This window comes from Hyperoodon ampullatus (genome assembly GCF_949752795.1).
Source record: "Hyperoodon ampullatus genome assembly, chromosome: 6".
In the NCBI taxonomy this organism is placed as follows: domain Eukaryota; kingdom Metazoa; phylum Chordata; class Mammalia; order Artiodactyla; family Ziphiidae; genus Hyperoodon; species Hyperoodon ampullatus.
The window spans coordinates 31,168,236-31,311,138 of record NC_136919.1 but is presented as its reverse complement, the minus strand read 5'-3'; the positions used below and the strand labels follow the sequence as shown (position 1 = coordinate 31,311,138).

The following is a 142,903-nucleotide window of genomic DNA, read 5'->3' as shown; positions in this document are numbered from 1 at the left end:
CTATAGATAAAACATATATTCCAGGGACTGCATCAATCACTGTATGTTCCTTCAATGTCTATAAATCTGTGTAGGTCGTGGAAGATGTAAAGTCTCTAAAACATAAAAATCTCTTAGTATTTATTATCTATGAAGCCAAGTATTCTTACAGTTTTGCATACAAAAATAGTAATATTTCTTTAGTTTAAAAAAGCTAAAGAGAATATTTTTAATATTAGTCCAACTTCTTATAGGCATTATAATTATTTTAGAATGGGATAATTTCTCAAAGTGCTTAACCTTGGAAATCTATTTTTTCCCCTCCAAGCAGTTCACCAAACTGGAAATCCAGCTTGAGAACCCTGTAGAAAGCTTCTCCTATCTCCACTATAGTCAGCTGCACCATCAGGTTATTTATAATGTTCATTCACTCAATGAATATGTATCTCATCTTTCAGATGGGGCCCATCAGATCATAACAGCAAAGTCTTTCCCTCCACCTCTTCAGCTACCTCTCTGTTAGGCTTAGCCAGCCAGAGCAACATATCAAATTATATTCTTGACTTTATACCAAGGAGTTCATTTGAGAAACTTTCTCATCTTGGGAGGTGGTGTACACTAGTGGTAACACAGAATGCACGGTCTTTAGAGTCAGACATTCTACTTATTGTGTAACCTTATAGAAAGCAGCTGCTAAATCTCTATAAGCCTGTGTCTTCCTCTTTAACCTAGGAAGAATAGTACTTATTTCACAGTGTCATTTTCAAAGTTAACAGAGCGTATCACAGATATAGAGAACAAACTAGTGGTTACCAGTCAGGGGAGGGGCAATATAAGGGTGAGGAAGTGGGAGGTACAAACTACTGGGTGTAAGATAGGCTGCTAGGATATATTGTACAACACAGGGAATATGACCAATATTTTGTAATAACTATAAGCAGAGTGTAACCTTTGAAAATTGTAAAAAAAAATTTTTAAGGGAAACAAAAAAAAAAACCTGACCTGACAGATAAGCAGGACCTGAGGAAAAAATAATTCAGAGAGCATACATATGAATTGCTTAGCACAGTACCTGACACATGGTACCTGCTTGATAAATTTTAGTTATGACTCTTCTCCTGTGATATTCAGATCTCTTAAAAGGAACTTAGAAGTTCCTTTCCTACTGCTTTCTTAACTTCTAAAGTTTAGAGATTACACTAATTTTAGAGACATAGTGGTTGAGAGTGCCGTTGCTGAAGCCAGATGTCCTGCATCAAATCCTGGCTCTGGCCCTTGCTCCATAAATTACCTTCAGCAAGTTTCTCCATGCCTCAGTTTTCTCATCTCTAAAATGGTGAAAATAATACACTGGACCTCATGGAGTTTTGTGAGGATTAAATATGTTAAGATATGTAAAGAACAGTGCCTATCACATAGAAATCCCATCAATGTCAGTTATTATTGCTCAGAATTTACTTACCCAACATAAGTACTTTAATTTTCTCTTATGAATAGAATTCAACCTGGACCTAATTTCATGGAAAATACCTACCACATAAAAGCATTCAAATTTGTGTTCTAGTGCATTGACCTAAATAATGAACAGAATGATCAGTGTGCAATAGAAAAAGGACCCAGAAGATGGCGGTGTGGGAAGACACTGAGTTAGCGTCTCCCCACCACTAGGGCACCTGCCGGCCGTTGGTGGGGAACCCTGACACCCAAGGAGATGGGAGGAACCGCCAAGTGAACCGGTAGGATGTGAGGGGACACAGGGGGGAGAAGTGGAGGCCAGACAGGATCAGCGCCCCTGAGGCTGGGGAGATCAGGAGAGGAAGGCAGGAGGGGCCCTCTGGGAGGAGAGGAGAGGAGTGGAGGAAGTTTGCCCCACCCACTCCGGCCCAGGGAGCCTGCTGATCTCCCAGACTGGTGCCCCGCCCTCCAAAGCCCCCTCCAGGCCTTGTGGGTCCTCGGAGGAATAGGAGGGAGGCCAGGGAGATCAGGAGAGGCAGGAGGGAAGAGCCAACTGGGAGGAGTGGGTGAGAAGAGGAGGGCGTTTGCCCCACCCACTCAGGCCTGGGGAGCCTGCTGAGCTCCCAGGCCAGTCCCCTGCCCTCCAAGGTCACCCCACACACACACATTGGTCCTGGGGGCATAGGAAGGAGGCTGAGGGGAGTTTAGGAGAGGCAGGTGAGAGGGGCCCTTCAGACCAGAGTAGCAGGAGAGGAGAGGAGGACGTTTGCCCCACCCACAAGAGCTCAGGAAGCCCACTGGGTGACCAGGGGTGGGGGGCATGCCTGGGCCTCTTCTGTTCCTTGAGCCTAAGCCCCACCCCCCACGGTCCCCAGGACCTTTTCCAGCCCTGTGGGTCCTAAGCATTGGCCCCACCCACAGCCCAAACCTCACCCTTGCTTAGGCCCTGCCCTCCACAGCCAAGGCCTTTCCCCCCATCTTCTGTTTTACTATTGTGGTACTGTTGTACCTTCAGGTTGGTTCATCTATATTTTTATATTTATATTCTTTCTAACATATCTGCTAGTTTCCTTGTCTAATTTTATTTTTTACTTTGTTATTTACTTTGTTATACTTTTTTTTTCTTTCTGTCACCCCACATGGCTTGTGAGATCTTGGTTCACAAGCAGGGGGTTAAGCCAAAGCTACTGTGGTGGGAGCTCTGTATCAGAACCACTGGACTAACAGAGAACCTCAGACCCCAGCGAATATTTATCGGAGTGAGTTCTCACAGAGGTCCACATCTCAGCACCAAGAGCCAGCTCTACCCAACAGCCTACAAACTCCAGTGTTGGAAGCTTCAGGCCAAAGAAGCAGTGAGACAGGAACACAATCCCACTCATTAAAGAAAAAAAAAATGAAATGGCAAAAAAATATGTCACAGATGAAGGAGCAAGGTAAAAACCTACGAGACCAAATAAATGGAGAGGAAATAGGCAATCTACCCGAACAAGAATTCAGAATAATGATAGTAAAGATGATCCAGAATCTTGGAAATAGTTGGTCTACAAGAGACCAACTTCAGACCTAGGGACAAATACAGACTGAAGGTGAAGGGATGGAAAAAGATATTCCATGTAAATGGAAATCAAAAGAAAGCTGGGATAGCAATACTTGTATCCGATAAAATAGACTTTAAAATAAAGACTGTTACAAGAGATAAGGAGGGATACCACCTAATGATCAAAGGATCAATCCAAGAAGAAGATATAACAAGTATAAATGTTTATGAACCCAACATAGGAGCACCTCAATACATAAGGCAAATGCTAACAACCATGAAAGGACAAATCAACAGTAACATAATAATAGTAGCAGACTTTTAACATGCCACTTACCAATAAACAGATCATCGAAACAGAACATAAGTAAGGAAACACAAGCTTTAAGTGACACAATAAACCAGATAGATTTAATTGATATTTATAGAACATTCCACCCAAAAGTGGCAGAATACACTTTCTTCTCAAGTGCGCATGGAACATTCTCCGGGATAGATCACATCTTGGGTCACAAATCAAGCCTCAGAAAACTTAAGAAAATTGAAATTGTATCAAGTATCTTTTCTGACCACAATGCTATGAGATTGGAAATCAATTACAGGAAAAAACTGTAAAAAACACAAATACATGGAGGCTAAACAGTGCACTACTAAATAACCAAGAGATCACTGAAGAAATCAAAGAAAAACTAAAAAATACATAGAAACAAATGACAACGAAAACATGACGACCCAAAACCTATGGGATGCAGCAAAAGCAGTTCTAAGAGAGAAGTTTATAGCAATTCAATCTCATCTCAAGAAACAAGAAAAATCTCAAATAAAGAATCTAACCCTACACTTAAAACAACTAGAGAAAGAAGAACAAAAACCCCAAAGTCAGTAGAAGGAAAGAAATCATAAAAATCAGAGCAGTGATACATGAAATAGAAATGAAGAAAACAATAGCAAAGATCAATAAAACTAAAAGCTTGTTCTTTGAGAAGATAAACAAAATTGATAAACCCTTAGCCAGACTCATTAAGAAAAAAGGGGAGAGGATGCAAATCAATAAAATTAGAAATGAAAAAGGAGAAATCACAACTGACACCACAGAAATACAAAGGATTATAGGAGACTACTACAAATAACTATATGCCAATAAAATGGACAACCACAAAGAAATGGACCAATTCTTGGAAAGGTACAATTTTCCAAGACTGAACCAGGAAGAATTAGAAAATATAAACAGACCTATCACAAGTAATGAAATTGAAACCGTAATGAAAAATCTTCCAACAAACAAAAGACCAGGACCAGATGGCTTCACTGGCGAATTCTATCACACATGTAGAGAAGAGCTAACACTGATCCTTCTCAAACTCTTCCAAACAACTGCAGAGGGAGAAACACTCCCAAATTCATTCTACAAAGCCACCATCACCCTGATACCAAAACCAGAAAAAGATATCACAAAAAAAGAAAATTATAGACCAATATCACTGATGAACATAGATACAAAAATCCTGAACAAAATACTAGCAAAGAGAATCCAACAACACATTAAAAGGATCATACACCATGATCAATTGGGATTTATCCCAGGGATGCAAGGATTCTTCAATATATGCAAATCAATGTGATACACCACATTAACAAATTAAGGAATAAAACCCATATGATCATCTCAATAGATGCAGAAAAAACTTTTGACAAAATTCAATACCCATTTATGATAAAAACTCTCCAGAAAATCGGCATAGAGGGAAACTGCCTCAACATGATAAATGCCATATATGACAAACCCACAACAAGCATCATACTCAATGGTGAAAAACTGAAAGCATTTCCACTAAGATCAGGAACAAGACAAGGATGCCCACTCTCACCACTCTTATTCAAGAAGTGTTGCAAGTCCTAGCTATGGCAGTCAGAGAAGAAAAAGAAATAAAAGGAATACAAATTGGAAAAGAAGAAGTAAAACTGTCAGTGTTTGCAGATGACATGATACTACACATAGAAAATCCTAAAGAGGCCACCATAAAACTACTAGAACTAATCAATTAATTGAGTAAGGTTGCAGGATACAAAATTAATGCACAGAAATCTCTGGCATTCCTATACACCAACAATGAAAAATCAGAAAGAGAAATTAAGGAAACAATCCCATTTACCATTTCAACAAAGAGAATAAAATACCTAGGAATAATCCTGCCTAAGGAGGCGAAAGACTTGTACTCAGAAAACTATAAAACACTGATGAAAGAAATTAAAGATGACATAAACAGATGGAGAGATACACCATGTTCTTGGATTGGAAGAATCAATATTGTGAAAATGAATATATTACCCAAAGCAATCTACAGATTCAGTGCAATCCCTATCAAACTACCAATGGCATTCTTCACAGAATTAGAACAAAAAATTTTTACAATTCATATGGAAACACAAAATACCCTGAATAGCCAAAACATTCTTGAGAAAGAAAAACGGAGTTGGAGGAATCACACTCCCTGACTTCAAAGCTACAGTAATCAAGACAATAGGGTACTGGCACAAAAACAGAAATATAGATCAGTGGTACAGGATAGAATGCCCAGAGATAAACCCACGCACATATGGTCACCTAATTTACAACCAGGGAGGCACGAACATGCAATGGAGAAAGGACAGCCTCTTCAACAAGTGGTGCTGGGAAAACTGGACAGCTCCATGTAAAAGAATTAGGACACTACCTGACACCATACACAAAAATAAACTCCAAATGGATTAAAAACCTAAATGTAAGACCAGACACTATAAAACTCTTTGACATAAACCACAGCAAGATCTTTTTTGACCCACCTCCTAGAGTAACGGAAATAAAAACATAAATAAACACATGGGACTTAAAAGCTTTTGCACTGCAAAGGAAACCATAAACAAGACAAAAAGACAACCCTCAGAATGGGAGAAATATTTGCAAATGAAACAGCAGACAAAGGATTAATCTCCAAAATATACAAACAGCTCATGGAGCTCAATATCAAAAAAAACAACAATCCAATTAAAAAATGGGCGGAAGACCTAAATAGACATTTCACCAAGGAAGACATACAGATGGGAAAGAGGCACATGAAAGATGCTCAACATCACTAATTATTAGAGAAATGCAAATCAAAACTACAATGAGGTATCACCCTCACGCTGGTCAGAATAGCTATGGTCAAAAAATCTAGAAACAATGCTGGAAAGTGTGTGGTGAAAAGAGAACCCTCCTGCACTGTTGGTGGGAATGTAAATTGATACAGCCACTATGGAGAACAGTATGCAGGTTCCTTAAAAAACTAAAGATAGAACTATCATACGACCCAGCAATGCGACTACTGGGCATATACCCTGAGAAAACCATAATTCAAAAAGAGACATGTACCACAATGTTCATTGCAGCACTATTTACAATAGCCAGGACATGGAAGCAACCTAAGTGTCCATCGACAGATGAATGGATAAAGAAGATGTGGCACATATATACAATGGAATATTACTCAGCCATAAAAAGAGACGAAACTGAGTTATTTGTAGCGAGGTGGATAGACCTAGAGTCTGTCATAGAGTGAAGTAAGTCAGAAAGAGAAAAAAAAATACCATATTCTAACGCATATATATGGAATCTCAAAAAAAAATGTACCGATGAACCTAGTTGCAGGGCAGGGATAAAGATGTAGACATAGGGAATGGACTTGAGGACATGAGGTGGGAGGGGGAAGCTGGGGCGAAGTGAGAGTAGCATCGACATATATACACTACTGAATGTAAAATAGGTAGCTAGTGGGAAGCAGCAGCATCGCACAGGGAGATCAGCTCCGTGCTTTGTGATGACCTAGAGGGTTGGGATAGGGAGGATGGGAGGGAGGCTCCAGAGGGAGGGGATATGGGGACATGTGTATGCATATGGCTGATTCACTTTGGTGTACAACAGAAACTAACACAGTATTGTGAAGCAATTATACTCCAATAAAGATTTTAAAAAAAAAAGGATGAAGACTTTCTAAAGTTCAGTAAAATTGTCTTTAGCATTCCAAAAACAGGTATAGGCATTTCTCCTTTATTTTTCTCCCTTTTGGTTTTGTGTTCTGTTTTTTCTTCTTATTTCCTTCTCTTTAGCACTATACCTGGTAATAATGTGTGCCCAAATAAAAATAACAATAATGCTTCCCTGAATACATGAAGGTGATGCTATTGCTTTGACCAAAGGCATGTTCTTGAGGTCTTCTAGGAGTCCCCTTATCACATTCTCTCAGCCAGAAATCATCTACATTGAAATCTACTAGTTCAGTTCAGAACATTCTTTGGCAGGGCCTCCAATCCTCTAAATTCACCTAACTTTGACATCCCAAAGTGAAAAAAAAAGAAGAAGAAGAAGAAGGGTTAGCCAGGGCATATGCTAAAGAAGAGCTGGGAACATTCCCTACCAGACGGAGGTTAGGACAACTGGGCCAACAGTTGTTGCAAATCCATAACCAGGAGAGAGGCTGAGGATAAAATTAGATGGAGGGATATTGAGACAAGCTAATTAGAGTGAGTAATTGGCAAGTTTGGTCAGTCAGATTGTAACTGAGACTAAGAAATCCAACCTGAGGACCAGATGAGGTTTAGTCAACAGGCTTAAGCAGGAACAAAGTCAAACATTACCAGAGCAAAAATGTCAGGAGAAAAAAGTCAAGCCAATGAAGCAAGGAACACCTGGGTGACAAGGTATGGCTGGCTAACACTTGGCAGGAGCCAAACAAAAATTTCTCCCAAATGGGTGAAGAGTTGCACCAAAAAGGACTTGCTATTCAAAAGACACCCTCTCAGAAAAAGCTCTAATTATAAAAGAAAAAAACAGATAAATAGGATCACACTAAAATTAAGAACTTCCAATTATCAAAGGCACTATTAAGAGAATAAAAAGGCAAGCACAAAGTGGAAGATACTTGCTATTTATGTTTATCTCCAACACAGGAATCTTACCCAGAAAATATAAAGAACTCGTATAAATTGATAAGTAAAAGAACTAGTATTTTTTAAGTTCAGTACAAAACTGAGCAAAAACTTGAACAGGTAATTTACAAAAGAGGATATCCAAATAGCCAATAAACATATGCAGAATGCTCAACTTCAATAGTCAACACAGAAATGCAAATTACAACTACAACAAGATACTACCATCTGCTCATTAAAATGGCTAAAATGAAAAAAAAAAAGAAATAATACCAACTGCTGCTGAAGATGTTAAGCAGCTTGAACTCTCTTACACTGCTGGTAAGAGTATAAATTGACACAACCCCTTTGGACAACTGGTGGTATGTGCTAAAAGTGAACACAGATAGCCTCAGACCCAGCAATTCCATTCCTAAGAGATCATATGTTTACCAAAAGACACGTACAGAAATGTTCATAGAGGCATTATTTAAAATAGCCCAAACTGAAAATAACCCAAATGTTCATCAGAAGTAATATGAATGAATACAATTAATAAATTGTGTTATATACTTACAATATATATACATATATACTAATATATTTGCAATGAGAAGTATGAAATACTGCTACCTGCATCAACATCAATGAATCTCAAACATAATGTTGAGAGAAAGAAACCAGAGATTAAAAAAAAGAAAATATTCTGCATGATTCCATTTATATGGAGTTTAAAAATAGGTAAAACTAATCTACAGAGTTAGAAGTCAGGACTGTGGATGCTCTTAGAGGCGGGGGAGAGGGCTTCTGGAGTTTTGGTTCTGTTTTACGATGTTGGTGTGTTCACTGTGAAAGTACATAGAGTTACACTGGTATGATTTGTGCATTTTTTATACATATTTTATACTTCAAAAAATTTCAGTTAAAGAGGAGTAATGACATCTTCTAACAAATTTACTAGGTAGCTTAGGGCTTGGTAGGCAGTCTGGCCCTGACTAGGTTTTCTGTCTCTCCAGAAGAAGCCCAATCTCTGTGGGAGTAGCATGGTGAGCCAAGGTATAAAAGCCTATCATAATTCATGTTAAGTTTTTGGAGCCCAGTCAAAGGCATTGTTATGTCATCAGCTCCATCAGAGGTTTCTTCTGGAATCCTGAGACACAAAAGTTAAGCTCTATGCAATTCTCTTAGTTCCATACTCTCCTTTTTCTAAAGAATTCCTTCCAGAGCAGATGAGGTTAATAACAATCATCCTGGAGTTAAGCATTAGGTGCCAGTAATTTCAGGCCTTAAGAAAGATCGGGGGCTTCCCTGGTGGCGCAGATGGTTAAGAATCTACCTGTCAATGCAGGGGACACAGGTTCAAGCCCTGGTCCGGGAAGATCCCACATGCTGCGGAGCAACTAAGTCCGTGCGCCACAACTACTGAGCCTGCGCTCTAGAGCCTGCGGGCCACAACTACTGAAGCCCACGCACCTAGAGCCCATGCTCCACAATAAGAGAAGCCACCGCAATGGGAAGCCCACACACCACAACAAAGAGTAGCCCCAGCTCGCTGCAACTACAGAAAACCCATGCGCAGCAATGAAGACCCAAGGCAGAAAGAAAGAAAGGAAGGAAGGAAGAAAGAAAGAAAGAGAATGACCAGTTCCTTGAATCATTTACTTTTTTTTTTACACCGGGGACAGAGCTGCTTAAAAAGCGGGAGTTGGGGTGAGGGGTGGGGATGGTCACCAGACACCAAGTCTGCTGTCGGGCCCCTCAACTGTGTGCCTCTGCATGTTATAAGGGATCTCTTCTCCTCCCTGAAATGGAAGTAATTTTAGCTAAGTAGGGGTAAGAGTTTTGCCTTGTCTTATTGCTTGAAAAAATGTAATTTGGGCTCCAGGCATGCACATTTTGTTGGGTACTTCCAGTTCAGGGCTAGATGGCAAGGGAACCTGAAGTCAGGCTCAAAATTCATTAAACGGTTATTCTCCACCAGGCTGCTAAGTCATGAGAGCCAGTGAGGGTGGGGATGAGAACACAGCAACTTGCCCAAAGGTTGCCATTCAGAAGGGGAATGGTGAATGGTTCAATAGTTATATGAAAAATGACTATCATCACCACTCTCTACATTGGGCTCTTGTGAGATATTTGTGAGGAAACTCCAACAGGCTGGTTCATGCATCTTTATATGTAGGTGAACTACTTTATGTGTAGATGAAGAACACCTCCAGGCTCTCAGGAGCTTTGCTCTAATGGCACACGGACCAATGGACAAAGATTACATGGCATGGTAAGTACTATAACAGCAGGAAGCACAAGGTACTATGAGAGCTCTTGGAGGATGAGCCTCTAGTCCAGACTCAGAAGGTTGAGAAAGTCTGGGAAATAGCTGTTTAGCAAATGCACTAGAGTCCTAAGCCCATTTTGTACACCACAGTGTTTTGCCTACCATCCCTGGCTATGAAGCAGAGGATTCCTTCCAGGAGGCTCCTAGTCAATCACATGGCAGCAAATTAGGCCACTGAATAGTAGATATTCTCCCAGATCTTAATTCCAGATCTTAACAGTAGATATTCTCCCAGATCTAGCTTCCAACTAAAAGGAGAGACTTGGAACTTAATCAGGACTCTGGTCTACAAGCTATTTGTAACAGCTGTCTCCTAGAAGCCCAAGTGCAAGTCCATGAACTGATGCAACAATTTCTGTTTAAAGTAGGTGGAAGAACAGTTGTCTTGCAGGCAAGTCACCATTATTTGATGCCTATTTTGTTGTAGAGCAATCTAATTCTCATGCTCCTGTTTATGCATCCATGGGCCAAGCACTCCACACATGCTCCCCCCACCTACCCCCAGCCTCATATTAAGAGCTCTGTAAGGCCCACTGCTATGTCTATTGGTACCCCATATGGCCCTTGTTCCATGACATAGTCATCTACCAAAGTCTAGGCTCAGAAAGCAGATATCTTTTACATCCTACAGGATAGTGAAGAGCTCAAGGACCCCCACTAGTAGCAGAGCAATTGCAGCGTTTAGTGGATGGGAATTGGGAGTTGGAAAATGGCCAAAGAGTGAAACTGAAAATTTGCTGCCAACTTCTCCAATACCTCAAATGTATGAGATTCTTATACCACCACCTTCCCACAAGTCCACAACCTAGCCACTACTTAGGCTGAAGAACTGGCATAGAGTTGCAGGAAAGAACACCATGGTCGGAAGCCAGTGTCACATACCCGTCCAGAGAGTTGGGTCTTACGCTCAGTGAAAGACAGTCACAGGGCTGGGACTTCATTTCTTTATAAGAAGCCCGAATACACTGAACCACTAGATCTGACAACTACTGGATCTTTCCTATTTAAGGAAAAATATAAGGTATGATTGACATACAAAAAGCTGTGCATATGTCATGAATACAACTTGATGAGCTTGGAGGTTAAGTATACATCCATGAAACCATCACCACAATCTATGCCATAAATACATCCATCACCTCCAAAAGTTTCCTCCCATCCTATTTATTATTATTTGTGTGTGTGTGAGATAAGAACCCTTATTTACCCTCTTAGCAAATTTTTAAGTATAGTACAATAAGTATTATTATTATAGGCTCCAAATTGTACAGTAGATCTCTAGGAGTTATTCATCTTGTATAAATCAAACTTTGTACTCTTTGACTAATACCTCCGTTTCCTCCTCCCCCACCCAGCCCCCAGAAACCACCATTCTACTCTCTGCTTCTATGAGTGATTATTTTAGCCTCCTTATGTTAGCAATATTATGTAGTATTTGTCCTCTATGTCTGGCTTATTTTACATGGCATAATGTCCTCAATGTTCATCCATGTTGTTGCAGGAAATGGTGGGATTTCTTTCTTTTTTAAAGCTGAATAATATTCCGTTGTACATATATACACCACCTCTTCTTTATCCATTCATCAATGGATTCTCAGACATTATTCTTTAAGTAAGTTTTCTACCCCTTTCTTTTTCTTCTCCTGAGACTTCCACCATGCATACATTGGTTCTCTTAAAGATATGCCATAAGCCCTGTAGGCTCTCCTCACTCCTTTCCTTTCTTTTTTCTTGCTCTTTCTCTAACTGGAAAATTTCAAATGACATGTCTTTGAGTTTTCTGATTCTTATTGAGTCTACTGTTGAAGCTGTCTGTTGAAATTTTCAGTTCAGTCATATTCTTCAGCTCTAGAATTTCTGTTTGGTTCCTTTTTATGACTTCTCTTAGTTTAACTTTTTGTTTTGTTCATGTATTGATTTCCAGATTTCATTTAGTTGTCTATCTGTGTTCTCTTGTGCTCACTGCGCTTCATTAAGATGATTGTTTTGAATTCTTTGTCAGGTCATTCATAGATCTCCTTTTCTTTCGGGTCAGTTACCGGAGCTTTATTTTGTTCCTTTGGTGGTGTTTGTTCATGATCCTTGTAGCCTTCCATTGGTGTCTGCGCATATAAAGAAACCGTCACCTTTTCCAAATTTTGCAGACTGGCTTTGTCAGGGAAAGCCCTCCACCAGTTAGCCCACCCAGAGATTCTGTGTGGGCTGGCTAGTGGTGTCTGCAGGTGGCCCAGCTGGCGTGGTCCACAGGCAGATGGGCCTGGTCCCAGGGACCAAGTGTGGTCTGTTACTGGGGGTTGCAAGCCAGCTGTTGAGATCTGTGCACTGGTTGATGAGACCCTTCCACCCCTTTTCTTTGTTCTTAGCTACTTCCCAGAGATCTAGCCTTGCCAGTTCTCTCAGGGTTCTGGGTGAGGTGCGACAGAAGAGGGCCTCCCAAGTAGAAGCCTGAAAGGCAGGGGAAATCGGGCTCTCACTTTGCCCTCTCTTTCCCTCATGGTGGACAAGGGATCTCTTTCAGTGTTGTGCTGTGCTGGCCTGGGGGAGGGGTGACATGCATGAAGTGAAACTGTTATTCTTACCCTTTCACTGCATCTTTGCTATTGTCTGTGTTCCACTGGGATGCTGTAACCTCTCACTGGATTCCACAGCTCTAATAAAGGTATTCACTGATGGCTGTAAATTGATGTTTCTGTTGGGGAGGAGGGCAAGGTCTGGAACCTCCTGTCTACCCTCTTGCTGATGTTACTCCTCTGATCTTTACTATTAGTTAACTTTCTCTGGCTTTAATCCCAGATGTGACAATGGACTTTGATTCTTATGTTGCATTTGCATTTGGTAATTTCCATTGTGACCTTAGAAACTTTGATCCTAGGCAAAACACTCAAAGGTATTTAGATTTTGTTTTGGTGTCCTGTGTATTCTAACCTGATATAAAACTCCTTTCCCATTTTTTGCATTAGCATCTCTTAGAAAGTGCACTCTGCCATGTAACTGGAGTGGAGAGGCTCATTCACATGGTATTCTACACTCAGAGATTTGCTGGGTTCTGGCTTTAGGAAATCCTGAGGGCTACACAAAACATAGGGAAAAAACTGCCAGCATGAATTCAGAAATAATTTTCTACCATAATAATAATAATGTATATTAGTATATCTTGTGAAATATCCAACTTTAAGCATTTCCTATTCATTGTTTTCTTAATGTTTGCCAAATTTTTTAATCTTCTAGGTTTAAAAAAAATCTATTATCCCTACAATTTTTATAAAGAAGTCATCTTTTTCACAAAGCTATGTCTGTGATACTTGATTTGAATGAGATCAAGGCAGTTGGCTTGGCAAAGTCCCAAGACTTCAGCCCACATCTACCCTAAACCCTAATCCTTAGTTCATTATAAGAATTTGATTAAAGAATATGGATGGAGCACTAAAAATCCAATAGGGCATTATTACAGTAGCAAAAGAAGGCCATTTGCAGCTAACTTAACACCAGGGTTAAGATGTTTAAATATTCACTATTGTTTAGGTTGCTGACTATTAGACTGCTAGCAAAAGGCCTGAAATTGGCCTATAATATTCAACTGTATAAGAAAATTAATTCAGAACTACTGGTGGACACTTTTCAGACAAAAAAGATCTTAAATCAATTGTAAGTTGAGTAAGAAAAACATTTTGGGGGTAAGAAATGATTTATTTAAACACACCTGAAATTTTCCACCTCTAACCCTCTGCCCTTCCACATTCCATCCTAACCAGGATCTGAGGCTATGAGATTTTAAGAAAAGTTTTTTAGCTTTTAAAAAGCAGCAAAGAGAGACTTCCCTCGTGGTGCAATGGTTAAGAATCTTCCTGCCAATGCAGGAGACACGGGTTCGAGCCCTGGTCCGGGAAGATCCCACATGCCATGGAGCAACTAAGCCCGTGCACCACAACAACTGATCCTGTGCTCTAGAGCCCGCGAGCCACAACTACTGAGCCTGTGTGCCACAACTACTGAAACCCGCGTGCCTAGAGCCCGTGCTCCGCAACAAGAGAAGCCACTGCAATGAGAAGACTGAGCACCACAACAAAGAGTTGTCCCCGTTCACCGCAACTAGAGAAAACCCGTGTGCATCAATGAAGACCCAAAGCAACCAAAAATAAATATAAAATAATAAATGAATTTACTAAAAAAATAAAAATACAAAACAGCAAAGAGTGGGGGTGGAGGGAAGGAGGGAGTGGACAGCAGAGATGAAATATGTCTTGCTTTTCTTCTCTTGACAGAAACATTACTGCTGCATATTTAGGCTATCTTAGGGATGATGGAGATGGAGGTGTTAAGTGAGTATGTGAACTGAGAAGGCCTCAATCATTCATTAATTTCAGGACAGTCCATCTTTTCATCTCTGTAAATGAATGTGAATTATAAGCATTTCTCAGGGACTTCCCTGGTGGTCCAGTGGTAAAAAATCCGCCTTCCAGTGCAGGGGATCCCTGCATTGTTCAATCCCTGGTCGGGGAGCTAAGATCCTACATGCCGCGGAGCAACTAAGCCCCAGTGCCACAACTACTGAGCTCGCACACCTCAATAAGAGAGTCCACATGCCACAAACTACAGAGCCCACGTGCCCTGGAGCCTGTGCGCCACAACTACAGAGCCCGCAGGCTCTGGAGTCCCCGCACGCTCTGGAGTCCCCGCACCACAACTAGAGAGAGAAAACCCACAGAACTAGAGAGAAGTCCATGCGCCACAACAAAAGATCCCGCATGCCTCAAGGAAGATCCCACATGCTGCAACTATGACCTGATGCAGATTAAAAAAAAAAACAAAACCCCAAGCATTTCTCAGATCAGATACAGGAACTCGATGTGAGATCCCAGAGGGAATGAGGGCTTTGGAATAAGAGAAAGTTGTGACAGAGACACGTATGTGGCAATCTCCAGGGAAGATATCTGCAACTGCTGGGGCTTCATCACCTAAGGGTGTAACCAGTTTAGAAACCAACTAGCACAAGAGCTGAGTGCTAACCAGCTAGGGCAGCAAGAATCTGATGAGTGAAAGGGTCAGACTCCAGAATGGATGGAAGAGACCAATTCAGGGAGCATTTGTCTATGTCTTGACCAAGAAAGGAGGAAAGTGAATGGTATAAATATACAAGAACAGTGGCAGGAAATTTAAGGGCTAAAAATGAGCTGAAGTTTACTGAAAACACTTGTCTAGATTATTCTAGAACAATTTCACTTACCTATTTGAAAATTCAAATTGGCTTTTCCAATTTCACAATCCATGAAACCTTTTTTTTTTTTAAACATCTTTATTGGAATATAATTGCTTTACAATGGTGTGTTAGCTTCTGCTTTATAACAAAGTGAATCAGCTATACATATACATATATCCCTGTATCTCCTCCCTCTTGCATCTCCCTCCCACCTTCCCTATCCCACCCCTCTAGGTGGTCACAAAGCACCAAGCTGATCTCCCTGTGCTATGCAGCTGCTTCCCACTAGCTAGCTATTTTACATTTGGTAGTGTATATATGTCCATGCCACTCTCTCACTTCGTCCCAGCCTACACTTCCCCCTCCCCACGTCCTCAAGTCCATTCTCTACATCTGCGTCTTTATTCCTGTCCTGCCCCTAGGTTCTTCAGAACCATTTTTTTTTAGATTCCATATATATATGTGTTAGCATACAGTATTTGTTTTTCTCTTTCTGACTTACTTCACTCTGTATGACAGTCTCTAGGTCCATCCACCTCACTACAAATAACTCAATTTCATTTCTTTTTATGGCTGAGTAATATTCCATTGTATATATGTGCCACATCTTCTTTATCCATTCATCTGTTGATGAACATTTAGGTAGCTTCCATGTCCTGGCTATTGTAAATAGTGCTGCAATGAACATTGTGGTACATGTCTCTTTTTGAATTATGGTTTTCTCAGGGTATATGCCTAGTAGTGGGATTGCTGGGTCATATGGTAGTTCTATTTTTAGTTTTTTAAGGACCCTCCATACTGTTCTCCATAGTGGCTCTATCAATTGACATTCCCACCAACAGTGCAAAAGGGTTCCCTTTTCTCCACACCCTCTCCAGCATTTATTGTTTGTAGATTTTTTGATGATGGCCATTCTGAGTGGTGTCAGGTGATACCTCATTGTAGTTTTGATTTGCATTTCTCTAATGATTAGTAATGTTGAGTATTCTTTCATGTGCTTGTTGGCAATCTGTATATCTTCTTTGGAGAAATGTCTATTTAGGTCTTCTGCTCATTTTTGGATTGGGTTGTTTGTTTTTTTGATATTGAGCTGCGTGAGCTGCTTGTAAATTTTGGAGATTAATCCTTTGTCAGTTGCTTCGTTTGCAAATATTTTCTCCCATTCTGGGGTCGTCTTTTTGTCTTGTTTATGATTTCCTTTGTTGTGAAGAAGATTTTAAGTTTCATTAGGTCCCATTTGTTTTAGTTTTGGTTTTATTTCCATTTCTCTAGGAGGTGGGTCAAAAAGGATCTTGCTGTGATTTGTGTCATAGAGTGTTCTGCATGAAGGCTTTTTTGAAGCTATTAGCGTAAAATGTTAACATTTTGTGTACAGTCTTACTCACAGAATGGAGAAGTTGGCCTCCTAAGGTCCTGTCCGTTCAATGTGAGGCAGCATGCAGTGGGTGGGGGCAGGGAACATTGGATTTGCAATCAGAAGCTCAGTCATTAACTGGAGGATTCTTCTTGGATGAGCCCTTTAACATTTCTTAAGTCTCAGTTTTGACACATAAAAATGGGCTTGAAAATACCAGTTTTGTTGATCTCACTGTCCATTATGAAGATTAAGTTATACCTTACATATTTTGAATAAACATAAAGCTTTATATGAACATAAATTATTTTAAAAATCATGTGTGGAAGATTTTGGAAGATGCCCCCTAGCAGGGTCAGCAAACACGAGGCAGAGAACAAATAGAGGAATTGCAATCGCCTCATTGAGGTGTTGTCTTATTTCTGTACCTAGAATATTTTTCCCTACCAGAGTGCAAATTCTGAGGGGCAAGAATTAAGTTTTAGACACTTTTGCACCACCCGTACCCCCAACTGTCATCCTTAATGGGTAGTAGGTGCCAATAAATGTTTGTTGAACTGTACCACCTGGCTTCAGCTTCCAGCCTTATATATTGAGTAGCCAAGAGGGTAAATGTGAGCAAGTTGGGAAGGAAGGAAAAGAGAAACCCTACTTTACAATGGGGAAAACAGCCTTGTCATTGTGGTTCTTATTGTGCCTTCACTGTGCTGCCTTTTTTATTCTGAACTCAGCCGGCTTCTGGACACTCTAAGTTGTCAAGAGCTTGGTGGGCTTTCCCGGACTAGCAGCTTTGTGTAGCTGAACACAGGACGTACTTTCTTTTGGTACTTTTGGGGGATAGGTTTACTGACAAAGTTGTTGTCCCCCTCTTCCCGGCCCTAGCTCTCTTCGGATCTAGTCATGCTAGTTTAGGTTCAAGAAGTACAAATTAGCATAATCGGATTAGATGAGCTGCTGAGGGGCGGGTTGGTTTTTTTTGGTCTGAAAAGCAGAGAAAAGAAAAGTGTCTCACAAAGAGGGGAGCCTGGAGCTTGGAAGGGGAGGGGCGACAATTGCTCCTGGGCTGCTGGCCTGAAAGCTTGCACCTGCACAAGCCCTCTTATAAATAAGGACTCTTAGATGGTATTAAACAGGGGACTGAGGAGTCCGGGGGAGCTTGGGGAGGTAAGCATGGGGAAGAGAAAGGCAAGACAGCGGCTCTGCATCCATTAATTGATTTATCTGGATCGCAAAGTGGGGCTTGCTGACAGAAGAGAAAGCCCGTTTGATTCCTACTCAGCATTGCGAGTGGGTCAGCCCCATAATCAGGTCTATTGAGATAAGCGTTTTAGAATCTCTGCAAGAGACTGATAAGGGGTTTACTTGTAGGGAACAAAGTTCACTGGATGTCTGATTTCAGTACTTTCTGAATTGGACTTCTGTTTCTTTCCTTTATTTCCGGAAAACAAACAAACAAACAAAAAAGCTGGGAGGTGGTAGTTGCTTTAGGCCTGTGCGTGATGTGTGCTTAGAAACCACAAGAGAAAAACTCAACTATCAACTTGTTAAAATGGGGGAAGCCAGGGAATTTTTTGACTGAGTGCACCTTTCTCTGCTATAGACAGTTGATGGGTATAACTGAAATTTTCATTATTTTGAAAACTAAGAAGGACTCTAATCTATGTGTGTGGTAAATGTTGAGTTTCAAGCAAGTGATTACTTCTATCCTTCTTACCTGGAAGAAAGATTTTTTTACCCTTAAAGATGAAGGAGTCCTGAAATGATGTCCATGTACTTGCTGGGGACCAACCATCATCTGCACCAGTTTACGCGATGATCAGAGAACATCTAAATGTGTTTGACTCTATGGAAGTAAAAGGAAACCTTGGTTAAGCCTGACTTACAACATGATGAACATTGAAGGCCAGTGAGTGAAGGCTCATTTCTGTTGATACATCTTCTGCAGTGCTGTTCAACATAATTTAAATACTGAGAGGAATGGAACCCCCATCATTTCCTTTGGATAATTTATGGTCTATCAAATAATTCTTCTGGATAGAAAACCTAGATCACCAATCAAATTACTCTGTGCTTTAAAAAGAAAAAATCCATTTCAATCATTGCCTACCTGCAGTATTTCTTTCATGGGAGGTTTCTATTCTTGAAGGTAGAAGAACACAGAGAAATTTGGCCTGTGCTGAGAGGCAGACGTGGATTCAGAGCCTAGCCTTGCTGCTTGCTCATTGCGTGAATCTCAAGTTGGTCTCCTAGACTCTTCTAAGCCACAATTGCCCCCACTGTAAACTAAAGCAAATACCTCCATTAAAAGGTTAGAAGTATCAAAGATGGCATTTATAAAATGCCTGGCACGTAATAGGCACTCAGTGAATATTAATAACCCTTCCTTGAGGCGTTTATATTTCCCGTCCCATCCCCAACTTGCTGTATTCAGTTCTCTTTATATGTCCAAGTAGATGTATCCTGATACCCAAGCACAGTGCAGTTTTCTATTCCCAAGAGCTGTCTTTTCTCTGCTTTATCTCCTCTGTCTTTTCACCAGTACATCCATCCTTCTCAGTTTCTGTGATGGAGCATCTTTCCTCCTGGAGCCTAGAGTCATACAGCCTCTCAGAGAAGGACAAAGGAGACAGTGCAAGGCTGTTTTCAGAAGCTCTGGAGCTTAGGGAAGAAATTTAGTCTAGGGACGCAGGTAAGAAAAGAATTTCTATCTGCCAGAAGCCAAAGTGAACATGCAAAATACCCTAAGTGTGATCTGGGGATCTAGAGGCCTGATATACAGAGAAAGGGGTGAGAAGCAGATCAAGGAAGGCCTGAGAAACTGATTAGCTCTGACAGCCCCTGTCTCTCTTGGGCTGTGGGTTGAAACAATTGCATTTCACACACCCTCTTACATAGAGTGATGGAGTGGCAGAAAAGGCAATGGCACAAGGTGTCCTTAGACAAGGTGCTCTGCATACCCACTTAGGTTTTAGTAAAGGCTCCTTTTGAAAAAGTCTGACTTTTTCAGAGATACCTTATATCACGGTCAAGATATAGATGGGGCACACAATTTGACAGTATATGAAAAAAAAGTTATACCATGACCACGTAAAGATTTATTCCAGCAAGGCAAGGCAATGTATTAATATTATATATTTCATATCAATCTCAATAGATTTCAAAAAACCTTTCATTAGGGCTTCCCTGGTGGTGCAGTGGTTGAGAGTCTGCCTGCCGATGCAGGGGACACGGGTTCGTGCCTCGGTCCGGGAGGATCCCACATGCCGCGGAGCGGCTGGGCCCATGAGCCATGGCCGCTGAGCCTGCGCGTCCGGAGCCTGTGCTCTGCAAAGGGAGAGGCCGCAGCAGTGAGAGGCCCGCATACCGCAAAAACAAACAAACAAACAAAAAAACAACCTTTCATTAAAATGTATTGCCTGGTCCTTCTTTGGGGGAGGGGACAGTAGAGGTTTTGCCCTGCTCTGTGCCCCAGGAAGCACACATCTCGGCCTCTACCACTCTGGCCTGTCAGGCATTCCCTCTTCATGGCCACATCTGAGCTGGGTTCCAGTTACACTGGGGAGACCAGGGGTCACAGGAGATGTTGACTCCACCTTAACTCAGCAGTCTGTTTCTGGAGCCCCCGGTTTTTTTTGGTTTGTTTTAATAGATAGATTGATTGATTGATTGATTGGCTGCATTGGGTCTTCGTTGCTGCGCACCGGCTTTCTCTAGTTGCGGCAAGCGAGGGCTGCTCTTCGTTGCAGTGCGAGGGCTTCTCATTGCAGTGGCTTCGCTTGTTGCGGAGCACAGGCCCTAGGCGTGCAGGCTTCAGTAGTTGTGGCACATGGGCTTAGTTGCTCCACGGCATGTGAGATCTTCCTGGACGGGGGCTCGAACCCGTGTCCCCTGCGTTGGCAGGCGGATTCTTAACCACTGCACCACCAGGGAAGCCCTGGGGCCCCCATTTTTGAGAAAGTTGTCCTTCCGAACTTTTATTATGTGTTTTTTCCTTCCTGCCTTTTGGATGTTTTTCTTCCAGCCCAAGAGTGTGTGTCCTCTTAGCTCTGCCCGGTCAGGATAGTGGGTGCTAATCTGTCTCAGATCTGGTGGGCTCTGAGTTCCTCCCAGCCCTGAGTTCCTCCCATTCTCTTGTCAGAGTTCCAGGGAGTGAGTTTTTGAAATTTCTCTTTATTAGAGGAAAATTTAGAATTTGGTGAAGGAGCGATTTTTATCCAATTTGAATTTATTTTTAATATGTAATGTTAAACTTCTTAATAAGTCCTTCTTATTAAAAAGGAGGGAATATTCAGCACCCCTCCCATTTCTTACCCCAGAAACTTCAGAGATGAGGTCTCATGGCAAGATTTTAAAGAGAACCTAGAAGGATAAAACCTCAGAGTGAAGGAGGCTTTTCTAGCTGTGCTCAAAAATCCAGAACCATAAAATTGATAAACTGCACAACATAAAATTAAAATTCTTATTACATGGCAAATAAGCACCATAAATAAAGTCATAAGACAAATGAAAATTTGGGGGGAAATACTTGTAATTCACATCACAGACAAAAGGTTTATCTTCTGTATATAAAAAGAACTTTTGAAAATTGGGAAGAAAAAATAATAAGATGAAAGAAATTGGGTCCATAAAATTTTCTCCTGAAAATATCAAACTATCTGAAGGCCTGTTCTCCCAGTTCTTACCAAAGCACAGAGTGCCTCATTCCTGATCTCCACTCTGAACTCCTTTCAGGGTGTGTTAAAGGTCAGTGACTGCAGTGGCTAGTGACTTCATTCTTGGAGAAACAGATGGTGAGCGACATTCTTTAGTTTGCCACAGTGACTGAGAAAAAATGAAGCCAGCTCATGTTGGCACCCCATCAAGTCCAGACTGTGGCACAGACCAGTTGCACTGTGGGCTCACATTCAATCCTGCCTCTATAGAACAGTCTACCTGCTGGGGACTTATTGTATTACCCCCAGCCTGGTGCTTCTGAACAGGAAGCTTGGTTTTTTGGAGTTGTGTTTGTTTACCCAATAATGTTATTGGATAATATGCCTGGTCTGTGACGGTCTATTCAGGTAGTTAGGCTCAAAAAGAATCAAGAACTCTGATGGAAAAAAAAAATATGTCTGTGTAAAGCAGTGATTTTGAGTAAAAACGACAAGGGTTGAATTCTGGCTCCAACAGTGGAAACTTGGGCAAGTTAAATAATCTCCTGGGCTTCCCTGGTGGCTCAGTGGTTGGGAGTCCACCTGCCGATGCAGGGGACGCAGGTTCGTGCCCCAGTCTGGGAAGATCCCACATGCCGCGGAGCGGTTGGGCCCATGAGCCATGGCCGCTGAGCCTGCGCGTCCGGAGCCTGTGCTCCGCAATGGGAGAGGCCACAACAGTGAGAGGCCCGCGTACTGCAAAAAAAAAAAAAAAAAAAAAAATCTCCTAAAGAGAAATTAAAGAAACAATCCCATTTACCATCGCATCAAAAAGAATAAAATACCTAGGAATAAACCTACCTAAGGAGACAAAAGACCTGTACTACAAAAACCATAAGATGCTGATAAAAAAATCGAAGATTACACAAACAGGTGGAAAGATATACCATGTTCTTGGATTGGGGGACTCAATATTGTAAAAATGACTATACTACCCAAGGCAGTCTACAGATTCAATGCAATCCCTGTCAAACTACCAATGGTATTTTTCACAGAACCAGAACAAAAACTCTTAGAATTTGTATGGAGACACAAAAGACCCTGAATAGCCAAAGCAATCTTGAGAAAGAAAAACATAGCTGTAGGAATCAGGCTCCCTGACTTCAGACTATACGACAAAGCTACAGTAATCAAAACAGTATGGTACTGGCACAAAAACAGAAATATATATCAATGGAACAGGATAGAAAGCCCAGACATGTGCCTATGGTCAATTAATCCACTACAAAGGAGGCAAGATTATACAATGGAGAAAAGACAGTCTCTTCAATAAATGCTGCTGGGAAAACTGGACAGCTACATGTAAAAAAAATGAAATTAGAACATTCTTTAACACTATACACAAAAATAAACTCAAAATAGGTTAAAGACCTAAATGTAAGACCAGATAGTATAAAACTCTTAGAGGAAAACATAGGCAGAACACTCTTTGACATAAATTGCAGCAACATCTTTTCTGAGCCATCTCCTAGAGTAATGGAAATAAAAACAAAAGTAAACAAATGGGAAGTAATTAAACTCAAAAGCACAGCAAAGGAAACCATAAACCAAACGAAATGACAACCCACAGTATGGGACAAAATATTTGCAAACAATGTGACCGACAAGAGATTAATCTCCAAAATTTACAAACAGCTCATGTAGCTCAAAATCAAAAAACAAACAACCCAATCAAAAAATGGGCAGAAGACCTAAATAGACATTTCTCCAAAGAAGGCATACAGATGGCCAACGGGCACATTAAAAAGTGCTCCACATTGTTAATTATTAGAGAAATGCAAATCAAAATTGCAATGAGATATCACCTCACACCAGTCAGAATGGCCATCATCAAAAAATCTACAAAAAAATAAGTGCTGGAGAGGGTGTGGAGAAAAGGGAACACTCCTACTCTGTTGATGGGAATGTAAATTGGTATAGCCACTATGGAGAACAGCATGGAGGTTCCTTAAGAAACTAAAAATAGAGCTACCATATGATCCAGCAATCCCACTCCTGGGCATACATTCTGAGAAAAACACGGTTTGAGAGGATACATGCACCCCAATGTTCACTGCAGCACTGTTTACAATAGCCAAGACATGGAAGCAACCTAAATGTCCATCAACAGATAAATGGATAAAGGAGATGTGGTACATATATACAATGGAATATTACTCAGCCATTAAAAAGAATAAAATAATGCCATTTGCAGCAACATGGATGGACATAGAGATGATCATGTTAAGTGAAGTAAGCCAGACAAAGACAAATATCATATGATATTGCTTGTATGTGGAATCTTAAAAAAAATGATACAAATGAACTTATTTACAAAACAGAAACAGACTCACAGACTTGGAGAAGGAACTTATGGTTACCGGGGGGAAGGGGGGAGCAGGAAGGGATAGATTGGGAGTTTGGGATTGACATGTAAATACTGCTATATTTAAACTAGATAACCAACAAGGGCCTACTGTATAGCACAGGGAACTCTACTCAATACTCTGTAATAACCTAAATGGGAGAAGAATTTGAAAAAGAATAGATACATGTCCATGTATAAGTGAATCACTTTGCTGTACACCTGAAACTAACAGAACATTATTAATAAAATATACTCCAATATAAAATTTAAAAAAAATTTTTTTAATTCACCCTTTAAAAAAAAATCTCCTAAATTTCAGTTTCATCATCTGTGAAGTGAGAACAATACATATAATTGATATAATATTAGCAATATAATATTGTTATGAAGATTAGGTGAGCTGATATGCAGGAAGCTCTTGTCACAGTGCCTAGCATATCATAAGCACTCAGCAAATCTTGGCTCTGACTTTTATTACCATAAATTTACTTTATTTTTACTTACATTGTATTGTAAACAATTCTGAAATAGATACCCATATATATAATCCTTTGACCATAATTCTGATTATTTCTTTATGATAGCTTCCTCGAAGGAGAGTTACTTAGGTCCAAGTGTATGAACATACTGGATAACCCTGATTTTTAAAATTATCCAGAAAAGGCAAGTCTATAGCTTGCCTCATTCGACTACCCCCTTGAGCTCTGGAAGTTAAATTCTCAGAGTAAACATTATTTGGTAGATTACCAACCTAAGGTTTATGTAAAAATCTAGTGCTTTTTAAAATCTAGATTAAAAATCTTTTAAACCTAGTGGTTTTTAAGGCTAATGATAGGTCATTAGCAATAAAGAGAAAATAGAACAGAAATTTCCCTGTTTATAGTAAACTCCAATAGTCATAGAAGGGAGGGTGTGTTTAGGAGCCCATGCCCCGGCTTCTTATAATCCTGAACCACACTCTCCCCTTGACATTCCTTCCTAACACCTGCCACTTTAAATCCCCCACTTTGCATTGCCATTGAGCTTTTAGATTCCCTCCTTATCTTTGACCTTTTTATTTAAGGATATGACTTTTAGCTAACCTTTGGCCTGCAGGTCAGCAGTTAAGCTGTCCATTCTCCTGACCTCTTTCATCCTTTGGCCTTTTAAGGACAAAGCCTGTTGTGCGTAACTTATACATATTTGGGTCATCTCAAGCCATTCTTAGCTGGTGAAACCTCATAAGGCAGGTGCTGCAAGGGACTTGGTGAATGGATATTTTGAGAAACAAACTTTTAAGAAGAGCTTTAGGGATAGACACATACACACTACTATATACAAAATAAATAACTGATGAGGACCTACTGTATAGCACAGGGAACTCTACTCAATGCTCTGTAATGGCCCAGATGGGAAAAGAATCTTAAAAAGAGTGGATATATGTATACGTATAACTGATTCACTTTGCTGTACACCTGAAACTAACACAACATTGTAAATCAACTATACTCCAATAAAAATTAAAAAAAAAAAAAGAAGAGCTTTAGACTTGGGATTTCTCAGGAAAATTCAGCCTGTTCAAGTCGCATTTCAGTGTCGTCTTTCAGGGGAGGCTAGAGGAGTATTCTTAATGGAGCTAGAATGGATATTTTGAGAAACAAACTTTTAAGAAGAGCTTTAGGGATAGACACATACACACTACTATATACAAAATAAATAACTGATGAGGACCTACTGTATAGCACAGGGAACTCTACTCAATGCTCTGTAATGGCCCAGATGGGAAAAGAACCTAAAAAAGAGTGGATATATGTATACGTATAACTGATTCACTTTGCTGTACACCTGAAACTAACACAACATTGTAAATCAACTATACTCCAATAAAAATTAAAAAAAAAAAAAAAGAAGAGCTTTAGACTTGGGATTTCTCAGGAAAATTCAGCCTGTTCAAGTTGCATTTCAGTGTCGTCTTTCAGGGGAGGCTAGAGGAGTATTCTTAATGGAGCTAGTCTCGGTATAGTTTTCTCATTTTAAAAGTGAGGTCACTGGCAGGGATGTTGTGAAGACTCAATGTTATAAACTGTCACTGCCCTCAAGGAGATCTTAACTTGTTGCTGGGGACAGAATATGCACAAGATGTATATAACACAGGGGAGAGGAAGTAAGGGTCTTGAAGCATATAAGAGGATTCTACAAAAGGAGAAATTAGACTGAATGGTGGAAATCTAGGAGGACTTCATGTAAGGTGGTGTTTAAGATGAGTCAAGCTTCCTGAAGGAGTGGTATTTAAGATCAGTCATGAAGGATTTTAGCAAGTGGAATTTAGTGCAAGCAGATGGACTCACAAGAGTAAAGTCAGAGGTATTAGAGTTTGGCCTGTTGGACCAAGTGAAGTGGTTTCATTAGCATGTATAAAATATTTAGGCAATTGTGGAAGGTAAAGGGAATAGTACATTGAGCCAGGCTGCAGAGGGCTTGGTTTGCTGGGGTATGGCATCTGTCTCAGTCTGATAGCAGGGGACGACCTGACCATAGCTGTGATTTGAGAAGGACAGTTAGGAAGCTGTGTGAAGGAGGAAGCGAAGGGAGGGACTAATTAGGGGATGCTAGATTTTTTAAAAAAATAAATTTATTTATTTATCTATTTTTGGCTGTGTTGGGTCTTCGTTGCTGTGCACGGGCTTTCTCTAGTTGCGGTGAGTCAGGGCTACTCTCCGTTGCAGTGCGCAGGCTTCTCACTGTGGTGGCTTCTCTTGTTGCGGCGCACAGGCTTCAGTAGTTGTGGCACGTGGACTCAGTAGTTGTGGCTTGTGGGCTCTAGAGCTCAGGCTCAGTAGTTGTGGTGCACGGGCTTAGTTGCTCCATGGCATGTGGGATCTTCCCGGGCCAGGGCTCGAACCCATGTCCCTTGCATTGGCAGGCAGATTCTTAACCACTGCACCACCAGGGAAGCCCTAGATTTTTTTTTTTAGACTCAAGATAACAGGGGGAGTGGGGTTCAAAGGATGGACAGAATGGGTGGATGTGCTTAGTAAATTTGTGAAATACTTTCTAAAAAAAAAACCAATTTCTTTTCTTAAATAATTTATTTTCAATAAATTAATAGTTAAATAGCAATTTGGAATCAATGATTACAAACTCACAAAACACATCACCAAATAAAATCTTTGGTTGGTACCTCTAATCACATTCTACAAAGCACAATAATTCAATTTCAATTAAAAGGCATATGAAGATCACTGAACACTATTGAAAAGAGATGAGCCTAATAATGAGGTGCTTGGCCATTTTCAATCCTCAAATCCTTAGTGGCTGAACAGGGCTGTAGAAAGGCTGGACGTGCTGGCTCAGAAGATCTCACACTATGTCCTGGGCTGCATTAACTGTCCATGTGACCTCTGGAAAGTTACTTCAAAGCCCTCTGGACTGTTTTCTCCTCTGTAAAAGGAGGAGTAGAATTAGCCAGTCTAATGATCTGTATAAATAAACGGGCCTGTTTATACTTGGCTTCCGGAAGTTTCCAGTGGTGCCCATAGCGGAACACACACTTGTTTTCAAGTAACAGAGTAGCATAAATGATATAATCTGTCTAAAGTTTTATTTTGGGTTCAAATGGTCCATAAAGAGATGTACCATCAGTGAACTAGAATTCATTTGAACCATAAATTCTTACTACTGCAATCACCAAGCTGTAAGTACAGGACACCAAGGAAGGCTGTGGAGTGATTTTAGAATTAGCTTCCAGTCTCACAGATACCTTGGCAAGGTTTTGGTCCATATAACTACAATTCCTTTTGACAGTCACTTTAACCTAACACAACTTGATAGGCCAAAATCCAACTTGCAAAAGAAATCATTTAAGAGATGAATTACATTAAGTAATATTTTAAAAGTTTATTCATTTATCGTAGGAATTTCCTATAGGGTTTCTTCAAATAACTGTTCCCTCATTTAGTTTAATGATACTCAATCTCCTCACAACTTTTTGGCGGTACTTGGTTACTTTTCAGTGGAAAGGCCCTCTGTGCACAACAGACATGGCCCCAGCAGCAGAGAAGTGCACTCATTCTGAGAAGAGCAGTAAAATCCCGTGTTCAGGTAAAGAGGTCTTCTCTGCCTTCCTCAGCAACATGAGGCTAATATAAAAATGCTGTCAAAAGTGTTACTTTGAGTTAATGCCAGATGAGAGAATAAGCAATATTACTCAATTGACAAACTGTCATCAAAGCTTTGAGATGTACTATCACCTGGTAGTTTGGGGACAAATTTAAGTCCACATAAGCTCATGAGAAAGAAATGTAAATTCGGGGAAATCCCCTAGTCTCTGTGCTCATGTGTTTCCCAGGACTATTCTGGGTCTGCGGGGACATTTATTGAATGCAGTTTAAAGAAAGGACCTACACGGAAAATGCATTGTTTCTGATAAATGTGTTGTTCTACAAGTGTCAACGCCGTGTAGAGTTTAAAGACATTATGACCTTGCTATTTTGGGAGAATGAGATTTTGAGGGCACCTCATCCAGATTTCTTCTAATTACCAAACCAAAGAGGCTCATTTCAGCCTTTCATAAATCAAATACCTTCTTTCTAGAGTGGCAAAAAATTTAAATTCCTCTATTGTGTACACATGATCTCAAATCCATCTATTTCCTACCTGTAGTTCAGATGGTTTTAAAACCAATGTACCACCAAGAACTTTGGGGAAATAAAATGTCCCAGAGACAATCAAATGACATTATTTGTATTCTGGGCTCAACTATGGGATTCATTTTTGAATCTAAGCATCATCAGGGTGGCACAAGGTGGTGAGTTCTGCCAGATCCACGCTGTTTCACTCATTGTGGGTACCACCTCTCCCAGCCTAAGATTGAGCTAATGCTCCATAGCAGGGAAAACAAATCACATGTTCATTAATTCATTAGAGTCTGGTATTAACATTCCTATTGTCTACTCTAAATCTTTTGTTAAGCTCTCTGTTAAATGGTAATATTTAGATTTTCATCATTATATTTGAATGTTACAGGTCTTAAGTCAGCAGAAACTCGGGCTAAATTAAAAGTTTTGATACCTGACATGTGAAACTAAGGGGTTAGAAAACCTATTTTAGCTAGCTGTTTTTCATAAGAAAACTATGAACTCTCGTAGATTATCAAGTCCTTTCCTCTCCCAGGTATAATCCACCATTTGGCTTTAGAGATAACATATACATACACAGCCCTATGCAAGTGACACCTCACACGTCCATGGAGATAAAGGATGCAGAGCTCTTCCACAGGTATCTGCTGCCTTCCTGTGGTCCTCACATGTCAGGAGGGTCTTTTCTTCACAGATGTTCCTGCAAGTCTCCAGGTTGGTTTCTGCAAGGGCTATCTTTTCATTTGTCTTACATTGTTCACCCTTGATCAAATATGCCTCATTTTTCAAAACAAACTTTAAAATATGTTTGGAGGGAAGCATTTTCTACTCATCCATCTGAGATCCATTTTGAGAAAACTTTCTTATAACTGAAAACATACGGAGTAAAACAGTGATTTTCAAACCAGTTTTTAACCTAAGGGTCTTTTTTTTTTTTTTTTTCAAACAACATCTTATGCAGAACCCAGATTTATAACATAGACAGAGACAGGCTGATCTGACTGAAGCCCTGGGGGTGGGGGGTGACAGACGCCCAAGCCATGTTCCTCATGGTCCCTTTCAGCATCCTGAAGCCAACCCTGAGCCACCTCCTATGAAGCTTAAATTCATGCCTCACAAATTATTCATCAGGTTGACTCTGGAACATGCAAAAGGCTGTCGACAGCTAGTTACTTCTGAACCAGTGCTGCCTGGGGTGACGACAGCCAGAGCCCCACTACGGAATGTGGTGGCTTGGGCCGGATGATGGAACCTGGTAATCACCAAGGAGAGTCCTGTCCGGCAGGTGGGGTCCTTGGGGGAAGAGGCCCAGAATATTTCCCGGAGCAGCCACTCCTGTTTGCTGTAGGCTTTGCTCCCCCAAGACCTTCACCAGGAAGTTGATGTACCTCATCGCCAGGCGAAGCGTTTCGTTTTTGCTCAGCTTCTTGTCGGGAGGGTGAGTGGGGATGAGCTTCCTCAACTTGGCAAAGGCACTGTTGACGTTCTGCTGCCTCCACCGCTCCCTGGTGTTTGTGAAGATCTTTCTGGTCATGTTGGAGTTCCTGAGATGAGAAAGAGAAAGGGCCCTGAGGGCCAATACCTTGTCAGAGGCCTGCTGGATAGCACATGTCCTGCCAGGAACTTGAGATGTTAATCTTCTCCACTCAGATCTTAGGAAATGCACTGCCTCATTTCCAGGTGCTCTGAATCTTCCTTTGACAATGGAAGAAAACACGGTAGAAGAAAGGGCAGGATAAGAACACCTTCCTTCAGCGTTTCTCTCCCTGGGTGTTTTGAAGCCTCCAGTTAAAAAAGGTGGTTTTATCTTCATACCCTTATTACTACTTTTATAACCAACTCTTCCTAATTGTTCAGAATCAGGCACAGTGTAGGATTGAGTACATGTGTGAATAAAACATATATTTGCTAATAGAGAGTTGAATATAGATTCTTTAAAAAGGGGGGTGCTGAGATCCTAGGTTTCATTAACGAGATAATATTTGGGGTGAAGAAGGTGATAGCACAACTCTCCTCTTAGCCGGCCGACCTCATCTGCAGGATTGGGCCCGCTGTGTAAGAGCTAAAATATCTAGACTGGACCACATTTAGAGGAGGATGAACAGGGTGATGAAGAGCCTTGAAACCCGGCTCTGTGAGGAGCAGAAGTGGGGTTGTTTAGCGTGACAAAGAAGAAAAGGGGCGGGGGGGGTGACGATTTGGCGTGGATGCTGCGGAAGATACCCAGGCTCTCCAAGGTTGGATTTGGATGACCTTTCCAACCCTGGGAGAGGTGATTATTATCGCATATTGCTAATTCTTAATTGTGCCCTTTTTAACTTTTAGAGGCATGGGCCCCTTTGTTCAGGTGGCTTGGATTAACCTACATTAATGGGAACCTTTATGACGCATCAGCAAACGAGCCACAGCCCAGCACCCAACGTTTGGTGCTCTTGGTTCATGGCTATCAGTTTGCCGCCTGCTCCAGTCTCAGCAACCCCTTCCTGTGCCCCCAAAGAGTAGTAAATATTCCTAACTCCACACCTTCACACATGCCATCTTCTGTCCCTTGAATTCCCTCCTCGCTGTCTTCTTGCCTATTTCTACACATTGTTTAAAGAGCAGATCAAATCCTCCTTTTCATTCCTATAAAGGCTTCCAGGCCATCCCAGAGCCCCCCATGCCCACAGCCACTGGTGGAAGACAAAGGCTATTAGGAGAATTAAATAAGTTGATATTTGTAAATCACTATAACAGTGCCTGACACATAGTAATGGCTATAAAAGTGTTGGAGAATAAATACAACAAAATAATAAATATATTTATAAATAAAAATGACTTGTGAGGTACTGAATATTCCTGGGGGGGGGGGTGATATCTTGTTTTCCTGTAACCAAATCTACTGTAATCTCTTGGCTCTTGCTGCCTTTGTTGCTTTATTTTAACCCTTCCTGTAGACCTGTTCTGTTCCATGGGTTTGTGGACATGGTTGGACTGGGTACTGGTGCTCAAGGAGCTTATTGGATGGTCTGGTGGAGGAGGCGGCACATACATAAGCACTTAAAAATCATAGCAGAAGGTCCCACACACCAAGGGCCAAGTCCAGAGCTACACTTGCTGACTAGAGAAAGGTGTAAAAGAACCATGTCAAGACCAAAATGATTGGGTCAACGCCATTGAACTTTTCCCTAAGATCTACCTTTTCTCTATTTCTTTTTTTGAATTTTATTCTATTTATGTTTTTATACAGCAGGTTCTTATTAGTTTTCTATTTTATACATATTAGTGTATATATGTCAATCCCAATCTCCTAGTTTTATTTGGGCTTTCCTGAGGATATGAGTTCGTAGGTAAACATCCCGAATATCTGAGAAAAGTTATATAAAGCACCATGTAGAATGTCAGGCACTTGGTAGGTGCCTCTCAAAGTGCCAGTTTCCTTCCACACCTGTTCTTTGTGTTAACAGCCCACGTTGCAGGAAGGAGTTGGAGGGTTAAAAATTGGCACATATGGTACAAAAGGGTGGGTTGTGATGCAGACCTGGAAAAATGGCAGTCAACCCAACAGGGAACTCTAGGGCAAAGAGTGACTGTAGAGGAGACCCCACTGGGCAGAAATCACCAGATCCTGGCAGCGCTGCCACGCTCACTCATAGGCTGGGGGCTGCCGGAAGAACGGAGGCCCCATCCTGAGGGCACTGCCACTGAAGGCTGTCAGCTAACTGCACTCTCTGCAGCTGAACTGCAAGTTTTTTCTTGATGTGAGATCCAAGCAGTGCACCCCTGTGTGATCTCCGCGTGTACCCAATGCTGAGAACACTGCTCTACTCTCCAAACAGGAGTTCTGAGACCTAGCAAAACTATGTTTGAGAAGGAAGCAGTATCTAGGGGATTAAGAGGTACAAACTATTATGAATAAAATAAGCTACAAGGATATATGCCCCCCAGGACATTTCCCCACGCAGGTTCTTGTTGCCTTTCCTGCTTCTGCCTGGGTTGGAGAGGCCAGTGCTGTGCTGAGAAGCCAGTGGTGAGCAGAATCATGGCGGCTCAAGTTCACCGGCTGGCCTCAGGCTCCCTCCATCAGCCGCTTAAGTCTATTTCCTCTCTCTGTGGAGACACTCTTAGTTGGACCCATGATCCAAGACAGTCACCTGCACTCTAAGCTTTACTATCAACACTTACTGACTCTACGTGCCAGACACTGTGCTCACTGCTGGACACTGAGGAGCCCACTGCCCTGTGACACAGAGAGGGAAGCACAGGGGCTGTAGGAGCAGAGAAACAGCACCGAACTCAGGCATTCTAGGGGGCTTCCAAACTGAACGGGGTTGATCCCCAAGGCCTCTTTCTATGCTGAAATGCCACAATGCCCTGCCCTTGCCTTTTATCTACCTAAGTTATTTCTAAATAACCTAGCCTTTGGATCTACAATGAAAATATGAGCTTTGTCAGACCTGTATCCAACTATACCTAAAATATGAAAGTTGGAACCTAAATCAAGGGGATTTAAAAAACTATTCAGTTTTGCTCACACCAAGGCTGGTTGCTTTGCAGCCAGGACTGTGGAAGCAAAGTCACTTTTAAGCTTCTCTTGTCAAAAGAGGCTTTAGCTCATTCACTAGTCCCATGGGGGGTCTTTTTCAAGCTGGGAAGAAAAGATTAGGCAGGATAAACTAACTGGTGTTCTCTTCTGAGAGAGCTCCATCCTATTGTGAGAAGCAGACTGAGGAAATGGGGAGAAGAGAAGGCTTCTGAAACGTAGCCTTGCCATCCTAGGACGTGCTTAATAATTACTTGTTGACTTATCCTCAAGTGTGTTACTCTCCTTCTCCACAGGGGGAAATAGAAATCAGTGATTTAACAAGCTGGAAAAACTCAAAGTAGAGGTCACTGGAAAATTGCTAAGGACTTATTAAATCAAAGGAAAATGGCATTTAGTGTTTTTCCTGTTGCAAGGACTGGTGGCTGCTAATCTTGATTCAGAGTAATTTAAGAACTTAAAAAGTACCCCAGATGCCACAGAATCAGAGAACATCTGACAGATGTTGAAACAGGCGTGAAGTTTTTTTGTCCCAAGTCACACATCCCTGTGTGGCAGAGCCTGTGTCCCAAGCCTGAGTATTTATGCATCTATGTCACCACTGACTCCTGCTGAGTCAGGGTCCATAAACTTTTTTGTGCCATGGACCTTTTTGGCAGTCTGGGGAAGCCTAGGGACGGATTTCATCTCAGAACAATGATTTCAAATACATAAAGGAAAAAGCCTTTGGTTCCCTTCTCAGAATAAGAGTTTTAAATGTATGAATTAAAATAGACACATAAAATAACCAATTATACTTCATAGGTATTAAAGTAATTCTAAAAAGCAAGACAGTAATACCTGTGCTTCCCTCTTAACACATTAGATTTGTTATCATCATTTCTAAGTAGTGATATTTAAATGATTTTTTCAGAAGATCTGCAGCATGAGTTGAAAGTATGATTTTTATTGGTGACAAAGTCATCAGCACTACTAGTGCCGAAGTAGTTTATTACTCACATTCATAAATAAAGGAAATGCTAAATTTAAACTAAAGGTCAGTAGACATAAAGATGTAATTTTTTCCCACCTAAATATATAGAACGTCTGAATTCTATCCACACACCCGAGTGGGTGTGTGTCATGGGGTCGCAGGCTAAGAATGCCTGGATAGGAGGAATGTCACGGTAAACTGAATAGGAATATAGGTGTGCACAAACTTCTACTTATACTGTCACCACAGAAGGTAACAGGTTACTGGAGAAAAGAACAATTATGCCCCCAGAAAAGGTGCTGCTTTTGTGTGGGTGTTTCCTGGACACAGAGCCCAGGTCAACTAGAAAGGCTGCAGCACAGAAGTACAGCTAACATTCCTGTGGTGGCCTGTCCCAGGCATTCAGACTCACACTGCTCTTTTTTCATAAAACTTTAAACTTCTCTTTCTGGCCTTTGGTCCTGTGTATTTGTCTCTTTCACCTTTCTTTTAAAAGTAAGAGGAAACACTGTCCAGAAAGAGGGCGGTGAAGGGTGGTTTATACAATTTCGTTAGGGGAAGGTGCCTAACCTCCAGCACTAGGCACAGCTTTGCCTTTTGAAGCTACTATAGAAATAACACATGATACCTTAAGAAAAAAAAAAAATCAAGCAGTACACAAGTGATAAAGCAAAAAATAAAAGACCATCCTTATCCATCTACCTATTCAAACTCATTCCCCAGCAGTAGCCAGTTTAGTGTGTGTATATATAATATATGTATATGTATATATATATATATACACACACACATATATATATCTTTTATATAAGATATATGTATCCTTTAAAAATCAGAATACATACTATTATGCAGTTACTTTTCTCACTAGACAACTCTTCTAAATAAGTACATTTGCTATGAATGCGGGTCTTTGGGTGCGCTCCCGGCGCACTGGGAGCGCCACCTGTTCCAAAACGCGCTCAACACCCGCGCCTCACCGCCCACCCCGCCCAACCTGCTGCCCTTGACCGCTTCATTCCCGGCTTTTCCCTTTTCCTTTGTATAACTTTTGCTCCCCTTCGCCGGCTGCGCCTGCCTTGCGACGAAGTTCAGGCGTCCGGGAAAGCAACTCGGCTAAAGTTTCGCACCTGCCAGGTGTCCAGGAGTCGCTCATCCCGACGCAGAAGCTGCCTAAGCGGCCCTCGGAGACACATCCTGGGGTGCCCGGGCATCGGACACCAGGGCGCAGCAGCCCCACCAACACGCGCTAGAGGACCCGCCAGGCTCCCCCGGAGCCGCACCACCGCCCCTGCTCCGCGAAAAGCCCCCAGGTTCTCTCACCGAGTCGCCTTGGTGGCTGCCACCAAGTCAACTCCACACCCCTGCCCTCCGCAGCGAGTGCGGCTCGGACTCGGGGAGCTGCGCCGGAGACCCCCTGGCCCACAAGCCCCGGCAGTTGCCCACGTCCCTCTCGGAGTCCACGCACCTCCTCTCCAAGATCCGCGCCGTAGTTGTCGCCCTCGCCTGGGCGCCGCGCCTCCGCTACCGCCTTTATAGGACACCGCCCTTTGTCTCGGGGACCCACGGGGCCCCTTTCTGACCCGGACTCCGCAGGTCCCTCCCTCCCCCCTTCCCCCACCGCGCGCCCGCTTCCCAGGACCAGCCTCCCTGTGTTCTAGAAACAGAGCAGAGGCGGAAGGAGAACCCTGCTTTGCCTAAGGCTTGGGGACGGGAGGGGTCTTGCCACCTACCCGGCCACAGCAAAGCCGGGCGTGTGACCTACCCACCCTCTTCCACGCCTACAAACCTCGGAAAGTCCATGCCACGTGGTTAACTCATCAGATGTCAATCACTTAAGGCCCAGTAAGTCTCCAACTGTAGTTCAAGAACCACTTGCTTCAGAATCATGGGTGAGGGGAGGCAGATCTCAATACCCACAACCCAGACCACCAGATCAGGTTTTCTGGGGATGGGGTTCGAAATCTGCGTGTTTACTAAGTATCCCAGCAGATGAAGATGCACAAAGAAATTTAACAATCACCGCACCGGACAGATCCCCAGATTTATTCATCCCAGCTTCCAGAGCGCCCCGGGGACTTGGTATTTCAGGGCCTCCTCATTGGTCTTCCTGATTCTGTACTTTCCTCTTTCTGTCCATTCTCCAACATCACCCAGAGTGATCCTATGAAAACCCAAGTCAGGTTCCTGTCACTTCTCACTCAAAGCCTTCCTCTGGCTCCCCATTTCACTCAGAGTTGAGCTGAAGTCTTAACAATGGCTCCCAGATTTTACCTGACCCCGTGTGTTCCTTCTCTCCCCGGGGTGTACTCAGCTCTGGAACACTCCAGGCACCCTCCTGTCTCAGGGCCTTTGCACTGTCTGTTTCTACGGCCTGAAATACTCTTCCCCCCCAAGTTATCCAAATAGTTCCTTCCCTCACCTCCTTTCATTCATTCAGAAATTATTATTGAGTGTCTGCTATGGGCCAGTGCCTGTTATAGGCACTGGGGATACAACTTCAAACAAAACAGACACAAATTCTGCCCTCAAGGAGCTGACATTCTTCAGGTCTTTGCTCAAATGTCACCTTCTCAATGAGGATTCTCTGACCACAATATCTAAAATTGCACGTTCACACACACAGGACTCTCCATCCTCCTGCCCTGCTTTATTCTTCTCCTTAGCACTCACCCCCATTTAGTAATATTTTACCCATTTATCTTGTCTGTCTCCTCCTCAAACCCAGTGAACAGGCATTCTTCAAATGTTGGTTGATAAATGAATGGGTAAGTAATAAAATTCTAGGCATCACACTCTCTGAAGGTACCAGCATAGGATTTGGCACAATAAATTCACAAATGCATTAAAGCTTAGTGGATAAGAGCAAAGGACTCTGGATTTGCATTACCCAGGTTGAAATCCCTGATGTACCCATTTATGTGACCCTAGGTAAATCATGTAACTTCTCCCTACCTCAATTTCCTCATCTGTAAAATTTAGCACTGTACCTAGTACACAGTCAGACCACTATAAATTTTACTGTGGTAAATTGTATTATTGTTACAACTACTGGCTCCCTTCCTTGTGAGAGGATTATATAGCCCCTCCCATTGTCATGTGACTGGCAATGCCTCCCTGTAGGTGAAGGGAGAGCAATTCCTCACTCCCTTCCAGGCTTGGCCATGTGACTTGCATCAGCCAAAGGAATGTGAGCAAACTTGACATGGTGGTGATAGAACAGAAGCTCTAACAGCCAAATGTAAAGTAGATAGCTAGTGGGAAGCAGCCACAGCCGCATAGCACAGGGAGATCAGCTCAGTGCTCTGTGACCACCTAGAGGGGTGGGATAGGGAGGGTGGGAGGGAGGGAGATGCAAGAGGGAGGGGATATGGGGATATATGAATACATATAGCTGATTCACTTTGTTATACAGCAGAAACTAATACAACATTGTAAAGCAATTATACTCTAATAAAGATGTTTAAAAAAAAAGAGTGGGGCTTCCCTGGTGGCGCAGTGGTTGCGAGTCCGCCTGCTGATGCAGGGGACGCGGGTTCGTGCCCCGGTCTGGGAGGATCCCACGTGCCGCGGAGCGGCTGGGCCCGTGAGCCATGGCCGCTGAGCCTGCGCGTCCGGAGCCTGTGCTCCGCAGCGGGAGAGGCCACAGCAGTGAGAGGCCCGCGTACCACAAAAAAAAAAAAAAAAAAAAAAAAAAAAAAGAGTGATTGCTGGTTGGGCTTAGTCATGAGAAAGTAATGTTTGGGGTTGCTCTCAGCCTGGAAGCCATAAAGCAAACCCATAGCCAACCACAGCCTTCACATCACATGATTGAGGAATAAATCTTTGCTGTTGTAAGCCACTGAGATTTGGGGGTTGTTTGTCCCCCTCCTCAAAAAAAAGGCATACAGTTCTTATTATAAATAAAAAAGCTGTTGCATAAACTGCTAGTTCTCAGAGGGCAGGAAAGTGAAGAAAATTCTGTATCTGCCTTTAAGGAGTTCACAGTCTTTGGGAGGAAGAGGACATGACAAAAATGACTAAGTACAAGACAGACAGTCCTGAGTGCCAGAGAGTATGAAATTGGAGTTAAGGAGGCAAAGATTCTAGCTGGAGGATCAGCAATTGCTCGTGGGCGGGATGCCATTTAAACTAGGCCTTGAGGCAGGGCTGCCTCTGACATATGTGGGGCTCAGGACAAGGGTACAAATGGAGACTCCTGACCCATCCCCATGCCCATTCTTTTCCCATCCCCTTCTCTGTGAAGGTTCTTGTGTATATGACGTGGAATCCTAGCCCACACGGACCTAAGGAAGAGCCCTGTGAAGGTTCTGAAAATAGACTCAGGGCCATTTGAGCAGAAATGCAGGGGTTCTGGATATACACAGTGTGGTATAAATTCAGGGGTCCCTGATACCCTAGGTGTGGTCTAGAATGCGGGAAATGGGCACCTGGTGGGCACTGGAGGAGGACCAGAGCAGGTCCATCTAAAGCACAGAATCCAAGGCAGGGTCCCTGATCACCTGGGTGCAAAAGTGGGAAATGCTGGACAGGAAGTACACACGTATGAGTGGAGGAGAGGGCAGTCCATATGAAGGCAACTGTGTGCCTTGAACATGGGAGTGATATGTTTTGATTTACATTTACAAGCCCCATTCTGGTGGCAGTCAGTGGATGGATTAGAGGGTGGGTTGGAGAGAATGAATGGGTCAATTATGCATAGGCACAAAAGGGGCCTTTGGGAACATACTCTAATATTTGCAGTGAGCAGCCCTGATTTGTCCTTTCTGCCGTCTGTCTCTGTGTGCCACTGAGGGGAACTGCTGCCTCATGGTGCCCAGGTCTCCCACCCTACCTGTTATACCTCAATCCTGATAGAGGGCATGTTGGAATTTAAACCAAGAACCTACATTACCCTTCCTCTCGGCCAAAAGCCTGCGAGGTAATATATTCTTTTTTTTTTTTTTTTTTTTTTTTTTTTTTTTTTTTTTTTTGCGGTATGCGGGCCTCTCACTGTTGTGGCCTCTCCCGTTGCGGAGCACAGGCTCCGGATGCGCAGGCTCAGCGGCCATGGCTCACGGGCCCAGCCGCTCCGCGGCATATGGGATCCTCCCGGACCGGGGCACGAGCCCGTATCCCCTGCATCGGCAGGCGGACTCTCAACCACTGCGCCACCAGGGAGGCCCGGTAATATATTCTTAATGGCACGTTCTACAGTTGTAAAAAAGAAGTGTAGCAACTAGGGAGCAAGATTGGAAATGTGTGAGGCTAAGGTAAGCAACAGTAAGTGTAAAATAGGATCTGTGTGCAAGTGCAAGAGGACTGAGAGACAGGACGAGGGGAAAGATGAGGACTGTGGAGAAGGGAGCACAGATGTGTTGGCACAGTGCAACCAGGGTCAACATTTGTTTTCTTCTCTGAAGTTTCTTCCATGTTATTGTTGGTTTTATAATGTTTGAAATGGAGGAAACCGTCTTGGTGCAGCATTCCACTAGCAGTGATGCTTCAGCGTGATGGGCCCTCTCCCATCCTGGTCTCCCAGTGTGGAGAGTTTAGGGGCGAGGTCTTGCAGGGGAAGGGGCTGAAGTAGGAATTTACATAATCCGATTATTGGGGGATTAGGTTTGGGCAGCTAAACGCCTCTGTGTGCTTGAGCTAAAACCCTTACTATTCATGGCTCTCACCGCCCCCTGGAGAGACTGCACCTGCGGGCTCCTGGGGAGGGATGAGAGGGTTGGGGAGAGAAGAGCAGGTCCCTAGGAGGGCTGGGGCATTGTCAGCCTCTCTGGCTCTGCTGTCTTAATTGATCTGTCCGGATTAGCCTGTGAATGCTGGATCTCTAGTCCTGTGTGCTGGGGCTGTTAGCTTCAGAGAAGACGAACCTGAGGTTTTCAGAAGGGACTCCTGTGAGCCCAGGTGGTTGTGGACCAAAGTCATTTTGGCTGGAGGTCAAACGTCAGCTCCATCCAGTCTTAAAACTCCCTTCTTCCCCGCTCATTCTCAACCCCCTTCCCAATCCCCAATTCTGCATATCCAGGCCCCAAAGCATCCATCTATTTCTCCATTTATCCAGTCATACATTCAGCCCCGCTTCCATCCATCCCTTGTTAAGCTTCCATCAATTTATTCATCACATGAATTAGCTGGTTCTTGATAGTTAATAAAATTTACTAGTAAATCCTAGATAGATTTTGTTCCTTCAGGTGTGCTACCTTGCAAGTCAATTTTGGTACTTTGACATATGAACTTCGACATTTTCACATTCATTAATAAAGTGTTATATACAGTTATTCAAAGTGAGACAGGCTGGGACCTGGGCCCCTTTGCTGCAGTGCTGCAATGCTTGCACCTGGGCACACCTCTCCTCCAGCAGCAAAATACAAAGAAACTGTTTGGGACTAAAAATAACTGTGTGCATGCGCAGTTGGGACAAAAGATACAAAGAGACCAAAAAACCCAACTGCCACTTTTGAAGAGCCTGGGGCAAAAGCAGGGTACTGCTCATGCCCTCTGCACACTAATATGTATAAAATAGATAAATAATGAGAACCTGCTGTACAGCACAGGGAACTCCACTTTGCTGTACAGTAGAAATTAACCCAATGTTGTAAAACAACTATACCCCAATAAAAAATAAATAAATATTTTAAAAAATTTAAAAAAAATTTAAAAAACCCCACCACCTAAGGGGTGGGCAAAGCACCTAAGCCACCCTCCGGCCCGACCCCTGGACACAGCCCTGCCCTCGCCCCATATAAGGAACAAACTCACCACCCCCTCAGGGAGCAAGCAAACACAGGAACCTGTGGTTTGTTCTCGCTCCCCGCTGCTGCAACAGGGGCCCCAATAAAGCCTTGCCTGAATTTCTTCTCTGGCCTCTAGTCAATTTTCATTGATTGGGGAAGGCCAAGAACCCTGGTTGGTAACAAATGCTTTCAAAAATATCTCTGTATGTACGTTATCAACGTTCTCATTCCTCCTGTTATGTGTTTAGGGCTTCCCTCTCCTTTATTAGCTTTGCAGAGCTGGTCCATTTCATTTTTCTCTTAAAAAACTACCTCTGTGGTTCGCCATTTTTCTGATTTTCTAATGTATTAATTTCTACTATATCTTTATATTTTTATATTTTTTGGACTTTCTAGGTTTCATCTTTTTTAAGTGAGGTAACTGGTTTATAACACTATATAAGTCTCCTGTGCACAACATTCTATTTCGACTTCTGTATACACTACAGCGTGCTTACCACCAAAAGTTTAGTCTCCATCTGTCACCATATACAGTTGACCCCCTTTTAGCCATTTTGCCCCCTCCCCTTCCCCTCTGGTAGCCACTATTCCATTTTCTTCATCTAAGGTTTAGGTTTTGCTTGTTTAATATTTCACATATGAGCGAAGTCATGCTGTATTTGTCTCTCTCTGTCTGACTTATTTCACTTTCTACCATATCTTTATTAAATCTGCTTTTTCAGTTGCCTATGTCTATTTTGTTCTTTCTCCATCTCCCATTCTTAGATTGTTTATTAATTTTCATTCTTTTTTGTTTAATAAGAAAAGCATTTCAGGCTATGAATTTTCTTCTGATATACCACTGGTGTCACCCTTCACTTCCATTTGCAGTATCTTTGCCATTAGCCTCTAACATCTGTTGTTTATTTTAATTTTTCTTTTTGAAGCTTTAAAAAATTTCCTTATCGTTGTATTTTTTGGTAACCATGTGCTATTAACTTCTAATTTTATTGCAGTGTGGTCAAAGGTGTGCTCCATATTGTTTTTGCTTTGGGATATTTATTAAGAGTTTCTCTAGGTAAAACTTCTATAAATGATCCGTAGGTAATAGAAAAGGAGATATATCCTTTGTTTGAAAAATAAAAAAATTTTTATATACCTCCATTAAATTGATCCTCTATATTCATGGGAGTTTGGGTCTGTTTGATCTGTTAGAGAGAGTTATATGAAAATCTCCCTCTACTGTTTTGTGTCTGTTCCTTCCTTTTGGTTTTTCCAAGACTGTTTGCTTTAAATCTTTATATCTTGAGATACAATGCATTTTGCACATAAAGACTCTTGGAAGTTTTATTGACTTAAGAGAATTGTGCCCTGTGTCAACATAAAATGATCCTCTTTGCCTTGCTTCTTCTCATGAATTCCATTTTGTTTTGTGATATTACAACTCCTGTTTTTAAATCTGCATTTTCCAAATAAAACTGTGGCAATTCTTTTACAACTAAATTTTTCAGTATGTGGGTGTTACTTTCGGTCACAGGTTTTATCTTTCTGTGACATTTTATTTGGGAAATTTAAATTCCTTTGAATCCTCTGGTTTTTTGTTTTTTCTTTTTTTTGCAGTACGCGGGCTTCTCACTGTTGTGGCCTCTCCCGTTGCGGAGCACAGGCTCCGGACGCACAGGCTCAGCGGCCATGGCTCACGGGCCCAGCCGCTCCGCGGCATGTGGGATCTTCCCAGACCGGAGCACGAACCCGTGTCCCCTGCATCGGCAGGCGGACTCTCAACCACTGCGCCACCAGGGAAGCCCTCCTCTTTTTTTAAAAGAGCCCCCATCTCCATTTTGAATTCTTTAAAGCAAGTCTCATTCTAGTTTACTTGCTTTTGATGAATGAATGCAAGAGAGCACTGACTCATTTCTCCAAACAGCTGCCTTCAGCTTGCCCTGCTTTCCGTCAGAAGTCACATAGCTTGTTTCTGTGAAATGAATGCTTCTAAGGCCATGGAAGGAGTTTCTGGTGATTGCTTAATTTGTTTTTTAAGGAGATGAGAAGAACATTCTGGCTGCTGTATGGAGGGGGCCAAGAAATGATGTGGGGAGACTAGGAAGCTGTGACAGGAATACAGAGAGAGGATGATGGCTTGACCTAGCGGGTGGCATCGAGCACCAACTCTGGGCCACACACTGAATTCTCTACCCCTATTATGTAGCACTAAGTACTAGGTGTCACGCTAGGCATTTCACCCAATTTTCTCATTTAATATGAGAAATTATATATTTTCATTATAAAGTTATATAACAAGGTGTTATCCTAGACAAAACAAAATATCACTCCCCCACAATTTAGGTCCCAAATAAATTGAGTATTTACCTAAATTCTAAAATGTATGCCCGAAGAAACAAGCCTTCAAACACAGCTGACTGTTTTACTAGCAATTTTTACACAAGCATCTTTTCAGAGCCAGCAGGGGCTATAAATTCTCATGGATGTTAATGTCACTCCATTCACAGGGCCCACAGGGCAAACTGATTAGCTCACCTCCTCTTCCCGCCCCCCCTACTCTAACCTCCCCTGAATGAAAAAAATAACAGAGCAAGTAGCTGCTCTATGATGAAAGCGGGTGATGTGGGAAACCAGGGTACGTGGAAGGGAGAAATACACTGATGTGGCCCACGTCTTTACCCGAGCGCTGGGAGGGATGAGAGCTTTGGTCTTCTCTCCTAAGGAAAGAGAGATCTGGCTGTTTCATCATCATTTGGGGACTTCCCTGAGGTCATTCCCTAGTCATGACAGAAAAGTAAAGCTGCTAGAATCTTTAGACCAGAGTCCCTGAGACACACAGGTTTCGTGGCCCTGTACACACTCATAGATAGGAACAACAAAGGAAAAAAATTATACCGATTTAGGAGGAAGCACACCTGCTGTCCACTGGGTTTTTACCCCCTGCAGCACACTGTGACTTTCAGTGACAAAGGAGGAGAAACAATATTACTCTGTAAATAAGTTATCCTTACTTGGAAGCTTGCCACAGCCTGTTACCAAACATCCTCCATCTAAGAAGTAGTCAACGAACGTTGAATCTCAGGGATGGTCCTCAACTGGATCCACATGTAAGGAGCCCTGTTTGAATAAAGAAGGTGGAGGTGAGGAGAGTGATCCAACCACAATCCGGAATCAGATTTGCAAAGGTTCCCTGTACTGTTGTTCATCTGCCCCGCTGATGCCCTTTCTTCCTGTCTCCCCTCTTTTCTGTCTGCTAACCCAGTGCCTTGCCTGGGATAAGCACAATGATGAGGTTACTGGTTTGCATTTAAGTAGAGGAATTTGTTAATTGGTCTAGAGGCTCACTGCTGCATTGTAACTTTCTCAATTAAACTGGCCACTTATTTAAGAAATAAAAAGCTGGTCAAATTGCAAAAAAAAAAAAAAAAAAATTACTCTTCTGAGCCTGTTTTCTATAAAATGGGAGTAATAAATACTCATTGATATGCTGTGGACTAAGTGGGAAAAGGTACTGAGAAATACCAAATGGAAAGCAGTTTTGTACGGAAGTTGAGAGGCCTTTCATTAGGCTTTGGAGGCAGACTGGTGTTTGAATTCCTGCTCTGACACCAGCCGCCATCCTGGGCAGGTTACTTAACTTCTCCCAGTCTCAATTTTCTCAGCTGTAAACTGGAAATAATATCAACTTCATGGATTATTGTAAAGATTCAGTGCACTAATGTACATGAAGTTAGTGACTAGGAGTAAATGCTTTAAAACAGTGGTAATAGGCATCTAATAAAATCATAGTTGCTCAATAAATAATCATTTTATTACCAGAAAACTCTATCCAAAAACTAGATGGGGAATATGAACACATGCCTCTAATTTCCTCCAAAGGGTACTTTGATATTTTTCTTTCATTTGTCCAACTCAGTATCCTGGCTCTCACCTCTCTCCTTCCAGTTCCTTTGGGTCCTGTGCTACTAAGAAGCATTTATTTCCTTCCACTAATTGAAGCCAACATCCCAGGGCTGGATGGGTTAAGGAGATCTCAGAGGGGGGGGAAAGAAAAGTTTCCCTTGAGCATCAGGCTCTCTCTTCCAGTTAATTTTCACTTTCCAGCTCCCCAGACCCAGTACCCCTTGGTAACTGCCCCCCACCACACACACACATTTCTCCACCAAGACACCTGGTGTTGAGGCCAGGCGGGTATTTCTGTCCAGAGCAAATGTTGAACGTCGCAGCAAAAACCAGGACACGTAACTGCCTCAAGTGAGTGGGCTTTTCTTCCCTTAGATACCAATTAGCACAGCCCTGGGTGTGCTCAGCTGCTGACACTCTCAAGACCAGGCTGGCTTGGCCTCAACTTTGTAGGCCTGGAGCTGTGAGTGCTTCTATTTCCAGCCAATAAACCGAAGTGCAGTGGGAAAGCAAGGGTGGTAAGGATGGGCAGAACCAGGTACTGGAGAAAAGAAAGGGGTGGGGTGTGACTCCCCTTTTCCACTTTACATTCTCTGCTCTTTGTATAAGAGACATGATTCATCAACGGGTCCCCTAGATGAGGATTTAGATGCTCTGTGGGCAGCAGATAAGAGTGCAGCCTTCTTGCAGAAAGTAAATTCACTGAATACTCCCCATAAAGTCAATAATGTCAGGCTTATCAGCTGTCCTCATTCCCCATGCAGCCCCGGGGGACCAGGACTTGAAATAAAGGCCACAGCTCCAGGGGCTGGAAAGTGAAGGTGCAGAATTGGGCTGGGGAGGGTCCTCTGTCTCCCTGGGCTGAGTTTTAGGCAGGTGGGGGAAATCTGCCAGGCCTGAGCTGCCCGGAGCCCTGAGCTTCCCAGACTGACAAATCCCAAACCAAACACATACACTGAGGGGATGAGGGAGGTACTCCCTGACCCCTCAAATCCAGCAGATGTTTTCAGGAGGCTCCCCTGGGGCATCTTAGGAAGATTAAGGGATGTTACTTTAAATCTAACCAATAGAAAACCTTCAGAGGAAACCCTGACTTCTCACCACAGTTCTCACCTCTGCTTTTCGTAACACAGATACTTCTGCACTACCCAAGAGCACATCCATCTCTTCTAGCTGGTGGAGATTTGGTTTCTTTGCAAATTGTCTGAAACAAGTGGGTTATCAGCTGAGGTTTCAGACCCAATTTTGAGATTTACGCTGTAGCTGAAGCAGACTGTTTAACAAGATATACCTGTGCTTGGCTCCCCTCCATTCACCACCCCTATGATCCCAGCAGATGGGGTCCCAAGCTTTCCTGGGGGGATAGGAGGTAGGGTGGAGAGAGTGATGTCAGTCGTTAGCAAAGCTGTGCTTCTATAGAATACCTCTTCTTCACCCTTTGGAGACCAGAGTCTTCAGAGGTGAACAGACAATAGGGAAATGAGGACCAGGTTAAGACCCCGAATTGAACACCTCTACTGGGCCCATCTCCTCTCCTGGCTTCAGTTCCCCGAGATCCCAGAGCTAGGCCTTGTGGTGTCCCCACAGGGACAGCCCATCCTGTCCTGGCTTCTGACTGAAGCAGCAGGTGTAGAAATAGCTCCAGCCTCTCACATTGCCTGCACTGTGGTGCCCAGGCCTAACCCTGACGTCCCCAGAGCCTAGGACCTCACTACCGACTCTCCTGCCCCAATTCATCTAACTGAGCCTTGGCCCTCAAATGCCTGTTCTAATTCCTGGAGCCCCCTGGATAAGACCCTACCCTGGTCCCAGTGTGCTTTTCTTAGGCCGGCAGCACTGATCTTGAGCCCCACTTCCCAGAGCAACACCAAGTGCCCCTCAGCCTCAAGCACTTCCTGCCCCTGGACTCCCTGTGTCCATGCCTGGCACTGGCTGGGAATTCCTAGGATTGACCTTACCTGAGCCGCCTGAGTGGCTTACGACCACCTGGCTAAGTCTCTGTCCTCTGTCCTGCAACTGTAGGGATCCAAGCATTTTTGGGATGAGTCTGTGTGAACCTAAATTTCCCCAAATCCCTACTCCACCCTTGAAAGAGCTTCATGAATGTTTGTTGAGTCAATTGAATGAACCTCGGCCCTTAGCACTGTGGCTGTAAGTAGTGATCTAGTCAGAAGTGTTTATAGAAGGCATCATGCTCTGATTCAAATAAACCTTCTCCATTTTCTCTGACCCGTACTTTACAGCAGGATATTTACTGCCCCCACAGTCTGCTCCTTGCCCACCTTTCTGCTGTATTTTTTACTATTTATCCATATATAGACAGATGGTCTTTTTCACTGTCCCATAAAGCCCATTCTGGTACTGTACTGATTCCTTCTCTTCAAGAATGCTTTCTTCCCTTTCTTCATTTATTCAAATTTTCTGTTCGTTAAGTCTTAAGATCGAGCTGAACTTCACTGTCCCTCTCCCTGTCCTCCTTCCTGGAGCTTTTTCTAGCCTCAGGCCACCTTCTACAAAGTGTGGGATCTTTGGTTCCCCTACCTAAGCCTGGTCTTTGAAATTGAATTCTTTTAAGTGTTATGTTGTTTGTTGTTTTTTTAAACATCTTTACTGGAGTATAATTACTTTACAATGGTGTGTTAGTTTCTGCTTTATAAAAAAGTGAATCAGCTACATATATATATACATATATCCCCATGTCTCCCTCCCTCCCACCCTCCCTATCCCACCCCTCTAGGTGGTAACAAAGCACCAAGCTGATCTCCCTGTGCTATGCGGCTGCTTCCCACTAGGTATCTATTTTAAATTTGGTACTATATATATGTCCATGCCACTCTCTCACTTTGTCCTAGCTTACCCTTCCCCCTCCCCATATCCTCAAGTCCATTCTCTACTACATCTGTGTCTTTATTCCCATCTTGCCCCTAGGTTCTTCATGAGCATTTTTTTTTTTTTAGATTCCATATACATGTGTTAGCATACGGTATTTGTTTTTCTCTTTCTGACTTACTTCACTCTGTATGACAGTCTCTAGGTCCATCAACCTCATTACAAATAACTCAATTTCCTTTTTTATGGCTGAGTAATATTCCATTGTATATATGTGCCACATCTTCTTTATGCACTCATCTGTTGATGGACACTTAGGTTGCTTCCATGTCCTGGCTATTGTAAATAGAGCTGCAATGAACATTGTGGTACATGAATCTTTTTGAATTATGGTTTTCTCAGGGGATATTCCCAGTAGTGGGACTGCTGGGTCATATGTTAGTTCTATTTTTAGTTTTTTAAGGAATCTCCATACTGTTTTCCATAGTGGCTATATCAATATACATTCCCCACAACAGTGCAAGAGGGTTCCCTTTTCTCCACACCCTCTCCAGCATTTATTGTTTGTAGATTTTTTGATGAGGGCCATTCTGACTGGTATGAGATGATATCTCATTGTAGTTTTGATTTGCATTTCTCTAATGATTAATGATGTTGAGCATTCTTTCATGTGTTTGTTGGCAATCTGTATATCTTCTTTGGAGAAATGTCTATTTAGGTCTTCTGCCCATTTTTGGATTGGGTTGTTTGTTTGCTATTGAGCTGCATGAGCTGCTTGTAAATTTTGGAGATTAATCCTTTGTCAGTTGCTTCATTTGCAAATATTTTCTCCCATTCTGAGGGTGGTCTTTTCATCTGGTTTATGGTTTCCTTTGCAGTGCAAAAGCTTTTAAGTTTCATTAGGTCCCCTTTGTTTATTTTTGTTTTTATTTCCATTTCTCTAGGAGGTGGGTCAAAAAGGATCTTGCTGTGATTTATGTCATAGAGTGTTCTGCCTATGTTTTCTTCTAAGAGTTTCATAGTGTCTGGCCTTACATTTAGATCTTTAAACCAGTTTGACTTTATTTTTGTGTATCGTGTTAGGGAGTGCTCTAATTTCATTCTATCACATGTAGCTGTCCAGTTTTCCCAGCACCACTTATTGAAGAGGCTGTGTTTTCTCCACTGTATATTCTTGACTCCTTTATCAAAAATAAGGTGACCATATGTGCGTGGGTTTCTCTGAGCTTTCTATCCTGTTCCACTGATCTATATTTCTGTTTTTGTGCCAGTACCATACTGTCTTGATTACTGTAGCTTTGTAGTATAGTCTGAAGCCAGGGAGCCTGATTCCTCCAACTCCGTTTTTCTTTTTCAAGACTGCTTTGGCTATTCGGGGTCGTTTGTGTTTCCATACAAATTGTGAAATTTTTTGTTCTAGTTCTGTGAAAAATGACAGTGGTAATTTGATAGGGATTGCATTGAATCTGTAGATTGCTTTGGATAGTAGAGTCATTTTCAAAATGTTGATTCTTCCAATCCAAGAATATGGTATATCTCTCCATCTGTTTGTATCATCTTTAATTTCTTTCATCAGTGTCTTATAATTTTCTGCATACAGGTCTTTGTCTCCTTAGGTAGGTTTATTCCTAGATATTTTATTCTTTCTGTTGCAATGGTAAATGGGAGTGTTTTCTTAATTTCACTCTCAGATTTTTTCATCATTAGTGTACAGGAATGCCAGAGATTTCTGTGCATTAATTTTGTATCCTGCTACTTTACCAAATTCATTGATTAGCTCTAGTAGTTTTCTGGTAGCATCTTTAGGATCCTCTATGTATAGTATCATGTCATCTGCAAACAGTGACAGCTTTACTTCCTCTTTTCCGATTTGGATTTCTTTTATTTCTTTTTCTTCTCTGACTGCTGTGGCTAAAACTTCCAAACCTATGTTGAATAATAGTGGTGAGAGTGGGAAACCTTGTCTTGTTCCTGATCTTAGTGGAAATGGTTTCAGTTTTTTACCACTGAGAATGATGTTGGCTGTGGGTTTGTCATATATGGCCTTTATTATGTTGAGGTAAGTTCCCCTATGCCTACTTTCTGGAGGGTTTTTATAATAAATGGGTGTTGAATTTTGTCAAAAGCTTTCTCTGCATCTATTGAGATGATCATATGGTTTTTCTCCTTTAATTTGTTAATATGGTTTATCACATTGATTGACTTGCATATACTGAAGAATCTTTGCATTCCTGGGATAAACCCCACTTGATCATAGTTTATGATACTTTTAATGTGCTGTTGGATTCTGTTTGCTAGTATTTTGTTGAGGATTTGTTCATCAGTGATATTGGCCTACAGTTTTCTTTCTTTGTGACGTCTTTGTTTGGTTTTGGTATCAGGGTGACGGTGGCCTTGTAGAATGAGTTTGCGAGTGTTCCTCTCTCTGCTATATTTTGGAAGAGTTTGAGAAGGATAGGTGTTAGGTCTTCTCTAAATGTTTAATAGAATTCGCCTGTGAAGCCATCTGGTACTGGGCTTTTGTTTGTTGGAAGATTTTTAATCACAGTTTCAATTTCAGTGCCTGTGATTGGTCTGTTCATATTTTCTATTTCTTCCTGGTTCAGTCTCGGAAGGTTGTGCATTTCTAAGAATTTGTCCATTTCTTCCAGGATGTCCATTTTATTGGCATATAGTTGCTTGTAGTAATCTCTCATGATCCCTTGTATTTCTGCAGTGTCAGTTGTTACTTCTCCTTTTTCATTTCTAATTCTATTGATTTGAGTCTTCTCCCTTTTTTTCTTGATGAGTCTGGCTAATGGTTTATCAATTTTGTCTATCTTCTCAAAGAAAAAGCTTTTAGTTTTATTGATCTTTGCTATTGTTTCCTTCATTTCTTTTTCATTTATTTCTGATCCTATCTTTATGATTTCTTTCCTTCTGCTACCTTTGGGGTATTTTTGTTCTTTTTTCTCTAATTCCTTTAGGTGTAAGGTTAGGTTGTTTATTTGAGATGTTTCTTGTTTCTTAAGGTAGGATTGTATTGCTATAAACTTCCCTCTTAGAAGTGCTTTTGCTGCATCCTATAGGTTTTGGGTCATCGTGTCTCCATTCTCATTTGTTTCCAGGTATTTTTTGATTTCCTCTTCGATTTATTCAGTGACCTCTTGGTTATTAAGTAGTGTATTGTTTAGCCTCCATGTGTTTGTAGTTTTTACAGATATCTTCCTGTAATTGATATCTAGTCTCATAGCATTGTGGTGGGAAAAGATAGTTGATACGGTTTCAATTTTCTTAAATTTACCAAGGCTTGATTTGTGACCGAAGTTATGATCTATCCTGGAGAATGTTCCATGAGCACTTGAGAAGAGTATGTATTCTGTTGTTTTTGGATGGAATGTCCTATAAATATCAATTAAGTCCATCTTGTTTAATGTATCATTTAAAGCTTGTGTTTCCTTATTTATTTTCATTTTGGATGACCTGTCCATTGGTGAAAGTGGGGTGCTAAAGTCCCCTACTATGATTGTGTTACTGTCGATTTCCCTTTTTATGGCTGTTAGCATTTGCCTTATGTATTGAGGTGCTCCTATGTTGGGTGCATAAATATTTACAATTGTTATACCTTCTTCTTGGCCTGATCCCTTGATCATTATGTAGTGTCCTTCTTTGTCTCTTGTAATAGTCTTTGTGTTTTTGTTTTGTTTTGTTTTGTTTTTTTAATGGTATGCGGGCCTCTCACTGTTGTGGCCTCTCCCATTGTGGAGCACAGGCTCTGGACATGCAGGCTCAGCTGCCATGGCTCACGGGCCCAGCCGCTCCGTGGCATGTGGGATCTTCCCAGACCAGGGCATGAACCTGTATCCCCTGCAGCAGCAGGCAGACTCTCAACCACTCTGCCATGAGGGAAGCCCTAGTCTTTGTTTTCAAGTCTATTTTGTCTGATATGAGAATTGCTACTCCAGTTTTCTTTTGAATTCCATTTGCATGGAATATCTTTTTCCATCCCCTCACTTTCAGTCTGTATGTGTCCGTAGGTCTGAAGTGGGTCTCTTGTAGACAGCATATATACAGGTCTTCTTTTTGTATCCATTCAGCCAGTCTACGTCTTTTGGTTGGAGCATTTAATCCATTTATGTTTAAGGTAATTATCAATATGTATATTCCTAATACCATTTTCTTAATTGTTTGGGTTTGTTATTGTAGGTCTTTTCCTTCTCTTGTGTTTCCTGCCTAGAGAAGTTCCTTTAGCATTTGTTGTAAAGCTGGTGTGGTGGTACTGAATTCTCTTAGCTTTTGCTTGTCTGTAAAGGTTTTAATTTCTCCATCAAATCTGAATGAGATCCTTGCTGGGTAGAGTAATCTTCATTGTAGCTTTTTCTCCTTCATCACTTTAAATATGTCCTGCCACTCCCTTCTGGCTTGCAGAGTTTCTGCTGAAACATCAGCTGTTAACCTTTTGGGGATTCCCTTGTGCGTTATTTGTTGTTTTTCCCTTGCTGCTTTTAATATTTTTTCTTTGTATTTAATTTTTGATAGTTTGATTAATATGTGTCTTGGTGTGTTTCTCCTTGGATTTGTCCTGTATGGGACTCTCTGTGCTTCCTGGACCTGATTGACTATTTCGTTTCCTATATTAGGGAAGTTTTCAACTATAATCTCTTCAAATATTTTTTCAGTCCCTTTCTTTTTCTCTTCTCCTTCTGGGACCCCTATAATTCGAATGTTGGTGTGTTTAATGTTGTTCCAGAGGTCTCTGAGACTGTCCTCAATTCTTTTCATTCTTTTTTCTTTATTCTGCTCTGTGGTAGTTATTTCCACTATTTTATATTCCAGGTCACTTATCCGTTCTTCTGCCTCAGTTATTCTGCTATTGATCCCTTCTAGAGAATTTTTAATTTCATTTAGTGTGTCGTTCATCACTGTTTGTTTGCTCTTTAGTTCTTCTAGGTCCTCGTTAAACGTTTCTTGTATTTTCTCCATTCTATTTCCAAGATTTTGGATCATCTTTACTATCATTATTCTGAATTCTTTTTCAGGTAGACTGCCTATTTCCTCTTCATTTGTTAGGTCTGGTGGGTTTTTGCCTTGCTCCTTCATCTGCTGTGTGTTTCTCTGTCTTCTCATTTTGCTTAAGTTAATGTGTTTGGGGTCTCCTTTTCGCAGGCTGCAGGTTCGTAGTTCCCATTGTTTTTGGTGTCTGCTCCCAGTTGCTAAGGTTTGTTCAGTGGGTTGTGTAGGCTTCCTGGTGGAGGGGACTAGTGCCTGTGTTCTGGTGGATGAGGCCGGATCTTGTCTTTCTGATGGGCAGGTCAACGTCTGGTGGTGTGTTTGGGGGTGTCTGTGGCCTTATTATGATTTTAGGCAGCCTCTCTGCTAATGGATGGGGTTGTGTTCCTGTCTTGCTAGTTGTTTGGCATAGGGTGTTGAGCACTGTAGCTTGCTGGTCGTTGAGTGGAGCTGTGTCTTGGCATTGAGATGGAGATCTCTGGGAGATTTTCGCCATTTGATATTACGTGGAGCTGGGAGGTCTCTTGTTGACCAGTGTCCTGAACTTGGCTCTCCTTCCTCAGAGGCACAGCCCTGACGCCTGGGTTTTGGGAGGTCTGAGGTCTTCTGCCAGCGTTCAGTAGGTGTTCTGTAGGAGTTGTTCCACGTGTAGATGTATTTCTGATGTATTTGTGGGGAGGAAGGTGATCTCCACGTCTTACTCTTCTGCTGTCTTGAAGCCGTACCCAAGTGTTATGTTTTAATCCTACCATCTGTCTCCCCAAAGTACAGGCCTTGTACCTGTGCCCTTGAGGCCACTCTCACTTCTCATCACCAGTCCTCAGTACAGGGCCCTCTCACCAGGAATACTCTGAAATACAGAAAGGCTCTAATCTTACAGAAAAATTACTTGGGATTATCAGGAAAATACAAGTTCAGAGGATTAATGCCAAAGGTTAAAATAAAAGTAAAGATAATAATATTAATAGCTATCATCTATTGAACTTCTACTCTGTACTAAGCAGTATACCAGAGTTCCTATAATTCTTATAATAACTCTTACAGGCAGGTATTAATTTTAGCCCCATTAATTGAAAAAAAATTGGAACTCAGAAGTTAAATAACCAGCCTGAGATCACAAAGCTAGGAAGTGACACCCCTGGATCTGAGTCTAGATCTCTACAACTCCAAAGCTCTTGCTGGTCCCATCAAATCCTCTGGATCTGCATCGTCCAGTCTGCTAGCTACTAGCTATATGATGCTATTTAATTTAATTAAAATCAAAGTAAACAGTGGAGAAAAGACAGCCTCTTCAATAAGTGGTGCTGGGAAAACTGGACAGCATGTAAAAGAATGAAATTAGAACACTCCTTAACACCATACACAAAAATAAACTCAAAATGGATTAAAGACCTAAATGTAAGGCCAGACACTGTAAAACTCTTAGAGGAAAACATAGGCAGAACACTGCATGACATAAATCACAGCAAGATCCTTTTTGACCTGCCTCCTAGAGAAATGGAAATAAAAAGAAATGGGACCTAATGAACCTGAAAAGCTTTTGCACAGCAAAGGAAACCATAAACAAGATGAAACGACAACCCTCATAATGGGAGAAAATATTTGCAAACAAAGCAACTGAGAAAGGATTAATCTCCAAAATATACAAGCAGCTCATGCAGCTCAATATCAAAAAAACAAACAACCCAATCTAAAAATGGGCAGAAGACCTAAACAGACATTTCTCCAAACAAGATATACTGATTGCCAACAAACACATGAAAGGATGCTCAACATCACTAATCATTAGAGAAATGCAAATCAAAAACCCAGCAAGGTATCACCTCACACTGGTCAGAATGGCCATTATCAAAAACTTTATAAGCAGTAAACGCTGGAGTGGGTGTCAAGAAAAGGGAACCCTCCTGCACTGTTGGTGGGAATGTCAATTGATACAGCCACTATGGAGAACAGTATGGAGGTTCCTTAAAAAACTAAAAATAGAACTACCATAGGACCCAGCAGTCCCACTACTGGGCATATACCCTGTGAAAACCATAATTCAAAAAGAGTCATGTACCACAATGTTCATTGCAGCTCTATTTACAATAGCCAGGACATGGAAGCAACCTAAGTGTCCATCAACAGGTGAATGGATAAAGAAGATATGGCACATATAAACAATGGAATATTACTCAGCCATAAAAAGGAACGAAATTGAGTTATTTGTAGTGAGGTGGATGGACCTAGAGACTGTCATACAGAGTGAAGTAAGTCAGAAAGAGAAAAGCAAATACCGTACGCTAACACATACATATGGAATCTAAAAAAAAAAAAAAAGAAAATGGTCAGAAGAACCTAGAGGCAAGACAGGAGTAAAGATGCAGACCTAGTAGAGAATGGACTTGAGGATACGGAGCGGGGGAGGGTAAGCTGGGACAAGGCGAGAGAGTGGCATGGACATATATACATTACCAAACATAAAATAGATCGCTAGTGGGAAGCAGCCACATAGCACACGGAGATCAGCTCGGTGCTTTGTGACCACCTATAGGGGTGGGATAGGGATGGTGGGAGGGAGGGAGATGCAAGAGGGAAGAGATATGGGGACATATATATATGTATAACTGATTCAGTTTGTTATAAAGCAGAAACTGACACACTATTGTAAAGCAATTATACTCTAATAAAGATGTTTTTTTAAAAAATCAAAGTAAACATTCAGTTCCTCATTTGCACTTGCCACATTTCAAGTGCTCAAGATCACATGTGGCTCGTGGCTACTGTCTTGGACAGTGCAGGTAGAGTCATTTCTAGTATCAGAGAATGCCCTGTTTGACAGCACTGTTGTAGATATTCTCTGGTCTTCCAGTAGGATATAGGGGAAACCTGGCTCCTAGCAAATTGTGACCGCATGACATGAGGAGAGGACAGCTTCTTAAAAGTTAAGCCTTTCGCTTTGTGAGCTCACCCTTCGGTTTTTCTAAGCAGGATCTGGCTGGATTAAACAGTTGCACAGTTTAGGCTCCAAAACAAACTCATACACACTCCAACTATGCGACGATCGTTCTTCTAAGACACCTGAAAGACATTTGGTGGTAATACATTTTCAGAAAATTAGTCAACCAGTCACCTTTCCTGCAGTATTCTCTAGAAAATATTCTCCAAAGTATTGAGACTAACTAGAAAAAAAAATGAATTTAAATTAAAAAAAACTGGTGATAAATATGAAATTAATTAAAATTAGAGACCTAAGAACAAAGACACCAGCTGCTGAAGGGCTTTTGCTGATAAATATTCTTGGGGAAAAGTCAACTATAAAGGACACAAAAGAATGAGAAAATAAATTTTAAAGAGGGTTATTAAATTTGCAGAGTAAATCAATAAAGAATTGGAGGAGAAAAAGAGAAAAACAAAAAAAGCTAAAAATCTGTCTTCCAAAAACTGAGACAAGATTATTCCTTTTAATTTTATTATGAAGAGTGTTACATATTATGAACGTTTATAAAATGTTTAAGGACACTCTAGTAAAATCATAGTCAAACAATGGTGCAAAGATCACATTCAAAAAGAAACCATAAGAGAGACAACTACAGTATCTGGTGTTTTCACTATTTAAAATTGTAGCCATCCTAACAGCTGTGCAGTGATATCTCGTTGTGGTTGTAATTTGCATTTCCCTGATGGTTAACAATGTTGAACATTTTTTTAAAGTTTATTAGTTATCAGTACTGTAGTCCTCTATCTTTACTTCTCTATCAGTGACAACTTTAACTCCTTCCAGAAAATGTTTTTACACTTACCACCTTTACTTAGAAGTTTATATATAGTTTTGGTATTTGTTACAGGGGGACTAGTAAGGGAAACTTTATTAAAGAGGAACTGGGAAGATACCAATTTAGATTAGAAATAAAAGGAGTAGTGAATTCCCTGGCGGTCCAGTGGTTAGACTCTGTGCTTTCACTGCTGGGGCTCAGGTTCAATCCCTGGTTGGGGAACTAAGATCCCACAAGCCGCATGGTGCGGCCAAAAAAAAAAAAAAAAGGAAAAAGAACATAAGAGGAGTAGTAATTTTTAGTAAAGGTGGACATTTTCACAAAATTTCTAGAAAATGATATATTAAGGAAGAGGAATATGCTGAAATTCAGCAGATTTTGTATTTTTGTGTCCAAGGAAAAAAAATAAGATCCCAAAACACAAAGTATGATGTGGCAGAGCTGACACCAGCTGAACACCTGTAAGCTCATACCAGTGACAACACAGAAAATGGTTTCTAATTATTAGCTGAGCAAGATCTGGTTTATTAATATTTACTTCAGGAAGATCACATGATGTGTTCATGGGAGAAATTATGACAAAGAAAAATTGTAACTTCTTCCCCTTCCCCGTTTTATTGAGATATAACTAACATATAACATTGTATACGTTTAAGGTGTACAACAATGATTCGATATATGTACATATTGTGAAATGATTACCACCATAAGTCAACATCCATTACCTCAGTTAGAAATTTTTGTTTTCTTGTGATGAGAACTTTTAAGATCTACTCTCTTAGCAGCTTTCAAATATACAATATAGTATTGCTAACTACAGTTATCATGCTGTACGTTACATCCCCAGAACTTACTTATATCTGGAAGTTTGTATCTTTTGACCACCTTCAACTAATGACCCCAGCCCCTACCCCCTGCTTCTGGCAACCACCAATCTGTTCTCTGAGTTTGTTTGTTTATTAGATTCTACATATGCAATCATACAACATGTCTTTTTCTGTCTGACTTTTTTTCCTTAACATAATGCCCTCAAGGTCCACCTATGTTGTCACAAATGGCAGGACTTCCTCTTTCTTGTGGCTGAATAATATTCCATTCTATACATATACACCACATCTTCTCATCCATTCATCTGTTGATAGATACTTAGGTTATTTCCATACCTCGGCTATTGTAAATAAAGCTGCAGTGAACAGGGGGTGCAGATATTCCTTCGGGATAGTAATGTCATTTCCTTCGAATATATACCCAGAAGTGGAATTGCTGGATTGTATCGTTCTATTTTTAATTTTTTGAGGAAACTCCAAACTGTTTTCCAGAGTGGCTGTACCAGTTTACAGTCCCAACAACAGTATACAAGGTTTTCCTTTCTCCACATCCTCACATGCCCTTGTTAGCTCTTGTCTTCTTTGATAATAGCCATTCTAACAGGTGTAAGGTGACATCTATCTCACTGTGGTTTTGATCTCCATTTTCCTGATGATTAGTGATGTTGAGCAATTTTTCATGTATCTGTTAGCCATTAGAATTTCTTCTTTAGAAAAATGTTTCAGTTCCTTTGTCCACTTTAAAAATTGGATGTTTTTTTGCTATTGAGTTGTATGAGTTCCTTATATATTTTGGATATTAACTCCTTACTATACATATGATTTGCAAATATTTATTTCCAACTCATAGGTTGCCTTTCATTTTGTTGTTTTCTGCTCAGAAGCTTTTTGGTTTGATGTAGTCCCACTTGTTTATTTTTGTTTTTGTTGACTATGTTTTTGGTGTTGTGTCACTGATAAGATCAATGTCAAGGAAATTTTTCCCTATGTGTTCTTCTAGGAGTTCATGGTTTCAGGTCTCATATCTAGGTTTTCAATCCATGTTGAGTTAATTTTGACTGGTGTTGATATAGGGATATAGTTTCATTCTTTTGCATGTGATTATCCAAATTTTCCCAGCCCCACTTATTGAAGAGACTATATTTTCTCTATTGAGTATTCTTGGCTCCCCTGTCAAATATTAGTTGATTGTATATGCATGGGTTGATTTCTGGGCTCTCAATTCTATTCCATTGGTCTATGTGTCTTTTTAAATGCCAGTACCATACTGTTTTGATTACTACAGCATTGTATATGGTAATAATATAGCTTGAAATCAGGAAGTGTGATGCTTCCAGCTTTTTTCTTCTTTCTAAGGATTGCTTTTGGCTATTTGGCTAACGATGCTGAACATCTTTTTAATGTGCTTATTTGCCATCTGTATAGCCTCTCCAGTGAAATGTCTGTTCATATCTCTTGCTCATTTTCTAATCGGATTTTTAAAAAACTGTTGAGTGTTTTCTTTAATACATTCTAGATACTAGTCTTCTTTCAGATATGTAGTTTGCAAATATTTCCTACTAGTCTGTAGCTTGACTTTTCATCCTCTTCTTGTAAGCTTTTGCAAAGCAGCAGTTTTCAATTTTGATGAAGTACAATTTATCAATTTCTCCTTTTATTGATTGTGCTTTTGGTGTGAAGTCTAAGAAAGAACTCTTTGTCTAGCCCTAGATCATGAAAATTTTCTCCTTTTTTTCCCCTTAGAGTTTCATAGTTTTATATTTTACATTTAAGTACATGATACATTTTGAGTTCATTTTTATATAAAGTATGAGGGTTTTTTGTTTTTTTTTTTTTGCCTATGGCTGTCCACTTGCTCTTGTACCAATTGTTCAAAAGACTATCCTTCCTCCATTGAATTGCTTTTGCACTTTTGTCAAAAATCAGTTGAGCATATTTGTATGCCAATTTCTAAGTTCTTTTTTTCTGTTCCATTGATCTATGTGTCTATGCCTCTACCAATACCATTCTGCCTTGATTACTGCATTAGTTTGCTAGGGCTGCCTAACAAAGTATGACAGACCAGATGGCTTAAAACAAGTTTCTTTTCTCACAGTTCTGGAGGTTAGAAGTCCAAGATCAAGGTGTTGGCAGGATGGGTTTCCTCTGAGGGCCTCTTTCCTTGGCTTGTAGATGGCCATCTTCTCCCTAAATCTTCACCTGATTGTCCCTCTGTGCTTGTCTGTATCTTAATCTCTTCTTATAAGGATACCAATCATATTGGATTAGGGTCCACCCATACAACCTATCTCACCTTAATTTAGAAGCACTGTACTGGTGGCAAGATTACTATTTTACTAGATTGCTTATGAATGTTAGTGGCTATTATTTCTACTGCAAGCTTCAAAAATAAACACAAAATATCTCAAGTGATTAGAAATATTTTATTCATCATCCCAAACTGGATTATATATTACAAATTCTGATCAAAATAATAATATTAAAGGCATTTTCAGTAGTACCACAAACTATCTGTACCTGAAGTCAAATAGTAAACTGCTAAGCATACACTGAAATTTACTCATGTTTAAAATATCACTTTGTCTAGAAAATTCACAAACACGTTTTTCTGGTTATGATGTGGGATACATAAATAGCTACATATGATTTTCATTTAACAAACACATGAACTATTCCCCATGCTCTGAATGAGTCATCATAAGTCTGCATACTCTTGTAATTTTCTTAATGGTACATGAGACAGTAGTTTATTGTTTTATAGAACAAAATACAGCACTTATAATTCTCCTCATACTGCCTTTCAACCCCACTGTGAGAGCTGTGCATAAGAACACAGCAGCTTGGGTGGCTCATGGGTTCCGACATAATCTCTGCATTGGTTGGGTTGGAGGATGGCAAGGAAGGCATTCTAAGATATAAGTTCTGAGAATATAGAAACAGATTTCTCATAGAAAATGTATACTTGTCTACTTTAGCACAGGTACCGTACAAAAAGCCTCACTATTGAATTGGTCTGTTTGACTTATAAACTATAATTAGGATTTCAGTCTGATGTGGAGCAGCTTAAAATAGTATCACATACCCTGTTGATTCTTGCCTAGTTGAGATAGAAACACAAATTTGGGGGAAGAAGGTAGAAAAGAGTATTTTCAATTCCCCTTTATTAATACTGACATAAGCATTCATCAGCACAGATAATTAAGTGAAACTAAGTATTGCAAATTCTTTCCCTCTCCAAATCATGGCTTATATCTGATTTTGGTTGGCAGAGATTTACTAACAAGAAGGTGAGGGTTCATCTCCATGAAAAGCTAGAATACTGAAACAGAAGTCCAGGGCAGACCAGGCACCAAATCTAGGGAGGTACGGAGAGTGACCTGCTTGGGAGCCGGGAACTAGGTAGCATATGGGGATAGCAAAAGGAGACCCTAGAGGACAACAGCTTCACCAATAAAATGAAAATATATGTTATATTTAGAGAAGGAGGCAACTTGGTCATGTCTCTGAATTCATCAAACATACAATTTGTCCTTTAATGCCTTGTTATAATGAAATGATTTTTTTTCCCTAAGCAAATTCAGTCATGCAACCTTCTGAGTAAGGTTTCTGTCCTACCACAGTTTCTTTAATCCCATTTGAAGAATAATTAGAAAAAGGATTTGGAAACAAGAAATGGAACATTTCTTGAGTATTACCTAATTCTAGGCCTGATACTAAGCACTTTATATTTCATTTAATCCTAACTAAACCCCCTTAGAAGTATTCTTCATTTTGCCAATTCACTCATGTGGAAATTGAGGCTAAGAGGTCCCCACCATAAATCCCACACAATGAAGCTGGGATTCAAACTCAGGCCTAATTCAAAACTTTGTGCCCTTTTATGCTAACATGGCACTTTCCCTAAGTGAAATGTTAGAGGTGACTTAGCCCGGGTCTTAGTGACAGAAGAAGAGGAGAAGGAAAGAGAAGTAGCTGCTGGGGCATTTCTTCAGAGAAATCCTTTTGAATGGTCAAGAACTAGAGTTTTTCCCATGCTTTAAAGTTATTGCAAATGATGGCAATGTTTTAGAAGGTGGTAATGTGGCACTTTCTCTGACCGTGTTTTGAGGGGAAGTTTCCCCGGGGGATTTATAATACTAAGAATGAGGGAACTGTTCGTTTTTCAGAAGGTGAAACTAGGGAGACACTTAGAAACATTTGCAGCCTTAGGCTTGTGACATTGGGTGAGGATTTATTGGAGTGTGGGAATTCATTCCAAGTGTGTTTCCCAGATGCAGCTCTGGTCCCCAATCTACCCCTGCTTTCCTGTGTAACACCTTGCTGCCCTATGTGCCATTTGAAGCTTTGTAGCCTGTAAGGCTAGAAACAATGGCTTAGGGTCACAAAAAAAAAAAAAAGAGAGAGAGAAATGAGCATAATCTATTCTCAATTTCTTGGATCCTCCATAAGAGAGTATCAGTAAAGAGAAAGAGGAGGGAATTTTCAGAAATGGGCACTTAGTAGATTGGTGCTAATGGTTTCCTGGGGAAGTAGAGAGGTAAGCAGAAATGGGACACATCTTGAGCCTAAGGGAACCAAGTACTCCTGGATATTAAAAATATAATGACCAAAGGCTGATGCCTCCAAATATGAACTATATCACCTTTTGGAGATAAGGCATGTTTTAGATAAAGGTATGAAGACAGTGTAAGCATTTTGGACAAAACACTCTTCCTTTGTCACCTCAGACTCTAAATTTGAACAGAAAGATATTAAGTGGGTGATGGCAAAAACATCCTGAAAGCTGCTCTGTCAAGCATGTCAAGCAGGGCTAAAGATGTTGTGCTGTGATCAATGAAACAGGCATGTGCTGGGAGTCATGGCACCCTTAGAGCCTCAACTCTCTCTTGCTCAAATCACTCCTTGCTGTGCTTATTTATTTAGCTATACAATAAAAGGGTTAGAATGAGTGTTGCAGTGAGGGCCCCTCTGGCTCTTAAGACTCAAGAGCAAGATGATTTTCACTTGAGTGTTAACTTGTTTGGGGGAAATGGTGGCACACATTCTGCCATCTAGTGTCATATTTCAGGGTTTGCCCCACTGCCCAGCTTCTCAGGGATGCTCAATTTGGAGAACTGAGATTTTATTCCAGGATCCAGATGTCAGCAGCTGCAGCAGAGGAGAGAAGGACAAGTGCTCCCTGCTTAGAGAAGGACTGAGTGGTCACCTGGTTGTCAAGTGAGAGGTTGTCAATCTTGACTCTCAGGACCTCTCTGGGGACATCCATGGGTGCTAAACAAGTTAATATGAGGTTTTCTCCTGGTAAGCCAGGCAAACTGAACCTGGAAGTGGACAGATTAGGAGAATTATTATTGGAATACTCAGGTGAGGAAAGAAAAGTGATCTGATAAGGTGTTGATGGTAGATCCAAGGTCTCTGGACACTCAGCAGAGTGCAACAGTTAAGAAGTATAGGATGAAGTGGAGCTGAATCTGTAACAGAGCGAGCCTGGCTTTCAGAGTTTGGGGAAGGGTTTTCATTCTCCCAAGTTAGGGTAGGACCCAAGATCTGAACTCTGTGAAACCAGAAGGCAGTCAAAAAAGGTATTCTAGCAGCCAGTGGTCTATAGAGGGACGTATATGCAACCTCTGTCCATGCGGCCAAGATATCTTAGATATTTGAATGCTTCAAGACCTTGGACTCCAGGGACAGATAAAAAGAAATAACCTAAACAGGGGGTGGGTAAGACACCCCGTGGCAAACAGTGGGAGTCCCAATTTGAAATGGGCAGAAATGTGTAGTGTATGCACTTTTAGACGCTAAGTACGAGCAAATGGTCCTCAATAAACAGGGTGGATTTTGCCCGGGAACACTATTATTACCTGTTACATTTTTTCAACCATAAAAAAAAAATTAGGTTCGGGCTTCCCTGGTGGCGCAGTGGTTGAGAGTCCGCCTGCCGATGCAGGGGACACGGGTTCGTGCCCCGGTCCGGGAAGATCCCACATGCCGCGGAGCGGCTGGGCCCGTGAGCCATGGCCGCTGAGCCTGTGCGTCCGGAGCCTGTGCTCCGCAACGGGAGAGGCCACAACAGTGAGAGGCCCGCGTACCGCAAAAAAAAAAAAAAAAAAAAAAAATTAGGTTCAACTATTTAGAATTTGGGTATGATTTCCATGGGCTGATTTTCTAGCAAAAAGAAAGCTGATTACAATGGCCTGTCATTTGGGGACAAGTTTACTGGTAATCTATAAAGGTTACCTGAAAATTAATATTTTAGGGTTAACATTAAAATTGGAGTACAAGGATTATAAATTCAGAAAATATTACATGACCATGAATTGCTCATATTTTACCTATTGATTGAGAATGAAATAAGGAAAATATGTTTTATGAAATCACCACCCTTTCAATATCATGTCTGGTAGCATGGTCTCACTTGAATGATTTGTCAAACAAGTATTATCAGGTCAGTGAAAATATTCTCACAATGGCTGGAAATTTAAGCATCACACAAGCATAAGCTTTCTTTTCACTTCAAATATGAAAGTAGAAGGTGTATGGAAATTTATGTATCTTTGACAAGGCTAGAAATAAGCTGTCATTCTCTTATATAATGCCCTGTGCTCTAAATCAATTCCACATCAGGTTGCTTGTAACAGGAATCTGCTAGCATCTTTTCTTCATGTCACCTAAAGTCTGATCACTTGAATATTAACTCAGCCTCCACACCTTAAAAGTAGCCCTAACATACAAGCTTACATGAGTTATTCTTTTTTACTAGTATATCCTTCCTTAGCTGCACCTGGTAAGCCCATCTTCCAAAATGTTAATTATTTAACATTTTGAAAGCACTTACAGAACATATCATACTCTATATAAGCTCTTCAAAGGGTGAGGGTGTTTCCCTCAAAGGAAAATTGGGGTGCTTACCAAAGGTAGGGGGAAAAGAGCCAGGCATCTGTCTCACTCATCTCTGCTTCTCCACTGTAACCTAGCATTGTACCTGGTACATGGAGACTCTTTAATAAATGTAAAATGAGAGAATTAAATCAGTTGGCTCAGGAGTTAGGACTCTCTCTGTATCTTCAAACTTGTCATTTTTTATGGCTCCTACTTATGTTTGACAAATAGACACATATCTTTTTAAACAGTCATCTCCCTTTTGTGCAGGAGGGGAATTCTACCATTTCAACCTACTGTGTCAGTACAACTGGATAACCTCATCCCACTCAGAAACGGGCCAGACTCCATTGGGCTGCACATTGTGGGGAGAGCGCTTCCAGTCCCATGTCCTCACAGGAACCTTCCAGGTCTTACCATAGTTGGCTTCGATGTACTCGATGGTTTCACAGGGCACACGAATCTTCATGTCTACAAACTCGGTCCAGCACAGTGTAAACTTGGGAAACAGGTATCTGTGGCAAAACAGGCAATGTGGAGAGGCGTTAGGCTCCAACAGCAGAAGTTTTAGCCAAAGAACCCACAACTAGTGTACTCTTGGCTAAAGGACAGTCCTCTTCCACTAAATAGTTTTGGGGATAGACACAGGGGACCTTTTGCTGTTTCTGACTGTCCAGTATCTCTTTCTTCTTCTAATGGCAATAGCACCCCAATTTATCTCCCCTATTCCCAGTCCATATGGTTCAGGAAGGGCTGACCCAACCCCTAGGCCCCAGAGATGGGTAAAAAAGACTCAGGCCTAACCAGAAAATTATAGTGATTGGGTCAGGGATGGAAATTTATACAAATTAGGCAAATGAAAATCAGCCTTAGAATTTCTTTTGGAACTATCAGGGGAAGAAGTGTTCTTTTGCTGAGGTTTCTAAGCTGTAGGATGGAAACTGAGCACTGCTAGTGGCCACCTTTGCTGTTAGCAGGGACAGCCGGTCTGAGAATGAAGTCAAAGCAAAAAGTTGCCAAAAGATGGAGGAAAATGATAGAGGTCAGAAAACCCTGGGGAAGTGCTTGGATTTGGTTGTGGCCATTCCTTAAATACTGATAAATATATAAATATTCTTTTTGACTACACTTCTAATACTTGGAATTCGTAATACATGGAGGGAGGCATGTATAGCAGTGAGAGAGGAAACAAAACCCTCCTAGTTAGCCAGAGAACCTGAATCAATCCTGGCAATATATGACATTCTCCAGCAATAGCATTATAAATGCTTGTGTGTTTGTGAGAGGATATGTTAATTCCTATCTCCTGGGTTTCAACTGTGGTCCCAGATGGCTTTTGATGACCTTAGATAGCTGAAGGAGAAATTCCCAGGATCAGTCAGGATATTTCTCAAACTCCTTTCCTAACTCGCACAGTAGTAAGAATTTCATACCACAATACGTGAACATGGTAAGACCCACTATATGCTGGCTTTTTGAGCAAAGCTTCACACCCCACCCCCTCCTCAGATGCAGGAATAGAGATCTAATGCTTGGATGTACTGTACTTCAACAATACTTCTCTTTTTTTTTTTTTTTTTTTTTTTTTTTTTTTTTTTTGTGGTATGCGGGCCTCTCACTGTTGTGGCCTCTCCCGTTGCGGAGCACAGGCTCCGGATGCGCAGGCTCAGCAGCCATGGCTCACGGGCCCAGCCGCTCCGCGGCATATGGGATCCTCCCAGACCGGGGCACGAACCCGTATCCCCTGCATCGGCAGGCGGACTCTCAACCACTGCGCCACCAGGGAGGCCCAACAATACTTCTCTTAAAGGAAACAGTTATACAAACCACCTTCTTCCTGCTCTGCCTTTTATTTTATCACCTCCCCTTTTTAATTTCTGTTCTCAGCCTCAAACTTACTTCTTTCTTGCTTATTTTTAATAGGCTACACATCATTAAATCTCCATCAAATCCAAACTGCTACTAAAAGAACCTAACTAAAGAAAACCAAAATAAGCATCACATGTGTAAGGTGAATCTTCTTTTCCTTCACAGCACGGATTTTCCAGGGAAACAGAGCAAGCGCAACTCCAAGATGCTCTCCCAGGCTTCTCCCTTGCTTCCATACCTCATGTGAACCCACCTTTTTTTTTTTTTTTTTTTGGCCTTTCTTTCTTTTTTCATCTCAAATGTAAAAGAATATCTCTAAGCTAGCCCACTAGTTATAATGAATTTAACTCAACTTATAGCAGAATTATTTCAATTAGTAAGTTTCAGAAATTATACTAAAAAAAACCCATGTTTCTTAAAGGTACTTTGGATCAGTAAATGAAATTCTATATATTACAAAAGAAAGTTAAAACTAGCAGGTTCATTAGATTTAAGTTTATATTTTAGTGTTATATTCTGTGTTGTTGCTTTCTGAGAAATGTTTCTTCTCTTCACAACATGGCAAGAACCTTCAGTAATGAGATTTAAAGTGGCAATAGCAGAGATTAAAGAAATTTAAAATATCAGAGGATTAAAGAAAAAAGGAACAGAGAAAAACCAGATGTCAAAGTGTAATCAGATTATAGAAATGGGATCTAACTGGGATGTTCTCCAAGGAAAGGTCAGTTCTCAGATATTTTGCTTTTGAATATTATTTTACCACCAGATGAACATAAAGCCACAGATGAAAATGAGAGGCTGAACATTTCTAAAGAAAGCAACAAGTCCCTTCTACACAAACCAATAGGTGCTGGCAGTTAATAGACAATACCAGCTGGCTTCTGTGAAGAGAAGGCCACAGCAAATCTCAAAGCTGAGGAAGAAATAGGATACAGCACAGCTCCACCATCTGCTGGTCCCAATTTTACTCCGCACACTCATATTCATGGACTTGCTTATTTTGTCGTGAGGCATAACCATCCATCATCAGCCTCCACCCTCCCCGATCAAGATGCCGGTCAGCAGAATGTCCACCTGTCCCATCCTATCAAGTTGACACACTGAAGCTGAAATGAGGCAGAAATCATGGTCTATCTAGTAACAGGCCAAGAAACTTCCCTCTTAAATATAATCCTCTACAGTCTCATCAAAGAGAAGATAGAAAAACCGTAAGTCCAGGATGATACAATGGATGAGAATACTACAAATTTTATAAAAGCTTTTATAAAATGAAATGTTCAAAGTTTTCATTGAACAATGAGAGATTTATGAACAAAAACAAAACATTTAAAATATATAAGCAATCTTAAAATTACTCAAAGACAATTTAACTCAAATGTTAATTTTTTTTTGTTGTTGTTCCTAAATAAAAACATCCCCAAACTATCTTTGTGGTTTTATTTTCACCAAATAATTTTCAAGCCTTTCAGCAAAAAGAAAATTCCAGCTTCCTAGGAGAAGAGGGAAGATAAACAATAAAATGTGAAAACTGATTGTAAAATGGGACTGTGGAGAGGAAAAGGGGGGAGTGAGTGACTCAGAGCAGCACATGCCTTGTACCCCCATCCAGGTTACCAGTAAATAATGACTAAGACTATAATTAGAGTCAATGTTACCTTAGCTTTTAAAGCCCACATTAAGTTCTCCTAAGCAGTTTGTACTTTAAAGCTCTGAGACAGGATCCAAAATGTGAACAGATTTAAATTCAGACTAAACAACCCCAAATCAGAATATAAATTTAAGGGATCTTATCACACACACACAAAATCCTTCCATTCATTTTCTAGTTCATACCACTTCTACTTCTTTTTATTTTTGCAAAAAGCAGTAGTTAGAATTAAGAGTTAGTTGGAGAAGACCATTTTTTTCCTCACAGACATCCTTAAAATCTGTAAAACTACTTATTGGTGGTTTGATAAAGTAATTTCATCAGTTTAACTGTACCACCTAAAAACATAATTGCTAAATGAAAAACGCTGTTTTTACTGTTAATTAGTTAGCTAGACTAAGTGAGAGAGAGACATCATCAATGACAACTGAATCTGACCTTTTTAAACATAAGTTTGCATTAAACTCTAGAGTCGGAACAGCAGAGCTTTTTTAAACAAGAATTTCCTGCAAAACAACACAAAAGTTTATTCTCATTACCAATTTTGTCTCTTCTTTTAATTCTTAATTTCTTTTTCTTGTGTTATTCCAGTGCCTAAGCCCTCTAGCATACTGCTTAATTAAACCAGGGACAGCATGCATTCTTATTTTTTTTCTGATTTTAACAGAAAGGCTTCTAAAGTTTTACCATTAAATACGATTGCTCACTCTAGATTTTTGGCATATTCCCTTTATTAGGTTAAAGAAATTTCAGATCCCCTTTACTCCAAGTTTACTAAAAGCCCTTTTGTTGTTAATTATGAAATGTATCAAATGTTTTTAATGTCATCTATTGAAACAATCATATACTTTTTTCTCCCTTTAATCTTTTAAGTGTTGAGAATTACACTAATACACACACACTACATAATACTATTTGTTTGTTTTTCATTCAGGATATTTTCATCTGTGTTCACTAAGACAGTAATTTCCCTTAAAATTTTTTTTTTGGTACTGTCCGAGTCCAGTTTTGCTATCAGTCATAAAATGAATTGCTTAAAGCAGTTTTCTTTTTTTTTCCCCAAAATAAGATATATAATATAGGGAATAATCTATCTTGTGAAGGCATGGTAAAACTTTCCTGTAAACCTTCTAGGTCTTTTGGTAGGGAAAAAAAGGGGAAAGGAGGATTTTTGATTAGTAATTCAATTTCTTTAATAAGTTATTTAGAACTTCTTGAGTTAAAATTTTGTTATTTTCATATTTTATCTAATATCGCATTTTAGACTGTTGTCTTAGTTGTCCATAGCATTTTCTTTTGAGTCAGTGCAACACAGCTGTTTTGGATCAATCTTGCTAGATGTCTACTTAGTTTACTACTTTTATAATTTGTTATCTTAAGAACTAGCATTTGGATTTGTTCATCTTTGAGAGTTCTTCTTTCTTTTTTTCCTTTTTGTGGCAGAGACACATATCTTGCAGGATCTAAGTTCCCTCACTCGGGATCGAACCCAGGCCCTCAGCAGCAAAAGCACGGAGTCCTAACCACTGGACTGCCAGGGAATTCCCATGATACTGTTTGTTTTTTATTTCATTAATTTCTTCTCTTGGTTTCCTTCCTTCACTTTACTTAGACTGACTGTGCTGTTCTTTTCATCTCTTCAGTTGGTAGCTTAATTTTTTCAAACCTATTCTTTCATACTTGTTTTTTTTTTTCTCCTAGTCTCAGACCTTCCCAAGGGACATGGGATGGAGTGACTAAATGCACTCAGCTTGTGCCCCACTGATGAGCTTCCCTCCGCCCTACTTTTTAGAGGATGGGGTGGGGGGTGTGGGTGAGTCTGAATTGGGTTACTAGGCCCCCATACGGGGTACCTCACATCAGCCACTGAAATACTTATTGTTTTTAAGGCTACAAGTTTACCTCTATCCTCTTAACCGCATCCTATTTGAATCCTAAAACTTTTGTAATTTCCATGATCTCCTTTTTAATTCATTAGTTATTAAAGTGGGCATTTTAAAGTTTCCACACTTTTTAAAGATATCTTTTAATTGTTGATTTCTAATTCAATTCCATTGTGGTCATACAATGCCATCTACTGAAATAATCATGGGTTTTTTTCCCTTTAATCTGTTAATGTGGAGAATTACACTCATACACACACACCTCACAAGAATTTTATTAATGCTTTCAAATGTATTGAGATTGCCTTCATGTTGTAGTATATGATCAACTTTTATAAATGCTCCATTTATAGTGGATAAGAATGTACATGCACCATTTGCTGGATGAATACTTATATATATATATATATATATATATAATACTTTTATATATATATATATGTCAAATAGATCAAGCCTGTTGATTTTGTCCATATCTTGCATATTTTTACTAGTTTCTTCTTTGCTTGACCCAGCAGTTTTTAAAATAAAAGTATACCAAAATCTCCCACCAAAATTGTGGACATGTCAAATATTCATCAGAATTTCATCAGTTTTCAATTTATATATTTCAAGACTATAGGGCCTCCCTGGTGGCGCAGTGGTTGAGAGTCCGCCTGCCGATGCAGGGGATACGGGTTCGTGCCCCGGTCTGGGAGGATCCCATATACCGCGGAGCGGCTGGGCCCGTGAGCCATGGCTGCTGAGCCTGTGCATCCGGAGCCTGTGCTCCGCAACGGGAGAGGCCACAACAGTGAGAGGCCCGCGTACCACAAAAAAAAAAAAAAAAAAAAAAAAAAAAAAAAAAAAAAAAAAAAAAGACTATATTGTTGGAGTCATAAAGGTCATGAATATTATTTCTTCTTGGTGAACTGTTCCTTTGTAAAATTATGTAGTGGGCCTTTTAATCCTTTAACATTCTCCCCCACTGCAACCCAATAAAATTCTATTTTGTCTGATAGTAAAATTACAGTAGAATTTTCTTTGGCTAATAATATTGGGGTATATTTTTTCCATTCCTGTAATTTTCAACCTTCCCATGTGATTTTGCTTCAGGTGTGCTTCTTCCAAGTATTTTATAGTTAAATGTTGTTTTCTATCTCATTTGATACTGTTTATCTTTTTGTAGGTTAGCTTAATCTGTGAATATTTATTGTAATAAATTATGTATTTGGACATATTTTGAACTCTAGAGCCAGACTGTCTGGCTCAAATCCTGGCTTCACCAATTATTGTCATGTGTGACCTTGGTCAATGTTTTTGTGCCTTAACCTCATTTATAAAATGAGGGTACTAGCAGTACCTCAGAGAGATGTTAGCATAGAATGAAAAAGATTATAAAGTGCTCAGAATAGTATCTAACACACATAGTAAGTGCTATAACAATGCTGACTAGTTTTATGATTATTTTTACATGTTTTCAGTTTACCATACTTTTTCTTTGCCCTACCTTTCCTACTTTCATTTAGAATGATAAAGGTTTATAAATTATCTTTTGTTCTGCTTGTTTCGAAGTTTTAAATAATATTTCTATCCAGTAGTAATTACTGTTTGTAATATTTACTGTTTATTTTTCAACAAACATATTTCACTACAACATTTTCTAATAAAGACTAAATGTATACAGAATCTCTATCCTCTTCCTAAACATGGGACTTAGTATACTTTATTCCTTGAACACTTAACAAATCGCCTCCTCCTCAACTTATTTTTGACACGTCTTTTTTTTTTGTAAACAGGTAATGGCTAACAAATTTACTGACATATTTTATCCATTTGTGTGTCCACCATTTTTTCACATATATCATATCTTCCTTCTGTGTTCTTTAATACAGTTTTAAGTGTGGATCTGTGAGACATAAATTTTCTTAGTCTTTGTACATATGCAAATGCCGTTATCTTGATCTCCCTCTTGAGTGTTAGTTTTAATTGTATGTAACATTCTTAGTTGACAGTTATTTCTCCTCAGCTTTTGGAAGATGTTACTCCATTATCTTCTGTCCTCTATCGTAGCCAAGGTATATTTGCTATTCCTTTATGAACAATCTATTTTCTCTGGTAGCCTATAAAATTTTTTTGGTTTTGGTATTACTGTTTCCTTAAGAAGTATCTAGATGTAGATTTATTATTTATCCTGCTTGCCTGTCTTTAATTTGGAAATTCTCTTTATATACTCCTTCTTCATCATTTACTTAATTCTCTTTCAGCTCAGCTATGTCTTTTAGACATATTCATCAGTGATTTGTGTTTGGAGCAAAGGGAATATGGCAAGGTGAGGAATTATTGTGCCACATTAATTATATGTCATCAGCATCAATTTTGCCCATAGTTTTCTAAGCGTTTCTAAGAAATCAACTCTTTGTTTTCTTTTGTTTTTGATTTTTTTTTTTTTTTTTTTTTGGCCATGCCATGTGGCTTGCAGGGTCTTAGTTGCCAGACCAGAGACTGAACCTGGGCCCCCTGCAGTGGAAGCGTGGAGTCCTAACCACTGGATCTTCCCTAAAAACCAACTCTTGAAAACCAAAGTTACAGCATGCTGACTAGTATTTTTTTAACTATCTCTTCCACTAAACCTCTCACAATCCTATCACAGATTATACAGAGGCAAAGGGGTAATAGAGGAATGGCTAACACTCTTCAGAGACTGGACTGGAATATAGTCTCTCTGAGGTCTTTGTAGATCCCATATGCCAATCCTGTCCCAAACTTCTAACATATAATCAATATACATATAGCATATACATGTTTTATAAGATAAAATTCTACCCATTGAACCTTGTTTTCTGCTGACTTCCACTGTAAGTTGAGTGATTCCATCTATCTTATTGAAAAACTCTCCTATGCAATCTCCATAGGACAGAACTAGTGAAGTAGAAGAAATTTATATCACCAATGAGTAGACAAATTAAAGCTCGTATGGATAGTTATCATTTAACACCTGAATGCACACACTTAATGACCATATCAAAGACTATTCATTTAAAGCATGCACAAGACTTTTCTTTAAGGCCAGAGGGAAAAACCTCAAGGCATTTTTATTTCTACTGCATAACTTCCAAAAACTATATCTATAGCTCATCAACAAGTAATTAGACTCCAGCTGTGCTTGCTTTGTCTCAGACAATTTTTATAGGATTCCTTTCTGGATATAATAGATAATGAAAAAAAGGAGATTAAATTACGATTTCAAATTTCATACTAAATACAAAAGGCTTCGTTTATTTTGATCTCAGATTATCTAATTTGTCCAAGCAGATGCAAACGGCTCCAAGTTTATCACTGCAATTAGGTCTGCCTTGATCAAATTCATGGCTTCTGGTCCCAGATATCCTTCTGTTTCTACTTGTGATCTTGGGCTCTTTTCTCTTAGTATCAATTTTCTAAGTCACAGAATTTTTTACTCTTTCAAACTCTTAAATCAATTTTTCAAGCTGCAATTTACACATAATGAAATGCACCCATTTTAAGTTTTGACAGGTGCATATACCTGGGTGACCACTAAAATCAAGATACAGAACATTTCTACCACACTGCTTCCCAAAGCTCCCTGTGCTTTTTGGCAGGCATGCAGTCAGTCCACCCTGGCCCCTGGTGATCAATGACCTTTTCACATTCTTGATTGGTTTTGCCTGCTTTACAATTTCAAATAAATGCAGTTACATAGTACCTACTCTTCCTATTTGAATTCTTCCATGTAACATAACTTTTGGAGATTCATCCACGTTATTGCATATATTAGTAGTTGGTTCCTCTCTGTTGCTAAGTAGAATTCCACTGTTTGAACATATCATAATTTGTTTATTTGGTCACCAAAAGATGGGCATTTGGGTTGTTTCCATTTTTTGGCTACCATGAATAAAACGGCTGTGAACATTTGTGTAGAAGTCATTTAGTGAAAATTTGCTTTTATTTCTCTCAGAATACTACCATATAGAATCTCTTACAGAATTATATTCAAACAACAAAACATATCGCAGTCTTAAAAAACCAAATTTACTTCATATAAGTGAAAGGCCCGTTATTTATTCATTCTGAGGTAATCTTCTCTTAAAAAAACAAATAAAGCTCACTATATAAAGAACTGCCACTTCTATATATTGTATAAGAATACAATTACCATATAACATGCATTCAATGTTCTTCCCTCCATAGTTTGGAGGTGTTACTAAGGAGACCTAAGACATAATCTAAATGTTGTAAAATATGGAGGTATAAATAAAGTAGGAAATATGACATCATTTTTAGAAAAGCGAATGTTTTAAATGCACTCATTTAAAGAAATTATTCAAATTTGCCTTTTAGCTTCACAGCTGTAAGTACTTAAAAGACAACTGTGTTTTTTGAGAGCTAGAACTATGGAAGCGTAGTATCAATCTATAGAGCTGAGAGAGTCTATCTATGAGTGGGGGATTCGACAACCAACACCAGTCTTTAACTTCTTTTGAAGCAGTGACTGAAAACACCTGGGATGACTTAACTTTATGGCTTTGATTCTCCAAAGGTGCTACGTTGGATCAAGTCATCAATCTGGTGTCACCCTTTCATCTTAACGAAACACTGTAAACTGTGCTTAAGAGGACCTGGTTTTAGTTTCAAGTAGGGTTCAGGTCTCACTCAGCCTGACAGATTTATCAGGACTGATTCTACCTATAACTCAGAAAGGACAGAAAAATCAGCAGAAGTACCCAAATACAGCATAAGAGAGGTAAAGGGAAAAGAAAAATCTATGGAAATTCAGAGGAAGGGGAGATTATTTCCATTTAGAGGTACTGAGGAGCAACCTCAAAATGGAGGCAACTCAATGGCAGATGCCCTTGAATGGCAGAACTGGGACATGGGATGACGTCTAATAAATAACCTGGCACTACTAGTGACATACTTAAAATCGTGGACTGAAATCAAGTTTCGAAAGGCTGGGGTCTAAATACACTGTGGTGTCTAGGATTAGATCCTAGAGCAGAGAAAGGACATTAGATAAACTGGTGAAGTACAGATAATATTTAGATTTTAGTTAACTGTAATGCACCGAGGCTGGTTTCTTGGTTTTGACAAATGTACCACGGTAACAATATGTTAACATTAGGGGAAACTGGGTGACTGTATCCAGAAACTCATCTGTATTATCTTCTGTGAATCTAAAATTATCACAAAACTAGAAATTTATTTTTAAAAAATAGGGGGGAAAAAGGCAGGTAAAATAAAGCAAGCTGACAAAGAAGACTGAGGAGACCTGTACAGCTGCAAAGAGGCTTAAGGAGTCAAAGGAAAAACAAGACACTGAGCAGTAAAATCTTATACTCTTACTGTTATCAAAACATTGACCAATTACCCCTCTTTTTCTCAAATAGCACAATCAAACAATAATAATAACTCCAGTTCTGGGAATCTATTCAAAGAAACAACCTCTAATAAAGTTTTCACTTTATATATAAAGATGTTCACAGAATTTTTTAATAATAAATGGGAATAATCTAAATAGAATAATAGTTACATAAACCTTTTATTAGACCTTTCTCCATATTCCTCCTAAGTCTCCCTAACAAACTTCTCTATTTTTTATGCCACACTTCCTTGTCGCTGCTTCTAGATAGTTGATTTGTATCACAACTATACATAACACCTATTTAAATCACACTCTGCTGACAGAGTACTTTAATATTTGTTTCATGGTCTAGATTATGAGATCCTTGAGAGCAGAAACTAAGTTATATTCACATCAGAATCCTTAGCACATAGCGGTTAGTAAATAAATTTTGCAGAAATGAAATGTTACATTATATAGGAGTCACACTTGGATGAGTCTAGTCTCACAGAGGACAAATCCAAATTTTTTCAAGATCTATACACTAAGCAGAAGCTGCGTATATCAGAAGGCCTAAGTAAGCCACAGCTAGCCCCAGGGGTAGCAGATTTCCTATCAGAGGATACAGAGGTAGCTGTAATATTCTGACAATGTCGATAAATAGAAGGGCTACTTTCATGGAGGGAGTATTAACAATATGATAGAGACTGTGGTGACACGAGCATTGTGTATGGGTAAGAATACGAGCTCTGAAGTGATATGGCCCTAGGTCTGAGGCTTAGCTCTGCCTTAATTTCCTCATTCATATCATGAGATGACAGTAAATCTCCCTTATAAACTTGTGATGAGGGTTAAATGAGATGATGCATATAAATGCCTGGCATAGTGCCAAGCACACAGTAAATATTCAATAAAAGTTAATTTTTATTATTACCATTATTATTGCTTCTTAAACTTCTGGCCTCTACTTACATCAGTTGCTTCAGATGTGAAGGAAAGAAATAACCCAAAGGAATCCGGGCAGCATCTGTAAGAACTGTGAAGTTCTGGAATGACAATTTCACATCTGGAGGCCTAGTTAATATATTCATCACTGTTTATTATTGGCGATTGGAACTTGGAGAAGAAAAATAAATATTAAAAATCCAGACAATATTTAAGAATGGAATTTAGATTTTAGTTGAAAGTATAGGTTTAGAGTAAGAATTGAAGATGGAAGAAATATGGGACCTGGGAAGAAAATGCTTGCCCAAAGAGTAACTAATCCAGGTTACCACTGTGTTGAAGGTCCAGTGTTTTGTACCAGTGCAACACATGAGTAGTAATAGTAATAGAATAATAATATGGTAATGAGTTGCAGCCATAGCTAATACTTACACAGTACTATGTGGCAGGTACTGTTCTAAATGCATTACTACATATATTAACTCATTTAACCTATTAACTCTTAGACGGAAGCATTTAGGCTTAAGAATCCAACAGGTCTGAAGTTAAATCTTGGCCCTACCATTAATGGCCAGAGAACCTTGGACAAGTTACTTCCCTTCTCTGGGCTTTCGTTTCCTCATAACTAACTGGGAGTGAGAACACCTAACCCACAGGGATAATGTGAGGATGATCTGAGATTAAATAATAAATTACCTATCATAGTGCCTGATATGTAGCTGATACCTGGTAGCTATAGTTTTACATTGCTATCAATACTGTAATTATTATTAAATCTTATGACCAAAAACATCATTCTGAAGGCATGCAGAATAAAGTTTTGAAAGGGGAAACTTTTCTCTTCCTTCCTCATTCCTCTCCACCTTTTCAAAAAATGGTAAGCATCCTATATTATTATTAAGCTTTTTCTCAGAATAAACTACACATGAATAAAAGAGTAGGATATTATAAAGGTAAAAAGACCCTTAGACTAGCTTTAAAGATTTTTCCCTCTAGGAACAATAGTAGTGAAAATTTTACAGTTCCTTAAAGTAAATAGTAGTGAAAAGAATGAAAATGGCATATGGCTAGGGGAATCTTCCAAAGAAACTACTCCACACAACCATCCCCTTTTCTCTTCTCTGCCTTTTAAGGTTACGGTAACATGATAGAAAATCTGAGACTCACACCATCTGTCCAGGCAGTTCTATCACTGCTCATTTCTCTCGTTAAATAATCAGAACACTTTCCACTTCCCAAACACTGCTACCATAAAGAGCAGTTAAAGCACAATGAAAGAAGACTTTTCTAGCCAGAGATGTAGCGGTTAGAAGTGCATAGTTCTTTTGAGGTCTGACATGGGATCATGTCAGTGAGAAGAAAGAAATCCTTCTAAGAAAGCCTTAGAAGAAAAATTAAGACTAACATGATTATAATACCAGCTTCAGAAATTACTTTTCTTAGAACAAAGGTGACATTCTCATATGAGTTCTCTAAGAATAGGTGTGGCAGCTTAATACTAAGATAATTATATAGGTTTCTGATCTGTAAATTTTTTATAAGACTAAGAACAGAAATACTACTGCTACAGAGAGTATTAATAATAGCAGCTAATAATTACTTAGCACTCAGGACATGCTTAATTATCTTCAAAACCCTTTTTGTATATTAACTCACTTAGTTCTTAAAACCATTCTATGTAGGAATTTCTATTATTGTTCCCATTTTATATTTGAGGAAACTCAGGTACAGATAATACAGCTGATAAAACGGAGAGCTGGGATTCAAAAGCGAGCAGACTGGCTCCATGCCTTTAATTTCTATGCTACACTATCTCCTAGTTTTAAAAAAAGCCTCTAAATTATGTGTTAAATTTGGCATCTTTATCATATTTGAATAAACAAACTATAGCTAAATGTCAAAAACACTTAGCTCCCTATTCACCTAGCCATAGTGAGAGTGTCAATTACAAATTCATTAACTTACTAATTTCTGTCTTATAATCTGAGCTTACTCAGCATGAAGGTGTTTGTTGTCATAAAGCAAAATAATTTTTTATAATAAATGAGTTTCGGGAATATGCTCCAGGATCAGGGTCAACTGGGATACTTTATTACTTTGAGGAAAAGGTTTGGATTACTCTCAAACCTCCAGAACAAGTTTAACCTTACACGGAGACTCCCTGCCTTCAAATAGATTCAGTGATCCCAGTAGGGTATGTCTAAGTACTCAGGAGAAACCAGTCCAAGTTTGGAATTCTTCTTCTATGCTATGTAGAACATTCCCCAATGCTCCCAACGGCTCAAATTTATTCAATGATAGGAGCCCCAATCTCAGCTAGTTGGTGAGGGAAATTTATGCTACTGGTCATATAACAACCACAAGAATGACAACAATGATAGCAATCACATTAGCAATCATAATATTAATAATATTAAATAATAATAACAATGGTAACCACCACTTACTGATAATAAGTGCTAAGCATTCCGCTAAGTGCCTCATACTGTCAGGTGTATTACAGAGGCAGTAGGGGGCAGTGATTAAAAGTATGAACTCTAGAGACAGGCTGCTGTCTGACTTATTCGCTGTGATGTTGAACAAATGACTTAAATTCTCAGTGCCTCATAGACTATCTGTGGTTGTTATGAGGATTAGATGTGTTAATACATGAAAAATGTTCATAGTAGTGCCTGATACACAGTAGTACTACTCAAATTTAATGGATGAGGCGATCAATGTTCAGAAAAGCTAAAGGCCACAATTAGGGTGAAGCTGAGGCTTCCCGGGTCTGCCTGATTCCAGAGCCCTTGCTCTCTGGGTTCTCTTTCGCATTCGTTCTCTCTCTCTCAGAACTCTGAACAGGCCAACTGCATCATAAAGGGCACTCAGTTACTCTAACTTCATTTTTGTCTTTCGTCATCAAGGAGTTTGACTATGGCAGTATTAAAAAAAAAATGTTCAAAATGCCAATCTAACATATTGCAGCCCATCAATTAATTCAGAATTGAGACACTCTCCCCCTGCAATTTTGTATCTGAATCATGTGTCTTAAGATTATAATTGGCAGTGTCTTTCCTTTCTTGGTAGCACATAAAATAATGGTACATCTTACAATGCATATCACCTTACATTTGACAAAATATGGTAGCTGTTAAGCCCAATCACTATCCTTTAAGGATTAGCCCTCAGTCTATGTTAAAGGCACATTCCAGAGCTTGCCCAGCATTCATGACCTCAGCTCCAGCCAATCCCAATCTCCTCACTTAAACTTCACTTGACCTTAACAATCTCCTTCTTACTGACCCTCACCCATTCTCATCAAATTATCAAGCTCCTACAGCTCTAAGAGCCGATCAGTTTTTTGGCTCAGGCTCTGGGCCTGATTTTTCTGTTCCTTATTTTGGCTTTCCCTTTCTGATGACTCAAGGGCTTCCAATCACAATGACTCTATGGACTGACAAACTCAGGGGCACTTCCTCCTCAGGGACTGTCCTTATAGGTAGTCCTCACTTCTCAAGCATAACTGGGCTCTCTGGGAAAGCTGAGAAAGTATCAGCTAACAGTGAGACTTGACAGTCTTTTTTTCCCCCCATTTTCAGTTACTTCCTTATTTCTACCTTCTGCAGTTATTACTATAGCCCCTTTTGTAAGTACTTATCTGATTCATACTTAAATTTTTTTCCTGTTTTGGCCTGAGTGCCTCCATTCCACATATGGTCAGTCTCTTCATAGAAGAAAAAAATGTCAAGTTTTACATCATCTTTTCCTTGGAAAGATAGTTCCAAGCTGTCTTCTACCTAGGGAGAAGATGAAAATCTTCACAGACTGAAACAAAGGAAGTACATTTTTTAAAATTAAAAAAACAAAAGATTCTTATGTTTTATATAGAGAGAGAGTATAGGTTTCAAGATACTGTTTTTCAAGTTGGAGCACTTCTGAAATTGGGATGCATCAGTAGCACACCATCGTTTGATTTCTTTTTTTTTTTAACATCTTTATTGGAGTATAATTGCTTTACATTGGTGTGTTAGTTGCTGCTATATAATAAAGTGAATCAGCTATACGTATACATATATCCCCATATCCCCATATCCTTGCGTCTCCCTCTCACCCTCCCTATCCTACCCCTCTAAGTGGACACAAAACACTGAGCTGATCTCCCTGTGCTATGCAGCTGCTTCCCACTAGCTATCTATTTTACATTTGGTACTGTATATGTGTCAATGCTACTCTCTCACTTCATCCCAGCTTACCCTTCCTGCTCCCTGTGTCCTCAAGTCCATTCTCTATATCTGCGTCTTTATTCCTGTCCTGCCCCTAGGTTCTTCAGAACCATTTTTTTTTTAAGATTCCATATATATGTGTTAGCATACAGTATTTGTTTTTCTCTTTCTGACTTACTTCACTCTGTATGACAGACTCTAGGTCCATCCACCTCACCACAAATAACTCAATTTCATTTCTTTTTATGGTTGAGTAATATTCCATTGTATATATGTGCCACATCTTCTTTATCCATTCATCTGTCAATGGACACTTAGGTTGCAAAAATATGGAACGCTTCACGAATTTGCATGTCATCCTTGCACAGGGGCCATGTTAATCTTCTCTGTATCATTCCAATTTTAGTATACGTGCTGCTGAAGCGAGCACTGATTTCTTTCTTAAATGCACATAAAATAATGTTGCTTCTTACAACTGATGACAACTCAGAGTAAATGACTTACAGTAGTTAAATGGTCACTCTGCAAAACATCCTGTTCCTGAGCCCCTTTCTGACTAAAGAAGGAAAGTAATCAAAGAATAATTATTCCCTTTAATAACCAAGTAAAACTATCAGGAAGTAAGTCTCTCATCACAATCAATAAATGAGTACTTATGTAACTGTGGCATAGAAACCCATATATCATTACATTATATACATAAAAAAAAGAAAACAGAAGTTAAAAAGTACAAAGAATTCTGAGAGCATTTCCCTAAGAAACTTATCCTACAAATAACTATGTTCCCATTGGACTTGGTGCATCTGTCTGTGGCAGCACTAATCACTTAACTGTTTATGAATTTGTTTTCTCCCAATTAGACAGTGGACTCCTCAAGGATAAAGACTGTATCTTATTCATCTTTGTGTCCTGGGTGCAGAGCTCAGTGCCAGGCAGAGACTGAGTGTTAAGGAAACAACTGCTGAATGACTAGAGTTCTATTGCTTTGCCTTTCACCTCAGGTAGATATTTTATTAAGTTTTTAAATAAACTAGAATGATTATGATGAGAGAAATAATTTTCCAGGAACTAAACATACTTCTACTTGCTTTCCAGGACAACACCTCCCTGGGAACAACCAAATTAAGAGTAAGGTCATTGCCGGGATCATAGGCTTAGGGCATAGGAATCAAATTGTCTAAAAGGAGATTTCATCTAAGCCACAATGACCTATTCCTAGTTGACCTGTGAGAAAACTGCTATGGCCTAGGACATGTGAAATAAACAAGAAACCCAAGTATCGTTTGAAATGATTCCATATTTATTTTTTGTTAAGCTTTTTTTTTTTTTTTTGACGTGGAACATTTTTTAAAGTCTTTATTGAATTTGTTACAACATTGCTTCTGTTTTGTGTTTTGGTTTTTTTTGGCTGAGAGGCATGTGGGATCTTAGCTCCCCGACCAGGGATTGAACCCACACCGCCTGCATTAGAAGGCAAATTCTTAGCCACCAGACTGCCAGGGAAGTCCCTGTATTTCTAATTCTTAGCAATCAATGGAATGTTTCAAGTTGATAATAATATGATGCCTACGTGAACATAAAATTAAATGACTCATGAGAAAAAACATAACTTTAGGTAGGGTAGATGAGAGTCTTACTTATTATATTAATCATATATTATATTAATTAATTATGTTATATTATTGCCTAATATAATGGCAATAAATTCTTCTGCAGGAGTCCAAGCTCCTTTTTGCCTTCTCATGGTCAATAGAAAGCCAGATTTTCTAGCCTTCCTTAAATAGTGCAGAAGTCACAAGTGGTAATAATCTTCTGCCGAACTCATCCTGGCCGATAATGAGTGATAAAATGCTACATACAGTGCTTTTAAACATCTCTGAGTTGCTTAATATAAACTTTACTTTTGAGGCATGTTACTAATGAAGTAAATCAGACTTTTATTACTGACCTTCCCAAATTTGTGTTTGAGTGGGAGTCCTGCATCTTGAAATGCTGAAATAATATCAGGTTTGTAATCTTGTATAAAAATTCCTAGGTCAACATCTTTACTATAAGGAATAATGCCACACTGCCGATACCATCCTAAAAAAAAAGGAATGAGAAAACTTTTTTAAAAACTTAAGTTTGGAAAAAATTAGTCATTATTATAATGGATAGTCTTTGTAACAGTGTATTTTATTTCACAGGATTAGACTTAGTGTGCTTTACCAAAATTAAAAAAAATTAGATCCCAACTTAATATCTATGATTATAGGAGCCACTTGTTGAAGAACATTTCTTTCATTCCTTCCTTCCTTCATTTTTACTAGTTTGAGCACTCAGCAGCCTCAAAAACTTTCATGATGTACTGTAATTTCTGAATAAACTATTAGCTTTAATAAGGTTAACTGGGCCATCCATTTAAAACATTAAGTTACTTTTTAAAATATTTAATCATAAATCTCTTATGATGAAGGTTGCTTTTAAGATATGCTAAAAAATATAATTTAATTCTTTTGCTTAAGCAATATCCCTTTCGTGAGCAGTAATTTGTAGAACTTAGCGGCTCTGAACAGCTCATGTCTGATGGATCATATAAAAAAGAAGAGCAGTACCGGCCTCAATTTTCAGCATACTGTCAAAAGATATTTCTACATATTTACTATGTATCTACTTCTAAATTGGGTGCTATAATAATGTTCTAAAAAGGCAAAATTTATACCTTAATATTACTAAGGGCTCTGAGTTTCTCTTATTATCCTTCTAATCCTTCCATTCAAAGTATTCAAAAAGTAAATAAATGTCTATGATTATCTTTGGGAAATACTGTTTGGAATTCTAAACTTTAACTTCATTTTAACATAGATCTTTAGAAGCCTAGCATGGGATCTCACCTCTAGTTTAAGAAAAATCTACAATCCACATCTATCAAAGAATCATGAACTACTAAAAGTGGAAGGCTCCTTAAGTATCATCTAATCCAACTCCCTCATTTTATAAATGCCCTTAAATTAAGAAAACCATGGGGCTAAGAACTCAAAAGATATCATGATAAATGATTATGAAATATTTTTGATGACAGTCTATAAAACAATCTTACTCCAGAAAGTTAAACCTTAAAGCATATATCACATAAATGAGATGTATGCTTTTTTGGGGGGGGGGGTGGGGGTTACTCTAGCTGGAAGCTCCTTGACAGGAAGAACCATGGGAATTTTCATCAAAGCCTAACTGACAGGATAACCATACATTGCTGTTTACACCTGTTGTACCAACATAATTACTAATGGCACTCCTTTCACTCTCAAAAAGTCTCTTGAATTGGACAATAAATTATATGGTAACCCTATAAAAGCAGGAACAAAATTAATTTTTGTACAAATATAGTTATAATTAAGATAGAACAAATACAGATATAATCAACTACAGTTATAAACAAGAGGGAATAAAAACAAAAAAATGTTAAATTCTAAATAATTCTAAAATCCAAAGGAGTTTGAGCTAATGCACAATGGAAAGAGATCCAGAAATCTTTCTTGGATTCTACATTTCCCCATTTCAGAATGAACAGAATGTGGTAAGACAGTGATGTCCAATCATGATCTGGAAAAGATTCATGGAAGACCTTATGACATTCCCTTTCCTCTTAGAAACTTTTGGTGCAATGCAAGTTATTTGTATTGTGTGTAAGTAAAGAAACAGGATACAGTTTTTTTTTTAAAGGTAATAACAACCTTTGGGATAGAAATAATAAAATGCTTATCTAAAGATTACCTGAGAATCACATGCAGTCTACATGTTCTGATATAAATTTTATACAAATTACCTATAATTTTGGGACACACGACATAGCCTTCCTAATTCTGTTTTATGCTTCTGAAGTTATTTCTTTAAAAAAATCAATAAATCCTTGCTCCATGCACTATGTTTATTCTTCTATAAATATGACGCTTCGAATACCACTGATGTTTTGTCATCTCAAGCAGTCATCCTTAGAGCCAAAGAGGATGAAATGTCAAAAAGACAAATGTAAAGCAACAAGAATTTTACCTAGACAAGTTCCACTGCTCAGCCAGAACCGTACTCCCAATTTCTTTAATGTTTTGGCTGCTAGTTGCAACAATTCCTTTGCACTCTTCCGAAAGGCCATAGCTTCCACAGTGTTATCATCAAGGTATTGCTATAGATATAATAAATAGTCAGCTATTACAGCCATTTCTAAGTTGCCAGAATATTTCTGTGACATCCAAATTAAACTTGAAAATTAACCCCACATTATATATTTTTTGATTATAAAAATCAAGTTTCAGAATTCCTTGTTAGTCACACATTAAAATAAGACTATAAGAGTGGATTCTAGGAGAGACAAGTTAAAGGGGAAGGACTACAACCAGGATTCTCAAAGGATGAGATTTATACCTTTATCAACTCCCTCCTCTACATCACAATTTAGCAGATTGGGTAGTTAGGGGAAAAGAAGGTTAATTAAGAGAGCTACAGGCATATCTTAAGCACAAGGCCTTCAGTGACGTTTTCATCATTCACTGGTGCAAATGGTCTTTAGGACAGAACAGTACAGTACAAAGAATGCGGGATTTTTGAATCAGATTGTGTTCAAGTCTAAACTCACTTCATTTTAGCTATGACCCTGGGCATAGCACCTCAGAAGAATATAAGCTCTACGAGGAAAGTAACTTCATTTTGTTTATCACTATATCTCCAATGTCTAAAAGAGTACTTGAATGAATGAGAGAATCAAAGAACCTCTCTCAGATATAATTTTCTCATCAATAATTAAAGAATAATAATTATACTTTGCAGGACTGCTGTGAAGATTTAATGAGATAATTGATGACAGAAAAATGTCTCACAAATTTTGAAATTCTATACAAATATTACTGTCATTTACTTATAGTCTTTTTGTTTTTCTGCTTTTCTTCATTTTTAGGGTGTTCTGGAACTGAAGAAAGCACTAAAAATTCTTCATTGATGCTTCCCTACCTACGGGACAAAATCTAAACTTCTTGGCATGGCAGACAAGGACACTGTGTTTAGGGCCAGAGTACTGGTCCAGCCTTATCTCCACCCTTCTCATATTTCACTCCCCAAATATATCACAACTTTTCAAGCCTCTGTGTCAAAATGTTTCCTCTGTCTGAAATGCCCTTGACTAACAACATCTTTCAGGTTTGGTTCCACCCTCTGAAAAACATTCCCTGATTTTCCCAGGAACACAAACATATTTATTCTCCCAGGGCTCCTCTTCAGCTCAACATTTAAAGAGCAAGAAATTACATTTGGTACTAGATATAGACAGAGACAAATAAAATAATCTGTTCAGTGAGCTTATAACAGTTACCATTTATATATATTTTTATTATAATTCTTATCATATTTAATTCTTTTTGTTCCAGAACAAAAGATCAAAGTCTTTTTTTAAAATTGAATTGTAATTGACATACAATATCATATTAGTTTCAGGTGTACAACATAGTGATTCAATATTTTTATACATTACAAAATGATCACCATGATAACTCTAGCTACCATCTGTCATCATACAGAGTTATTACAATATTACTGACTATATTCCCTAGTCTGTATATTACATCCCCATGACATATTAATTTTATACCTGGAAGTTTATATCTCTTAATCCCGTTCACCTATTTCACTCATCCCCCTTATCATATTTCATTCTAATTGCTGATTCTATTTATATTTCCTCCAATAGGCTGTAAACATGATTCCTTTAAGGCAGGTACTGAATCTCTCCATCACTGTATGTACAAATTGAAAATGGTGCCTGGTACATAATATGTGAGCAACATATATTGATAAATGCGTAAATGAGTAAATAAGTGACTAATCCCCTCCCATCCCACAATATCTTAAAATATCCTGGCATTCTTTTACAATATAGCAGGAGGAAATATAGTTCCTAGAAGGACCATATATCTCAAGCAAAAAGTGTCCCTACGAAAAAAGACGGATTCCTGAAGATAAGTTACATTCTCCAGAATACACAAAGTATGTGGGATCTTTTCAATATGAAAGCATCCTCAGAGCCACAATTCTCTTAGAACATATGATTGGCATGAGAGATGCATGTTCATATCCCTGTTGTAGGGGGGAAAGCCTGGAGCTAGAAATTTAGAGACCCAGAATTTACTCCATGCTCAGCCAATAATGACTATGTAACTTACATCTTGAAACCTCAGTTTTCTTATCAGTTAATGGTGAACACTTGGCTTATTTCACAGAGTAACTGAAAGGATCAAATTAAGTAACAGAAATGAAAACTTTGTGTTCTACAAAAATATTACTCTAACAATTATGTCCAACTGAGGCTGCCCCTGCAAAGACACACTCCCAGCTCTGACATACCTTTAATAAATAACATGACACTCCCAGAAATTCCATTTCTTAGAACTGACCCTCATATGCGTTAAAGTATAAACATGTATATACCTATACACCTTATACATCTGTTACGGACTTTAAAAGTTATAGTTATACATACTTTTTTTCATTTAAAAATGTCTCATATAAATCTTAGGATTACCAGGCCTCTTAGAAAAAGGCTAAATCCTAATTTAAATACCAGTCCATATGATCTTTCTTGTTCAGGCAACCTTTCCACAAATCTTTCCCCAAAATATAGATGAAAAATAATAAAATGACAGAAGGTGTCCACTCATTTCACAGATGAGGAAACTAAGGCTCAGAAATTTGCCCCAGGTCTCAGAGCAACTTAGTAGAAGAAAGAGGATATGAATGTGGCTTTCTAGATATTTCTGGGCCAGGGGTCCAGATATTTCCATACTCCCCTCTGGTTTTTTACTGGAACTCAACAAACTGAAGCTCATCAATTATTTTTTGATGGTTACTGCTGAAACAAAATCAAGTGCAGGAAAATGTGTATTATCCTAGTCCTAAACTTCTTGGTAGACTGAGAAAATAATTAAGGTAAATAAAGTAAGCCAGGAGAGCACTTCCCCTCTGTTCTCCTTCCCTCCCTGGACTCCTCTAAACTAGAGCCATTAGATGAGGCAGAGCAAGAAAGCGCACAGTGGTGGCCTGGCATGTGTATCGGAGCCTGAGAAGGCGTCAAGGGCATCCACATGGAGGAGAGTCCAGTGTGGGGAGCCAGAGCCTGAGCAGGATGAGAAGTGTGTCTGTATGTGGGAATAGCCTAGTGGGGGAGAGTAACACCCAAGCAGGATGAGGATAGCATCCACGTGGGAGAGGGAACAGCAGAAATAATGGGAGACTGAACAAATAAGTAAATATATTAAGGGTAACATAAGTCAGGTTTCTCACTGTTTGAGAAGGGAGTCACAAATATGGAAATTAACCCTATGCTGTTTAATTGAAATATAAATTAGACTGAAGACATCAATGTGGATTCATGGATTGTGATAGATAGACAGATACAGAAGTAAATACACACACACACACACACACACACACACACACACACACACACTCTACTCCTGTCACTAAGAGGCCCTGCAGGCAAGCAAATCTGGCATCCAGGCTTGGCTTCTAAAAGGAATCAGTAACCAGAGAGATGGCTGATTCCAGGATTGTAGCAGGGACATTACAAGATGAACATAGAATATCTTGAGCCAAAAAGCAAGAAGGTGCTCAAAAGATGATGGAGACATGTCAAAAAGACACAGAAGTCACGTGAGGGGGCTTCCACTGGCCAAGTATGGAACAGTGTGAGGATCCAAATAAATGATGAAAATAGTGCGCTATAACTCATTGAAGAAAATAGGAAATCATGAGCTCATATTGACATAAACAAATAAACTTGAAAGTTTGAGGAAGATACTGACAATATTTACAGACTTTTAAAGTACCTTCATGCCAAATACCTATTAATTACAAAGGGAAAAATAGAAACTTCACCAGGGTGAAGCCAGCAGACAGCACTTTAATCACGTAATCAATGTAAAAGTCAATAGTAATGGGACAAATCAAGATCATGCAGCCCCTGACAGGATGAAGTGAAAGCACAAAATCACTTCTGTGTTATTCCTACTAAAGGTATATAACTTAAATCTAACTTGAGGAAAAACCAAACAAACCCCAAACAAGGAACAATGTACAAAATATCTGGCCTGTAATCTTCAAAAGTATCAAAGTCATAAAACTTAAAAAGTGATTGTGAAACTGTTCCAGACTGAAGGAAACTAAAGAGACAGAAAAATTAAATGCAACATGTGATTCTTAACGGAATCCTTTTATTATAATAGTCATTATTGGGATAATTAGCAAAACTTGAATGAGGATTAAACGGTAATAATCTTTATATTAATTTCCTGATTTTTGTACTAAGACATGTAGGAGAATGTTCTTGTTTTCAAGAAATACTAAATTATTTGAAGTTGTGGGGCAGATGTTGACAACTTACTTGCAAATGGTTCAGGAAAAAGAATTATTTGTATTGCATCTGTAACTTTTCTGAAAGTTTGAAAATGTTTCCAAAAATTATTATAAAAAAAAAAGAAAGTTAGGAGGCTGCTTTATGAGATCTAGTAGATTCATTGATTTTTTTTTTTTTAAAACACCAGGCATTGTATTTAAGACTGTTTGGCGCCATCAAGTGTTCAAAGTTATGTATGTTCATCTTAATTTGAAAACTGACATTCCTGTGGTTATAACGTAAGAAATGATGAAGAATGAAACATTTACAAGGGTAAGGATTAAAAAAAGTTATCAATCCCATTAGGTACTCTATATCAGTAATAACAGTACATTAGCAGAAGAGGAAAACAAATCAGTAATCACGAGTCTGTCTTGCTACTAGTGAAGGACACAAATAACATGATGAAGAATGAATACAAAGTTTGGGACTTCCCTGGTGGCGCAGTGGTTGAGAATCCACCTGCCAATGCAGAGGACACAGGTTCAAGCCGTGGTCTGGGAAGATCCCACATGCCGCGGAGAATCTAAGCCTGTGTGCCACAACGACTGAGCCTGCATGCCACAACTACTGAAGCCTAGAGCCCGTGCTCCGTAACAAGAGAAGCTACCACAATAAGACCGCGCACCACAACCAAGAGTAGCCCCTGCTTGCCGCAACTAGAGAAAGCCTGCGCACAGCAACGAATACCCAACACAGCCAGAAATAAAATAAATAAATTAAAAAAAAAAGATTTAGCATAAAAAAAAGAATGAATACAAAGTTCCACTTGATCCTGTTATGAAGAGAAACCTGTCAATAGCATTATAGCCTTGCTATGTGATGGTACTTTAAACACCAAAAGTATGAGGCTATGATAAGCTGATTAGCCCTCTGAGCATCTGTCACCCATATTCTTTACTCTAATGCTGACTGAATGGTTGCCCTTAAAATTTAAAAAGCAAAAGTGAAAATATGCAATTAAAAAAATATAACACTATTCTCATGATTTCTCAATATCTTGAAACATTTTACACCTTACACTGCCTTCTCACAAAGTTCAATAAAATGAGTCTGGGCAAATGCTTGCTAGGTAATGGAGTAGCCCTAATAAGTGTCCTGGAAAAAAACCATTTGATTCGGATGAGCACCTTATTCTTCATGCATTTTTCCACCACTATAGGAGCTTTTCTTTGCGCCAGCTACTGTGCTAGATACTGGGGCTATAGAGGTGAGTAAAATAAAGATGCCTGCCATCAAGAAGTTCACATAATCTTGTAGGGGGACAAGACTGACATTCACAATTAACTGTGATAATTGCTATGACAGAGGTGGCAACCAGAAAAAAACTCCCCTGAGGCAGGAACAGTGAAAGAATGGTCAAGTGCAAGCACATAGTCTGCATCTCTTCTGCTTCCTGCTACTCTGTGGTGGGGATATGATGGGCAGCACTTGCCTAATAATGCTGGCCCAGCCACACATGCGGTTTTCCAGCTTTTCATCCATGAGGCTGACTGGGTATGCTTCACAGTCACATAACTATAGATTTAAGGGAACAGGGCTAGGAAGGCCCACCCAGGCTGTAAGGTCTAGGCCCTGGGTGCCAGTACAGCCTACCAGAAAAAAACCTTGCATTTGTGGGTACTGGGCATTTGGCCAGTGATGATACAGCTGGTACTTCATTTTCCCATTCCACTCCTGTCCTTGTGTACACAGCTTTCTTGGAAGGGAACCCCAGAAAATAAAGGGCAAGTGGAAAAATTAGGGTACCAAAAACCCACCATAAATTTGACTGCTTTCACTGTATCTCTCTTTCATGTCATTTCTTATAGCTGAACTTTCATGTCCTTTAAAATCATCTTTATATCCCCAGGGTCAGGAGAGTTCCTGGGAAGCTGGCTTTTAATAAATGTTTATTGAGTTGAAAGCTAAAGCAGCAGAATAAAGTAGAGTTCAAAAGCACTTGGTCTTTGTGTAGCATTTATCTTCAAAAACCTTCAAAAACACAAAAAATTCATATTCAGTGCCAACCCTCTGAGAAAAACTGTATTTTCTATGAAGTCCTCTCTAAATCCACATGGTCCATATTCTACATGGCTTCATCCTACTCAGATTGCTTCAAGAACAGAATATACCATCTTTATAAAGTTCATGGGCTATCCTAACTAAAAGTGGAGGCCAATGCTGAACCTGTCAAAGTATATCCAAATAAAACAAGGTCTCCATAGATATCAAACCATTCAACTGGGGAAGAAATTGTTCCTTAAGGTTAATGTTTAATCTACTTTTAAAAAATTGAAACCATCTAGAAGAAAGTAGACAAATCAGAAAAGATGCTTTCTTACTTACTTTCCATAAGTTCCTTCATTCCCCCCACCCAGAAATATTATACATACACTTCCTTTAATTTGAAAAGTACAATATTTGGTTATCTCTAACCTGAAAGAATGCTCGAGCTTCTTTATACCTACACTCAATAAATCTAGAGTGTGGTATTTCTTCTAGAAAGTGCATTGGATCTTTTGGAATGAGAACTTCTAATCCATCAATAGTAATTTGTTGTAACTCTGGCCTGAAAACAAAAGTTAAGACTTATTATAAGGATTTAACTCAGAATATTGGCAGCCTCTTCAAAATATACAATATAAGCAAATAGTTAAACATCAAGCATATTTTCTTCAATTACCTCAGATATCATTTTTAAAGATCTACTCTCTTAGCAACTATCAAATATACAATACAGCAGTGTTAACTATAGTCACCATGCTGTACATCAGATTTCCAGAACTTATTTATCTCCTAATAATTGGAAGTTTGTATATTTTGAACACTTTTATTTGTAAGTATGTAAATCCACAAACATACTTTATCCTGTGTTTGAACTCTTTATATATAGAGAGAGATTTGTATTCTTTTATGCCTTATTTTTGTCACTCAACATTGTAGGATTCATTCATCTCTGTTGTTGCACAGAGCACGAGTTCAGAGTTCCTTGTTTCCCTGCCCTATGATTCTTCTCGTTGTGCGCACATACATTTTGTGTGGGGCTTTAAGAACAATGTTGCTATGATCATTCTGATATATATTATATTTCCTGGGGCACATGTTCATGAGTTGCTTCCTGTTGAATATTTACATTTCAAAACTGATTTACATGAATTACATTTTAGATTTAATTACTAAATGTAAAAGAAAGAATAAGAATTCATGACTGAACAAGATAGGTTTCACATCTCCCCTTCAGACCCTGAATTTACCTGTCAAAAGCTCCAGGATAACGACCAAACTGTAACTTTCGAAAAGGAACAAACTTCCTGTCAGTGTGTCCTTTGAGCCGTAGATGGCCATGCCAAAGGTAGTTGCCGCTCCTCTCATGGAAGACCACCAAGTGGACAGCATGACTGGCCAATGTGCAGATGTAGTGCAGGGGGATTTCAGTTCCAGAAAGTGAGTCTATCCCATCTAGTCGGGGGTCCTTGCTCTCGATCTTTAGGCACTGAAATCCCATATTTTCAGCTATCCGAAACCAGCTTTCCTAAAACCAAAGAAACATCAAGCTTGAATATTTAAAACCAAATACTAGTAGTAAAACTAAAGTGATTCTTACACTGAATCAAGTCATACATATTTTTGTCCTAATCTGCTCTTTGCCTGAAGATTAAAAAATGAAGGTGGGGAAGGAAAGGTGGTAAGTGGGAGAATAAAGGAAAGTACCAAAAAGAGAAACTACACAGCATGGAAGACATGTTCAAAGACTCTCTTTATGAAAATTAATATAAATTTCTTCCTTGGAATGAGAATGCCCACTCATTATAGTGTTCTTTGGTTAGTATCTATAAAGTAAATGTTAATATAAGGATAGCACTTAAAATTAAACCTGTAATTCTCAATTTAACTTCTAATAACCTTCAAAAGTGCTTCATAAAAGCAGGGTTTTCATCTCATAGTTATATCCCAACACCTTAAACTGCTACTAAAATAGAAGCCTATCATAAGGCACATCGTTAGAAAATAGACTGAGATATACTATAAAACAAGGTGCATTTTCCAACAGCATTAGTTATAGTGTAACTCTCATGTAACAAGATTAATCTCTAGGGTAGATTTTTAATCCTAATCTCGACACCAGTGCTTTAGATGATTAACCAGTATTAATTATTAAGAACACCTCATGTTTGAATAGAAGTGTACAGTTTCCAAAGAACTTTTATAAACATTACTGCATTTACATATGACATCTATCTTATAGAGTAAGTAGTACAGATATTATAGATAAAGAAACAGAAGTCCAAAGAAACAGAATTAATAAGAGGCAAAGCCACTGCCCACATTTGTCTTATCTAACCAAATACAAGGTTCTTTCTACTCTACAACACTATTTCTTTAAGTCTATATTTATATAATGTGTACAAAGCTCATTCACATTAATTATCTCATCTGATGTCCATAGAAATTATGTGAGGTCAGCAAGGAAGATATTATACCTAGTCTACAGTTAAGGAAAATAAAGTGGTAACACCAGACATTAAAGTTATTAAAGGATGGAAGTGCATCTGAAAGTCTTACGAGCCACAGCATTCATAAAGGTTTTTCAAGAGTATTTTATTTACATCACTTATTGTCTTTGGATGTTGTCATTTGGATTAGCTGTGTCCTCATTTATGCTCTTATAATACACACAAACCGTTATCATAGTATTGATTGTACTGTTTTTTAGTTGTTTAAACTCCATTAATAGACTGCAAGTTCCTCAACCTTAAGAATCAACAAAGTGGCTAGTACCAGCAGGTGCTCAATAGATACCTGTTTTTGTTGTTTATATTGTTAAACAAGAGAAAGTGACCATTCTGGTAAAGAATGCTAACCAGTATCAATAACAACTGTCTTCTCCTCTCTGGATATAGAGTGAAATCGTGTTTTGGTCAAAGGAATGTGGATGGAAGTATCAGATACCACTTCCAGGCCTGGCCTTACAATGTCCCAAAAGACCTTCCCTGCTTTCCCTCCTCCATCTGTAATGTAGGGAAGCAAAGAACTACAAGATTGGGAAGCCACACAAATGAAACAGCCTGCATCCCTAAGTCCCTGCTTAGAGGAAAGTCATCCAGGAATATCGCTGACCAAGAATAACCACACTGGATTTTGTCTAGAGACAACTACTCCTTTTTTGCCCTAAGCCAATGAGATTTTAGGGTTGTTTTTAGTAGCAAGTAATGTAACTTAGCCTGGCTAATACAATTTCACCTTGGTACTCCTTGTATTAGAATTATCAACTGTAGGATTCCCCTTTTTCATAAACCTAAGAGGTGGAAAGTACTGGTTGAGTGTAAGAGTGGCCAACTCAGAGAAGGAATCTACTGTACAGGATGTAAGAAAAGCATTATAATTTGGTAAATTGGGGAAAAATTTAAAAGGCCAGACAGAACTTGAAGAGGAATCAGACCTTGGGTTGTGGGAAGAAAGACTGACAGACAAAATAGGCAGAACTATGAAATGGCTCGCCTTTTTATAATCATGGCAGAGGAAAGCCAAGAACAAAGTAGTTGCTCTGATCAAACAGAGCAAAGGCCTAGGTCAAGACTGTACTGCACAAATCTACTCCCAGTTGCCTTGGCAGTAGTTTGCTCACTTCATGGTAATGATATTAATGAAGAAAAATCACAGGTAAATTAAGTCTATAGTAATTAGATCTGGTGATCTAATGAATTAGCTCTACCTTGGGAGAAGGTGTTGGGAGGACTATCCAAGAGCTCTGTATGATGTTATTCATATAAAATGATAAACATGACCCTGTGTGCTTATTCTGGGTGTTGCTGACCTTTTGCTTCTGACTCTGGTCTTTCTGGTTTTGTCAATCATGGCATATTCTCTTTCTTCTAAAGTACTGGTTCTCAAGGCAAGTGGTACTGTAACCAAGAGACATTTTAGAAATTCGTGGCGATATTTTCAGTTACCATAATGATTGAGGACACAACTGGCATTAAGAGGTCTAGGCCAGGCACACAAGACATCCTAAAATCCAAAATATGAAAATCTATCCTGTGTCCTGCATAATTTCAAGTGTTCTATCAGATAGTCAGGTAGTGAAAAACGTATGTGAAATTATGTGAGCCTCCATTTCCGAGGAATACAATTGCCATGTTAAAGGAGAGACAATTTTACTTTTCTGCTGTTGGAAACTTGTTTACTGTTTTGGAAAACTATATTACTAAAAACAATATCATTCATAATAGAGTCTATATTGGAATTTATCACATTTAGTGGTCCTACTAAATAAGTAGGATAAGTGCAAGCATCTGAATTACTTCCTTATGTCTTCCAGTGTAGTCATGCCTGGGCATTTACACACTGAAATATACATTTCCTTTCATTTCTACTTTATACTATAGTTGAGACATTACAGGATTGGGGAGATTATGTATGTAAGTAAGTTATAATTTCTATAGACTTCGTTTTGGGAAAATAAAGGAATGATAAAATACTTGTTGTAAAAAAGGTTTATAAGCTTTGTAGGCTTTTTCCATGAGGAACTCAGAGTCTAATAGGAATGACCTACAAATACTGACATTTAGGAGTCCCTGCAGTGAAAAAGCTGGCCTACTCTTATTACCCTATAGTGAAGTCCACCAGTTAATGAGGCCTAACCAGAAAAAAAAGCTTCCAATTGGTATTCAGTGCCTCATTCTTAAATATGAACAAAGATCAATGAACACTATAGAAAACCTGTATCATGAAAAACAGACAAAATAAAATAACCATACCAAAACCCAAACACTCACAAAGAAGGAACTACAAAAACAAAATGCAGTAGAAAGCAAAGGACTTTCTTTTAAAAACACCAAACCTTGGGGCTTCACTGGTGGTGCAGTGGTTGAGAATCCGCCTGCCAACGCAAGGGACATGGGTTCGAGCCCTGGTCCGGGAAGATCCCACATGCCGTGGAGCAACTAAGCCCGTGCACCACAACTACTGAGCCTGCGCTCTAGGGCCCGCATGCCACAACTACTGAGCCCGTGTGCCACAACTACTGAAGCCCACACACCTAGAGCCCATTCTCCACAACGAGAAGCCACCACAATGAGAAGCCTGCACACTGCAACGAAGAGTTGGCCCCCTCTTGATGCAACTAGAGAGAGCCCGCGTGCAGCGACAAAAACCCAATGCAGCCAAAAATAAATAAATAAATTTATTTTTAAAAAAAGTTAGAAAAAAAGAAAAACACCAAACCTTTAAAATCTGCAGAGGGAAAAAGACAAAACTGCACCCATAAAATAAGAATGCTACTATAAGAAACAGAGTACACAGAGCTTTTAGAAAATAAAAGTATTAAATTTTAAGCAAAATATGAAAAAAATCAATGGCATTGTTAAAGATTTTGTTTAAAAGTAGAACAGTTAACAAAAGAGATGAAAAAAATCACAGAGCAAAGATAAGAAAATGAAATTTTGGAAGTCCAACATCCAAATAATAAAAAGTTCAGAAAGAAAGACATTTTTATTCAACATTATCCTGGGGGTCCTACCTAAACCAATAAGACAAGAAAAAGAAATTAGGCATAAGAGTTGGAAAGGAAGAGACCAAATTATCTTTTTATGCAGAGAATACAATGACCTACACTCAAAGAGAGAGAAAATGAAAGAGAGGGAGGAAAAGGAGGTAGGGGATTGAGGGAAGAGAGAGGAACTATTGGAGTTTACCTATAGAGTTCAGAGTTCAATACAGTTGCTGGAAAATAAGATCAAAACACAAAAGACAACAGCATTCTAATTCACCTATAATAATGAATTGGCAAAAGAAAAGGAAAAGTATCTACATTAACACCCCCCCCACGCACACAAAACTATAAGGTAGCAAGAAATAAATCTTACAAAGATGCGCAAAATCTGTAAGAAAAATATAGAATACTCTATTAAAGAACACCAAAGGACACCTGAATTAAAGGAGATATATTTCATGTTCAATGTAAAGAGACCTTGCATGCTTTTGCTTTCTCTGACTAGCCTAGACTAACCTAGATAATGAAAGACACATGGCCCAGGCACCTCCACTGCCTCATCTGACAGCCAGCCATCCTGAAGCAGAGCTGCCTAGCTGACTGGCAGCTGTATAAGTGAACTTAGCTGAGACCAGAAGAACTGCCCAGCTGAATCCTACACAAATTGCTAAGTCACAGAATCATAACCTACATAAATGGTTGTTGTTTAAGCCACTAAATTTGGGGACAACTGTTACACAGCAGAAGCAAATTGGAAATCAAACGTGCAGGTAAAAAGAAACATTTTCAGATATGAAAGGTTTCAAAATCCCATTCAACCTTTCTCTGAAGAGAATTCCTAAAATGTTGTGAAGAGGAGTTACACAACAGTATCTGCAGAGCAGATCAGACTGTATTAGGGCAGAAAGACCACGAGATCTAGGAGGGATATCTCCAGAAAAAAAAAAAGAAACTGAGAAATGATCTGATGTATTTGATCCTACTGAGAGTTTTATGTTTCTGTTGCAGAGTTCATACATGGATTATTGATAAATATATAGAAAACTAGCAAACAAAAAAAGAGAGAGTCATATAAGAGAAGGAAAATATTCAGAGTAAACTAGGTAGCATTCATGTGATTATCTATATATTCATAGTAAGATAAACACTGACTATTGATTTAACTACAAAATGTGATACAGTCATGGTAAAGGGAGAAGAGTGTGTGTGTGTGTGTGTGTGTGTGTGTCTACATGAGACAAAATAGATATGATAGCTAAATTCTCATAATTCATAATCTAAATATGAAATATTTTAAAAACAGAAGCATAAATATTTCATTTATAAAGGAGAAGATAAACAAGGTAGAGACAGGTGAAGGTGGTTGGCTCTAAGAGTGGGAATAAGGGGTGGGGAGGAGAGAAGAGTCAGATACTGATCTTTTTCATTATGAGCTTTGCCTTACTATCTGACTTTTTAAACCTAGTACTAGTATTCTTTTGATTAAAATGCCATGTCCTAACTTTTCCATAAGTTTAAATATTTTCAAAATATCAATATAAAATTGGAAGGAAAGAAAAAACAAGCAAACAGGGCTTCCCTGGTGGCGCAGTGGTTGAGAGTCTGCCTGCCGATGCAGGGGACACGGGTTTGTGCCCCGGTCCGGGAAGATCCCACATGCCGCAGAGCGGCTAGGCCCGTGAGCCATGGCCGCTGAGCCTGCACATCCGGAGCCTGTGCTCCGCAACGAGAGAGGCCACAACAGTGAGAGGCCCGCGTACCGCAAAAAAAAACAAGCAAACAAACATCATGTTATATAAACATGTTATCTGTTTCATCACCTGCATCACTGCATGGGAAGAACCATAGGCAGAAAAAAGTCAAAACTCACTCTCTTGAGACCTTGTCTAAGAGTCTGGGCAATCAAGGAAACATGCAGCTTATAGTACTTTGCCAGACCATACCATCACCCTGGAACATAAGCCCCACCTATCAGGGGTCAACACAACTAAAACAGATCCACTGCAGAGCTAGTGCACATCTATCATGGGCGGCTGACTAAATAGTTGAGCTCATTTAATCTGATGCTAATTTACTTACTCTTATTTGAATAACTCCTCAGAATGAAAAACAGTGAAACTGAAAAGTCAGAGGTATTCCAAATAAAGGAGTAAGCAAATTTTTGACATGTTTGGTTGAGACCTTTTTTTTTTTTTTGACTACTATCTAACCTTTGCTTTGTAACCATTTAAAAAGGATGAAAACATAAGTTTGAATTTTTGGATACACCTAAGAAGCACTCCACTCGAGTATCAAACAAGTCCTATGCACTTACAAACTGTCAAGAATAGTGCTATAGACGAGGAATACTACCCTCATGTATACCTTATGTGGCAGATACTGAAAATTCATCACCAAATCCCTTCCTACCTGCCTGCCTACACTGATGAAAATGCTAAATACCTGTTTTGTTAGCCTCCTTCACAACACAGAGACATACGAATATAGTTCTAGACAGTGAGCTATAAGCAGTTTACCAGAAGCTCCTGAGAAAAATTTTCCTTCAAAATATAGATTGTGACAATCCCGAAGCCTGTGGAACAAAAACCACATTCACAGAAAGATAGACAAGATGAAAAGGCAGAGGGCTATGTATCCGATGAAGGAACAAGATAAAACTCCAGAAAAACAACTAAATGAAGCGGAGATAGGCAACCTTCCAGAAAAACAATTCTGAATAACGATAGTGAAGATGATCCATGACCTTGGAAAAAGAATGGAGGCAAAGATCGAGAAGATGCAAGAAATGTTTAACAAAGACCTAGAAGAATTAAAGAACAAACAAACAGAGATGAACAATACAATAACTGAAATGAAAACTACACTAGAAGGAATCAATCGCAGAATAATTGAGGCAGAAGAACGGATAAGTGACCTGGAAGACAGAATGGTGGAATTCACTGCCACGGAACAGAACAAAGAAAAAAAGAATGAAAAGAAATGAAGACAGCCTAACAGACCTCTGGGACAAAATTAAACGCAACAACATTCACATTACAGGGGTCCCAGAAGGAGAAGAGAGAGAGAAAGGAGAAGAGAGAGAGAAAGGACCAGAGAAAATATTTGAAGAGATTATAGCTGAAAACTTCCATAACATGGGAAAGAAAATAGCCACCCAAGTCCAGGAAGCGCAGAGAGTCCCATACAGGATAAACCCAAGGAGAAACATGCTGAGACACATAGTAATCAAACTGGCAAAAATTAAAGACAAAGAAAAATTATTAAAGCAGCAAGGGAGGGCTTCCCTGGTGGCGCAGTGGTTGAGAGTCCGCCTGCCGATGCAGGGGACACGGGTTCGTGCCCCGGTCTGGGAAGATCCCACATGACGTGGAGCGGCTGGGCCCATGAGCCATGGCCGCTGGGCCTGCGCGTCTGGAGCCTGTGCTCCGCAACGGGAGAGGCCACAACAGGGAGAGGCCCTCATACCGCAAAAAAAAAAAAAAAAAAGCAGCAAGGGAAAAATGACAAATAACATACAAGGGAACTCCCACAAGGTTAACAGCTGATTTCTCAGCAGAAACTCTACAAGCCAGAAGGGAGTGGCATGATATACTTAAAGTGATGAAAGGGAAGAATCTACAACCAAGATTACTCTATCCGGCAAGGATCTCATTCAGGTTCGATGGAGAAATCAAAAGCTTTACAGACAAGCAAAAGCTAAGAGAATTCAGCACCACCAAACCAGCTCTACAACAAATGCTAAAGGAACTGCTCTAAGTGGGAAACACAAGAGAAGAAAAGGACCTACAAAAACAAACCCCAAACAATTAAGAAAATGGTAATAGGAACATACATATCGATAATTACCCTAAACGTGAATGGATTAAATGCTCCAACCAAAAGACACAGGCTTGCTACATGGTTATGAAAACAAGACCCATATATATGCTCTCTACAAGAGACCCACTTAAGACCTAGGGACACATTCAGACTGAAAGTGAGGAGATGGAAAAAGATATTCCATGCAAATGGAAATGAAAAGAAAGCTGGAGTAGCAATTCTCATATCAGATAAAACAGGCTTTAAAATAAACAATGTTACAAGAGACAAGGAAGGACACTACATAACGACCAGGAGATCAATCCAAGAAGAAGATATAACAATTATAAATATATATGCACCCAACACAGGATCACCTCAATACATAAAGCAACTGCTAACAGCGATACAAGAGGAAATCGACAGTAACACAATAATAGTGGGGGACTTTAACACCTCACTTACACCAATGGACAGATCATCCAAAATGAAAATAAATAAGGAAACAGAAGCTTTATGACAAAACAGACCAGATGGATTTAATTGATATTTATAGGACATTCCATCCCAAAACAGCAAATTACACTTTCTTCTCAAGTGTGCACAGAACATTCTCCAGGATAGATCACATCTTGGGTCACAAATCAAGCCTCAGTAACTTTAAGAAAATTGAAATCTTATCAAGCATCTTTTCTGACCACAACACTATGAAATTAGAAATGAATTACAGGGGAAAAAAAGGTAAAAAACACAAACACATGGAGGCTAAACAATACGTTACTAAATAACCAAGAAATCACTGAAGAAATCAAAGAGGAAATCAAAAAATACCTACAGACAAATTACAATGAACACACGACGATCCAAAACCTATGGGATGCAGCAAAAGCAATTCTAAGAGGGAAGTTAATAGCTATACAAGCTATAAGAAACAAGAAACAAGAAAAATCTCAAATAAACAATCTAACCTTACACCTAAAGGAACTAGAGAAAGAAGAACAAACAAAACACAAAGTTAGCAGAAGGAAAGAAATCATAAAGATCAGAGCAGAAATAAATGAAATAGAAATAAAGAAAACAATAGCAAAGATCAATAAAACTAAAAGCTGGTTCTTTGAGAAGACAAACAAAATTGATAAACCATTAGCCAGACTCATCAAGAAAAAGAGGGAGAGGACTCAAATCAGTAAAATTAGAAATGAAAAAGGAGAAGTTACAACAGACACCACAGAAATACAAAGCATCCTAAGAGACTACTACAGGCAACTCTATGCCAATAAAATGGACAACCTGGAAGAAATGGACAAATTCTTAGAAAGGTATAACCTTCCCAGACCAAACCAAGAAGAAATAGAAAATATGAACAGACCAATCACAAGCAATGAAATTGAAACTGTGATTAAAAATCTTCCAACAAACAAAAGTCCAGGACCAGATGGCTTCACAGGTGAATTCTATCAAATATTTAGAGAAGAGCTAACACCCATTCTTCTCAAACTCTTCCAAAAAATCGCAGAGGAAGGAACACTCCCAAACTCATTCTATGAGGCCACCATCACCCTGATACCAAATCAGACAAAGATACTACAAAAAAAGAAAATTACAGACCAATATCACTGATGAATACAGATGCAAAAATCCTCAACAAAATACTAGCAAACAGAATCCAACAGCACATTAAAAGGATCATACACCATGATCAAGTGGGGTTTATCCAAGGGATGCAAGGATTCTTCAATATACGCAAATCAATCAATGTGATACACCATATTAACAAACTGAAGAATAAAAACCATATGATCATCTCAGTAGATGCAGAAAAAGCTTTTGACAAAATTCAACACCCATTTATGATAAAAATTCTCCAGAAAGTGGGCACAGAGGGAACCTACCTCAACATAATAAAGACCATATATGACAAACCCACAGCCAACATCGTTCTCAATGGTGAAAAACTGAAAGCATTTCCTCTAAGATCAGGAACAAGACAAGGATGTCCACTCTCGCCACTATTATTCAACATAGTTTTGGAAGTCCTAGCCACGGCAATCAGAGAAGAAAAAGAAATAAAAGGAATACAAATTGGAAATGAAGAAGTAAAACTGTCACTGTCTGCAGATGATGTGAGACTATACATAGAGAATCCTAAGGATGCCACAAGAAAACTCCTAGAGCTAATCAATGTTTGGTAAAGTTGCAGGTTATAAAATTAATGCACAGAAATCTCTTGCATTCCTATATACTAATGATGAAAAAACTGAAAGAGAAATTAAGGAAACACTCCCATTTACCACTGCAACAAAAAGAATAAAATACCTAGGAATACACCTACTTAGGGAGACAAAAGACCTGTATGCAGAAAACTATAAGACACTGATGAAAGAAATTAAAGATGATACCAACAGATGGAGAGACAGACCATGTTCTTGGATTGGAAGAATCAATATTGTGAAAATGACTCTACTACCCAAAGCAATCTACAGATTCAATGCAATCCCTATCAAATTACAAATAGAATTTTTTTATGGAACTAGAACAAAAAATCTTAAAATTTGTATGGAGACACAAAAACCACAAATAGCCAAAGCAGTCTTGAGCGAAAAAAATGGAGCTGGAGGAATCAGACTCCCTGACTTCAGACTATACTACAAAGCTACAGTCATCAAGACAATATGGTACTGGCACAAAAACAGAAACATAGATCAATGGAACAAGATAGAAAGCCCAGAGATAAACCCACGCACCTATGGTCAACTAATCTATGACAAAGGAGGCAAGGATATACAAAGACAGTCTCTTCAATAAGTGGTGCTGCGAAAGCTGGACAGCTATATGTAAAAGAATGAAATTAGAATACTCCCTAACATCATACACAAAAATAAACTCAAAATGGATTTGCGACCTAAATGTAAGACCTGACACTATAAAACTCTTAGAGGAAAACACAGGAAGAACACTCTTTGACATAAATCACAGCAAGATCTTTTTTGATCCACCTCCTAGAGTAATGGAAATAAAAACAAAAATAAACAAATGGGACCTAATGAAACTTCAAAGCTTTTGCACAGCAAAGGAAACCATAAACAAGACCAAAAGACAACCCTCAGAATGGGAGAAAATATTTGCAAATGAATCAACGAACCAAGGATTAATCTTCAAAATATATAAACAGTTCATGCAGCTCAATATTAAAGAAACAAACAACCCAATCCAAAAATGGGCAGAAGACCTAAATAGACATTTCTCCAAAGAAGACATACAGATGGCCAAGAAGCACATGAAAAGCTGCTCAATATAACTAATCATTAGAGAAATGCAAATCAAAACTACAATGAGGTATCACCTCACACCAGTTAGAATGGGCATCATCAGAAAATCTACAAACAACAAATGCTGGAGAGGGTGTGGAGAAAAGGGAACCCTCTTGCACTTTTGGTGAGAATGTAAACTGATACAGCCACTATGGAGAACAGTATGGAGGTTCCTTAAAAACCTAAAAAAAGAATTACCATATGATCCAGCAATCCCACTACTGGGCATATACCCAGAGAAAACCATAATTCAAAAAGACACATGCACCCCAGTGTTCCTTGCAGCACTATTTACAATAGCCAGGTCATGGAAGCAACCTAAATGCCCATCAACAGACGAATGGGTGAAGAAGATGTGGTACATATATACAATGGAATATTACTCAGCCATAAAAAGGAATGAAATTGGGTCATTTGTAGAGACGTGGATGGATCTAGAGACTGTCATACAGAGTGAAGTAAGTCTGACAGAGTAAAACAAATATTGTATATTAACACATATATGTGGAACCTAGAGAAACAGTACAGATGAACCAGTTTGCAGGGCAGAAATTGAGACACAGATGTAGAGAACAAACGTATGGACACCAAGTGGGGAAAGCAGCTGGGTGGTGTGGGTGGTGGTGTGATGAATTGGGTGATTGGGATTGACATGTATACACTGACGTGTATAAAACTAATAAGAAATTGTTTTGATGACTAATAAGAAACCTTAAAAAAAGAATGATTAGATATCCAAATTTTGGACAAAGTTTGGATGAGACACAATTGGCCTATTCAAGTATATAACTTGACATAAAAGATGGCTCTTCATGCAATGGCTGAAAAAAGTCAGTTTTTAAAAAGGTACAAAAAAAACGTACTCTCATCTTGTTTGTGGTGATAATAAACACCAGTATTAGTAATTTAAAAAAAAGATAGATAGATAGATAGTGTCACTATGATACCCTGGCGCTACAACATCTACCTTGTGAGGATGAGAGAAATGCAGAAAGAATTTCAGTGATGCACATGCTGACTTCAGTGGACAGCTCCACTAATACCAACAGCCACCAACATTTTAACCTCTTGTTATATCAGAAAAATAAGTCCCCTATTTGCTTAAGCCACTATTGTGTTTTGTTACTTATTGCTTAAAGTATTCCTGATACAATCTATAAAAGTCTTTATGAAAAATTTTAAATGTTTTACAGTTTAAATTGGTTTAATCCCATACTGTTTTGTAAAAGACACTCCATTATCTGAAAGCAAATCATCTTACCTCATTCTTCCATAGGTGATACTGTAGTGCAAATGCAGTAAAGTCTCTTGGAACACAGAAAAACTTGCATTCTGAAGCGGAGCCATGAGAAGCATTCTTGACTTGTTCAAAGTTTTTATTAATCAATTCCAGAATCAAAGGATCAATAAGGAACACAGGTACATTTTGACTGGATGTTAGCATAATAAATTTTTTAACTGTGCGCTGTTTGAGAGGAAAAGAATCCCCTTAATTCTTCTAAACCAATACAATAATCTATCTTATTAAACTTTTATTCATTAATTTTATAAGGATATCTAGACTGCTTACTCAGTAGATTGCATGCTTATTATTTTGCTAAAAAAATAAAAACCACAAATAAATAATACATTGTCCCTGTTCTCAAGAAGTACACAGTCTACTGAGGAAGACGAACAAATATTTACAATACAATGTAAAATATGCTATAGTAAAAATATATGCAACATATTATAAAGTACAGGACAATAGCTAGTAATTAACTGTACATGAAAAGGATAACAAAATCTTCATAGAGGAAGTAGTATCTGAAATGAGAACTTTGGGCTTACAAATTATTCCCTTGGTAGTAGCTAAATCTTTTCAAGCAAAAGTGGGACAGGAAATACCAGCCTTTTCAGTTTTTAAAAATCAGTCATGTCAACCTTTCTGAAACCAAAAACCAGCTGTATGTGCCACTTTTCTTCATATTTGAAATACTGCTTAATAATTTTGCCAGTCAAAAGACAAACTAACATACATCACCTGCCTGACCATTCCTATCTACAGTTTGATTTTCTAATAATACTATAACATTTAAAAATATAATTCTGGGGCTTCCCTGGTGGCGCAGTGGTTGAGAGTCCGCCTGCCGATGCAGGGGACACGGGTTCGTGCCCCGGTCCAGGAAGATTCCACATGCCGTGGAGCGGCTGGGCCCGTGAGCCATGGCCGCTAAGCCTGCGCGTCCGGAGCCTGTGATCCACAACGGGAGAGGCCACAACAGTGGGAGGCCCGTGTACCGCAAAAAAATTAAAAAAAATTAAAATAAAAATATAATTCTGTTGAGCAGTAAGCAGAACACCCTACTGAAAAAAATAAATTTCAAAATTAGAATTGAAACAGCAGTCACACTTAGGAGTAAATAATACCTAAGAGTAGTCAAGTTAAATAGAATAACTGAAATACATTATTGCTTAAAAGCTTACTTTAGTGAAAGCAATAATGATTTCAAAGGGACATATGCCATCAAAAAAAGATGTTTCAGGGAATTAAGGATAAATTCTTATTTACAAAATCTGAGGACACTTCTAAAAACATATACAAGATAAATAAATAGATTAGAGTATCAAGAATTATAAAAATTTAAAAAATGAGATAAAGGCAGGAATCAGTCTCTTATCCTTTGTTTTTACTGTAGAGTATTATGCAAATACCAAGAACATAATCATCTCTATTCTAGAGGAGTTTATCATCTATTAGTGGGAAAGCCAACTAAGTAAAAAGTTAGAATAAACAATTATGCCCCCAAATTCAATAACAGATGAAATGGACAAATTTCTTTAAAAACATGAATAAGAAAACTACCACAAGATGAAACAGGAAATCTGACTTGCCCTATAACTATTAACAGAATTGAATTTGTTATGTATTAAAAAAAAAAAAACTGCCATCAAAACAACAACAAGAAAAAACTCTAGACTCAGATGGTTCACTGGTGAATTCTATCAAAGCTTTAAGAAGAAATAATACCAGTGTACAAAAACTCTTTCAGAAAACTGAGCAGGAGGAAATCCTTCCTAACTCATTCTATGAGGCCAGTGTAATCCTAATAGCAAAACCTGACAAAGACATTACAAAAAAAGAAAATTATACACCACCATCCCTCATGAACACAGATGCAATAATACTTAACAAGATACTAAAAAATCAATTCCTGTAGTTTTTTTTTTTTTTTTTTTGCGGTACGCAGGCCTCTCACTGCTGTGGCCTCTCCCACCGCGGAGCACAGGCTCCGGACGCGCAGGCTCAGCGGCCATGGCTCACGGGCCCAGCCGCTCCACAGCATGTGGGATCCTCCCAGACCGGGGCACGAACCCGTGTCCCCCGCATCGGCAGGCGGACTCTCAACCACTGCGCCACCAGGGAAGCCCTCCTGTAGTTTTTAAAAAAAGGACCAAAAAAAAAAAAAAAAAGGAAATATCATGACCAAGTAGGGTTTATCCCAGGAATGAAAGGCAGCATTTGAAAATCAATCAATAAAATTCACCATATCAATAGAATAAAGGGGAAAAACTCTATGTTAATTTCAACACAAAAAAAATTGACAAAATTCAATATCTATTTATGATTAAAACCTCTTAGCAAATCAGGAATACAACACTTGTTGAATTTGATAAAGATTATGAACAAAAAAGTCTATTACTGAATTGCAGTTCTTCATTTAACCTTGATACCAATCTTTCATCAGATACATGTTTTGCAAATATTTTATAATCTGTGGCATTAGCTATCCATTTTCTTAATGGTGGCTTTTGATGAGCAGAAGTTTTAAATTTTGAGAGTCTAATTTATCAAAAAAAATTTCTTTCATGGCTATTACTTTCTGTGCTTTACACTAGGGAGAATAAAAGAGGAAGAAAGGGTTTTGGAAGAAAGATGATGAGATGACAGATACTAGTACATATAAGGTGCTTAATAAATGTTTGTTGAATGAATCTCTTTCAGCTTGGTGTTTGTTGAATGAATCTCTTTCAGCTTGATGAACACACAGCTTCATTATGATTATTAATATAAATATAGATTAGGGCAGGGTCAAGGAGAGACTCTACAACTCACCTTCTAAATATGCCTTCCACGTTGTTATCAATGCAATCATCAAGGTTCCCTGGACATAGATGTCCAATTGACTCTAAATCCAATTAATTCTTAATCAACATGACTATTATCATCTGACCTTCAGTAATTCATTTTGTTTACAAGAAAGAAAAACGTCTTCTTGAAAAAAGGATACAATGAGACTGTAACAGTCCATTCTTCTACAAGGGCTTGGCAGGACATGTTCTTAGTGAAAGGCTAGTTCCTAATAATCATCATATTTTCTCTTCTAAGCCCCTCAAATTATCTTGTTTAATAACTCATTCTAGGATTTTATCAGGGTTCAGTATCACATCTATTGATCACACTTCACTTTTTTGTTCCTTCTAAGATATTAGAACAAAAGTATTTTAGTACTACTTCTCCCTTCCCTATGACTTTGCAAATATTATACGGAGTGATTTTCAGTACCATGAAATGTAATTAACAAAGAGAATTCACTGAATGTAGTAAGCGGCTCCGTAATTTTTTACTCATTTATCTTGGAAGTCAACCCTTTTAAAACAATCTGTTATTTTCTCCCACCTCAAGGGTCATTCCCTGAATGAAAAAGATAGGGCTTCCCTTTCCCCTCAGACTACCCTAAGCTCACAAAGAAAAACTGCTACTTTTAATAAATTAAAAGTTTACATTGGGCTTCCCTGGTGGCACAGTGCTTGAGAGTCCGCCTGCCGATGCAGGGGACACGGGTTCATGCCCCGGTCCGGGAAGATCCCACATGCTGCAGAGTGGCTGGGCCCGTGAGCCATGGCCGCTGAGCCTGCGGGTCCGGAGCCTGTGCTCCGCAACGGGAGAGACCACAACAGTGAGAGGCCCACGTACCGCAAAAAAAAAAAAAAAAAAAAAAAAAAAAAAAAAAAAAAAAGTTTACATTGATACTTCTAGACCTGATAGTTGAGGAGCCTGATATAGGATATCCCAGACTTTACTTTTTAAACAATAGTTCAAATCCAAATGGTATCAGCAATGACCTAAAATTATCACTACTTTATAGCTGCTTGGTGATTTGAAAACTCACTTCTAATCTAAAGCCTCTCATGTCTCTGGTTAAAGAGAAGCCAAAGACTGAAGTGTATCCACAAGAAATAACTAGTCATATCCAATATGTATGCTAACAGGATAAATGTACTTTTTTAGCATTGTTTTTCATTCTAAATTTGATTAGAAAAAAGAAAATATATTTTATAAATTTTATAAATGTACAGGCTGTGAAACAGGGATTTATTGTACATATTGCTAGTTTTCCTGATCTTTAAAAGAAAACATGGGATTCCCTGGTGGTCCAGTGGTTAGGACTCTGTGTTTCCACTGCTGGGGGGACCCAGGTTCGATACCTGGTTGGGGAACTAAGATCCCACAAGCCCTGTGGCACAGCAAAAAAAAAAAAGAAAACATGTTGAATAGATTTTTACTCCTAAACTCCTATTTACTAGGTAAATTTACTAGGTAAATAGGTACTCCTATTTACCAGGTAAATTTACTAGGTAAATAGGTACACCTATTTACCTTTATTCTTGGTTCAATTCTGATTCACATATTTGTTTACTTGGCAAAGAACCACAGCTCAGTGAATGAGGATTTTGGAGGCAAGCAGTTAGAATCTGGGCTCAGCCACTTATTAGCCAACCAACCTTAATCTTTCTAAGTGAATTGAGGATAAACATATGTACTGACTTCTTAAAGTTTGCATAAGGACTAAATGAGATACTGCATGTAAAGCACTTGGCACAGGGTCCGCCTCTTCCTTTCTATCACCTACTACCTGTTTTCACAAAGCTAGCTATTATCACTGTCATCATTCAACAAATACTTATTAAGTATATAAATGAATGAACTAAATGAACATGGCAATTGAGGAATTTCTTGATTATCATACATACCCACTGTGTGCCATCAAATCCAATTCGGCTTCCTTTGGATTTTGATAAACCAGCTCCATTCTAGGAAGATTAAAAAAAAATTGTAGTAAATTCAAAGCCCAGCATGCAACATTACATTTAGGGTAGGTATGATTCAACCTATATAACTGGTTCATAATCATTAAAAAGCATTATCTAAATACCTATTTTCATACAGTCATGAGCTAAGAATTCTACAAGTACATAATACAACTACCCAAGACAGAAAACACTGACAGATTGCTATAATTTAATTAAGTGCCATCACTTAATTAAATAAATATGGTCAACATCTCTGAACCAATTAATTTCCATCAATGAATAGTAAACTCTTTGCTATCTCTTTAGAATTAGTGTTTATCCATTTAGCTCCATATCCCTAACTTCAGCTTACCTCCACACACTGAGTTAGTGTTTGCAGACCTTGGCAAAGTGATAAGAAAGTGTAATAATAATTATTGAGCAGCTCCTAAGTGTACTTCCACATATGAATTATGTATTCTCATCTATCTCGCATAACTATCTTGCAAAGTGGGCATTATTATTTCTGTTCCACAGAGAGCTCCAATGCCCACACTTTTCATAACATACATCATAATTGCAAATGTTGAATTATTTTTTAAAGAATATTTTTTAAAACATTCACGTCTAGAGAATCAGAAGGAAAAAAGCATTATCAGTTTTTCATCTGTTAATCACCAAAACACTTTGAAAGTCACAGGAGAAAGAATGTTTGATGGTCTAGAGACAAGAGGAAGAATGTTTCAAGCTCCAAGAAGTTTCTTATGCCTTGAATGTGCTCTTTATCTGTTAGATGGAAGGATTTTGAAAAGCCGTAAGAATATCCTCACCCTGAAAATGAAGTGTGCTTCAAGTTCCTAAACAGGAGACTCATTTCCCCATTAAACTGTAAACTCAAGGGCAGGGACCAAATCCAATCCACCTTTGTATCACCAGTATCTAGCATAGTGCTTGACAACTAGTAAAATGCTTAATAACAGTTTGCTAATTGGAGGGAAGGAAGGAAGAAAGATATACTGAGTGATTAAGGTAGAACCAGAACTGGTCTCTCCTCACAAGCTCTGCAACTTAAACAATAACATTTTAACACCAAGGAATATTTCTCTAGGATTCAGCAAGAGCACTCCTGGTTATATGTCCGAAGAAAATGAAAACACTTATTCGAAAAGATACATACATCCCAATGTTCATAGCAGCATTACTTACAATATCCAAGATTTGGAAGCAACCTAAGTGCCCATCAACAGATGAATGGAAAAAGATGATGTGGCGCATACACACACACACACACACACACACACACACACACACACACACACACACACACACAGGAATACTACTCAGCCATAAAAAGGAAATCCTGCCATTTGCAATATGGATGAACCTAGAGGATATTATGTTTAGTGAAATAAGTCAGACAGAGAAAGTCAAATACTATATGATATCGTTTATATGTGGAATCTAAAAAATAATGAATGAATATGACAAAACATAAACAGACTCATAAAGAACAAACTAGTGGTTAGCAGTGGGGAGAGGGAAGTGGGGAGGGGCAAGATACGGGTAGAGGATTAAGAAGCACAAACTACTATGTATAAAATAAATGAGTTATGAAGATATATTGTACAGCACAGGGAAATATTGCCAATATTTTATAACAACTTTAAATGGAGTATAATCTATAAAAATATTGAATCACTATGTTATACACCTGAAACAGATATAATATGTAAATCAACTATATTTGAATAATAACTTAATTTTTTACAAAGAAAATATACCAAGGATATTTACAAAACATCAGAGGCAGCTGTGCAATCTTCATCCTTGAAAAAAGATTGCAAATTCTATAATGTAGCCACTTGTTGCTCACCATAGCCCTACATTAGTAGATAAGACTAAATTTCTGAGTTGTTTAATTTGTTTTCTCTGTTGGATCACTCCCATCAGTATACAAATATGATATTATTTCTCCTATCTTAAATAATTAAAACAAAAAACCCGTCTTGACTTCTCTTTTCCCAACTAACAATTTTCTGTCCCCCTTTCCAGCAAAACTCTTAATGGGTAGTCTGTTCTCACTCCCTCCAATTTCTCTCCTGTCATGTACTCACTTGAGCTTAAGTTCACTCTGCCAAGTATTTATCAAGTTCACCAGTAACCTCCATATTGCTAAATCCAATGGTCAACTATGAGTTCTTGTCTTATTTGATCTATCAAGAATTATTTATCACCTCTGCCTCACCTAAATACTTCATTCACTTGACTCTCAGGATCCCCATACTTCTGGTTTCCTGCTATTTCTCTCCAACTACTCCTTGGTCCCATTTGCTACTTCTTCTCAGCTCCCTGACATGTTGGAGGGTGCCAAAGCTCAGACCATGATATTTTTCTCCTTCTCTTTTTACTCTATGTTTACTTCCTTGGTAACTCATCCACTCATAGCTTTAAATACAATCTATATGCTTACAACCCCCAGTTTATATTCCCAACCACATCAGTCCTTTGTACTCCAGACTTATATATTCAACTGTCTATTCACCTTCTTCATTTGGATGTCAGATAGGCATCTCAAACTTAGTATGTACAAAAAAACTCCTGATCTTCACCATTCCTCAAACTTGCTTCCTCTAGTCTTTCCCATCTCCTTAAATAGCAACTTCTCCCTTCCAAATATCTAGGTCAAAAATACTAACGTTGGGGCTTCCCTGGTGGCGCAGTGGTTAAGAATCCACCTGCCAATGCAGAGGACGCAGGTTTGATCCCTGGCCCGGGAAGATTCCACAGGCCGCAGAGCAACTAAGCCCGTGCACCACAACTACTGAGCCTGCGCCCTAGAGCCCACGAGCCACAGCTACTGAGCCCACGTGCCACAACTACTGAAGCCCGCGTACCTAGAGCCCGTGCTCTGCAACAAGAGAAGCCACAACAATGAGAAGCCTGCGCACCGCAAAGAAGAGTAGCCCCCCGCTCACCACAACTAGAGAAAGCCCGTGCACAGCAACAAAAATCCAACACAGCCACACACACAAAAAAAAACCTAGCGTTATCCCTGACTCTTTTCTGTCTTTCATACCCCACATCTAGCCCATCAACAAATCCTGACAACTCTATTTTCCATTTCTCACAAACTCCACCACTAGCTCCTGTGTCCAAGCCATCATCATCTCATGTAAATTACTAAAAAACCTTCTAACTGGTCTGCTTCAGCCCTTGCCCCTACAATCTGTTCTCAACGGAGCCTCCGCACTACTTCTTTTTATTAAAAAATGTCAGGTCGTGTCACATTTCAGCTCAAAACCTTCCTAGAGTCCCCAATCTCATTCAGAATAAAAGCCAAAGCCTTTATAGTGGCTTACAAGGCCATAAAAAATATAGAACTCTCTGACCTTACCTACTATTCTCCTCTCTCACTCCTCTACAGCCACAGTGATCTCTCTGCTGTTTTCAAAACTGCCAGGCAAGTTCCTGCCTCAGGACCTTTGTGCTTCCTTTGGTCTCTACTTAGTGTACTCCTCTTCTAAACATACACATAGCTCATTCCCTTTACATAGGCTGTTTCCTCTATTTGTAATGGTCCTCCCATCCTTCTTTACATGAAGAACTCCTACTCATCCTATAAGACCAATCCAAAATATTACTTTATCCATGAAATATTTAATCATAACCTTCCCAAATAGGTTATTCAGCAGTTCCTCATTCCCTGAAAACTTTGCACTTATCTAAGCTCAGAGAGTCAAGGATAGGAACATAAGAGGACCCAGTTTTATAGAGCTTGAAGATTATACAATTTTGGTGGTCCTTTTTCAGAAAAAAAAATGCAAAAAATTATCTGTTGCAAACTTTACAAAAATACACAGTTTTGTAACATATTCCTAAGGCTCCTCCAAGAGCCTTGGAAGTGAGGGGAGCTGCAGTTTAAATTTCATTATCTTAATGGTTAATCCACCTCGGAAGGAACAGTTAATGGTACGCAGTGGCTACAACTTTGCTGTACAGGAGGAATGCAGTCACTATCAACCAATGACCCTACAAATGGAGAACCAAGAGAATAAATAACCTGGCCTCTTTCCTCCTGGTCTCCAGTCTCCAGCTGATGCTTCCCATTGGCTGAACCCAAATGGAAAACAAAGAGCAAGGGAGCTCAGCTAATGTAGTCCACAGAGGTCAGCCTCCCAAGGCACAGAGTATGGTGAGGAGAGGACCTGGAGAGGCAAACAGAGACTATCCACTGCACCATGGTAAGAAGTTGGGATCTTATTCCATAGGTATTTTATGCAGAGAATAACTTGATCAGATCTGTATTTAAGAAAAATAAATCTGATGGCTGTTATTTTTGCCAGAAGAGCATTACAAAGAGTAGAGATAAAGAAGAGTTCTTAAGCTATAAGTAGTAAAGTAGGCAGAACAGTGCTTTATGATGTGTGATTTGAAGAAGTAACATATCATATTGATGTCATTTGTTTCTATGTCTCTATATATTTCTTTTCCCCTTTCCCCTTCAACCCCAAACTCCCCCAATTTGTGGGTTCCTAGGCAGCAAGGACTGCACTTGATTCATCATTTTGTCTCATAGCCTAGTACTGTGCTTAGCACACAGTAAACCCTCAACAAATACTTGCCAAATCAATGACCGAATGTTCTAAAAGAAAAGCCATACGGTAAAAGTCAAGAGGTTAAAAATGTCTAAAGATATTCTGAAACACTACATATGAGATATTTGTGTTGAAAATTTACGTGAAATGAATAAATGAATGGAGAGATAGACTCAGATCCCAAAAAGGACTGGTAGAAGCAGTCTGGTGGCTACTGAACTCTACTGATAAATGAATCAAATTAAGATATGCCATCAAAGAAAAAGCATTCAGGAAACAGAAGTAAAGATTTAAATGATCCTGTCATTTTTTAAAGATAGTAGCCAACAATCAGTTTCTTACAGACACCAGAAAACAATTCTTAATTCAGCATGATAATTAATCATGCCTATTGGACCTAATGGTAATACTTTAAAGAAAATTTTTTTAAGTCTCCAATAACTGGTGGGAAAGCTATGTTTATTAATAATCAAAGCTGCTTGGCCAGAAACTTATACAGCCTAAAGTCTGAGAATAAACGGAAAAAAAATTTTAATATCCTTTAATTCTAATGAAAGAAATTCTTTCACATTTCTCCTGGATAATGGCAGGAGTGGCGGGGGCGGGGGAAGGATGGGAAGAGGGAACAGTAGCATTTATCAAAGTTTACCATACTAGATCAGACTATCAAGCATGATATTCTTTCTCAGCAATGACCTAGACATTAGCCTTCAGAACAAAATGGAACTAGCCAGAAGTCAAAGAAGATCAAAGAAAAATCATGCTTCAGTAACTGACCAACTGAAAACACTTCAAAAACCTGTTACACATGATCTAAATGGTTATAAGACTAATTTCCATTTCTAATAATGGATTATGAAATTGTTCACTGTAAATGACTACTGCCAAATTTGAAATCCAAATTCCCCTTTCAACTCCCTCCCCTGCCTTCTAACCAAACACACACAGGTTACTAAATATAATGCAAAGAACGATATCCCAGCACAGAACACTGTAAGTGGCCTTCTAGGTAATAAGAATAACTGATTACTACAGGCAGCGAGCGGTGCAGCTTATGGTTGTAAGTCAAGAACATTATTAAGGTTTGGTTCACTCAGTGCTTTACACAAACATGGTTCATTGGCTTTGTCTTCTTTCCACTGAGGCATCAAAATTTTGACTTTCAATTGGGATGCAGAACTCCTTAAAGCTATCTCATTTCATATCTTCTTATCAATGTTATAGTATTTTGTTTGAACATACTTATATTTACATGTTGGAATAGCCCTATGAGTGAAAACAAGCTTTAGGAACTGAACTTAGCAATCTTTTTTCTTAAATGTATTCTTTTATTTATTTTATTTTTTATTTTTATTTATTTTATTTTTTAATTTTTGGCCACATTGGGTCTTTGTTGTTGTGCGTGGGCTTTCTCTAGTTGCGGCTAGAGGGGCTGCTCTTTCGTTGCAGTGCGTGGGCTTCTCACTGTGGTGGCTTCTCTTGTGCCGCACGGGCTCTAGGCATGCTGGCCTCAGTAGTTGTGACACATGGGCTCAGTAGTTGTGGCTCATGGGCTCTAGAGCAAAGGCTCAGCCAAACAACTGAATGAGGGTTCAAACTCAGGACTATCTAGGCCCAAAACTCAAGAATTACTGCTGTTACCACGTCTATCAAATTTTGAGTTCCTTGAGATTAGGACCTGTGTTCTATTTATCTCTGTATTGCTACCAAGTGCCCTTTATGTAACACATAGTCAAGAAATACAGACTGAATGAGCAACACAGAATCATAATCACACTATCTTGTTAGACGCAGTAAAAAACAATGAACAACTGACATTCCCTAGAGGGTGCTAGAGACAAGTCCTTCCCTTTGAAAGCCTGGAAGAGTTTGTATTTCAAAGACTTGGATGGTTGTTATGGAATCTGAAGAGTGAACTCTATCCACCAGTGGAATTTTACCAGACCCAACAGATATAATCTGTTAGTTCCTATCTTCAATGGTATCAGATAACTGGATTATTCAGACCTCATTTAGGAGGTCACTGAAAGACTAAACTTGCATAACCAGCTAGGGTCAAAAGGAATTCCATGGTGAGGCCCAAGAAATAGATAGACAGAAGTAGCCCTCCTTAACTCCAAGAAAGCAAATAGCCCTCTTCCCTAACCAATGATAGATATTGTATTTCTCTCTATTGAAGAGCCTGAAAAACTCTGTAGTCCTAAATATTTACTCCACTAGATATGGGTTGGGGACCAAAGATAAAACCAATTTTTCATCCCTGCCCTAGTTCTAATACATAATCTCAAGGGTCTCTCTAAATCACCTCAAAATTCAAGGATGACCTAGAATCAAGGTTTTTATGTTGATGATGCTGACCTATTATTTAGTATTGATCAAGGCTACTATTATGTACTCTTTTGCCAAATCAAACAAATTTGATTGAACTAAAAATCATTTTCATGTGAACTTTCTTTATTTATCTAAGATTATCCCCCCAAAATATTGTTCAATGAACAAATGAGGAATACAATTCAGATACGATCAATAAACAAAGTTCACAAAATTCTGGGTTCTCCTCCTATGTCAGGAGAATCTGTATTAGATTACAGAGGATGCATCTGTACTTCCCTAAAGTTTGTATGTAAGTAAAATCTTGAAGTTTAATAAAAAGCCAAAAGTTAAAAGTTTTTCCACAACAAAACTAAAAAATTTTTAAAAGTTGGTAGCTTCAGCAGTTAGTCTAACCCTATTTTTAAATAAAGCTTTTTTTTTCCTGTTAGTATAGAGAAACTACTTGTATTCCTTACAGAGTATCTTACCTTCACATTAATAATATATAGGAAACATTTACTGTCCCATTAACATCTGTCCCCAATTAAATTATAAATATAGAGAGGAAAGAGACCACTTCCCAAACACTGTTTATCACCTTAGCAAAATGCCCAACACATGACTTTTAAATAAAAGTTTCTGAATTAATGAGTAAGTTTTAAAATTCCATCTTAAAGAATGCAAAATTACTTGGCTAGGAATAGTTTAATATAATTTCCATATTCTTCAATAAAATAAAAATAACCTTTGGTATTTAGAACTTAGATGTTGTAATTTCCACCTGTTATTAAAATTAAACATAAAAAACAAGAACTCTAGTATAGATAATGCAAATTTCACAAATTTAATAGTATATAAAGGTTAACTGAACTTTATTTAATTTAATGCTTTATTTTGTTCAAAATGTTCTATTTTGTTTAACGAATATGGCACTTATTACTAAAGCAGTTTGTATGCCATGGACTCAATACAACAAATACTATTTTTCATTATAAAATTGAAGATAATAATAATACAAATAATAGCTAATATGTACTGATCTCTTTCTATGTGACTTGTACTGTTCCAAATGCTTTATGTATATTAATTCATATAAGTTTCACAAGTCTCATAGGTGGTACTGTTACTGTCCCAATTCCATAGATGAGGAAGTAGAGGTCAAGTAACAGAAGTCAAGTAATTTACCCAAGATCCCACAGCTAGTAAGCAGGATAGATGAGGTTTAATCCTAGGCTGGAGATCATGCTCTTAACAACTATGCCACATCACTTCCCAAGGAAGAAGGTCAAGACAGGAGTTATTTACATTAATTTAACATATAATTAAGATTGGATTTTTAAATTAATGAAGTCATTCAATAAGTGACATTGGGACAGCTGATTAACCATTTGGGTAAAACTGTAAATTAAATATCTAACTCATACCTCATACTAAAATAAATTATATTTTGTATAAAAATTTAAACATAAAATAGTATCTGATGAAAATACAGGTGAATATTTCCATAATCTTGGGCTACTTAGGACATAAAAACCAGATGCCCTAAGGGAGAAAGATCTTGATACCTGTCTACCTAGAAATTAAATAGAACACTAGTGTATTAAGGGGGTACATCGTGAATATAAAGGTAAAAGACAAATTAATAAACTGGGGAAGATATTTGAAATATATATGGTAAACGCTTAATATCCTTAAAACTATAAAGAACAGCAACAGAAAAAGACAACAACATCAGAAAAATATGCAGATAGGAATACAAAGAAATTATAATAAAGAAATAAAAAGAACCAAAAAGCATATGGAAAGATGTTTAGCCTCATTAGAAAGAAATGGCCTCTAATGGAGTTTAATATCTCTCAGCTCTTGAACATCAAAAATACCAGAAATATAAAGAACAAGCGCTCTTGGGGTAGACTCCTCAGGTTTAAATTCTATCTCCCTCACTTAATAATTGTGTGACACTGGACAAATTTAGTTAAGTTTCCCTAAACCTCAGTTTTTTCTGCTGGGAAAATGAGGACAACAGGATCTACTCAATTTGTTGTTATAAGAATTAAATATAGGTGAAGTGCTTAGCATAGTGCCTAGCCTATAAGCACACCAAAAAACGTGAACTGCTACAGCAGACACGATAGGTAAATTGACCTAACACCCACTCCCAAACCCCTTCTCCTTTGCGATCTCTAATATAAAGTCTGGAAAACCTAACAACAGCATTAACACTAATAGTAAAATCTTGCTTTCCCAGATTTTCTTACAGCTGGGAATCTGCTGGCCATGTCACAAAAGAAGAATCCTCCTAGAATGCACTATTTCCTCCTCCAGCCTGGACTGTAGCACCAGGGAAATGTCAAGAGAATTTTGGAAGCTCTGGACTGAAAGGTATAAGAGATAAATAACCCTCTATTTGTTTAAGCTACTATTAGCCAAAAGCATCTCAAAAGCATGACACGGACGCCATAATTATTGGTATTGTTGTTATTATTCCCATATTTGGAAAGGGTATAGGAAATCAGACAGACTACTTATCCTTAGGAAAGGTGACTTTGCAATATGTAACAAAATCTAGAATGTACATCTTAGACCCAGAAATTCCACTCTAGGGCTTTATCCTAAGAAAATAATCAGCAAAGGGTTGAAGATGAAACACAAAGACATTCACTGGATCAACAGCCAAGACAGCTGGTAGCCTCAGTACTTGTCAATTATTGTAAAAATAATATAGCCTGGAAAGAATGGAGTTAGGTACACTTGTCAGGCCTGCATGTTAGAAACTGGGTAATTGGGGTAGGTTGTCTAACATCTCTGTCAGAGTTTTGGTTTTCATATTTGTAAAATGAGGTCTAGGAACCTCATGTAATAATTCTGCATAATAAACTTCTCTCAATCTTAAAGGCTTAAGCATTTGTTTTCTCCCTCATAGATGTATGAGTCAGCTGGGCAGCTATGTTTGGTCTGCTCGCTCCATACATCTAATTCAGAGCTCAGGCTGGAGGTCAGCATCTACCCAGGGCACACTCTTCTCCTGTCAGGTCAGGGGAGCACAAAGGGCAAGTCACATCATACGAGCCCATTTGAAATCTCTGCAAATGTCTATAGCATTCCACAAGCCAAAGTAAGTCTCATGGTCAAGCTTAACTAGGGCAGGGAAGTATCATCCCCTTTGGCAGGTAAAGGGAAGTAACTGGTTCTGAAGAATAGTTCTAACTATCAAATGACGATACAAACAAAAAACATATTTCCCCCCCAAAATGTTTTTAGGGTTAAATTAAGCATAGACAGTATCTAGCACAATTCTCAATAATGGTAGCTATTATTAAAATTAACCCCAGTGGGAGTGTTTGGCAACTTTTCACAATTCAGCAATACCTTCTCAACTTTGGAATTTCTTATCTGGACTTCTGTATGGTCTTCAGAAGCTACCAGATTCCAAATTATCATCTCTACATCTTTATACCTATAGATTTATAATAAAGGTAAGTTATAACACTACACTTCCCTGTTAGACACTATATTAAAATATACTCTGTACTAAAATAAACTAATTCTAATATTTTATCAAAATTATTTATCATTGAATTCTTTCCAATGAGTGATGATCTGTTTGGAAAAATAACAATTTTCACATAACTCTATCAGAAAATTTCAACATCACTGAAACTTGGCACCTCTGACTTTTAGCATGTTATTACAATAACATTTAACTGTAATTTTGAATTGCTTGCCACACTCACGAGGATGAGAATCTCAAAGAACTATTTCTGCAAGGATTTTAAAAACTGTGATTAATTTTATGTACTGCAAAAGGGAAAAATGTTAGGAAAATATACAGCTAAAATGAAGTCTAATAATGAGAAAGGAGAAAAAAAATTACCTTTGCTGATAAATAGTGCTTGTAGTAGTACAACTGAAACAGCAGAAATGCAGAACTTGTCAAAGTTAAAAGCGCCAAAATCACGTTCTTATTGATCCTACTCATTAGTCTGCGGTGCTCACTTGGTTGTCTTTTGAAAGTAACCCAGTTGGTTTCATCTTTTTGGGTAAGAAGATAATCTTGTTTTCTGTGAACAAAAAGATATTTCTAAAGAGACAAAAACCTGTATTTAATTTTCACCTTTATTAACCGAGAAAAAGTTATCTAAAGTTCAACAGAACCTTCTTTGATTTGGTAATTTCCTATCCTAAAGAAATAATCAGGTATGAGACCACACTTGAAAGAACAAAAAAGTTTATCATAGCATTCTTTACAGTTGCAAATAACAAAAAACATAAATGGGATATCTATAAAAACTGACCAAAAGAGACTGGAGGTCTTCTCCCCCAGGGTTTCTGATTCAATAGAACTGGGGTGAGCCCTCTGAATTTGCATTTCTAATGAGTTCCCAGGCAATGCTGATGCCGCTGAACATACTAAGAACCACTTCCATAGAAAAAGATTAAGTTTTTGGTCAAGGAACATCATCTGTATAATAGCTCTTTGTCTTTTGTTATGTAAGATGTGGTCAGTTTTTATAAATATTCCATACACATTTTTTTCAGTTTTCTGCAAGTGTAAAAAAAGCCATGATAAAAATTTTTGTTCTTTCATCTTTGGTCCCATCTGACTATTTCTTTAGAACAAGAAATTTAATATAGTTCTACTTCTTCTTACCTCCTCTCCACTGTTTGATTTTGGTCAAACATATTAAATTCAGTTCAAATGTTTATCTTTATTCCTTAAAATATACTAACACCTCTATTACTTGATGTCTAAACTTTGTATGTCTTTAGTTCTTCAGCTAAAAAATAAGAGAAAATCTACCTTCTGCATCTCTCCTCTTTCAATCCTGACTTTTATTAGTTTACTTTGCTATCGTTCTATCGCATTCTGCAATACAAATCTCACAGCTTTTTTAGTCTTATTCCTACTATAATCCCTGCCAATCCTTTTGCTGTATCATCTCTGTTCAGCTACTGGATGGCTGGTATTCATCTTCTCCTTAGGACTTGTGGGCACCATTTACCTTGAGTTCCTGCATTGTTCAAAAACGGGTGTCGGGCTTCCCTGGTGGCACAGTGGTTAAGAATCCACTTGCCAGTGCAGGGGACACAGGTTCGAGCCCTAGTCCAGGAAGATTCCACATGCCATGGAAAAACTAAGCCCATGTGCCACAACTACTGAGCCTGCGCTCTAGAGCCCGTGAGCCACAACTACTGAGCCCGTGTGCCTAGAGCCTGTGCTCCGCAACAAGAGAAGCCACTGCAATGAGAAGCCCGCACACCACAAGGAAGAGTATCCCCCGCTGGTTGCAACTAGAGAAAGCCTGCGCACAGCAATGAAGACCCAATGCAGCCAAAAATAAATAAATAAATAAATTTATGAAAAAACAACAACAAAACAGGTGTCAACTAATAGTTTGGCTTTGAGATCACACTTTCTTTCCTCTGATGACTTATGGAATTTGTACCACTGTCCTGCAATGCTAAATACTCCCTTGACAATATCTGATCCTTCCCCTGGCACTCCCCTATAGATAAGCTGATCTTTTTAATGGGATGAGCAAAGAACACATTCTTTATCTTTGCAATCCAATTTTTTAAAAACTAGGTTATGTAATGATGTTAATGACTGTATATTAGTTTTTCTTCATTATGTGCACTTTCAATCTGTAGAATCAAGTTTTCTCTGTGGCAAGTTTTCTTAAGTTATATGTTTGAATACTTTTCTGTTCTAATGTTGTTCTCTATTTCCAGAACTACAATTAAGCATTTGTTTCATCTCCTTTCACTCCCATTTCACTTTGCTCAACTTTCAAAAGCCTGTCGTCATATCCCTTACTGAGTTTTCAACAGTGTTAATTCTCCTTTTTGCTTCTTATGTGGCGTTTTATTATTATTATTTTTTATAAGGGACCACTCCTCGATGTTCCTATTGACTCTTCATTTTATGTTTGGCTGCGTTGGGTCTTCATTGCTGAGCACGGGCTTTCACTAGTTGCAGTGAGCGGGGGCTACTCTTCATTGCAGAGCATGGACTTCTCATTGTGGTGGCTTCTCTTGTCGTGGAGCATGGGCTCTAGGCATGCGGGCTTCAGTAGTTGTGGCACACGGGGCTCAGTAATTGTGGCTTGTGGGCTCTAGAGCACAGGCTCAGTAGCTGTGGTGCACGGGCTTAGTTGCTCCACAGCATGTGGGATCTTCCCAGACCAGGGCTTGAACCCGTGTCCCCTGCATTGGCAGGCGGATTCTTAACCCACTGTGCCACAAGGGAAGTCCTGGCCTTTTATTTCTGATTTTATTTTTCTTTCTTTTCTTTCTTGAGTTCTGCCAAATTATTACTCACCATTTATTGTTGTCTTACTATTTCTTCCTAGCCAATGAACTTTCTCTGTTACTTTAAAGAAGTGATTGTCTCCTTAAATTTGTTAGGCCAATACAGTTTTCTCATGGGTTCTTTGTCACTTGTTTTCCCGTTTCTTTTCGCTTTTCTTCTTGTAACATTTTTGTGTAGATGGTGTGCTAATTTCCTTTTTATTATTATTAATCTTTGAATGACATGAACTCCACTCAGGCCAACTATCTGCAAGAGGATTGTGGAAGGAAGAAGCAAGGCTGTGTTCTGGACTAAAAGGTAGTCTCTCTTTTTTTTTTTTTTGTAGTACGCGGGCCTCTCACTGTTGTGGCCTCTCCCATTGCGGAGCACAGGCTCAGCGGCCATGGCTCACGGGCCCAGCCACTCCGCGGCATGTGGGATCTTCCTGGACCAGGGCACGAACCCGTGTCCCCTGCATCGGCAGGCAGACTCTCAACCACTGCGCCACCAGGGAAGCCCCGGTAGTCTCTTTAGTATACAAGAAAGCTCTTTATGATACAGGGTGTTCTGCACATGTGTGTGCGTGAGAGAGACAGAGACAATGCATGTGAGAACAAGCAAGAGAAAGTTGTTTAGCCATTACTTCTTGCCTCACCAAGAGAGTGCTTCCTGCAAAGATTGTGTATCTGTATGCTTTCTCATTTGCTCTTCCTTTCCTGCTAGTTCATGTTGTCAAACATTCCAAGGAAGCTTCTCCCACTGCTTTTCTATGCATCCTGACACCACCGTAAACAGAAGATCTATTTCTCATTGCTCTGTCAGTTCTACCTGAGATCTCTTTCTGCCAGAATGCTCTTTTAATCTCTTTCTGCTTACATTTGACAAATATTTCTCAAATATTTCAATTTGGGGTACAGGACTCTAGCCCCATCAAAGATGTAATTACAGTTGACCTTTGAACAATGCAGGGATTGGGGCACCAACCCTCTGCACATTAAAAATCTGCATATAACTTATAGTTGGCCCTCCATATACATATGTGGTTCCTCTGTATCTGCGGTACCTTCATATATGCAGTTTTGCATCTGTGGATCCAACCACCCAGGGGTCATATAGTACTGCAGTATTTACTATTTAAAAAAAATCTACATATAGCAGTTCAAACTCATGTTGTTCAAGGGTCAACTGTACATCTCTGCCTCTCATTCTCCTTGCTGTTTCAGGGTAATTTCAGATAGAAGAAGGCACAAATGTCTTTACTCTGTCATCTTTAAATCAGAAGTCTCAGAGTTTTAAAACAATCCAAACAAGCTTCCAGTGTGGAAGCCTATAAAAAGCAAACACTAAATGATATTATATAAAGTCAACAAACTACTTAAGAAAAATATCACCAGTGACGTGAGTAATCTACTTGATTTACAGATAATGCATAAAGCAAAGATAACTGAATAAATCAGGATCATGCTCTACCTCCTAAAACTGTAAAAACTAGCAACATAAAACAATATTGATGATGGTATTAGTTTTGCTGTCAGCTAAACGTTGCTAAAATAAAACAGTCAAATATGTACTCTGATAAGGACAGCTCACAAGATAACAAAAAGAATATCCTTCATTTTCAGTATTTCAGCTCAGTTTCTTGTAGCTGTAGTAAGTAGTGTATCAACATATTGTACACTGATTCCTAGTGAAATGTAAAGTAGCATTTGGAGTGTGCTATATAGCCCAGCCTTTTCTGTGCCAGAGTTAACAGGTGGAAAGAAAGGCCTATATAAACCACTACAGAAACATAAAGTCCAAATTAATATCTTGTTCTTTCTTTGGATATATCTCTAACCTACAGTTAATTCTTAAATGAAATAAACCTCCAGAATATATCATCAGTCACAACTACACTTTTATTTTTTTATTTATTTTTTTTTTTGCGGTACGCGGGCCTCTCACTGTTGCGGCCACTCCCGTTGCAGAGCACAGGCTCCGGACGCGCAGGCTCAGCGGCCATGGCTCACGGGCCCAGCCGCTCTGCGGCATGTGGGATCTTCCCAGACCGGGGCACGAACCCGTATCCCCTGCATCAGCAGGCGGACTCTCAACCACTGCGCCACCAGGGAAGCCCACAACTACACTTTTATTATCAAGATGATATCCAATTAACTTTACTTCGTTACTTATTTTCTATAAATGCCAAGGCAGTTATTGCAAAGGAAGAATATTAGCCTGTCAAAACATTCCTACTTGCTAGCACCATCTCTTCATTAGGAATGGAGTTACCACTTTAGAATGAATAATGTGATACTTTAAAAAAGAGCGGCCAAGGCTTGTTGAATTTACCTCTAAAATCCCTCTGGCACCAACTCCCTCTTCTTTCTTCACTGTCATTCTAATTTGAACTCTAATTGTACAAATGTCTTAATTGTAACTGATGTCCCAGGTTCCACTTTCTGCCTACTCATGATCTTACCTATACATTGATATACCAAGTTGCTGATAAATGAATCAAATTGCACCATAATCAAAATATTTCAGTGGTTCTCTACCACCTACAAATAAAGCTCAAATTCCACATACATTTGACCCTTGAACAACACGGGTTTGAACTACGCAGGTCCGCTTATATGCAGATTTTTTTCAATAATAAATAGTATTACACAATCTGTTGTTGACTGAATCTTTTGGTGTGGAACTGCAGATATGGAGGGCTGACTCTGCTCCATGCAGATTTTTGACTGCAGGGAGGTGTAAAATAACGAATGGTGCCCACCATCCAGTTCTACAAGAATCAAGTCATTAGCCACTGCAGTTGCTGACCTACAACACATCTGAAAGGAATTCAGGGTGAAGATCAGGATGAGGCACTCTGTGCTCTGGGAAAACAGGCAAAACAGGCCCTTAGATACTTAGAAATATTTCAGGAGAAACAGTTTATGAACCTGGACCCTTGCCTCTTCCCATACTTAGAAAAGCACTAAAATCATTAACTGAGATATGTATTCCTCGTGACTAGCAGCAACTTTCTACAGACATGTGTGCTTGAGTGCACGTGCCCCTTTGCCAAAATCATGTATCTACTGACCTCCCCCACTACCTCTTCTTGCTTAGAGCTATCTGAGAGACTGTCTCCCAGACTATAGTCCACAGTAAGTCCCCAAATAAAACTGAAACTCACAGCTCTCACGTTGTGTGTTTTTATTTCAGTCGACAGAGGGTTGGCACCTGCACTGTTCAAGGGTCAACTGTAATGGCATTCAAGGGTATTCACAATCTGACTGAACACACGCAACTTTTCTAGGCTTTCTCCCACTTCACACACTCCACGGTTTTTGCCCAGGTATTCCTGGAATACACACGACCTTTCCTACCTCTTTGCTTTTACTCATTCCCTCTTGTCTGAAATGTTCTCATCCGTTTCCACAGAACCAGTTCTACACCTATTTTCATCACTCCTCTCAAGTGACCCTTCTTTTATGAAGTCTTTCATGCTCTTCAAAGTTAGAAGTGAACTCTCCTAGCTCTAAATTCCTCGTCTTACCTTCTTGAAGGGAATAAATATTTACTGTCTACCTTAACAGGTAGAGATGCCAATAAAAATGCTAAGCTGGAGATAAAATGATACAGTTCCCTATCTTCTAAGATGTTAAAGATGAGTATATAAGAGTTTTCAAAAGAAGAATGGTGATGGTAATGGTGGTAGAGGGTATGATGTGCTAAAGAACAGCATGGGAAGTTTTTTCCAAAATGCACAAGCACCATCCTTACCACCCTCACATCTATTAAGAACCACTGTTCTAGATTGTGATAGACTCTATCAGAGATAAATATAGAGACAATATCAAGTGTAATGGTCATGGAGTAAATACAGGTTACTATGGAGCACAAGGAGAGGAAACTAACCCTAAGGCTTTTACTACTTTCTATTTTGAATTATAGTTATTAGAATGCATGAATCATCTCCCCTACCAGCCTAAAACTGGTTGAATTATTATCAAGAAATAAGTATGCTAAGTATACTCAAAGACACTGCACAATGCTCAAGAGAACACAAAACTATTAAAAAAAAGTTTTTATTTAAAAAAGTTCTCTGTCCTACAGAAACTTTCATAATAAAACAGAATATGAAATATGAAAAAGTGATTTTTTTGGAGTTTAAAGCCTATACTTGGTTTCAACTCCTGAACAATAAACATTTTAAAATAACATATGGAGAAATATAGCATAGAGCCAAAATAAAAACATTATTTGTGTATACATTCTCTTTATATGTGACATTTTAGCTATCACAATAAAAATGCTAGAGAAGACAAGTAATGTATTTTCTTACATATACTTAGGTAAAGCTTCCTAAAGAAAACAGTAACAATGGCAAAGAAGAAAGAGTACTGCAGAGATGTAAATTTAAATGAGGGGGCGGGGAGATGTAATGGGGACTCTAAGGGGAGTTACCAGGTTTAAGTACCCAAGTATCTTCAAGTTCTAATGCAAATATGAGAAGGTTAATATAAGTATAGTATATTACAGCATAGAATTAGTCTTAGATGACTTGGAAACAGGCTCTAACTAGTGCATGAACTAGGATCTGGCAATGAAGAAGACAGGAATGGGCAGATCTGCTTCCCAGCTGAACCTTTAACGGGTTGTGGGTGTCTGAGCTATCAATCCTCTCAGCCTTTTGAGCCTGGGGTAGCTAGGGTCCAAGACTGTCACCTCCAGCCAAGAACAAACACATTCTTTTACCCTTTCTTTTGCCCTTTATTATCAATTTCGCTTTGTGTCAAGGCATGAGAAAGGTTGGAAAAAAACAGTGGTAGATAAAAGCCATATACAAATTTGAAGGAAAAATATACAGGATGGGAAGTTCAAGATAGCTCTCAGGCTCTTGCTACAGCCAAGAGCAGTATTTCATATTCTTTCAGCTTCCCATTTCCCTTTTACATTATCATTTGTCCTTTGATGGTAAAGGCACAAAAAACTTTGGCACCTGGCTTAACCTGACATCCCCTCTCCAACTACTTTTTTGAGAATCATCTTGGTAGGGATCTGTTTGAAAGAATGTCAAACGGCCTGACTTTTTTATCCCACTTCTCCCCACTACTGCCTTCTGGATCACCTCTCGATATCAGAGGCCCTTGGACAAGAAATAATCAGCCCTGACACTGAACTTAGGCTCATAAGATGATGTGTGCTAGCCTGGTCCCCTTAATGCTGCTAGATCCAATTTATTCAGGAACACTGGGGAGTGAGAGGAAGGTATAGGTGGTATGAATCAGACAGAACTGAGATTCAAATATGCCCTGCACTGCAAAATAAAACAGGAGGCTAAACTACAGAGAAGAAAGAGGGTAGTGTAAATAGGCAAAGGCATGTTTTGAGACAAGGCAGCAGACTGGGAAGCATAAAGAGAAAATGCTTCTGAAGAGGTATTCAGAGTTAAGATGAAAAAAAAAATCAACATTTTCAGCTGCTCTAAGCCAAAAAAAAGCCCAGTAGCAACAGATGCTATCCATCTTCCTTAAATACTGCTGCTCCTTTTCCTTTCCTTTCATTGCTAAATTTGCAAAAGAGTGTCAGTAGCCTGGAAGCAAAGGTTAGACTGTAAGGGTTTAAGAAGTCTCTTTATCTGCTTACCACTCATTCACGTCTTAACCCTTTGCAATGTAACTTCTCTCAATACGCTGACACTTGAAGATTAAAAAATTAATCTCTCCATTTGTTACTCCAGAAAAATCATAAATATATAGTGACTCCTGGGCTTCCCTGGTGGCGCAGTGATTGGGAGTCCTCCTGCCGATGCAGGGGACGCGGGTTCGTGCCCCGGTCCGGGAGGATCCCGCGTGCCGCGGAGCGGCTGGGCCCGTGGGCCATGGCCTCTGAGCCTGCGTGTACAGAGTCTGTGCTCCGCAATGGGAGAGGCCACAATGGTGAGAAGCCCACGTACCGCAAAAAAAATAAATAATAAAATAAAATAAAATAAATCCAGTACTCCCAGGATTTAAGCAATGAGCATCAATCTAGGAATGGGAAAGCTGACAGAAATGGGTGTCAGACTCCAAAGGACTAGCTGGAGTTAAAAAAAAAAAAAATATATATATATATATATATATATATAGTGACTCCTTTTGAGATGGCTATGGAGTACTGAGTTTTTAGAGAGTGTCTGAAATGAAAGACCTAGATAAGAAAGAACGTGAAGACAGGAAGGGACTGATATTACAGGGGCAAAGTAAAAGGGTGAAGGAAGTGGCATTGCCTAATAGGCCTACTATTCTGTGTTTGATATGAAATCTGGATGGATGTTCTCTTCATATTCTCTTGCTCCTAATCATTTTATTAGATATACCTCCCATATCTACTGGCTAATTACTACTTATAAATATTTCACCAGACTGTTGGTGATGTCCTCTTGAACATTCCACCAGCACCTAAAACAAATCACTGTCCACCTTCAAACCAGATTTCTTTCATGACTTGCCCCTCCATTCTGTTAATGGTATCCCTAATTATTTATGTTCAAAACAAAATAGTTTTTGTGGTTCTAATTCCACATCTGAGTCACCAAACTTACCTTCTTCTTAGTGCCTCTACAAGCTGTTATTTCTTTCCCATTTCCAGTAAAGTTAGCCTAATTTAAAGGCTTATTAACTCTGCCTAAATAGAAAGCCTCCTACATGAGTACAGAGAGTCCCTAACTTACGATGGTTTGACTTATGGCTTTTGACTTTACAATGGTGCAAAAGTGACAAGCATTCAGTAGAAACCGCACTTGAATTTTGATCTTTTCCTGGGCTAGCAATAAATGCCACATAATCCCTCATGATGCTGGGCAGTGGCAGCGAGGCACAGCTCCCAGCCAACCACGTGATCACAAGAGTAAACAACTGGCACTTATAACCATTCTGCTTTTCATTTGCAGTATTCAATGAATTATATGAGATATTCAATACTTTATTATAAAGTAGGCTTTGTGTTAGATGATTTTGCCTACCTGTAGGCTAATGTAAGTGTCCTGAAGACGTTTAAGGTAGGCTAGGCTAAACTCTAATGATGTTTGGTAGGTTAGGTGTATTAATAGCATTTTCAACTTACGATGGGTTTATCAAATTGAGGAAGATCTGTACTCTACCAGGCTTTCCTCAAAATACCCATCTTAGGGACCAAAGTCCAGTCATTTCTATAGTACCACTTTGTGTCACTTTCCCCTGCTTTAAGAACTTCTATGGCTTATTTAGTACTAATCCCCTAAATGAACCCATCAATACAGTGCTTGCTCACCTCAGTGTATTTGTCTATGCTATTCCTTCTCTCTACAGTGCTTTCTCCCCCACATCCTGCCCCCTCACTGTCTTTTGAGTAGTTCAGAGCATAGGCTCCGAAGACAGAGTGCTATGTTCAAATCCTGCTCTGCCACTTGCAGCCTATATGTGCATCCTTAGGCAGGTTACTTAATCTTTCTATGCCCCATCTTTAAAGTGGATCTATAAATTGTACTTGACTCACAGGGCTGTTCTGACAGATTAATACATGTAAAGCACCGAACAGTACCTAGAACGTGATAACTATACAATAAATGCCAGCAATAATTAATAACTGTCACCCTAAAAGCCTACTAGTAATTCCCTCTGCTCTCAGACAACTAAAGGCTCCCTCTTTTATATCCACACAGCATTGTATATTTGTACTATTTTTGCAGTCAGTCTTAACTAGTTATAGTTCCTTGAGACAGAAGGCTATCATATGTTTCCATATTCCCCAGTATTCCATATTCTGTAGTCTTCCACAGTAGAATTCAAGCACAGACATAGATTTTAAAAGATTTATGATGGACCTCTGTTGCTCCAAGAGCTCTGTGTGCCCAGAAGAGTATACAAAATATTTGAGATAAGTGGTGAATGTGAGCAACTGCAGGTGAAGAGTGACAGCCAGAGTTTATGTCACACAGGTCAGTTTGGTTTGTTCCCTCATTCATTCATTTTTCCATTAAGTTCACAAATATCACTGAGCCCTATGTACATCCTATAGACACCAGGCAACCTGCTAGCTGTTCCCTGTCACAAGACTCTACAGTACAAACAATAGATTATGTTTATTTCTAAGGCAGCAGAGGAACCAAGGATTTCTTTTGACCCAAATATTATTTACATACATTATTTCATGGGTCATTTAAGAGCTACCTTAGTAGCATACACACCAGTGTAGAAACAGTGGCTGTCTTTGGATTGGGAGGACTGTAGGTGCTTTTCTTTTTCCTTTTTATTTATCCTATGTGAATATTGATTTTGTAATGAGAAAAAAAAATACTAAGTTTCAAAAATCTTTTAAAAACTGCTCTCATTCTGTGGCTCAATTAACAAATTCTACAGCCCACACACATTATAAGCTTTAATTATCTTACTATCTTCCAATTTTTGGAGTAACAGAATAGTGTTAAACCAAGCTATTTTTAACTGAGTAAAGTCTTCCCCTCAAGAATGCAAATACTTAACTGCTTGGTTGAGGATATCTGGGTGTTGATCTGAGTAAAACTATAAAGCTAATCAAACAAACAGAATCAAACATAGGGCTCAGCAAAAATCAAGTACTTAGTACAAAATATAAAGTGTGAATATATGTACATACATAAAATCTGGATGGATGTTCACCAATATATCAATAATGGTCATCTCGGGGCTTCCCTGGTGGCGCAGTGGTTGAGAGTCCACCTGCCGATGCAGGGGACACGGGTTCGTGCCCCGGTCCGGGAAGATCCCACATGCCGCGGAGCGGCTGGGCCCGTGAGCCATGGCCGCTGAGCCTGCGCGTCCGGAGCCTGTGCTCCGCAACGGGAGAGGCCACAACAGTGAGAGAGGCCCGCGTACCGCAAAAAAATATAAAAAATAAAAAATAATGGCCATCTCTAGGTGTGGGGATTGGCATGATTTTTACATTGTTCTTTATGCTTTTTTTATATTGTCCCAAAATTTTTATAATGAGCATATATTATTTTCATAAAGACAATAAAATTATTAATAAAAACAGCTGATAAGTAGTAGTAGTGGCTTAATACCTGCTAGACAGGGTCTAGATCTCTGCTACTTAAAAGTATGGTTCTCAGACGAGCAACATCAGCATCATGTTGGAGAGTGTCAAAATGCAGAATTGTCAGGCCATACTGCAGACCTACTGATTCAGAATCTACATTTAATCTACATTTTAAGATCCTCAGATGATTCATATTTACATTAAAATTTGAAAAGCACTGATTTGGACAATACGGCCTTTACATGCAGGGACGATAGAAACAACATCTGCCTTCTTCCTTGTACATCCCTAGCACACAGCAGTGTCTGAAACATACAAGTATTTGTTGAATAAATAAGCATGTAAATGATATTACTTCTGAATAGACAATCAGAACGACAGTGGAGACTGTATCTGTTTGAATTATTTTCTGCTAGAGTTCCCAAAAATGATTGCTTAATATTTACTGTAAATACTGTTAAATTATTTTAATAAAAATGCTGGCCCCCAAAATCTAATCCTTTTTGAAAAGGAGTCCTAGCTCACAGCCCTGAGATCTACGTCTCCTTCAATCATTTCTCTAGTCTCCTATCTATGCGCACACCCTATAGTTACTCTTTACAATCTCTCCCTCAAAGCAAACTCATTTTCAAGATTTTAAATACAACCTCTGAGAGAAAACTTACTACTTAAGTTTCAGTCTATAAACCCCATCTATCTATATAACCAACTCTATTTCCTACACCTCAAAGTTAACAATTTTATTCTCCATCTACTATCTCCCTGCCCCCTTCGAAGAGAATAGTTCTCCATCCTCACAGACTCATGTTTTACAGGTTTTAGAGAAGAGAGACCACCTAATCCAAGAACATCATTTTACAGAGGAGAATAGGATCTGGAAAAAATAAATGACAGCCCAAGAGGCTAGTTATTGGCAATGCAAAGCTACAATCTGCATCACCTTACTCCCAATACATTATCACATGCTAAAATTCTGATAGAATTCTCATTTTTATCAACAGCGCTTAAATTCACTTTTGAGAAACACAGGCTCAAAATAACAATCGCCTAGATCCAAGAAATCAAGTACTGTATATTGTTGACATTTCTCTCATTCCTTTTTTCTTCCTTTTCAGAACGTACTGCATTTTCTTTCCACTTGGGGTTCCTTCAACCTCTAGTGCCATACTTCTCAAATCCTCTGTCCTCTCAAAGCCTACCTCCGCAAATATACTCTCAAATGCCTATTCCTGTCTTCTGTATCTTTATCTATGGTGCTCAGCAGAGATAGCTCCTGATGACTCAAACCCTAGCCATCCTCAAAGTACAGCTCAATCCCAGCCTTTTTTACTTTTCCCAATTCCTAATGCACTGCTCCATCACTCACTTTCATATTTGTTCATAGGCTGATGTTTATTCTTTGGAAACCTGCTATCTTCAAAAGTAGAAAGAACCTGTTGTAAATGCCCAGAGAGAAGCGACTTCTCTCATGTTACTTGAGAAACTGGTGATGGTGATGAAATCTTAACTCAGTTCCCCAGATTCCTATCCTAAAGCTTCGGTCATCCATCTCTCTCTCTATATATATATATAATATATATATAATATATATAATATATATATTATATATATTATATATATATAATATATATAATATATATTATATATATTATATATATTATATATATATAATATATATTATATATATAATATATATATTATATATATATATTATATATATATATATCAGTCTTTCCCGACATCCCCCAGTTGATAGTGCAAACAAAAGGCAGACGTCAAAGCCATATGAAACTTTATTCAGCATGGCTAGCTGTGTCCACCCCATTATTAGGCACACAAAAGGGACGCTTCCGTAAATACTCCTCCAACTGAACTGAAAGCTGAACCCAGGGGGAAGGCATAAAAGAAAGGGATGGTTAATTAAATTACCCTCTCTCTAGAAAGCTGCTGTAGCTCCTCCACTACCCAAGGAAGCACTCCACACTCCCTCATGGGGCATCAAGGTTCGTCCCAGTTGAGACCCAACGGTAGCTCCCGCCACATTTCTGGCCCTCCCATCTCCGCACCCATTCCTCCAGCCATTACCCTAACACGCAGTGCTGCCCAAACCTGGTAGTCCCTTTCATGCTTCTGCACCTGTGCACACACGGGCCCCACAGCCTGCAATGCTCTCCTCCCTCCCGCCGACCCCTGCCCCCGAGATCCTCTTGCAAATCCCGAGACAGCTCTCAGGACCCTACTCAAACGTCACTACCCCAGCCGGGTCCTACAAGGGTCTCGATCGGCCTCCAACACCGGACCTGTAACGGGATGAGGATTTTATTTGCTGACAAGCCCAAGAGCGTGGGAGCGACGCCGAAGCGCACATCCACCCCGAGGTGCTCGTGGACTGCCTCACTGAGTATCTCCCGCCCGGAGCGCGCTCGACCTATGGCCCGCCTGGGCCGAGGCAAGTGCCCATTAGGCTGGGGGAATACCCAGTGACGGTACCCGAGCCACCGGCGACACCCGCCTGAGGCGCCCACCCATCCCCGGAGGCCAAGCCGCGTCTCTCACACCTTACCTCTGCCAACACCAGCGGCAACGCCGCTTTACGGCAATCACAGCAACTGCTGCAAAAGGGGCCGTCAAGCGCGGAGCCTTTACGTACCGGTTGGGTTGGTGTCGTAGCAGTTAACCCCGGCCTCCGCCTGGCCTACTACCAACGCTGCTTCCTCACCGAAGTTTACGGAGCCCGGCGATTTCCTGGCTTTTGGGATTTAGACACGTAGCCAAAGCTCTTTTTATCTGTTGCCTAGGTAACAACTACAGCAGGGCACTGAGGCGATCTGAGATTTTAGGAATTGCTCCTAGAATTGGAGAGGCACCAGCTGAGCTGTGTTTCCCAAAGTGTGTGAGTTTGCCAGATAAAATATAGGATGCCAGTTAAATATGAATTTCAGATAAACAACGAATAATTTTTGAGTGTGCTTTGCAGAGGGATTCAGAATAACTCCCTGAACTCTGGTTTGGGTACCATCGGGTGAGATGGGAGATAGATTGGGAAACAGTAGCCGAGTTAATATTGCTCTTGAGGTTGAGGTATCTGTGGGACGTGCAATCTCCCGCGGACTGTTATACTCCTGTTAAGGACTGGAAATATACACATTCAGTTCCGGACCTGGTTGTTTAACTGTGTAATCCAAAGAATTATTGTTAAGGATCACAGATGAATCAATTTTGACATAATCTTGAAAACTACAGAGCACTAAACAAATTACTGTAATTTGAAGTTCTTTCTACAAAAATTACTATTACCAGCCCATGGTGAAAACTGAAAATACTCCCCTCATATATTTGAGTTGCTTTCTAAACATTTTTTTTTTTTTTGCATTTTGAAATCATTTTATCATAATAGTAGATAATGCTGGTATACATAACATACATTTATTGTAGTAGTACATATGTTGTATATACATTTTCTTACACCCTGAATTATTTTTAGTGGGCTAACTTGGTTTCCAACTTGATGCATGATATATACATTTTTGTGCCCTCTAGCACAACGCCACATACCATTATGTATGCTCAATAAAGCACATGGAATCTAAACTATTTTTTGGAAAAGTATAAAATGAAAAGTCCTTTTCCTTCTCATTTCCCAGGGCTTATGATCCTTACCAGTTTCTTGTTTTTCCTTCCAGAAGTCTTCTGTGTACATACAAGTTTATGCTGTATGTAACCAGACAAGGCCAGTACTCCAGAGACAAGTGTTAGTGGAAAAGGAAAAGTTGCTTTATTCAGGAGTCCAGCAACATGGGAAGATGGTGGACTGATGTCCTAAGACCATCTCCAAACTGTTAGGAGACAGAGGTTTTAAAGGCAGTGTGAGGGAGGGGGCAGTGCACGTGATCAGCTCGTGCACAGTTCTTGGATTGGTTGGCACCAAGGTGAAGTTTCCAGCATCACCAATCTTCTGGTTTCTACCAGTATGTTGTCTACGTGCTTGTGGTCAGCAGTTTTCATCTGGTGGGGGTCTGCTTCCTGTTAAAGTAACTTAGGACTGTGTGTCAGACCTTCATTTATCTCTTTCAGGGAAATGGGAGTTTGATGATTCTATGTGGCTGGTTTATAGTCTAAATTGTTGCCAGTTTCCCAGCTCAACAGCTATTCTTTGTTTCTACATCTATTTCCTAATCATTCACTCTTGAGCCAGCCTTCTGAGAATCAGGGGAGGCCTGGGAGACTAAAGCTTTTCTACAATCAAGAGGCAGGTGGAGGACATGGGGGTTGGGGGGAGTGTCTGTCCCAGGAACGCCCCATAGGTCCTGCTTGGTTACAATCCCCCTTTTTCTTTGATACTCCTCAATCCTGAGGTGTGGAACAAGAAAGGAAGTAAGGTTTGGGATAGAGAGGTTAATCATAAACTCGGCAGAGGAACTCAGTTTTACGTAGAGTCCTCTTATTACTTAGAACTGGTAGTTGGTAGGTTAATTTAAAAAGTAGGTAGAGAGTGGCACAGACTAATATATACTACCAAATGTAAAATAGATAGCTAGTGGGAAGCAGCCGCATAGCACAGGGAGATCAGCTCGGTGCTTTGTGACCACCTAGAGGGGTGGGATAGGGAGAGTGGGAGGGAGATGAAAGAGGGAGGAGATTTGGGGATATATGTATAGCTGATTGACTTTGTTATACAGCAGCAACTAACACACCATTGTAAAGCAATTATACTCCAATAAAGATGTGTAAAAAAAAAAAAAACAAAACATAGAAGAAGGAAAATAAAAAAGTAGGTAGCACCCAGAGAAAGGAAGTTACCAAAGATTAACAGGATCACTGGACACAGGTGCTAACCTGAGGGACCAAAGATGGTAAATTTTGAACATCAAAATGAATAAATGCTATTGATTAAAACACATCAAATATATGAAAATTCTTGACTTCATGATTCCTTAAAAATGAAACTCATTAGTCATGATTGAAGATTGCCAGGGCACCACCTCACTATCCTGAAACTTGATAAAAATAACAAGCATTTATCCGGCCTTTCTTATTGGAACAGGATTTCAGTGTAGCCAAAATGCTAATGAAAATTCCAGCTAGTAAATGATGAATGATAGATCATTGCTACTCCTAATGAAGTATGAAGGATAGCCCTCATCAGTAGAGGCTAAAATTAAGTTGAAATGTTGATGGGGAACTTTTCAATAGATGGATTAGGCTGACACCACCTGAACCCACTGATCAATCTTTTTAAGTGGGACAACCTGCCATTATGCACTTACAGATGTGATGCAACAGAAAGTACACAGCACCACCTGTGAAGGATTCTTGCCTTAAAATTGAAACTGCGGGCTTCCCTGGTGGCGCAGTGGTTGAGAGTCCGCCTGCTGATGCAGGGGACACGGGTTCGTGCTCCGGTCTGGGAAGATCCCACATGCCGCGGAGTGGCTGGGCCCGTGAGCCATGGCCGCTGAGCCTGCGCGTCCGGAGCCTGTGCTCCGCCAACGGGAGAGGCCACAACAGTGAGAGGCCCGCATACCACACACACACACACAAAATTGAACCTGCATCTAACCATAACTCTAGATTTAACAAAGGCTATAGAGAATCGATCAGAATGTGGGACATTCTACAAGACAAATGCCCCAGTTTCTTTATCAATGGCATTTAAAAGGTGGGGAGGGAACTAACACAAAATCAGAGATTTAAAAGACATAATAACCAAATGCAATGCATGGACCTTGTCTGGATCCTGATTTGAAAAAAGCAACCATAAAAAGACATTTTTGAGACAACTGAAATTTTAATATGGGCTGGGCCATTAGACAATATTAATTTTGCTAAGAATGTTAATGGTATGTGGCTGTGTTTAAAAGAAAAAGTCATCATTGATGCATATTACAGTACTACTTATGAGTGAAACTTTTTAAAACAAAAAAAATGACACAAACATGGCAAAATGTTAACAACTGATAAATCTAGGTGATGAGCATAAAGGTGTTCATTATAAATAGCCTCTCTACTCTTCTGTATGTTTGAAAATTGTCATGATAAATTAACAAGAAAAGGGAAAAATTATCAGGTTCATAAAGGGCATAACAAATCACCGCTGGACAGTCAGGGAATTCCCAACATTGGCCAATCTTTTGATTTGAACTATGGTCTTTTTAAGTGTGGATCAACTGATTAGTTTTTCTTACATAAGCCACAGTCATAATAGATCACCTGTAGTTTCTGGTATGTTTCTTTAAAGTGGACCAGGAACTTACCGATACAAGTGAAGGAATCTCAACTCAGAGTCCTGGATGTGTATTTTTCTTTTTTGCAATCCTCTGTAATTTACAATTATCTTGGACACAACTAACCTGTCAGCCACTTGCTCTTCATCGCTAAAGTTCCCTCCACTTGAGTTTCATTGGTTTATGTAATATTTAAATTATATAATTACAACAATGCCACTGGCATAACAAGTTTGGGAACAAACAGCTAACTAGAGGTATACATACCATGCAACTGGTGGGAGCAGTACTTCTCCAGCATACAAGGGGGAGCCCAGCTGTGAGCCTTCAACTCACTGTGAATCCTAGTCAGTATACTTTAACCTGGTTAGCCAGTCCAGTTGGAGAAGGGGTACAAAGATTGGTAAAAACAGCCTCTAGTATAAGCAAACATCGATCTTTTAAAAATTATTCAGATGCTGAAGCACATACACATCCTGGCCCACCCTAACACTGTGGGGCCCGGGGCAAGAGTAGAAATGGAGGCCCAACTTGACATATATTTTAAGTGTCTAAATAGGTAAGAGTCAATCATATACACATACATATATACACACACATACATACACACACTTCTATCTTGACAAATATTTCTTCTCAAGGAACAGAAATCTAGGTTCAAAACTGAATTCTCAGACATGTGCTGGAAGGTGATATCATGAGAACCAGGTCGGCCTGTTCTCCCCGCAAGTCCCCAGGTCTTTTTCCTTTTAAAGTCTAGTTACAGCTTGCCACAAGGGTCCTGGTAAGCATGAAGGTGGACACCCCAGTCTGCACAACCAAGCCCCATCCACACTCCTCCCAAACTGCCTCCCCTTGAGTCTAGGGGTATACACCTGTAGTGCAGTGCAGGATGGATTTGGGGAAGAGGCCTGCATGTGCTGTGTAAGCAAGCTTTGGGCTGGTGGGACAGGGAATTATGGGGTCCTAGCTATCTGGTTCATAGCCAGGAACACAGACTGCAAGTGGGCGTGATTTCTTAGTTCCTTCACTTTTTCATTCCATGGAGAGGCACAGCCAGAGAGTGAGGATCATGGCAGGGAACCCCTCTTGCCCAAGTCAAAGTATACACACCCCCCCCATGGTATCATGCTATATATACTGTTGGGCTTGCTTTTTCCATTTCATAGTATCATGAAAACCCTTCCATTAATAGCATATTCTGTACCAGCTGTGTAGGGTTACCTGGAAGCATCACAATCTAATCCCATGACCTTGTGCAAAATGGGCATAAACATACTACTAGTACCATGGAGTATAAATGTAAAATGAGGTGTAGTAACGGAAACACTTGGACAGAAAAGTAGTAGGCACGAAATTTCCTAAGCTCTCACCCCAGAGATCCAGTGAGGCACAGTAGGACTGTTATACCAAGGAAAATGCTAATTGAGGAAGTCAATTCCCATAATGGTCTACATATTTAGAACATTTTGGGAGGGAGGCATGCAGAATATATCTAGATAAGTATATAACAACTTGTGTAGCAACTTAGAAAAGGGGAGCCTTCAGAATCTTGGTAAGCCCATTGTTCGGTTAACAATTAGGTTGTTTGTATTTTGCTATCAAAATGCTGCAATGAGTACTTATTTGTGAGTATATATGTAAGAGAAATACCTAGAAATGGAATTAAACTTTTCAAAGGTATGTATATTTAATACCTTGATATTACTTAACTGTTCTCCAGAAATGTTGCACCCATTCACACACTCCATCTTCTATATGAGGGTACTGGTTTCTCAATATCTTTTGTCACATTCCTCTCCCTGTGACTCAAGACTATCCAGTATCTCTTCATTCTTCTCTTGGTGAAAATGATCTTAGATACAGGAGATCCAGCCTCATCTGGTCATAGATTGGTTTTCTTTTTTCTCCTAAACTGGTTTCAAGTTAGAATATAAATTTAAAAAAATCTTAGGTTCTGGTTCTCTCCTAGCTACCATCTACCAAAATGTAATGCAAGATGTGACAAGCTCCAAAGACAGAAACTAAGTTCCTAGTTTATGTTATAGTTACTTATAGCATGTCTCATCTTCCATCTATAGCTGCACTGTACCAAACAGCAGTTATTAGCAAGATGTGGCTCTTTACATTTAAATTACAATAAAAATTTTAGTTCCTTAGCTGAACTAGCCACATACATGGAAAGTGCTCAACAGCTGCCTATGGCTAGTGGCTACTGTGTTGGACAGCCCAGATACAGAACCTTCCATCATTGCATACAATTGTGTTGAACAGCACTGCTCTAAAATAAAAATCTTTGGGGTCAAAAGTACTATGACACTTTTATCTTCTCATGCTCAACAGCACATTGTATATATCTAATGAGAGTGGATAAAAATGCAAGCACTGAAGCAAAAGATAGCAGGAAAAAAAGTTTAATTTTTAGATGAGATATTCCAGGTGCTTTTTAAAGAACTTAACTTGGTCATTCTACACACAACATACAATCATTTCAACATACAAGTTACTCCACTTTGAATACTCTCTTTTAAAGTTTAAAAAAACATTTTAAAAGCTTTGTCTTGTTTCCAAGGAAAATGAGGCAAAATGCTTATTATAAAACACTAGTTTGCAGCACTGCATACTGCTTAATTATAAGTAGTCCATTAATGTTCTTCATCCTTAACTTAAAGGTTAAACCTGAGGAATTAGAATTTTTATTATCAGAGCTGCATAGCAAACCATGTCCAGATGATAGACACACCAAACAATCTGTGGACCAAGACAACCTGTAAACCATTTAATCCAATTTAAAGCAAAACAAGTATGTTAGGAGAGATACTAAATGACATCCAGTTTGACAGAGTTTTGAAATGCCTCATCAGGTTTTAAAAAAATGACAATGCAACAAAAGTTGTCAAATGTTTTAAGTGGGCACATACATCTTATATCATTTATCTGATGGCAGCAAACTGCTGAACCATTCCAAAACTGTTGTTTTGGAAACAATTATTTAGGCCAAATTCAGTCTTTGCATGTGGCACTGAGCAGTCATAAATTGAAAGTGCAAATGCCTGGATGGAAACATAGCTTAAATCATTTATTTATGCTACTATTCTACTCTGACACACTTTAATGCTGTGGGAAAACTTTTACAGTTCTGTAAGTCTTAGTAGAGTAACAGGCTTGATGAGAAAATACAGAAAGGCCACAAGTCATGCATAAACTAAAAATGCTAAAGGATATTTTAATTACACTTTCTTCTTTTAAAAGAGAATCATGTTTCATGTCCCGGTGATACCACTTTAAACACATGCTTTGTCAAAGTAAATGGCATCTAGAGGTATCCAAACACTTAAATCCATTATTAACTGAAAGTAATACCTTACATTTACATAGCATTTTACTGTTGTTGAAGCAATTTCACACACTCCATTTCATTTTATTCCTCACAACAGCCCTGTGAGGTAGGCTGAACAAGTTATAATATTTTATGTAAGGCAATGGAAGCCGAAAGACGATAAATGATTTAGGTAGAGATAACAGATCTAGTATATGGTAGAGCTAAGGTGATTCATTTTAAATACTTTAAAAGAAATTAAGCCAAAATATTTTTTGTTACATCCAGAAAATTTAAAGACTAATGGTTTTTAATATAAATTACTCCAACTTTAGCTACTATTATCTTACAGTATGAATTAGTTATAAATTTGATTTTAAAGAGTCTCCCTTAAAAGGTAAATTAGACTCAATGCTTTGGTACCTTAGAGATACTGGAAATGTTTTAAAAAAAAAAGCATTTTCATAACCCTTAGACTCTCCAAAAAGTTCCAATACTGACAAAAATGCCTTTTACCAATCACTTACAATTTGACTTATTTTAAAACTGGCCCAAACTTAAGAAGCTCCAAGCCAAAGCAAACACATTCACCTATGTGCTGTCCTACATACTGTGAAATCCTCTATATGTCCCTTCCCAAGGACCAACTTACATTGAAGGGGTACCATTAAGAAAATATATCAATTTAACATAGCTCAAATGATTACGAATCAAAAGTCAGTACCTTATATTGACCCAGAAATAACGAATACTGTTTTAATTTAATAAGTGAGTAGTCTGGGGAGAAAAGTACTATGACAATCTCTGATATCTATTAAATATTTATAAGCCAATACTAACCTTTATATGGCATACCCAACAATATCTTTTCAACAAAAACATATACCAAATATAATCCACTTAACCTCCAAATTACTCAAAAAATGTAAAGTATTTACATTAATCATATATTCCAGGTAACAAAGCTATCATATGTGACATATCAAGATCACAAATATTTGCATAATATGAATACTGTAAGATACACACAAAACTAAAATTATGCTGAATATGAGATAATCTTTCTGCAATGATTAAGGAAACATTCATGATCTCTTATAAGTGCTCTAGTACTGGCATTATGAAATGTAAATTAAAAATAACACATAACTTTATGGTTATTTGGATGTTATTATGCTGACCATACACTTCCCTAAGAGAATATATCCAGTGTAAACATAAAATCAAGGAAGAAACTTCTCCAGACACACTTTATGTGACTACATATAAGTGAACCATTTTATATGCAGTTAATTAGAATTTTTTTTACAAACTCTAACATTTACTTTTTTTAAATTTCTGACTTATTAGCAAAAACATTGTTTTTAAGATGCAAACTATTGTCTTACCACGCAAAAGCAGCAAAACTACTATACGCACAGAAAATCACACTTCACTAATTTGGGAAATCCAAATACAAAGTATGACTATCATATCCCAGACACTTAAATATTTGTTGTATGAATTAGCCAATGAATGAACACTGACCTTACAAATATGGGTTTTTTAAAAAAGAATTATCATGATGATTTTTACATATAGTCTGCAGTTTATTTAACCTAGATTCACATATTTTATAGAAGTCTACACTGTCTGTTTAAAATTAATACTCTGAAACAATCATTTTCCATATATATCCTTTTCCAATTTTTTCCCATGTTTCCAAAAGACACTATGTAAGTAACTTAATAATTTTATGGGAAAAGTATATATAAAAAAACTAATCATTCTAGGTAAGTCATGGAGTAGAGTATCTTAGCCTAATTAAAAGATTTCATTACAAATTATTTATTCTTTATACCACCAAGGATCAGTCTCAAAAATTCAAATGATACATGATACTGTACACACCTTAATTTCATAAATGAGCAAATAAAGCCAAGCCAGTATGTCTCTTTAGATGATAACATGGGGAAAAAATGATTGCAGAACAAATTCGGTCAAGTCTAGCTGTACAGCAGCAGTTCATGGTTTGTCAAAATGGTACAGGTGCCATCAGTTAAACCCATGTACAGACAGGCACGCCTTTAATACTTTCAATTTGTTTACCTACACCTGGAACATTCAAAGAATTACTGTATATTAAATTTGTATGTGCATTCAGTTAGTAAATGCTTGGTATATACATATTTATGAAAAGTTAAAGATGTATGTGACACAGTCAGTCCGAAGAGTCAAAATGAATTGTAAAAGAATTCTTTTTCTAAAGTGCTTAAGGCAATTCCTTCATTTCTTTATCCAGTTTACTAAAACTGCTTTGGGATTCAACTGCTAAAAGAGAAAGGCAATACTAAATGTATGTTTTTATAAAACAATTTTTTTTACACCTGTGATAACATACATTACCGTC

General features: G+C 39.0%; 2 protein-coding genes across 3 annotated transcripts; both read right to left on the bottom strand.

Moving 5' to 3' along the window:
* Positions 1 to 29,175: 29,175 nt before the first annotated feature.
* On the bottom strand, positions 29,176 to 29,983 carry TAL2 (TAL bHLH transcription factor 2). The gene has a single exon (XM_079706455.1). The coding sequence runs from the start codon at positions 29,966 to 29,968 to the stop codon at positions 29,651 to 29,653; it is 318 nt and encodes a 105-aa protein (XP_079562581.1). The 5' UTR covers positions 29,969 to 29,983; the 3' UTR covers positions 29,176 to 29,650.
* Positions 29,984 to 64,003: 34,020 nt separating this feature from the next.
* FKTN (fukutin) lies at positions 64,004 to 119,720 on the bottom strand. Of its 2 annotated transcripts, XM_079707181.1 has the most exons (9): positions 119,542 to 119,720; positions 108,721 to 108,780; positions 103,967 to 104,170; positions 91,359 to 91,636; positions 90,541 to 90,673; positions 83,739 to 83,868; positions 81,654 to 81,791; positions 79,156 to 79,279; positions 64,004 to 64,333 (listed from the first exon to the last, which is right to left on the bottom strand). In XM_079707181.1, the coding sequence occupies exons 1-9, from the start codon at positions 119,644 to 119,646 to the stop codon at positions 64,120 to 64,122; spliced, it is 1,386 nt and encodes a 461-aa protein (XP_079563307.1). In that variant the 5' UTR covers positions 119,647 to 119,720; the 3' UTR covers positions 64,004 to 64,119. The 2 variants fall into 2 exon arrangements, with proteins under 2 accessions (XP_079563307.1, XP_079563306.1); XM_079707180.1 differs by lacking the exon at positions 83,739 to 83,868 and having other exon boundaries at positions 81,654 to 81,701; positions 90,549 to 90,673.
* Between the last annotated feature and the right edge of the window lie 23,183 nt (positions 119,721 to 142,903).

What these genes read in the sequence shown, in the direction of transcription:
- TAL2 (XM_079706455.1), bottom strand. Translation starts at nt 29,968, where the DNA reads ATGACCAGAAAGATCTTCACAAACACCAGGGAGCGGTGGAGGCAGCAG.
- FKTN (XM_079707181.1), bottom strand. Translation starts at nt 119,646, where the DNA reads ATGAGTAGGATCAATAAGAACGTGATTTTGGCGCTTTTAACTTTGACA. An exon ending in AGCACTATTTATCAGCAAAG is followed by an intron (nt 108,781 to 119,541) that starts GTAATTTTTTTT and finishes TAATCTTCCTAG; the next exon opens with AATGGAGCTGGTTTATCAAA. An exon ending in GATTTGATGGCACACAGTGG is followed by an intron (nt 104,171 to 108,720) that starts GTATGTATGATA and finishes CCTCTCAAACAG; the next exon opens with CGCACAGTTAAAAAATTTAT.